The 127,997-nt window shown below is 39.4% G+C and overlaps 1 protein-coding gene across 3 annotated transcripts; it reads left to right on the forward strand.

The window, feature by feature from the left end:
* Nucleotides 1-10,803: 10,803 nt before the first annotated feature.
* Nucleotides 10,804-121,428, forward strand: NOX4 (NADPH oxidase 4). 3 transcript variants are annotated; one of them, XR_005628557.1, is made up of 19 exons: nt 10,804-10,934; nt 11,608-11,703; nt 21,051-21,161; nt 22,046-22,130; nt 22,805-22,902; nt 24,784-24,811; nt 27,016-27,088; nt 31,452-31,532; nt 35,343-35,571; nt 37,558-37,722; nt 37,854-37,916; nt 53,743-53,803; nt 75,450-75,531; nt 99,693-99,812; nt 103,171-103,279; nt 103,816-103,884; nt 105,972-106,072; nt 110,989-112,171; nt 120,334-121,428. XR_005628557.1 is itself a non-coding variant. In XM_039718414.1 (18 exons), the coding sequence occupies exons 1-18, from the start codon at nt 10,878-10,880 to the stop codon at nt 111,107-111,109; spliced, it is 1,749 nt and encodes a 582-aa protein (XP_039574348.1). In that variant the 5' UTR covers nt 10,804-10,877; the 3' UTR covers nt 111,110-121,428. The 3 variants fall into 3 exon arrangements, 2 of the variants coding, with proteins under 2 accessions (XP_039574348.1, XP_039574349.1); XM_039718414.1 differs by having other exon boundaries at nt 110,989-121,428; XM_039718415.1 differs by lacking the exon at nt 10,804-10,934 and having other exon boundaries at nt 11,612-11,703; nt 21,055-21,161; nt 110,989-121,428.
* The last annotated feature ends 6,569 nt before the right edge of the window (nt 121,429-127,997 follow it).

The raw sequence follows: 127,997 nt of genomic DNA on the forward strand, positions 1-127,997 counted from the left end.
AAAGAATATCCAAAAAATCTGCTCAAGAATACTCAAGCATATAATTATAATAGATAAAATTCCAATTTTATCTATTCAATAAAAGAACATCCAAAAAATCTGCTCAAGAATACTCAAGCATATAATGCACTATTTAAATGATTTAATGTACTTCAAATTGAATTTGTGAGAGAAAAAAACTTTTGCTTTTTAATAACACTTAAAGAGTGAAACAGCTTTCAGGCAACAAATGACCAAGAGGAATTGCTGATGTAATTCCAGAAGCCCAGCATAGCTGAAAGTAAATGTTATTCATCTAGTCTAGTTTATAAAGTGTTCATAATACTTCACACAAAAATAAATGAATAATGATACAAAAAAATTCTTATTGGGTGGAATGAGAGCATTTCTTTCAAAGTTATATCATATAGTTTCCTTAAGAGGGAAATTGGAATTACTGAGCAATTAATTTTGTATGTAAATGAATTGAAGAAAACATACCATTAATATCTATACTATTCCTTTATTTTTTAATCAGTGGAGCTAGACTTGCAGAAAGCAAAAATATTTGAAGAAAACATGCATGAAGAAATCAAGCAATTCCTCCTAGAGTATTTGTAAAAATTAATATTTATACTATTCCTTTATTTTTAATCAGTGGAGCTAGACTTGGAGAAAGCAAAAATATTTGAAGAAAACATGCATGAAGAAATCAAGCAATTCCTCCTAGAGTATTTGTAAAAAGTGTTTGCTCATAAAGAATTTATATTTTCCTAGCAAGGCATCCAGTAGCAAACAATATTATCTTCATATGCATGCCATGTTTTTCCATCAGCTACAAATCTTGACATTCTTGTTGAATGTGTCACACCTTTTCTATTACTTCCATTTGTGGGGTTTTTTTTGTTTTGTTTTTATCCTGCAATGCATTCACATGCAAATGTAAATTTTCCTCTTAATATGTAGCAAACTCTGCCCTGCAATAAATTCAGCTTTGTCATACTTGCCTTTTAGAGCAGCAATGTGCCTCATATCTGGGGATATTTATTTTCAACAACTTTTTCGTTGCTGGACCTCAGTGACTTCCTATGCTTCTCTCAGTGGAGGGAATGGAAGCTGGTTACAGCCCTTAGTTTCAGTGAGGCTTAACATAATCCATAGTAGCACTGTTCCCAGGGGGAAGCCTTTGGCCAGCATGTTTTGGACCTTCAATACAGCAAGGTGACTGCAGCAAAGATTTCAGGGGCACCACAGAAATAAAAAAAAAAGACAACAGTGTTGTCATATAACGTGGTTGGGGTGATACTAAATGGTCCCTTTGGCCAGCATGTTTTGGACCTTCAACACAGCAAGGTGACTGCAGAAAAGATTTCAGGAGCACCACAGAAATAAAAAAAAAAAAAAGACAACAGTGTTGTCATATAACGTGGTTGGGGTGATACTAGATGGTTATGGAAATAGGCTAGTCTCTGCATAGCTGAGGGGTGCAACTGCCATACAAGAATTTTAATTTCCCAGTTGTGGAATTGGTCTCACACAAACTCCAGACCCACCTTTCATTAAGCTTTGGGTAGGTTTAGCTCAAGTAGCCTCACCAGAAACAATGTTTCATTAATTTGCAAGGGTTTGCATAGTGCTTGCTTGTAAGTCCAGGGGAATAAGGAACATTAACTCTAATATAAGATCCTGTTATACAGTGAGGAGACTTTCAGCTTCTCCCAGAAGACTGTCTAGTACAAAAAAACCCAAAAAAGGTAAGTAAGACTTGTCCTAGTTTTCTACCTCGATACTTTTCAAAGGAAAGGCACATTTTGACAAAAAAAATTGTATCAATAGCTATAAGCAAATCACAAGCCTCTAGATACTCAATAACTCTCAAATGTGTTATTAAACTTGAAGTGCATTTAACATTGTCCTGGTTTGAGACAAATTTGGGAGTCACCCCAGGAAATTCATAAAGGTTCCCAAGCCAGCAGCATTTTGTAACAAGGTTTTTCATAATGGCTTTCTCTAATAAAACTGGCTCTGTTACCCAGAATACTGAGAACAAGGAGAAATACAAGCTACATGATGTTCCCAGCCTAACTGACATAATCCCATGCACCTCAGCAATGTTGCTTTCCATTAACTCCTGTGCAAGACTTTGGTTCAACAAAGCGGTTACATATGTGCTGAAAACCCTCACTGCGGAAAGAAATCCCTGTATTTAACTGTAGGCAAAATTAGACTGGATATAACTGTTCTTGTTTTGGTGGTTTTTTTTGTTTTTTTTTTTTTTTTTCTTTTTTAAGTTAAATGTGTGCCTAAGACCTTTTCTGGATAAGAGCCTAATTGAATAAAACAGCATATTTGAGTCTATCCCCTATAATCTTCTCCATAATATTCGCAATCTTTCTTATCTAAACTATCTTTCCTGATACTGTTTACCTTGTCTTAGCACTAAATGCAACATGATCCCCTGAAATTTCCACATGGCACTGGGCTTCATAAAATTGAGCAAGGGTGAGGATCCTCTGACATGATGAGATTGCCTTTGTAGGTCATACTAAGCAAGAAATATGAGTTAAATTTGCAGTGCAATTAATTACCAAGCAGGAAAGTTAAGTATTGCTTTTACAAAGATAGTTGAACTCTGGTGTAAGGCCATTCATTCAGAAAATAAGAAGCACATTCTCAAGAAATTTCATGAGAATTTTAATTTAAAGAAAGAGGGAGAAATGTTGTTTTCAGTATTAAATCAAAAATAGAACATAGAATGAAATTAGCAACTCTGACCCAAAAACCTGCTACTGAGACTGGAAGGAGTAGTGAATCATTGTGAGCATTGTGATCATTGTGATGACTTCTGGAAGATGTGTTTGGAGTGGAAGGCCTTTTCTAAAAACTGGATCATTTCATAGTCTTCCACTTACTCTGAGAGATATTATACAGTCATTTTCATAAAACAATAGAGCTCTAACACCTAACGAGTTCTTTTTCCTTCCCTCACTATTCTCACTGGAAAGCTGTTCCAGCACACTGCAGCACCTTGTCTAATTTCCGGACTAAATTTAACCATGACCAGGGTATAAATATTTATTCGCATACTGGTGTTCCCCTGTATTTAAAGGCTGATAGAGGGTTTTACCTCATTAGTGTTTACACTTTTACCTCCAAGCACAGCTGCTTTGTCTGACTGAATCCCATATTTGTGTCCAAGCCAAGCAGCTCTTACTCTTTCACTGCATCTGCATTAGTCCTCAGCTGCCCAGCAAGTGCAGGTGTATGGCATAGTCAACTTTTCTGCCTGAAGTCTGTACTACTATCATGAAAGGTTCCAGTCTTTGCTATGTGCTTTTTGGTTGGTTTTTTGGTTGGATGGTTTGCTTTTGGTTTTTTTCCCCTGTTTTGTTGCCTTTTTTTTTTTTTCTGGTGCTGTTTCAGGCCTTCACTTTCATGTGGGCATTTAGAGATTTTTGTATCTCTGGCCATGGCATGTACTGCACTTCAGATTGCCTATCTGTACAGGCAGCAAGACACATCTTGAAGGAAACCAAAAGGCATCTTTCAAAAGGCAAATTTTAAAGGGAGAGTAATTAGGAAAGATACATCTGAGCAACTATTCCTTGCATCTCCAGGTGAATTTCTTTCTCAAATATGCAGACAGCAGTTAACTTCCACAGAATTAATATACAGGACTCATTCAAGCAGGTTTTATGAAGACAAATGTAATGCCAGAGTAAATAAGATAATAAAGTTGTGCTTGGAACCTAATTGTAGAGGATTGTGATGTGTGACAATGTGAATAGACAAAGAATGATCTCTCCCTCAGGCAGGAATTTGTAATATCTGGAATATCTGACTAACATTTGGTCATTCTTTATCTTGCTAGGTCAAAACTGCCTTTCTGATTTTACTTTTTACTGTAATCATAGATAGAAGTCAACTTTATTTCTCAGACATCCTTTGTTAACTTCATGCCCTCCTTTGCCTTGCCTTTCTGATTTCTTTTTTCCTGTTCCACTAACTTTGTAATAGAAGTGCAAACACCAGTTTGGCAGAGTTAATGCAGAATAACGTGCTAGCCTCTCAGATCTGCAGTCTTGACACTTTTAACTTTAGACTCTTCCAAGGAAAAATGTTTTTTCTAGGAGTTGGGGAAGTATGAGTGTTTACTCATTGTTGATACTTATGATGTTTGCATAAGAAGTTTTTGGATGTTGTGTTGTAGACTTTAAGAGTTTCTGTAAACTATGGTCTGTAAACTATGAGAGTTGTAGTTTGTACTATAATTGTTTAAATTTTTTTCAGTTAACTGAGACTGATGTTTTCTTGATGAGTGCCCTGGGAAACTTGGATACTGCAGATTATTTGGCATTGACTTAGTATCCTGGCATTGCACGATTCCCCCTGACATAATGTTAGCCTGCACTACGTCACCTTGGGATGTGAGCTATGAGAAATGTTTTATTTCTTGTCTGAAGTTGCTGCTGCAGGCTCTTAACCAGTTCTCCCTTTCCACCTGAGCAGTGACTGTGCTGATATGAAGCCTTTCTTGACCATTTTTTTGTTTAGCGCATGGATTGTTCAAAGACTATTAATGATTCCACTAAAGCTGTGGTCTCTCTTTGAGGGATTATCACCTTTTTATTAAATACTGAAAAGGGATTGATATTCAGTGGTAATGTGTTAATGCAATTGTTTGGTGACTTTTCTTTTCCACACCAGCTCTGTTCAATAACTTTTATTCATGGTTTGGAAGCATTAATAATATTCAGTTCAGTGCTGTAGTTAAAATGGCTAATGCAATAACTTTGCCTCAGTCTTCACCAACAGGTGCTCCAGACACACCATCCAAATCAAGGAAGACAAAGGCAGGGACTGGGAGGATGTATAAGAAGATCAAGTTCAAGATCACCTGAGAAACATAAAGATGCACAAGTCCATGGGACAGGGTGAGATGCATCCACAGATCCTGAGACAACTGGTGAATGAAATGGCTAAGCCTCTTTCCATCCTATTTGAGAAGTTGTGGCAGGCCAGTGAAGTTCCCACTGACTGAAAGAGGGGACACATAACCCCCATTTTTAAAAAGGGAAATAAGGAAGACACAGGGAATTACAGGCCAGTCAGTGTCATCTCTGTTCCCACCAAGATCATGGAGCAGATCCCCTTGGGAACCATGCTAAGGTACATGGAAAACAAGGAGGTGGTTTCTGACAGCCCTTCAACTAAGAGCAAATTTTGCCTGACAAATCTGTTTGCCTTCTATGACAGGGTTACAGTGTTGGTGGATAAGGGAACAGCAACTTCTGTCATCTGCCTGGACATGCACAAAGCATTTAACGCTGCCTCACATAACATTTTTGTTTCTAAACTAGGGAGACAAGGATTTGATGGATGGACCACTTGGTGGATAAGGAATCAGATGGACGGTCCCACTCCAAGAGTTGCAGTTAACAGCTTGGTGACCTTTTTCCAAAGAAATTCCAAACAGAGTTGATTGGCCAAATACAGGAATAATTGGCTGAAAACATCTGGAATGCCACCTTGAGGGACTCTAATGGCCTCTAAAATAAATACAATATATGTTTTAATCCCTGTAGTATTCTCAGACCTGGTTCCCACCAAAAAAAAAATAAGGAAAAGGCCCATAAATTCAGTGGAAGGTAGACAGGACCTAAAAGCTTTTAGAAGTAACAAGATGCAGTGTGTTAGTGGTCTGTACATCTGTGGTTCAATTTTGAAATAAGTGTTCAAGAAAATTTTGCAAATAGTTGGAAAAATAAACATAGCTGACATTTCTCTCAAATTGTCATGGAATGCACTCCAGCTGTATTTATTATACACATTTTCCCCATGTGCCATGTGCTTGCATTCTTTTGTGATGAATGATGTTGCCGTGTGTTGGAGTATTCGTGCTATCTTTCTTTGAATCAGGAATGTGGAGGAGGTTATTTGAGAACAAAATACTGTAGGACTTCCCCTCATATTTTTGAATTTGTAGAATGGAGCTGAGCAGTGGCTGAATGGCTTGGTTTAGGAGAGTTCACTGGAACCAGAATGCAGCCTGCTAATGCTACCAGAGGACTCATGCCTTGCTGCCCATTTTGCCATGTCCAGAACTGAGGATCAGACCTTCTGTTGCTGTCTGACTTTTCATTGGAAGTCTTTGGGCATAAATGTTACCTTTCTGATAAGGTAAATTGTGGGCCTGGGCCATGCCGAATACTCCTAGACACTATGGCAGCAGTAAATATTGCATTGCCATGAATCACTGCAGCTTCACGGAAATTAATAAACTTGGCTGCCACCCAAACCTGGAGAAGAATTTCACCCTAGAATGGCCTCCAACTCCATCATGGAGCATATATAAGGCAAGCTGATCTTGTGATATGCAGCAAATTAAAAGATCCAGTTTCGAAAAGGGAAAGAAATGATACAACTTGTAATGCCATAAAAGCCTTGTGCCATCGCACAGGATATTACTCACATGGCACAGATCCTCACAGTGATGTACACTTTGATTGCTATTTTACCCTTATGTTGTGACTGAATGCTAGAGTTAAAGGAAAAATTATAATGGTAAACAGCATGTAGCTTAATTTTAAAGAGAAAGTTTCCAAGAAACACGAGTTCATTTGTGGGAAAAGCTTTCTATTTCTGGCTTCTCTTCTGATTGCAGTTTTTCTCATAAACATGTTGAATTTTGAAATTGGTTCTGCATTTTTTCTTCCAATGGAAACAATAAATGAACTGGCATCCCAAGTCTCCTCTTCCTAGATGATCTTCTCTCTTCCTTAGTGTGCTGTTACCACTTGGCCAGTATTGCTTTCTGATTTTCTCTCTGACCTCTTTCTCTTGCCTTCCTGGCAGCACAGTGGCTCACTTGGGAATTGTTTCCTTCTCTGACCCCACTGAAAAGCAGTGGTTGGAAAACTTTCCTAGGATGCGAATGCAATGGCTTCAGCTCTTGGAGAAAGATCCAGCTCTCCCACTACTGGGCAAATGCTGTAACCACTCAGCTGTTATGCAGAAACTGCACTTTTCCTGTTCTCTGTAATGAAGTCAGTGCCAACATTTTCTTCTCCTCCATGTCCTCAGTGCTAAGGGTAAATATTCTGAGAAGGTGTAGGGGACAAACCCCTTTAGGGATGCATGTAGAATTTAAGGGCCTGTCTGCCTAAATCCAGACTACAACAGCACAAGAAGGTGAGGTGCCCGGATCGTCCCCCAGACTGGAAGGACAGAGTGTTGTGCTCATAACAATACATGCCATCACTGTGGGCACCTGCAGGATGGTCATGGCATGCTGACAGATGGAGACACCTGGGAGTTTAGGTGATTTGACTCTGGATCACTCTCAGCTGCACAAGCAGAATTCCAGCAGAAGAAAACTTATAAGCCACATCTGTAACACTGACTACAACATTCAGCGAAGTGTTTGTTGTAAAGTACCTAAACACACTTCAGGAGAGTAGATTGGAGTGTAGGGAATGTTGATGGGAAGTAGGCCTAGAAGTTCACTTTGCTGATGCAGTAGAAGAAACATTATCAGAGATACTGTATCTTCAGTCTCTAGGATGGTGTAGTGGGTTGTCTTTGGCTGGATCCCAGGCACCCATCAAAGCCTATCACTCAGAGAAAATAAAACAAAGGGTTCATGGGTAGAGATAAGGACTCAGAGAGATCACTCACCAAATACTGCCACAGGCAAAACAGACTGGAATAGGGGTTATTCAATAAATTTATTACTAACAAAATCAGATCAGGATAATGAAAAGTAAACCAAGATTTTAAAAACACCTTCCCGTCATCCTTCTCTCCTCCTCAGCTCAATCTCTATCGGCGCAGGGAGATGGGGAAAGGGGGCTATGGTCATTATGTCTCTGCTCTGGGAGAGGAGTCCTTCACCTGCTCCAGGAGGGGTTCCTCCCACGGCAGACAGTTCTCCATGAACTTTCCAGTGAGAAGCAGCCATGCCATGAGCAGTTCTCCATAAACTGTTACAATATGGGTCACTCTTACATGTTGTGCACTCCTTCAAGAACAGGCTGCTCCAGCATGGGTCCTCCATGAAGTCACAAGCCCTACCAGGAAACCTGCTCCAGAATGGGCTCCTCTCTCCCTGCCACGAGCCTAGTCCATCACAGGTCTTCCATGGGTTCACAGCCTCCTCTCCAGCATCCACCTGCTACAGCACGGGTCTCCCCCATGGGCTGCAGGTGGATCTCTCCACCCCTTCGGACCTCCATGGGCTGCAGGGGCACAGCTGCCTCACTGTGGTCTGCACCAGGGGCTGCAGGGGAATCCCTGCTCCAGTGCCTGGAGCACCTCCTCCACTCCTTCAGCACTGACCTTGGGGTCAGCAGGGCTGCTCCTCTCACAAATCCTCACCCTGCTCTTCTCTGGCTCCAATTACATCTGCACAATAACTTTTTTTTCTCCTTCTTCAATACATTATCACAGAATCATTACCTCCATTTGTGATTGGCACAGATTTGGCCTGTGGCACATCTTGTAGCCTCTTGGGATTGGCTATTCTGGACATGAAGGAAGCTTCCAGCAGCTTCTCACAGAAGACACCCCTGTAGGCCCCCTCCCTACCAACACCTGGCTATGCAAACCCAACACATAGGGCTGCTTACCTTGGCACTGCTCTGTCTAGTTCGTGGGACAAAGCGCCAAAGCCATCATAATCAGAGGATGAATGCCCACAAAGCACAAATCAGCTCTAAAGGTTTGAGAGTCATAGTATAACTTTTCTAATTATTTGGATTATAACTAGTGTCTACGGTCATTTCTGAGTGCTCTTAAGTTTAAAATACACACTCATATACATCTGGGATATCTTAAAACTGACAATTAACTCAGCATTTTATGTAGGAAGATTGTAGACGTATTAGCGTGGCACTGGTCTTTGCCAGACTCTTTTTGGGCTAATGATTCAAAGCCCTTGGCTGTTTCCAGGGAGAAGGAAAATAGGGGTGTTTTCCACAAAAACACATTCCTTGCTCTGTACCTAGATATGATGTAGGATCCAATGTGGATGAGCATGAGTCATGTGCTCCACATGCCTTATGGCACTTTGTTAGTAGGCAGTGAAGTGCTGGCTCATGAGTCATCAGCTTCAAGTGAGTGGGCAGTCAGATCCTCCATAAGCTGATTTTTCAGAGCCATTTCTAATGTGCAAAATATAGCATGGGCAAATTATTTTGGTTTTGTTTTTGTCTCCTCAGCTTCTGTTTCGGCCAAGGCCCCATGTTATTAGGCCTGACGTATCCTTCAATTTTGATTTTGTGCCATTCCGTCTTTGACATGCTTGTCCAGAGAAGATTCATCATCTGTTTCTCTGTAAGCAGTTTCAATTTTCCTTAGCATTACAACAGAAGGAAGGAAGTGAATGGAAATAGCAAACAAGATAAATAAACTGTACTATTTCTTCTGCTGTTAGGGCTCCTTTGGCATCAAACCATGGTTCTGTTGAGTCTTAAATTCAAAATATATTTTTTCTCTTTCACTAGTTCTCCTTTTAGTGTGATTAGATGACATAAAATGGATGTAATCCTGCTTCACCTAAACTTCACTAAAAACATCATACAGCCACAGAAATCCTGCCACTTGTTGAGACAGAGCTGCTGCAGCAAAAACACCCTCAACGGAGTTTCAAAGATGCCATGCCCTATTTAATACTCTTTATTTCCAGGACCACACATGGGTCAGACATTCCCTCCACCTTGATACAAAATGCAGGAAGATGGCACTTTGCCCCCTTCCAGTCTTCTCTGGACCCTTGGTGTGCGGCTCATAAGGAACTCAGAAAATGACAACTTTCCAGATAATAAGAGAAGGACAGCCAGCTCAAACTGGACTGGATGAGACTAATGGTCTAATGATGTAGGATCCAATGTGGATGAGCATGAGTCATGTGCACTGCTCCTCGGACTTGGCATCTCCCACAAAACCAGCCTTACTCTGCTGTCAGCTGCCACTGCTGCTGCTATCCCAAGGAGCAACATGAGCACCACAATGCCTGGTGGAACTGTTCCTCTGACTCTCAAGGCTCTCCTGTTTGAAAGATGCTAGCAATAAGTATTTTTTTCAAAAGCTTTTTCTTAATATAAAAATCAGCATCTGGTGCAACTTTCCCTCAAACCCCCACCCTCCCCAATCCCAAACTAAATATGAAGGCCCCCAGTAAAAGCAGACTGCCGGCAAAGCGCAGCAACCCAGACTCTGGACACTTTGCCCATAGCCCCTTTTTCTTGGCTGCCTTTCTACTGCACACACGCTGTGCCGGCGCACAGGAGGCAGTCTCTTCCAGTGTCCTCCAGGGACACCTGATGGAGCAGGATCACACTTCAAATCATTAACACAGCCTGTCCCTTCCCGGCTTTCGAGGGCCTCACGTGCTGCCCGAACAGTAGTTTCTTGGACAGCCTCTTTGTTCCACCCGAAAGGCAGAGCAGCTTCATACACGGCTGCTCCCCTGCTCCCTCCTGCTTTCTGTATCACATTTCAGCCCGGGCTGGGATGGGGGGGTCTGGCAAGTGGGATCCCCACGGACGGGATTCTCTGCGGGGAAACGCTCTTCCCAAGGTGGGGGACGCGAGGAAGCGGCCGCAGGGCAGGGCAGGACAGGGCAGGGCAGGGCAGGGCAGGCTGCCCTCCGGAGAGCCCCGCTCCGTCCCGGGCGGCGGCGAGGCGGGTCCCGGGGCGCTGGGCCGCGGACAAAGGGGCAGCGCCGGCGGGACAGAGCCGGGGCCGGCCGGCGGGGCCCGAGCGCTACGCCCCGGGGGCCGGAAGACAGGGCGGGGGGTGAGGGGTGGGGAGAGGGGAGGGCGGCTCGGCCCGGCTGAAAAGGAGGGCTCGCCCGGCGCCCCCCCGCCCTCCGTCCTGCCCCGCGGGCGTCCCGCACCATGGCGCTGTCCTGGAGGAGCTGGCTGGCCAACGAGGGGAGCAAGCACCTCTTCCTGGTAGGGGCGGCCCCGGAGGTCACTCCTGACCCGCGGAGGGGCTCAGGAGGGGCCGGTGGGTGCTGGCAGGCCCCGGGGGTCGGGGAGCCGGGGCACTCGTTCCGGGGTGAGGGGCAGGGGTCCCGGCTTGCGGTGCCGCGGCTCGGGCGGGGGGGCGGGATGTGCTCCGTGCGCGTCCCGGTGCGCGGCTGGCAGGGATGGATGCACGCCGGTGCCATGGCCCGGGACAGTGCCCGCCTCCGTGCCCGGGCCGGCTCGCACACGCTGTGTGAGTGCTTGGTCTTTGTTAGGCTCTGTTTGGGAAAGTTTGGGGGAGAAGATGCAGCTTCTTGGAGGTCAAGTTCTTTGCCTTCCTTTGTCTCTTTGTTGTTGTTTTTTATTCTTTGAGTCTCTTACATGCAACATCCAGCTAAAGATTTGAGATAGCCTCTTGTGTGGGAGTGCTTTGCCAGCTCTCGGTTGTCGTTTTGTGAAGTTGAATGAAAGTGAAAATTTCCCACATAGAGGCACTTTTAATACTCTAAAGCATACTATGTGCATGAAGTTTGTTTTTCCATTCCATTTACGTATGTTTATGAAACTACAGACCTGTGAGTTTTATGAATGAAATGAACACTGAAAAGTTTGCACATGTACCTTTCACTTACAGTCTTTTGTTTCTGTTTCATTTCAGTTTTCTTGGCTCTCCCTCAATGTATGGCTCTTCGGGAAAACCTTCCTGCTTTATAATCAAGGGCTACAGTATTATTATTTGCATCAGATGTTAGGGGTGAGTGACCTGGACATTACTTTTTGCCCTGGAAGTTGGGATGCTCGAGGATGGGATAAGGGGCAGAATGCATTTGCTAATCAAAGATGACACAAACTACCTGCTAACTTTTCAAAGTGGGGAAAGATCAGGTACGAATTTACTGGGATACTTCTGACAGTCGTTTAGGAGTAGAAAGTGAACACTGTTGAGAAGAAAAAGAGCCAGTCAAGTGTGGGACAACTATTCTTTTCCCTCTTTACCCTCCCGGTGTTCCCAGCAGCAGACAGGCTCACAGGAACAGAGGCATGCTCAACAAATGACTGGAGCTCCTCTGTTCATCATCAGCACATTTAGCAAACTGTGGGCTCTTGTTGGCAAATTCTTTCCAATCCAGTTATTGTAATATACATGCTTGCTGAGGGACTTCTTTTAATAAGTCTCAGTTCTTTTCAGTCTTTGTCATTCTCATGGATCCTCTGTTCTGTGTAAATTCACTGTAATGCATGTAACTTTAGTTTTGTTTTCTAATAGTAAGTTCTTTGATTCTGGGTGGTTTAATGAAGATTCAGATGTTTTGGTTTAGCAAGGGCAACACCCACCACCAGCAGATGAACCCAAAAAGATACTTTGGAGATGTGAGATACCAGCCTGCCTTGGGAAATTACCCGTTGTAGTAATTTCAAGAAAACCTTATGTCTAAAAAGGCATGAAGTAAGGGTTAACATCTTTCTGGAAAATGCCCACGGGTTGCTCAGAATTTGACAATCCGGGAAAAAGTGTCTGAATAACATGATGCTTTGTAACACTATGTCATACTCAGGAATGGATTTCAATGGAAAGTTGACATGGGATTAAACATAGATGATGCACATCCTAATCTGCTGCAGAGCCTTTGGGGTTTATTTTTGGTAAATCCAGGGTATATAGTTTCATGTGGCTGACATTGTCATAACTAGCCAGTACCGTCAAGTTTTGTAATCTTGCTTGGAAATAAGTTGAGTTGATACAATTTTTGTCTTTTTTTTTTCCTTCTTATGATTGATTCAGATGTGTTCAAAAATGAATCTTAGCAAAGATAGTGCAAAAAAGAAGGGAATGACATTAATTAAATCCTTCATGGTGGTGACTTTCCTGACAGAAAAAGCATGAAAACATGTTTAATTTTACCTTGATTTCTAGTGGCTTTGCAGCCTAGTGTATCCATTTGAAAATTGCATTTGTTCCTGGTGGAGCAAATGGGTTGTTTGTAAAGCCAGGGTTCCTGGGTAATGTGTTGGACCAGATTTTCAGCTGGTATCAATCAGCAAGTTTCTCTCAATTCAGATTACTCATATGCCTCATACCAGCTCATCATCTGGTTGGGATTTTTTTTGTTTTCCTATACTTCAAAATGGACAACACTTGCAAAGGAACTTAATGTGTGTTCAGAACCTGTGACATGACACAGGCAACAGATTCCTTGTCTTGGTCAGCAGATGAGGACAAGGAGGTCATGCTTTTAAGTTTGTATAATTGTGTCTGCCATTGTGGAAAAAGTACCAAAGAATTTGGAGACTTCTAAAATAAGGTTAAAAATCAAGATTTAAGTCTAAAAGACACTTTTTGTCAAAGTTATAAAACTAATTTTAACATTTTGAAAATACCAAAGGCTAACGTACTAAATGTACCTGCCATTCACTTTTTACAGCTCATCTAAATATCTTCAGTAGATCCCAAAGTTAGCTTTCTCCCTTTTCTTCCTTATATCTGAGTATATGTATTAATCATAGAGATTATTTTGCAAGGGCTAGGAAAACTGAAACCAATTTGGTTTCTTCAGGAGATGGCATAAGTGATACTACAGCTGCGGTTGCCTTCAGAGGGATTTTTGCCCCTCTTCTTTTCCTCTATTGGTTTGTATAGCCTCTGACCCATGGCCCATCTGCATAACCAGTCTTCTCTCTGTTCTATGCATATGTGAGTGGTTTGCAGAGCCTCTGTGCCATTTCTTGGTGTCTGAATATTCTGAGATTTAGATTAAATTCTTAATTTATAATTCAACAGTTGATATTTTTTGTATTAAGAGATTGAACTCTTTAAGGGATACTTCTGTGACAACTGATTACTTTTTTCCAGAAAGCTAACAAAGTTGCCCAAAAGGAGTGGCACTTTTTGAAGTAAAAAACGTTTCTGATTTTTTCAGTGAGGTCTTTGAGGAGTTGGCTTTTATTTTCTTTCTTATGCTACAATAAGCAATTATTGTCTTAAGAACTTCTGCACTTGCAGCATGGAAAGATTTACCACAGGTAATTTTGTTGTTTACCAAGTAACAGATTGGAGAACAAGAAAAGTTGCTGGAGGAAATCAGTATTATATGAAATGAGATCTTAGACTGAATATTCTGAGTATATTCAACTGTGCTATGTTTTTATGCCATCTAGTTCTGATGTGAAGAAAGAGAAAGAATGGGGTTGGTCTTTTGTTCAGTGGTACTGAGGTGATTTACTTCCCTTCAGCTGTCTACAGAAGAGCGAGGCTCAGATTTATTCTTTTCCAATTGCATTCTCTGTGATGTTGAACAAGATACTTTAGGGCAGGGTTTAAAATTTGTTTAGGTACCTAACTCTCACTCAGTCTTTCAATGACAGTCTTCCTGATCCTTAATTCCACACCTGTGAAAAGGCACTAAGAGCATGGTGTCCTGGAAGTGCCAAGAGAACAGATAAGTAGAAGGCAGTAATGTGGTAGGAGGAGGTTGATCAATCTTTTATGTACCAGGAAACTTAGTGTTATTTTTGTGTCAAACATCTCTGCTTTGCTCAGTTTGACTTCTGTTGATGAGTCCATGAACTCTTCACTGTGCAGTCTTTGTCCCTGGGAGTTTTCAAAACGTAATTGGGTAAAAAACCCTGGGCAAACTTAATCTGTGTTTGGTGTTGAGCGTCCTTAGAACAGGGTGTTTGAGCAGACACATCCTGAGGTTCCTTCCAACCAGAATAATTCTGTGGTTACATAATACTTGCAGTGAAAGTTCACCAGAACCTAGTGGATGTAAATCCCTTTCCAGTACTTTTGCTTTGATGAACTGTCCCTTTGGATACTGAATTGCTTGTAACACTGCAGGTCATAGTCTTAATATATGAATGCATTAATTCACACTGGTTCAAAACAACAATTCAGATAAAGAAACATATTTTTTTATTAATTCATAGCTGTTAACTTGTGGTCTTACATTGCTTAAGGAAGAGAAGCCCATGAACAAATCCCCAACAGATGTGAATTTCTTATAAAAGTGTTTGGCAAAGAGGAAGGGAATATTTTCATCTTTATGTTCATGATAGGTGCTATAATGTGCAGTAGGCATGAGTTGCAGAAAGGGGAAGTCTTAAATCACTTGACTCCAAAATCTTTGTTGTTGAAGATTTTGGTCCACTCGGTCAGTGAAACTGTCCAGACTGATTTCTTCACAGACTTCAGGATTTCTCTCTTCAGTCTAGCTTGGCTGTATTTTTATCCTAAAAGTTTGATTGTGCCTGGTCAAAAAAAATCAGCCAGTAATTTGGTACTGACCTTATAGAACTCAAGTCTTGCTTTAACAGCATTGAAAGAAATGCTTGTTTCCTGTTTCTTGAGTTCTTTGTGAGCAGAAAGAGCTTTGAGCTCATTTTGTCATGGCACGAAGGGTCTCTCTTTCCCCATTCCCTCTCTTGTCCCTGCTCAAATAGCTGTAATGTAGTCAAATGTTAATGCAAGAGATAAGCTTCTGGGTTTCAGACCAAAGTGAAGAAAATGCATTGGCAGAAGGATCTCTTTGGGAAACCATTGAATAACTGAAAATAGGGCTAAAAATAAAATGTGCTGCCTTGCTTTTTTTATCTATACAGTTGCTCCTCTTTTATTGTGCAGTACTGTGCATAACATTTGTCACCTTTATTCACTGCTTGGAAATGTTCCAGTAACTTTTATGTCTCTCCTTGCTAGTTTATCACAACGACAGAGATTTCACTAATTGAGACGAAATTCCACTTTCATTGGTCATTATGCAACCACACTGGAACCTGCTTACCCCCCACATCTTAGCACTGGGGGGAGCTGTGTATCTTGATTCTTTGCTTGGAGATTATCAGAGAAATTGGAAGCTCTTACTGCACTCAAGATTAAGTTAGTTGTTTTCTTGAGTTTGAGTGACTGATTTAAGCAGGAGGAGTACATCCTACACAAAGGCACTGCGTATAAAATGGGAACATGACCTAAACTTGTGGAAAAGAAGAGATGGAAAACCTTCAAAGAATGCCTGTGTGGTGAGTTACAAGTGAACAGGGAGGATACTGATTCGCAGCAGCGCAGGGAAGATACCCATACATATTAAAAAATATTGCACAACTTAAAATAATTTTTAAAGGGTTGGAGTACATGAGATCATGATTTACAGAGTCCTTCTTTGAAACCATCCTTCTTCAGGAGCAAAACCAAGTCAAACTTTTGTAGATGTTTTCATATGTTCTGGTAGGTTTCCCCTACCCTCTATTTTCCTTCTTTTCAGCTGCTTGATGTTTTTGTTGCTAGATCTCCATCCAGATTTGACAGGCCTAAGGGGAATAATTGCTGTGCCTACAGTTCAGTTCTGTTCTTCATCTTAGATTATCAGTGCTGTTATTCAAGAGAAGGAGTACTCTATGAAGAAAAGGAAGCTGGGTCAAAACGAGGCATGTTGTATAAAACACAGTTTGTTTCACCTAGGAAAATAACCAACTCTAGCTGCTCTAGTATTGATCTGGGGAGGTGGTCTGTGACCTGCGTCTACAGAGCAGCATGTGGCTTGTGAGTCTTGCCAGAACCTTTCAAGGTGCCCCGAACCAAAGAAGATTAAGAAAGGCTCGAAGAGACAGCATCAAGTGTGGTGTCTCTATTGCACCATGACCTGTTTGGGGTTGTTGCTTGGAGGTGGTGAAGTCTTGAGAAACAGAATCACATCACTCTCAGGTGTGGAAGGGTTTGTATTATTGTAACATTTTTTTGATACAAGATTGACTTAAAAGGGGAGATACAACAAATACTGACTGTTCTATCTTCATTTTGCAACCATGTATAAAATATCAGATTTCTGTGCACAGCCATTGCAGGTAACATTCATCTCTGTGTGTATAAATTATGAATTTGGGGAATTCTGGGTTACACAATAAGGTAATTCAGCCCTCAATCTAATACTGAAATCATTTGCCTAACAGAGAAAGCTCCTTTTCCTAGCAGAGGAAGCTCATTTTCTCATTTTCAGTCTTGCTGGCAGGAAGATACAAGAAGAACTGGCTCTTTACTTCTCTGTCCTACTTTGTATGTAGTATGATGACAGCCAGGAGTCCATCTGGATTTCTGTGGACTTTACATCAGACAGGGATAACTGGAGAATTTACATTCTGGAGCTCTTTTATGCTGCTTTGGAGAAGGCGGCAAATCCTTTATACTTGTCTGGAGGAAAAATCTAACCTAGTTTTTAGGATTTGACTTTGTGGATGGTCCAGTTCCCTACTATTTTTGCCACAGATTTGGTCTGTAAATTTGACTTTGTTTCTTTTCTGCTCCATGAAATCAGATACCAGTATATGTTGTACCAGATAGGCAGATTAAGGAAGGAGGTAGCCAAATGCTTGGATTTGGTATCAGCAAAGCTGGATAAAAGTGTCCAGAGGAGATTTTGTTGTTTTTTTTTTTTTTTTTTTTTTATTTTTGATTCTGCAGAAATTTCACATGCTAGTAACATGCAATGACTTTTTTTTAAGAGAGTAAAAACTTCAGGAAGAAAATAGGATTATATTTTTCTAATTTCTTAACTATTTAATAGGGGTATATATTCCCTTCTAGACCCAGTGAGTTGCCTTGGAGCAAAAATCATCCTTTATTCTACTATTGTTTAAAAATCCAACAATGTACTGTGTTAATTTGTTACTATGCCTCCCAGGCAATGCAAAGGAAGCTAAGAAAAAGATCTCTTGGAAACCATTTGGAAAGAATTAGTTTCAAATTTCACAGGCTAGTAACATGCAATGACTTTTTTTTAAGAGAGTAAAAACTTCAGGAAGAAAATAGGATTATATTTTTCTAATTTCTTAACTATTTAATAGGGGTATATATTCCCTTCTAGACCCAGTGAGTTGCCTTGGAGCAAAAATCATCCTTTATTCTACTATTGTTTAAAAATCCAACAATGTACTGTGTTAATTTGTTACTATGCCTCCCAGGCAATGCAAAGGAAGCTAAGAAAAAGATCTCTTGGAAACCATTTGGAAAGAATTAGTTTCATGGTAATATTTTTAGCTTTTGGCTGTATATCAAGAGCAAACTTAAACTCTTTTCTTCTTGCCTGAATTTTGATTTTAAGAATTTCTACATGTATTTCCCATTGTTTGCAAATCAGTCATGGGCTTGTTGCAGGAAATACTGCTGAACCTTATTTCTTCAGAATAAATCCTTACATGAACAATTGGTAACAATATTTTAATATTTGAATCATACTTCCTTGAAAATGAAGTAGTTGTTTTTTTGCTGGTCTCTCTTCTTTTTTTCTTTTCTTTTTTTTTTTTCTTGTATGTACAGAGATGATAGCATTGAATTATAGTAAATGTAAGGACATTCTTCCATAGTAATTGCATTATGAATGAATATTTGCTATTTATTAAATAGTGGAGAAAAACAAAGGAAGGTTAGTAGGATTGCCTTTTCTGCATGTCATTTGTGATTCATACTTGTTAAATTGGTTGGCATTTTACTTACAATCACAGACTATGCTGAGCTGGAAGGGACCCATCACTCCAAGTCCTGGCCCTGAGCAGGGCATCCCAAGAATCACACCATGTGCCTGAGAGTGTTGTCCAAATGCTTCTTGAACTCCGACAGGAGTTATTTCATTTATTTAGCACTATTCAGTGTAGACTTGATTCTTTTCTCGATCAAACTATTATTTTGTTGAAGCTGTGTAAGAAAAATTGTTGTGCTTGGTAAAGGAAGTCTTGGATAATTGATGTCATGCTTAGTTTATATTTAAACTCAAAGACAACATAAATTCTTGAGAAAGTAGTGATGTATCATATAGGTCATACAACAGAAGTTATTAAAATTTTCAAACTGCTCATTAATGGTATTGCAACTTTTTCAGATTTTTGGAATTAATCAACAGCTACAAAAATTATTCAGTTTGCTTCTGGAGTTTGCATAGCATTATTTCTACATAATTACTGAGTTTTTCAAGTCATGCCCACTTAATCACTGCAATACTGTAGCACATCAGTAAGCCCCAATAAAAATTCTTATATATTTTAATGACCATGTTTCTGAAGTTACTGCTTCAATGAGGTGTATAGCTCATTTTAGCTCCTCTTTAGAGGATTTAATGAAAATAGAGACAGTGTTGTATATGCAATCAGTGCATTATAGACACATTTTTCTTTTCATTAAGTCTGGTCTGTTCAAGGGTCATTTCCAGTTGGGAGAGTCCAGAGTGGGGAGGAGATGATGGCCTAAGGTCTGAAGAACATGGCTTATGAGGAAGGAGCAGGAAAAAGTTTTCCTTGTGCAAGTGCTAAGAGAGTGAAGCAACAGATGAAATAGGGAGGTTTTATGTAAGGAAAAAGAGGACTAACAGTACGTTGGAAGAAATAGTGGAAGGCATCTGGAGAGTGGGAAAGAACTAAGTGACACGGCTCATTTTAGTCTTATTTTCTGTCATTCAGTAGGTTGGAGATGATCTGTTCCTGGGATTTTTTTGCTGGAGATCCCACATTTACGTGGTAGAGAACAAGGTAGAGCACATTTTGTGGGGCAATTGCTCCTACTTCTCATGGGCAGCTTTTGAGAGAGGGTGCCTTTATGTCTGCTCTGTTCTGTGGAAGCTGGTAGGGTCTGGCAAGGAGGTCCGTAGCACTCAGGCCTAACGAAATAATGTAAAGTAGCTGGAAGAGAAGAAGGATTGAGGTGCAGAGCTTGGTTCTTCAGGTCGATTGAACATCTTCAATCAAGCTTCTGCTTGCCTCCTGTTGCTGTGCCCAGGTGTGCGTGCCCAGGTGTGCATGCCCAGGTACATGGATGCTGCTCACTGGGAGAGCAGAAGTTGTAATGCTTTATAGTGCTGGTATTTAGAAACCCTTTCATGCCATTGTGCTTGAGGTCTTGCAAAATATTCCGAAATGGTGTTATACTGTTTGTTTTTACTAGCTTATATATTCATCCATTTCTGTGACACAAACATAAGTCTGTAAATTTTGTTTCTTCTTGTTAACAAAGGTAAGAATATTATAGATGTTGCACAGATTAATTTTTTTGTTGGAGAAAATAAAACATGCTCATTTTTTAACTTAGAGTTTAGTTTTGAAAAAGTAATAAACCTTAAGTAATTTTATTAGATAATTTGTACCTGTTCAACTCATTCACATGCTCCTGCAGCATTTGAGTTATCTTTAATATTATAATATTTTTTTACTAATTTATTCAGGAGTTGAAATAGTTGGGGTTTTGGGAACAGTATAAGAAATATCCTTCCAGAAATCTGTTGACAGTCTAAAAACATCTTTTATATAAGCTAGTAAAATGGTAATTCAACATAATAACTAGGAGAACAATGGCATTTTGCTAACTTTTAAAAATCATAAATGAATGAGATAATATAATAAGATTAAAAATACAGGTTTATGACATGAATGTGTGCTTTGTTAATCTATTTGACAAGTGTTTTTGTTCTAATTATGTAAGTTCCAAATATATCAGTGAAAGCATTAGGGAAATTAGATTTCATTACAGTTCCCAGCTATTGAGCAGGTTAACTGAAGGAAACCTACTTTCTTTCGGTCCAAATATGGCATTGCATAATGTGAATGGATGAGGAGTTTTGTGGCAATTCTATAACAGTCCTTGAAACATTATGACCGTTTCAGTTTGACTGAATCAATATTTTTTCACATCTTTTTGTGGCTTAACAGAAAATTGTTATACTCGAGTGGCTGTGTAGTGTCATCATAGTATTTATTGCTCTTTTTTATTTAGTTATGTTTCAGGTAATTTCTCAGTGAACACTTACTGTTGCCTCAGATGCTTTGTTCCACATGACTTTGGGCACTGATGAGGACATTGGCTCTTCTGTGGAAAGTTGTCATTTATTGTTGACAAAGTTAATTTTTAATAACTTCTTGATGCAAAGATGAGAGCTGTTTCCTTCCCTGTGAGGGCAGGATAGCATGCTGTGTGCCATGGTTTCTCCAGCACATCATGAAACTCCGCTATTCTGATGAGTCAGAGAGCATGGGAACCACTTGGTTTCACAGCAGAGCAAGAGAGAGAACATACTGACACACATACCATTCCTTTCTCCCCATAATCTAACTCTTGTAATGTTTGTTCAGCTAGGATTGTGTGTTAGCAGAGCTTCGGCGTCTGTCCTCAATCTCAACTGCTGCCTGGTCCTGCTCCCGATGTGCCGTGTCCTCTTGGCCTTCCTGCGGGGATCCCACAAGGTGAGTGCTGTCCTCGGAATGCAGCACTTGAGAAGAGGGCCCTGGGCTCTGGTATAAAAAGAATAGAAAAAGAATCTGTTACATCCCTGTTTGTTCTACACTATGTGCCTGCAGACATTTTGCCTGGATTCATGACTCCTTTGAAGACAGGTTTTGTCTGGTTTGATTTGACCTGTTTAGAGGGTGGTTTCTTCAGTGCATTTTTGAAGGATGGGGAGTTGCTGTGGAGCTGTAACCAGATGAATTTTCTTCTGTCTTTCCAAATTCTTAGAGATATATGTCCTCTCAAGTGCTTCCTGATAGAATTCAACAGAGTAAACCCAGCTTTGTGTCTGCATGACCACAAGTATCCTGCTGGAGGTGATAGAATGTTCTATAAAAATACCCAACCTGATACATTTGTTATCATGGGAGAAACAATGTTTAGTTTCTTTGTGATTTGCTAGCTGCTTTTACAGAAGTATAAAAAATGCCTTTGAGAAACATTTGTGTTTGCTAGATGATTGCAAATTCATCCTGTGACTTCTGTTAATCATGTGACAATACCTGTAACATTCATCCAACGTGGATGCACGTATGGATGCAAATACACCATTCCTTTTGATCTTGCTTATAAAAGAGTCAGTGATACCTTCACAAGTATTGCTGGAATTCCTAAATATTAAGGCCAGGAGGTACATTGTGTACTCTTGATATCTGTGTAATTTCTCCATTAAGTCCTCAAAACTGTCTCCTTGGCATAATCCAGTAGTTTTTAAATTTAGGTACTAAGCTTGCAAAGGTGTTAAACCTAACTGAAGTTGCTATTAATCACCACAGTTGCTGTTAGTATTTTTTTCTTTGCTTTGTTCTGTAAGAGATTGCTTGAATTCTTCTCTTACTAGGTTGCCAGCAAGAAAACCAGAAGGCTGCTAGATAAAAGCAAAACTTTCCATGTGACATGTGGTGTTACGATATGCATCTTTTCAGGTGAGATCTTACTGTGCTGAGCAGCAGCATGTTTTGGAAGCATGTTGATGCAGCACTTTGTGGTTTTTCTGCTCCAGTACATTTGGGGGTAGTCTTGCTCTGTGCTTGCTTGTCTTAAATTGTAAATGCTTTCTCGAATGTGTGTGGGTTTTGGTTTTTTTTTTTTTTTTTTTGCTTTAAACACATGGGCATATATTATAATGCTTTTTCTTATAATTTCAAGCTTTTTCTTAAAATGCCAGTTTCTTAGAAGACAGGTATGTGAGATCAGGCCAAAGTCTGCCCTTACAAGTGAACCCTCATTGTGCCTAAGGAATTTGAGTGAAAAACCAGGGTACTACAGGCTTATCTGCAGAGGAGAGGTCAGTGGAGACAGCTACCCAGTTTGGTGAAGAGGAAATATTCTTTGCTGGACACCTGTGAATGTTGTGTCTCAGCTGAAGCATTGCAGTACAGAAAACATCACTGTAGTGTTAAAAAAATAATCCTAAAATACGTAGAGCCTTCTGTCATTAATATTTATAAGTTGATTTACTCTTGAAGAATGATTAAGAATTCCTTAGTCCCTGGTATAACTCATGCAGGTGATGTCATTATATCTTGGCATCTGAGTGGCCACAGGGAACATCCAGCACTTGTTTACAGATTTACTCAGTTTTTTGGTTTTTTTTTAGTATTACATGTTGCTGCTCATCTGGTGAATGCTCTTAACTTCTCTGAGAACTACAATGAAGAATTTGTGACCCTAAATGCAGCAAACTATCGTGGTGAGGTGAGGCAGCTTTCCTTTCATATTTTGGTTTTAAGCATATCATTTTAATATATGAATATTTGCATATTCAATGCCATTGTGTGATCTGTAGAGTGCTCCTGTTTCAGGCCCTGAAAACTCACCATTGTGTGGATTCCTGTGGATTTTATTTCTTTGTCTGGACAAAGCGTGTGTTAAAGCCAGCAAGGTTCAGTGCTGTTTGATTATTAGATGGAGAATGCAATCATGTGAACTTTTCACCTTGAATCTTGTTCTCTTGCTTCTCTTTTGCTTCTCTGTGTTCCTTGGATGGGCCTGGTTAAGACATTTCTGCTGCTCTTTGGGCAAATTTGTTCTGTATTTCCATGGTTTAGAATACAGTGAGATTTGAAACTGATTTCATATTTTTCAGCTGCAGTGAATGCATTTATGAGTACATATGCTGAGCATGAGTTATTTACTACATGAACTGATTTTTGCTTGAGAAATACTTGATTTGTTTGCCTTGTCTGACTGTGGTGCAGATGTCTTGCAGAAATACCAGATTCTTAGTCCCTTGGTCAGGTGCTTACTTGTGTATTTGGCAATGGAGAGATATTTGGAGATTTTAGAAGCAAGACCAGAGTCCAGCACCCTTTCTTCTTGGGCTACAGTCAAGTTCTCTCTTGTTTGTGTTCATTCTAGTCTCTGGTCTGCATTTCTCTTTATCCAGTTTCATTAGGAAACACTTAGAATGACCCTATCCCAGCTGCATCATTTCCTGGAAAAAGAGAGCTTGACTCAGTCCAGGCTCCTAAGGACCAGCAACCAAGGTCTTCCACTCCCTGGGTGAATGATCTAATCACAGAGCTATTCAATGGCAGACAGACATGCCAACACCAACTGTTGTGCTGAGCTTCTGGGTTGAACTGTGTATCTGCTTGTGTTAGGAGTGGTTTGATAGACTTCCCTTCATCAGGAACATCAGCAGGAGCTTGCCTCAGGCAAGAACATGCCAGGGTTCTAAGCCTCTGTGAAGCAGCCTTAGGAATTTTGCAATAGAAAATGGAGACAATAGCAAGTTTCTTAGAAACTCTAGGATCAAAACTCCTGAATTTTATGTACTTTAGTAGCTCTTAAACCTTTGTATTTGAATCCCACTTATATTCATTTTTAAACTGTGGTGGACAGTCTGGATGCTGCTCTCATCTTCTCTATCTGGGTACACACATTTGGATGAAGACAAGGTCAGAAAGGGTCACTTCATTTTTCCTGTCCTTTATGAAACATCTCACCTCACCTCACTACATTTAACTGCAAGTTTAAATAAGTTTTCCAAGCAGTGAAGACAAAACCTCTTGAAGTAGAGGTTTTGTCTTCACTGCTTGGATCAGGGGAAGTGAGGCAGTTTCCCTGATGTTGAAATAGTCCCTCTTTCTTTCACATGTGGTGAAGGACACAGGAACATCTGTCAAATCCTTTGTGTTCAGTGTTGCTTCACTAGCGTCCACTGCAAATGTCTTGGTGATGTAGCTGGCAGTAAAATGCTTGCCTCTTGTCTTGTATTTAAATTCCAAACATCTTCCTCTTCTGCTCCACTCTGTCCTCCCAAAGGGATGAGGTAACTGAGTAAAATTAAGCTTTCAAAAAATCAATTATCTGTAAAATTATCTGAATCCAGATTATAGATCAGAATTATCTTTGCTGGGGGAATGCAAAGGCTAAAGGTTTAGTTTTTGTTGAACTGCAGTCAATGTAAACTGTTACCAAATACCAAATCCATTCCTGCTTCCAGATTTAGGGACTGCATAAGTCTTGAAATGTGTGAGCTTCATGGGCTACTTATTATTGTAAAATTATTTGTATTATAGATATAAAATACCATATGTTGATTTTATTTGGTTTGGCTTGTCTGTTTTTCAGGATCCGAGGAAACTACTTTTTGCAACTGGTAAGTCCTGCAAAACTGAGAACTTTTATCGCTCTGCAGACAAAACTTCTTTTAGTCCTGTATTGGCATGCTCCATTTGTTGTATCTCAGCTATCTGGGGTTGTGTGATTTGTGTTAATATAACCTAGCTTTGTTTATCCAGTAGTCAGGAGGCAGGAGTTACATAAGCCCAGTAATAGGATGAGCAGAATTTTCAAATCTGTTGTTGTACAGATTAGTCAGCAAAAATCCATTAGTTTCAAACAGGGATTCTCCCTAATATTGAAACCAAATTCCTAAATGATCCAATTTCGAGAAAAATAAATATAATGGAAAACCAGCCTTTTTGCTTCAGCTGGTTTATTTAAGGGTTGGTTGGGTTTCTGAGCAATCTAAACTGTTACATGGGATTCAGGCTTCAGCACTCATACAGAATAAATAGATGAAGACATTTTTGGTGCAGGAATTTAGAAGTGAGCAATGTTTGGGTATGGAGGGGCAGGCACCAGTCTGAGCTGTAGTGCTTCATAAGCAGATAAAGTTCCTTCCTGATGCCATTGCGCTTTCTCTCTTATTTGGATCAAACACAAAATCCTGACTTGGTAGCATTTAGGGCACAGTCAAATCAAATCTATGAACAGACAGCAGTGGTTCTAGGTTTGTCAATCCCAATAGGTGAGCTGGAATTAGCGGCTGGCGTGCCAGTGTTTCCCAGAAACCCTAGGAAAGGTTTAGATCAGTTGAGAGAAGAGGAAGGGAGAACGTGAAATGACAGAAACTGAGGTCGGAGTTATCCTAAATTTAAAATTACTCTGCTCACTCCCTGTCCTAACAACTGGTGATTAACATGTACTATTTGTGCCGAAGGAGTGCTCAAGACTTTGCTGCCCTGGGAGCTGTGCAAATAAGCAAAAACCCCCTGGTTTCTTCCCAGACAGTTCAGAACAGCAAACAGAAGGAATAAGGAATCAGAAGGATTTATAGAATGATGATGGCTTTTCAGATTAGCCCTTGTATAAGGGTGTGAGGCAGACTGTGGGAGGAACAAGTATTAAAGATTATACTTAGTAGAGGAAAGGAGAGTCAGGGACAGGGCAGGAAGGAAACACTAAAAATGAACTGATAAATTGGAGCAAGACAGAGTGATTTCAGTCTGATGGAGAAGATAATTGAAAAACTGGACATAAAAGATGACCTCTGGCTTGTGTGACAGCATGGGAAGCTAAATCAGGTGCTGTATTGCAATTGCATTGGAGGTATTAGTTCAGAGTTGAGATTCATTGCATGCTACACATCAAATCAGATTGAGAAAAAGAAATTAAGAAGCAGGTAGTGGACAGAATACATATTTTTTAATTGCAGATTCTTTTAACTGCAATCTTTCCATGAAGGAGAGAAGTCAAGTTTTTTATGCAGTCCATGACAAAGCTTCCATTGACTGTAGGTCTGTAAAAACTGAGGAGTGAGTTGTGGTGTGTCAGATTTTGGATATCAGTCTTTTCAATGAATGGGTATTGAGAAGTTTATAAAAAGGTAAGATTTGAGATTATCTCTCCTTTGACTTAAAAAAGACCTGAGGATAAACTAATTCTGATACAAGTCTCATTTGAGCAGATGAGTCAAAGCATTAATATTTTTAACCTTTCCTTCCCATGTGCTGGCTGCAGATCACTCTCACAGACCTTGCTCTATGGACAGCAATTTCAAGCATGATACAATGCCATGGAGAGTAATTGCAGACTCTTCCCCATTGCAGAATGAAATGGGCTGGCAAAAAATTGTAGTGACAGCTTGCATAGAAATTGATTTGCTTGAAATTCTGTCCCTGAACAGGTTTTTAATTGTCATGATCAACAGAGTGTAGTGTTTGGAATAAAAAAGAGACAGAAGCTTGTACAGTCAGTCTTGCATGTAAACAGTGTTTGTTCTTAGTTACCTGCTTAGACACAGATGTCACAAGCAAAAGATGACAGGAGCAAAGACAAATAGGAAATTGTGATGCATGGTGAAATGCTAGGAAAAGGGTATTTTTCTTTGGGAAGGTGGGAAATCACACAAGAACTCTTCTTTCCTATCTGGTTTGGTATATGAGTTGTTCTCAAGAGACAAGTATATTCACGAGTTTGATTGAATCATGATTTGTATGTCTAATTCCACTTTCTTAAAAGCTGATAGTAGACAAGTATACCTCTTTGCAGTTCAAATGTAAGTTATGTCCCTTTTAGTTCCAGGTCTGACTGGAGTCATTATGGTGTTAGTATTATTCCTAATGTGCACAGCTTCCACATATGCCATCAGGTAAGATGTAATATGATTATTATGCTAAAAAAATGCCATTTCTGTAATCATATTCTTCTACTGACTAGAGTGTTAAAAATACCAGTTTTCTTGTCCATTTTTTTTCCTAGCTTGCAGTAAAATTAGCACAGTGAATTTTGTATGAAAACAAATACAAGACCTGATTGAATTGACTTCTGAAAAAGTACTATTTAATGATTGTGCTGAGTTAAAAATGTGGACCTTTAAAAATTTAGATAGTTCTTTTATTCCTGGTTGTAGGAGAGGCAGTAAACTCAGCAAATGGGAAGTTCTGTGCAGTACGTAAATTAAGTCCAGTGGAAGAAAAATAAGATGTTATTGCTATCTTAATTATTTTCACCGATTAATTGTAACAATAAATTGTAAAAAAAAAAGTAACAAAAAGCCCAACCCAAACCAAAAAAAAACCAAACCCAACCCCGAACTATCAACAATGAAAGGAACTGACACAAAACTATGCTACTGAAGTAGAACATTGCTTTTAAGAGCTCTGCTTCTGGTTGTCAGATAGTATTTTTAAAGCATGGATTCTGCAACTGAACATATAAAAATAGCCCCTTCATTTTTACAGAGGTTGAATGCACTATGTAAATGCATCACCTCAGTTCAGCAAACATGGAAGTATATATGAATTATGTATCTTCAAACATTAATGGTGCTCCACTGATGTGAGTTAGATATGTGATTATGAACTTTGTTGAACTAATCTATCTTTCCTGAGTAGCTGCATTACCTGGCAGTGCTATCCTGTGATTTGAGAAAGTAGTTCAGCAAATACTTGAGCATTTTCAGTAGACAAGTCTTCTTCCAGGGCTGAGAATTTTGTGAGGCATTGCAGGCTACAGACGTGCAGGATTAGGCTGCTGCGCTGGATATAACATGGCTATACATTACATGGTCCACATAGATGTCTCTGCTTGCAAAAGAAAGACAGTTTTGGGAAGATGGAAAAATAAAACCATTACTTTATTCTGCAACATTGAGCCCGAACAAAATCCTGTCTTCTTCAAGGCCAAATTAAATTAGAAAAACATAATGTATTAGTGATTGGGAAACTGAGAAAAATATATGTAGTTGTAAACATTCTTGGAAATAATTTTGGGGTTCATGCAATATCTTTTGAAGTTACATGCCTTTTAGTTTCTTCCGCAGTTACTGTAAGTACAAATACTTTCCCAGCTTTCTGCCATTCAGCCAGAAGAATCAAAACCCCGAAAGAGATAATCTGCATCTCCTGCTACCCTAGCAATAATTCTTACTTGGAAATTTTATCCTGGCTTCTCCCTCAGGCATAGAGCTCAAGCTTGTCTTTATTATAGTGTTTTCTCCTAAAGAAACAAGTTGCTGCATGCATTTCTATGTCCCTTTTCAATCTCTTTCCCTGTGGATTCTCATGTGCCATATGATGGCTGAGCATACAATACAGTTTTAGGAAATTTAATTGTAAATGTTCACTGTCTATAAGAAACTGAGCTTTTTAAGAAGTACTTCAGAGTCTGTCATAATCTTGGATTTCAGCCCTAATCTGCTCTTGCACATTGACCTGCTTAGTGATTTTTTCCTTTGTATGTTCTTCCTGAAATTGTTCTATGCATGAGTATGCCTCTATTTTCCTGTCTTTTCAGTAAACTGTGAAAATAAGTATTAGAAGGACTGAATTAGCTGCTAATGTTTTAAGAGGATAAAGTGATTATTAGTTGAAAAATTTTCTAAATTTTTGCCATGTTATACCTGAGAATTAGACCAACATTTTTTGTTCAGTAGTTGTTTTCAGTAGGGTTATGAAGTTATCAGAAAACACAATAAATCCTGTCAATAAATGTTGACATTTCTGACAACTTTAAAATTAATGATATTTAAGATTTGGAAGTTATGTATTTAAAATAACATTAAAAATAAGATGCTGCAGTGCCATCTATTTTTGTAACCAAATATTCTCCTCTTCAGCTTCATCTTCTAAACTACTGCATATATCTTCCTTTTCAAAACTGTCTGTAACAGGATTAAAAATATTTTTCCACAACTGTGCCGCTTAGTGTGTCCCTTTAAAGCATGATAAATTCCTCTTACATTTCTCAGTAAACTAACTTTTCCAGGTCTTCATCTGCAAAATTCTAAAGTAGGTTAACCGAATTTAAATATTCAACTTACCTCAAATTTTCAGGACTTTGCATTCCTAAGAAATGCATCCATTCCATGAATAATGTCTATTTTAAGCCCTAAGAAGGTAAAAAAAGTAAATATTCTGAAGAGTGTAAAAATTTGTGTATCTATAGGAAGATTATTGACTATATTAGACTACTAATGTATGTATCTGTAGTTTGAGGCTACAAGTAAGAAATACATAATTATTACAGTGTTGGAAAATATGTTTCATGGTAAGAGGTTCAAGGATTTACATACCCATATAATTTAAGGAGGTGAAATTCACAGAGTCTGCTCACATTTAGGACAACTTGATACATGTGAGGAACCAGGATTTTATAGTAGAGATATCTGTAGGAGTGCTGAAAGAAGAATAAAATGCTCAACGAGCTGGAAGTTGACATTTAGACGCATTCAGGAAAGAAGTGTACAGTAATTTTAATCAGTAGCAAAAATTAGCTGTTGAAAGCAACATGTCAGAAGCAGTCCAGGGATTGACTTTTCATCACTGAAATTTTGAAAAATTGGTGCATTCTGAAAAAGATGCTCAACAGCCAATAAAACATTCAGTGTGCAGTTTTTGGTATTATAGCATGGAACCAAATTAAACCAGAGCTCCAAGACCTGTCCTTGTCCCTTCTCATGGTATGGGGGTTTAGCTAGACCACCTTTACAGCCCCGTTCTAGGATTCTATGACCTGTTTTGAGACAGAGGGTCTATTTTACTCTCTTTGTGCATTCCAATTGTGCTTCCACTCTGCACACCATTGTTCTCATTTTCTTCTTACTGGTGATTACACCCACAACTCCTCACAGATACTGATGAGTGACTGCAAGAAAATTACTCCCAGGGTGTGGGGAGTTAGAAAAGGCTTAAGCAGCTTCAAGTAGGAAAAAGTGGTAACATAGTGCTGACTGAGAGAAGAATGGCAGGGTGGAGGGGGGATTTCAGAGCCCCTTGCTGTTGCTGTATTCCTTCTTTTGGTTCCTCTTTTCCTCCTTTGCTTCCTTCCTTGTTATTTTGCTGCCTTGGATTTTATTTTGGTAGCCCTTGGATTATCAAAGTTGTTTTTTCCTCTCTTGAGGAAGAAAATAAATAATCCTGTAATAACAGAACCAAATGCAGTACATATTTCCGTTGTTTTGAGGGAAGAGCAGTTATCTGGTTGTGTAGAAGACCATAGGAGGGAAAAAGCTCTGGGGAAAAAAAAAAAAGAAGTTAGCTGTGTCAGAGGAATAGCTTCTTAAACCATGTTCTCAGAGCTAAAGATATTTTTTATTTAATAATTGTTTCAGTTTATGAATGGGGATAGGTTCTTTGGTTTTAGAAGGGACTCTCCTACCATGCTGTGTAGTGTGAGAGGTGTTTGTGTGCTGTGAAGGGGTGTATTTTCTTAGCCATTTGATTGTTGTTTGTTGGTAACTATTTTACTCAAAAAAAACCCAGACAAGCTTAACAGAAAACAGTTCCAGATGAGTATTTTCTTTGATCCAGGTTCTTTTTATATTGCCTAACAAATTACTGATAAAAGGAAGTCACCTTCACCTCTCCTTATCTCACATTGATAATGTCCTTCTTGTTCCTCCCAAGACCATCAGTCCTGGAGCAGTAGTGTTTGTGGCTTCCTGCCCTGAAAATTCTCCTACTGTGCTGTTGTTGTCTCCTTGCTCTAGGTCCTATCGTTCCTGTACCTTCTTCCACTCCATACCCTCACAAAGCTTTTACCCTTCCCACTGGCCCTTCTGCTGCTGTCCGTGCTGCCTGTGTGCTGCAGCCTTAGTGACATGTTAAACTGTATTGGGGCAGAAAGAATGAAAGGTGACACTCACTGTAAGGAAGTTGAGTTTTGAGACTGGAGGTGGAAGAACTATTCCAATTTTAAGTATCTTGTGAAGATTAGCTAGGACCTGTGAAAGCAGTCAAGTCTCCCAGTTTCAGAAGAGTTCTCAATCTGGCTCTGTACTTCTACGCCCTTACCTCTCCTTCTCAGCTTGTTGCTTCTGTGCCAGTCACTTGTTTTTCTCAACACTTAATTGTGTGCAAGTACAGTGTGCCTGTGGGACGACATTCTGGGCTTTGACTATTTTGCATAACTGTGTAGTGTATAATGATGTCCTGTGTGCACAGGTCTGCTTTTAATTAGCAGTGATTCCATCTGAGTTGAAACAGCATTGAACCATGGTTTATTCTTTTCAGGGTTTCAAACTATGACATCTTCTGGTACACACACAACCTTTTCTTTGTCTTCTATATGCTGCTGATGCTGCATGTGTCTGGGTAAGTAAATGAAAATACTCTTCCTTTTCCTGAAGCACAACCAGAAAAAGCAGTTTCCTTGATTGCTGCCTTTCCTGAGCTTGCTTGAGCACAGTGGGCCAACTTTGGGACAAGACATTTTCCTCCGGTGTGTGCTGAAATAAAGATCAGGCTGTAGCTTGGAGATTTGTGTGTGCTATAGCCAACTAGCACAAACTTTTTCACTTTCAAGATTATTCCTTCTCCATTTCTATTGCTCAGTGTCTACTGAGAAATCAAGAAAACAAAGTTTCTATTTCTGCCCCCTCTTACTTGTTTGCTGAGACAAGAATATGAAACAAATTTGCTCATCCCTTGCATTTTCCTTTCTGCCTTCCTTTCTGACTGCAAAGGAGAGGGAAGGCATGGCATCTCCCATTACCTCCTTCTCTTTGCTTACAAAATTTGCTACTTCTTTTCACAAACATCAGACCAGTGTTCATATGTCATGAAGCTGATGGTCAGATCTGTATTGGGCACAAACTAACTGAGCTCTGTTGCAAGGTAAAGCATCTTCCAGAAGTTATGACATATGTCTGCGTGGGCTGGGGGTTGGACTAGGTGACCTTTAAAGGTTCCTTCCAACCCAAACTATTCTATGATTCTGTGAAATTCTGTGAAAATCTGTTTCAGTTAACATCTCTGAAGTTTCCTTTGTGGATTTAGATGCAGAGTGTAGAGAAGGGAAGGTGTATTTGAATGATGTTTATTTCTCCATGTCACTAAATATCTACTGAAACACAGGGTGCTTGAGTGTGTGACAGTGAGCCCTTCTGCTTAAAGTAAACTTGGAAAGGCAATTAGACCTAGCAAGATCATGGCAGGAATATGTTGTTGAATAAAATATGCTGTTAAAGAAATAATGAGTTCAAAACAATTGAAACAATTCCAGTTCTCAGTTAGTTTGTTGGGGTTTTTTTTGGTTGTTGTTTGTTTCGGTGGGTTTTTTTTTTTTCTGATTTTTTTTTTTGGATTTTTTTTAATGGCATAGCACTTGTTTATAGCTGGGGAAGATGGATCTAACTTGTTCTCCACATCCTAAGCAAGTATGAATTTTTTTGAAATTATTCTTGATAGTTGTTTGTCAAATTCTTTAAAACGTCTGGTGACTGAGATCCTCTAACCTCCCTAGGAAGTCTGTTCCAGTGATTGCCTTAGGGGTATTTTTCATGTCCAGTTTAATTAATCTCCTTCATGGTGTTATCCTTTGCCCATTGTTTTCCTAACCACGTTCCATTTACCACGTTTGCAAACCAAGGCTGCAGTAATACAGCAAGCATTGAACAGGCATATTGTGGTACACAGCCTCCCTAGTACTGAATTACAAAGGTATTCAGTGAAAATCTGAAAGAACTGAATGTCAGAAGTGGGAGAGGAATGAGTCATGGAGAGTGGGAGTCAGTTCAACTTTAAGATGCCTAAATGTGGATCTCTACAGTGTTTTCTCAGAGTCTTTCCCATTATAGTCTAATGAGTTCTGATAAATATTTATGGAGCCTGAAGGATGCTTCATGTAGTTTGCTGTTTCAGAGATCTACATTCAGGTGAGCTGGACTGATTCCTGGCTCCATTAGTGATATTGATAAGATCAAGAGGGTGTGGCCAAAAGTTGCATGAGGGGTGATTTAGATTTGACATTAGGAAAAATTTCTTCACCAGAGGGTTGTCAGGCACTGGAACAAACTGTCCAGGGAAACAATAAAGTCACCATCCCTGGGAGTATTTAAGACATGTGTAAATGGAGTGCTTAGGGACATGGTTTAGTGGTGAACATGGTAGTGCTGTGTAAATGGTTGGACTTTTGATCTTAGAGGTCTTTTCCAATCTAAACAGTTCTATAATCTCTTTTGAGAATAAAGGAAGCTTAGATATACATGCTTAGGTACCTAAATTACTCCTGTGTGGGATGTCTTAGAGATTTGCAAATGCATAGCCACTTACTGTACAGAGCAAGGCATTTCCCATGGCTGAGCTGCACAGGCAGGTGACTGAGGTTTTACCTCTTAGGAGTAAAGTATTTTCACAGTATTGTTTTGTTTCAAAATGTTGTAGGTATGTTCTTACAGTATCCTTCAGGCAGCCAACCACTTCTCAGCAATATATAAAGTGATGTGATTCATCTGTCATATGTTAGTGGTTTGTTTGTTCATTGCAGAACTTAACCTTTCTGAGCACTGATCTTGGGTGTGCAAGACTTACTTTTCCTCGGCAGCTTCAGAATTGGGAGTTATTGAGCTGCTGTTGACAGGCAGCTTTGTGATCCCTGTTTGCCTCTCAGTTAGCATGTTTATAATAGTTTAAATAAGCTAGAGATCACTGGAGGGTGCGCTCATGTTTGCAGCTACTCTCAAGGCAATCCTCTTTGGGGATGTGCTGAGAAGAGAGAAGCTGTGGGAGTTGCTGGCAGGCATGCACGCAAGGTTCACTGGAAAAATACTGCATGGGCTTTGACTTGCAGCTAAATCCATGAGGCACCATAATATTTATGGAGCAGGGAGTTAGCATGATGCTAGGGGTATGTGTCACTTTGCCAATATGTGGTGACCAGCAGTGATGCCAGATGCAAGAGATAGGCATGATTGAGCAATAAATGCAGGCAGAAGCATGGGTGTAGGTGCAAGGACACTTCCCAAATGATTCTTCCAGGGTCAGATGGAATTTAAGAGTGAGCAGGCTTAACCTCCAAGCTGACATGATTCACTAGACCATGCAGGAAGCTTGTTACTAGCTGTCAGGACTGCATTTTTGTAGGGAAGATTGCCAGTAGCCTGTCAGAGCCCATTTAGGTTGGGAATATTGCAGATGTCCTAGTTCTCTTTCTTCTGAGTTAAACCCTGTTGCTGCTGCTGCTGCTGTGTGTATATTGAGGAGAGGAGGGGGAGCACCTGTCCTTATGTTTGACTGTATGCTTGATCCGAGCCTTCATAACAAGGCTTAGCTGTCGAGGTATTGTCTCAGTATGCCTCATTTCCCACTCAGCACCATCCTCTACAGGTGTCATTCAGCATTTTTTATTTCTTTTTAATATTCTTCCTTGTGGTTTTACTGCCATCAAATCTAGACTTGGACATAAGTAGTACTTCTGAGGAATTTTATTACACCTATCATCTGTTCTTCCCTGTTTTCAGTGATTTGTTCTTGTGCTGAGATATCCCAGAGTGTCTGAGGTTTCCACTTTTTTCTTCAGAGTTTCTAATTGTAACTTCAAAGTTCTCACTTCATTTTACTGTAAATTTAACTTAGCTTGAGGAAAAACAAAATGAGGATGGACCTCATAAAATAATTTGCAAGGCAGGTTCCTTGGCTACCATGGAAGACTTTCCTTCTATTTGTATGCAAACGTGATAAACACCAAGTAGTGGGAACATTCCTGCAGTTTATGATTTGGCAACTTAGGCCACTTCTGCTACAAAACTGCCTTAAAAACAGGGCTTGCTGACTGTAGGGAGGATGAGTGAAAACAGCCTGTGTGTGATTGAATTGGAAATGCGATTATTTAATTTTTTTTTCAAGGCCCCCACAATATTTTCTCCATTTCAAGCAGTATTAAGCTTGAGGCTGTTCAGTGGGGGAGTGCCAAGTAAGCTGGAAAAGTTAAACCTTGACTCAAGTGACAGAAGGCTCTATTGTTGCAAAGTTTCAATCTCACTGAAAGTCCTGAAGGCAAACAGAATAAAATTTCTAACAGAAGATGAGGCTTGTGACTGCTTTCTGAAGTCCTCTCTGAATGAAGATAAGTTGTTTTTTATTTACTGTTACTTCAGTGTCTTTACTATTTTTGTTTTCCTGTAGGGGAGTGCTTAAGTACCAGACCAACTTAGAGGAACACCCTCCTGGTTGCTTTAATCCTAACAAAACGCTCCGACAGAATCTGACTGTGCCAAAGGCTTTTGAAGAGCTGTTTCCTGACTATACTGCTGAGCCTTTCCCAGAGGACCTACCAGTACCAGAACCCTTTGTACAAAATAGCTTTATGAGAGTTTGTTCCGAGGAACCCAAATTCCAGTCGCACTTCCCAGAGGTCTGTATGATCCGACATTTCAGGTATTAAAAGCCATGCCAAGCCTTTCAGTCAGCCATAACCACTAATTATTGCTTTTCCAGACCAGATGTTTTAATACTGGAAAATATTATTAAAACCTTTTGAGGCATTCAGAGATTTGGTGGGGAAAAAACAATCTGTATTTAACCCTGAAGTGCATTACAATGTGGTGCATGGAATAGGGAGGGTGGAAAAATGTCAAGAGATTGGCTGTAATGTTCTTTTTTGAACAACACCATAAGGGATGTATTGATCCTGCTAAAAATGTGATTTTACAGCATAGCATTTCAGAGCAAACATTTATATAACATTTCGTAAGGTCCTTTTGTAAGCATTGTGTGGCAGTAGTTAATTGAAATAATCAAGCTCCATTTGTTCTCTTTTTTACCATGCGGATGCAAGTCCTAATACTAATTTCTGGGTTGCAGTTGGTTGTGGTTTGGCTTTTGTAGTCTGTTATTTGCAGACAGGCTTGTTTTATATGTGGCAAGGGTAAATAAGTATGATGAGAGTGGGGACAAAAAAAACCTTTTCTTTTTTGGTTTTCCATTTTCCTTTTGTTACTTTGTGTTTTGTGGCAGCAGCTTTTTCTTTATCCAAATTTTTTTTCTTTTCTTTTGAGAAAAGCTGAGCTGGGTTGTATTGGCACGTAGCCCGAGGAAGCTTGCAAATATGGAGTTCATGAGTCCAAGACCCACCATTCAAAATGGTCCCATAACAGACCCCACAGGAGTTTCTCTTTGTTATTATCCTTGTTGTTTTCTGTTGAACATCTGTCCCCCTTAGCTGCACTTGGAACCCATTTTTCTATGGAGTATGTAATCCTAATGAGAAAGAGTTAATTCTACATTGAATTCCTCCAACAAAGCTCTTTGGATTGGTATTTTGTTGTGGTAATACTCCTGAATTATAAGCATCAGTGTATATCTGGCTCCATATGACCCACAGGGCAGCAAGGAGTCTTCTTGGTGGCTTAAGATGCCTACTTTAGAGCCATTCATGGGAAAGGAGTCATGGAAAGAAGTGGCCACTCAGTGTTCTCGTGGCAGCTTTGAAACACTAGGACTTTTTTGGATTTGGAAATATTGTGATACCAAGTTGAATAAAAAACTCAAAACTGTGAGCTACTGAAACTTGTAAGGCTTTTTTGTTGAAAATAAATACTCTGCTAGTTGCAAGAGATGTTGCTGTGTAATGTCAGAAATTGGAAAGGGAGTGAAGATAGATGACAGTTGAGGGGCACTTCAATGCCACGGCTTGAATGACTGAGCAGATGTGGAATTAGTAGATAAGTCTGCCATAATTGACTCTTAGGATGGGTTTAGCTGAGCAGCTGCAAATGTCTCCATCTGGAGCAGTCACCCAGGACTCCCCATATAATCAGTGCAGAGAAATGGCTATTTCCAGGGCATTTTCTGTCCAGCATACACATTTTCCATGGGAGCAAATGGATTGTGATTTATAAGTGCCCGTTTCTCTCTGTTGTCTATGGTTTTACACTAATTTAATATCAACATAATTTCTATAGCACAAGAATGCAGCTGTCTTAAGTTTTTACTTGAACCTGAGATGACTATAAGAAGGTAATAGTTAAATAATACTGGAGGTCAGGCAGCATTTTTCCAGATATGTTAACTGATTGTATAGTACTCTGGTCTGTGTAGGTACTGTTTCTTTCATTGCTGAAACCAGCTGCAATCTAACTACATCAAACCAGAATAACATGGTAGCAAATGAGGCCATTAGCATTTTTTCCTGATGATTTTTATGACTGAAATTTCTGGTGCTTGTGGGTGATGCTGCTGGTTAGACTGATTAAGGCTTCAGAACATTCTTGGGTTTCAGCATGTAGAGAGAGGCGTGGATGTTAGATGTGAAGAGAGATCCTGAAAGTGCTCGTGTAGTTGTGAAAATAGAAGACAGAAAGTTAAGTCTTTGAGGTAACCTCTTTTTGTTCTCCCTTAGACCTGGTTCTGGATTTCCGGACCTCTGTGCCTGTACTGTGTGGAGCGGCTGTACCGCTACATCCGCAGCAACAAGCCAGTCACAATCACCTCAGTAATAAGCCACCCCTCCAACGTCCTTGAAGTCAGGATGGTGAAAGATGACTTTGAAGCAAGGCCTGGTCAGGTGAGTTAATGTGGCCCTAAAAAAACCACTTTGCTTTCATGTAACATTATCTGTAGGGATGACTATCACTTTATAAGTACTAGCCCATCACTGAATGTTTTGAATGTATCCTTTCTACCATTTTATTTCAGTATGTTATTCTCCACTGTCCAAGAGTGTCTGCCCTGGAAAGCCATCCATTCACTCTTACAATGGTAAGAAATAGTGTTCTTTTCTGTACTTTCTCTTTTATTTATATTTGGTAAGCAAATGGTCTTTGTTGCTCTCAAGGTGACAATTCTCTCCAGCAGAGCTCATCTTTCATTTATCAGGGTACCAGTGAATATGAAATGGCATGATTATTATGTGTGACAGTATTCAATACATATTTAATTTTCTCCACTGTTGAGAAAAAGATAATGGGAACTTTTTTCAAACCTTTCCATAAGTGAAAACCAATAATAAACAAATCCATTAAAAATCTGTAAATAAATCAATGAAATCCATGTGACTTTGGAAATTCTTTTATAAAAAAGAAGTTTCAGCCATATTTCTAGACCTTAATACAGAAGGGGCACAAGTTGTAATGAACTTTTTCCACCTCTCTTTTTCAATGAGAACACATTTCTGTGACTGCCTTTTTCAAAGTTAGAAAAAATCAAGTTAAAAAAAAATTCTACAATTGTCTTCTGCTTCATTTTTATATTAAGAGATATATTGATGGCATGATATTCCAATGAGGTGATACAATGTTAGGATTCCTACTTAAGTTGGTCTAGAATGAGAGCTGAAACCTGTAGAGACAGACTGGAACAATATGCAGTTGTGTTCTCTGGGAGTACATAGTGCAGAGACCTGGTAGATTCTGCTAAAAAATCACTGTACTGGCTGGCTATATGGTTACAAAAGCAGAGTATGAGGTTGATTATTAGTGGCAGCCTTTTTCTTCCGATGGGAGTAAATACTTTTGGATTGCCTGAACTGAACGTTCTTCTTCAAGAAGACTGTGGAGATAAATGTTCATGTGTGATTGCTTTCTTTGGACTCATAACTGATACTTTATTCCTACTGAGTTATAGCTAGTGCTGTGGAGAAATTGAGATGTTTTAATGCTAGCCGATACTCTGAGGGCACAGCCAGGTCCAGTTCTTTGGGTTTGTGGAGTGTTTTATTTTGTTTTTTTAATTTACTTATATGTATGCTGAGCTAGGAGTCACAGGAGAGCCGACACTAAATTCCATCCAAAATCAATTTTGTGCTGTAAATCTAGAAATGAATCTCACTTAAGGGAAGCTGCCTCTGTATAGCTTGGTGAAGCAATCATTGCACTTTTGCACTTTCATTCATTTGCACTTTACCAGTGCAAACCAGAGAAATCTCTTACGTGTTATTTATAACACATCATTTACATATAATGTGTTAATGGAGGTAGTGCTTTTAAGACTGTCCTCTGTCTGTATAGTGCACAAAGATAACTTGATATGGAATGCTGAAAAATTACATGCATATATGAATTTATGCAGAATGATTTAGTCAGAAGTTATTTACATTTTTTTATTACATTAGTATTCAGGCCATAAATTTCAAGAACTGTTTTAAGTCTTGGGTAGCTCTTTCCACTCCTTTTGCCCTAGTATAGCTATAGAGCTGGTCTGTACCAGTGAGCACATCTTATTTAAATATTAATCGTAAAACATTATGTTTCTAATTTCTCACTGTCCATCTCAGTCAAAATTAATATGATGGTAATAATTTGATCATTATTAGTAAATGCACAGTTTGGAAAGTGGAACTTTAGATTTAGTCTTCTTGTACTAGGACACTGCTAAAACAATAGATTTTGTGGCTTTAATTTTTAGAAATAATGTCATCAGAAATATTTGACTTGGTTCAGATGAGAGTTTTTGTCAGAGAAGAGACTGCTGAGACAGACTGACTGGGTGAGGTCATAAGATGAAGTTGAATTGTATGTCAGATTTCTTGCATGAATTGAGAATTTCATCCAGTATTTAAAATGGCATAGTATGATAATGCATGTTATGTAAAATTATTTTTGCAGATGAACCTCTAGAGCTAGGAGCTATGGAAAGTCTCTTGTTGTGAGTTTGCATTTTCTTAGTGAACATAAATAAGTGATAATGTGCAGTATATATTTTCAATATGTAATTGCAGTTGATAAATTACAGTTTGTATAAGTTTTTCAACCATGTATTAAATAGCTAACATTAAAATTAGCAATTTCCACTCATGCACAATGCATGAAGTATTTTAGGTAATACTAGACCAGGCAATTTCTGTTCATGCTCAGTGTTTTACACTTTTAAGTATGGTGGTATCCTTCAGCATAACAGCATATCCTTCAAGATCACATATATATTCTATTGCAAGATATGAAGTTACCACTGAGTTGCCACAAGCGTATTTTGCTACAACATTAACTGTACTGTAGAAAGGCTGTCATTGGGTAAATGACTTTCACAGCATAATGAGGATTCTAAGTGTCTAGATCTATGACAATCTTTTTACCCAGACTAAGCAAGGGACACATTTCCGCATGTCCTTCTAGGTCAGAGAATATGGTGTGGGCTGATGTCCTGCTAAGAAGGCTTTTTCGTTGTTTAATATGATGCTAGCCATAGGACAATGCTTGTAGAATGTGTAGGTAAAAGCTTAACTCGGTCATTTTTCCACTCCCATCTGACCAGCTTGTAGTTCCCAAGCAAGCTGGAACACTAGTGCTGCTTCTTTTGTGGAATGATCATAATCCCTGGGTTATTTTTCTAGGTTGGTGATGGGGTGAGTGGCTTAGATCCACAGTGAGAAATTCATGAAAGGTGTGTGTGGCTTCAGTATTGGAGGTGCACTGCAGCAATGAGTTTAACAATGACTGCAGCAGAGCTGCAGGGGAGGACTGCCATCTTCTTCCTGGTGCTGCTGTCCTGCTTAGAGTCATAGACTACTTTGGTTGGAAGGGACCTCTGAAGGCCACCTAGTCCAACCCCCCACTGCAGTAATGAGGGGCATCTTCAAGTAGATCAGATTGCTCAGAACCCCATCCAACTCAGGGATGTTGAATGTTTCCAGGAGCAGGGCATCTGCCAGATGTCTGGGCAACCTGTTTCAGTGTTGTGCCATTCACATTCTCGGAATATGATTTCTTCGCCCAGGGTTTTTCTCCTGGGAAAGGTGAAACACAGTGAGAGAGCATCAGAGAAAAGAAAAACAATTCTTATCTCATTTGTTTCTCCTGTGTTGTGCTCATGTGGAATGTGGGCTGTGTCGGGACTCTTTCCAGAGTCATGAATTTTCACTGTTATCTTTTTAACATTCAGTAAGTATCCTTTCTGTATTCTTTAGTATGATATAGTATAGTATTCTTTAATATAATATAGTATAATAAAGTAATAAATTAACCTTCTAATAAAATGAAATCCTTTCATCCTCTCTCCTTTGTCGGGGGTGCCTTGCATTTACAATACAGTGTGTCGCCGTCCTCATTGTAAAAGATTTCTTCCTTATCTCTAGTCTAAATCTACCCTCTTTCAGTATAAAATCATTACCCTATGTCTTATTGCAACAGGTCATACTGAAAAGTCTGTCTCCAGGCCCTATGTGATGTTCTGTTCACACTGGTGAAATGTCTCACTGTGCCTAGAACATGCTTAAGAGACAAAAAATGACCATTGCAGACATATCTTTATACTCCTAAATAATATATAAGCTTAGGTAGAAAGGAGGGGATGGGTCAGCATGAAGGAGTTGTGGACATATTTTACTAGTCCCTTCCCTTTTTGAGGTTGTGTAATATTTACAGTTTAGCTCAGTTTATTACATAACACCAGGGTGGAGGGACACACAGGGAGGCTGTGTGAAGGCACTGAACTCACTCCCATTCCACTCTGGCAAATCTCCATGTGTTTTGCTCAGAGCCAGAGGGAGCTCTGAATTGTAACCAAGTGAGCATAAAAAGGCTTTAATATTTTTGCACCCTGCCTTTGGGTGCTTAATGTTGATAAGGTCCCCTTGAGCCTTCTGTTCTCCAGAGCTGGGCAGTCAAAGCTCTCTCAAACATTCTTTGTGGGAGATGTGTTCTAGTCCCATCATTATCTTCATGGCCTTTGTCTGGACTCTCTGCAGTATGTTCTTGTCTTTCTTGTAGTGAAGAACCCAGCAATGGAGACAGGTCTCGAAGCATGGCTGAATAAAGGAGGATCACCTACCTCAACCCTCTGGTAGTGTCACTTATGCGTTCTGAAGTTCAGATGCTTAGAAATACCAGTTTTCTCTCATAAGTGGTGTGATTTCCATTTCTGAAGTGTATTTCTACTGCTTTTTGTTCACTAGTGACTTTGTACTCTCTAGCATGTCTCCTTGTCTTTGGGAAGTCTGTGAAAGGTAATGAAGAGCTGGCCCAACATTTGGAATTCCTGCAAGTGACCTGCTGGACACTAATAGTCGGCCATTCACTTCATAGTGTCTTCATTGCTCTATTGTTCTGATTTCATTTCCACAAAAAAAAAAAAATCTTTCTTTTTATCATGTTTTATGACAGTTTTTTTCACTGTTTTTTTTTTTTTTTTGCACAACTTTACATATCTGTTACTCTGCTGTGTAAGACAGTGTGAGTCATGTTCTCAGTCCTGTATGCCCTCATGTCCAATTTATTTATTTTAGGTAGGGTGTTATTGCTTAGAATTGAATTTGAGCAGAGCACAGTCCCAAGATATTTTCATCTGTAGTGACGACAATTACGTTCTGTATATAATTACTTCAGCTGAGTGTTTGTAAATGGACAAATTATTTTTGTGTGTTTTCCCCTTGATGGACTCTTTTAAAGAGATTTGTCTTTCAGATCAAGTGCAACATATGGTCTGGAGATCAGACCATCCAGAGAAACATGCTCTGCTTCCTGAGGCTGACATTTCTTTACCCTTTTTGGAGGAAAGTGTGGAATTTGTCTGCTGTGGAATGCAATTTAAATGTAATTGTCTAAATCAATCTTTAGAGACCTTGAAGTCTTTTTTTCTTTCTTGTTTTTTACATTTTGGGGAGTGTTCATTTCCTTCAACATCATTCTGGTTGCTCTTCTTTTTAACCTGTAGGAAGAAGTAGAGACTAAGGCTTGCAGTTTACAGTGGCATTGGTTTTTTTTCCATCTCCATCATGCATTTTCCCCCTGGTGTTGAGTTCCCTCACTTTTCAGACACTTGTGTTACTGGTGATTTTCAGCAGCATGAATCCGTGACTGCATGCTTTCTTTTTTTTTTTTTTAGCTTGCTAATGAATGGCATTGGAAGCAGAGTCCTATTTAGAATATAAGTTAGTATCTTAAGTCACTTTTTCTACTGTGTTTCCGTAATTTCTTGCATTAGCAAGCAGTGATTAGTAGTAAGCCTCATAGAAATAGCTTTGTGTTTCACAGATTTTAAGTGCTTCAGAAGAAGTCCTGAATCTCTTATGAGGTCTCTGCTGAATCCACTACAGAGTCAAAGCACAAACTCTCATGAGCTGTAGTTTAGACCACTTGGCTATCAAAAGACTGGTGTCTACTCCCAGCAGCTCATGAAGCTTGGTAACTTGTTATTTCAGCAGTGTTGATTTTCTTGTGCCAAAGGAAGGTAGGAAACAATTACATCACTTCAATTAGAATTTAGACTGTAACAGACCTTGAAATAAGGATGAGAATAAGATGTGAATCCTTCTAAATTTGGGAATGGCTCAGATCTGAGGTTTGCTTTGGGAAAATTCTGTTTTGCAACAAACATCCATAATTGCAGCATCAAATAATCTGTTATTCCAAAGTTTTGGAATGGCAGTTTTGGCATGACAGTTTTGGCTGTCATGCCACTGGCAGCTGTCATGCCCCTGTTTCTTCCTTGGAGCTAAAGTCTGAATATCCTGAAGTTTCCTTTGTTGCCTTTTTTTTCTTCAGTTGACACATGCATGTATCTAAAGATATTCCTGTTGATATTTAAACAGAGGTAGCTTGCATAAACACTTGCTGAGCTTTTCCTGTGTCTGTATAAGATGTTCCCTGCATATCCACTGATTAGTAGCTTCATGAGATAGAGTTAAAAGAGAGAGGTGGCTCAGAAGTGGCACATAGAAAGCAAAAAATCAAAACAAGCTGAAACAAAGTTCCCAGCCTTGAGACTCCAGGGCTTTATGAAATATGTGCTTTATTAATAAGGTAGGAGATTGCTTCTTCAGACCCTCTGAAGAGTTTTGGCTCTTCATTTAATGTCTAGATCCCAGATCTGGTAACAGCTAAGCAGTGATCAACTACTGGCAACAAGAGGTTTCTTTGAAACTAGAAATTTTTTCCCATGTCAGAGTGTGCTCTGATCCCCCCATACTTTAGTGCTGTATTTAATCTGCTTTTAAATCCCATTGAAGTAGAAACTGGAGGAGTCTGGTAATAAAAAGCTCCAAGAAGTTCTGCCCTTTTTCTGGTTCTCCATATTTTTGAGCAGATGGTTAATTTGAAGCAGACCACATCAGGAGGATTTGTAGTGCAACATCTTCCTTCCTTTCCTTCCACATACAGTTCTGTATGAGTAAGAAAACTCCAGAGGGAGGATGGCATGTGTGCATTTTTTAACAAGTCAAAACTGAGTTTTTAGGACAGGATAAGTTTGCATATGCAGATACTCAGATCCACTCAAATGCAAATGTATACGAATACTCACTCGTTTAATATCCAAATAGTAGAGTAATATTATCCCAGGCAGAGAAACTCTTAAATCCATTAACTATCTCAGGGTAAATAGAAGAATTACCTGGGAGGTTTCTGAATGTACATGTCAAGTTATGTACTGAACTAAAATCTCAGAGCTATTACTTAATCATAGATTTTTTACCTTTAAGGGTTTTGTTTAGGTTTGTTTGGTTTTGGGTGTTTTTTTGTAGATTGAGTTTTCCTTATTACCTCTGCATCTCCATTAAAGTCCGTTTGGTATCTGGATTTAGACATGATGGGATTACCAGGTGGTGGCCCTGATCTGTACATTTTATGTTTTTGAGCCTGATTCCTTGTCAGAAAAATCTCAGCAAATTTTATACCCAGTATAAACAACATCAGAAGTAGTACATTTGCTTTTGTAAAATAAAACCAGTGTTTTGTAGACCCAGAGTTGTCTTTATCCCTGTATAATTCAGGGTTCATTTAAAATCAGTGAAGATCTTAACAGTCTAGCAGTGAAGTTTTAGCTCTAAGCTTCTTTAAGCCTAAAATTTTGTACTGAATAAGGAGATGATGGAGAAACATGTGCCCTGCACTGTAAACTTGAGAAATAAACTGTCCACAACAGGAAAAGCCTAGGGGCCAAATTCTGAAATACTTCATTAAAAAAATGGAAAAATTGTTGGAAGGTTGCCTGAGTAAAAAGTATGTAAGGACATCAAGAGCTAAGTTCATACTGTCAGATAAATACAATAAAAACAAAATCTAACATGATGACATTTGAATAAGATTTGTTAAATATCTTGTGCAAATAGTTATGAAACTTGTCTTTATGGGATGATTTGCACAGTGTTTAGGGAAATTGTGAAGTATCTTGCTGGCAAGCTAAAGAAATCCCTAGAGCTTGTCTGCTCTTCATAGAAGAAGAATATCTAGCAGCTGTTTGATGAAGAATTTAAGTAAAACAAAAATAGAATAGATTAATATTGCAGATGTCTTTAGTACTTCCTTAGACTTGTTTGTTTGGTTTGGGGATTAATAGTTGTGGGGTCTGTATAAAAATCCTATGTAAACCCTGACTTCTATTTAAACTTTCAAATCTGACTCTTTTGGTGAGAAGGGAACACAGAAATTGTTGCTAAGTTCACTAAACCCCAAGTTCTCCTTCAGCAGATACTTTAAACTGAAGGTGGCAGATCCCTCTGATCATCAGGGTTTGGGTTTTTTGATTCAATGAAAGTAAATTTGCAATACATAACAAGCATGTATGGACTTCAGCAGAGACATGTGTTTTCTCCCATCAGAGATAGTGCTTATAGTTTGGCTACTAAGTCAGATTAGTGCAAGGTCTAGGAACTGCAGGAGAATATCAAAATAAAACAAACAAAAAAGACCAATGATCCTCCCCTGCAAACAAACAAACAATGAAAACAAAACCTCAGTACAAGATTTAAGCATGAATACGGTTAACATGTGGACAAAATATTAGAGGAAATTAAGTGCCTTGCCTCTTGCTGTCCTAAAATTAAGACCATCTGGCTGGTGGGGCTCTCTGCTTTAGCCTGGCAAAATACAGTGTGTGCTGGTAGGGGAGTTCAGAGGGACACAGCGGTTCCTCAAGGTGGTGGGGATCTGACTGGAAAACTTGTTGATCCTTTGGTTGTTCTTTCCATGAGTATCTCACACCACTGAAAGCCAGTTATCATGAGCCTGGAGGTGGCCCATTGTTTTTTTTTGGGGAGGATTGATGATTGGACCTTTTTGTGCTGCTGAGTTTCCTTATCCTATGTTTGTTAGCTCCATGCATTGTTGCTTGGCCATGTGTTTGTGTACCCTTGGAGGACTTGGAGAGGCAGTCTTGGGCAGAAGCATTGTTCTTCTGCTTTTTATTCCTTCAGGGACAAAGGCGTGCATCCTGAGCATCTTGAAATGTTGTGATTTGTTTTTTTTCCCCTGAGACAGCAACTTGAGATGCATAAATTATATAGGCTGAATATTGCTGAGTTTGAAACATTTTTCTCTTATAGAGTGTTGGACTTGATGATCCCTATGGGTTCCTTCCAGTTTGAGCATTCTATGACTCTGTGATGTGTAGCATGTCAGCTGGGGTGAAAGGGTGGTCAGCAAGTTTTTTGCCTTGGTTGAAAATATTGCTGAGTTTGAAACATTTATTTTCTCTCTTATAGAGTGTTGGACTTGATGATTCCTATGGGTTCCTTCCAGTTTGAGCATTCTATGACTCTGTGATGTGTAGCATGTCTGCTGGGGTGAAAGGGTGGTCAGCAAGTTTTTTGCCTTGGTTGAGCTGCAGAGGAAAATAAATGCTGATTAGTCTCTAAAAGTATACCTTTGTATTGAGTGCATCCATAGCAGCAATAGAGTAGCACTTGCACTATTACAGACCTGCTAGAAAACAAATTAAGAAATTCCATATTATATATTCAACAATTTATTTTGTGCCGTATTGTGTGTATTTTACAAGTATTGGTCTATTTACAATCCTAAGACAATGCTACATCAAAAATTTGCATTTTCTTGTGGTGCGAGAGTGAAATCAAGGAACAAGTAGACTTTATAGATAGGACTCTCATAGACTGAGACCTAAAGAAAAGAAAGAACACTTTTAACACTTAGAGTAATTAATAACTGAGATTGCAGGGAGTGAATTAGCAAATGCTGAACTACAGACTCGTGGGAATTAGTGGGTGTGGGTTAGTAGTTTGTGTTACAGAGGAAGTTAGACCCCAGATGACCAGAATGATCCTTCTTGGAGCTGCAGCTGCTCAGTGATGCGTCCTGCAGATTGTTATGGTGTGTTTTTTCCACTAGCTTGACTGCAGGTGTCTGGGGTTGTACAGCAAGGAGTATATGGCAATGGAAAGTGAAAAATGTTTGAGATATGTTGCTGCAGCTGCTTCCTGGGCTGCTTGCTGGGAGTTGGCTCTACTGCGGCGGGACTCTGGCTGAAGCCATGGGTATTTGAGGCATGGTGGTCTTGCCTTGATCATCCTGGCACCCCTGATACTTAAATCATGCTCCGTGGTTAGGATTTCCCCACATTCAAGATGTTATGATGTCTGCCAGTTCAGTTAGGATAGCTGTAAGGCCAAGTCTGTAAGAGGAAAAGCTTTTAACCAAAATCCAATCTGTAAAATAACATGATGCAGAAATAGAGACATTTTAAAAAATCTCCAAGTGTTTGAGGAAGAGATGTGTTTAAAAGAATAACTCCATGTAGTAACTTTTTTTTTCCTCTGAAATTTGCTTCTTACTGGATTCATTAGTTAAAACAGGGATAGCCTAGTGTTACAGAGTTCACCTCTTATGAGTCAGACTCAAGTCTAGCTACTATTTCTTGGCTACCTTTATATAGCATGCCTGTGTTTGTCATTACTTCTCTCCATTTTCTAGTGTCAGAATGAATCATTTTAGGAATGTTTGTATCAGTTCTGTATGAAACCAGACAAGCTGCAGCTTACTGAACTTCCAAGGTTCATATTTTCTTGTCAGTTGGCAAAGTTGAAAACTTTTTATTTCTTTTTCCCTTTTTTATTTTTTTCCCCTTTGAGGAGGGAAAAATATGTTGGTTGTGTTTAGTTCTTTTTTTCTCCTCACTTCTGCCTCTTTTTCAAAACCTGCCAAGTCTCTAATGTGTTTCTCTTGGTCTGGTAAGGGTTCATTGAGTCTGCAGCAAGGATGGACTGGTGAATCAGAGTTTGCAGTGCAGCTGGTTCACCCTGGCAGGCAGGAGCATAGAAACAGGGTCTCTGCACTGTTTGCAGTCCCTGCCAGGATATCTGCAAATCCATATTAAGATCATATCATGGCTTTTTACTCAAAGTGAAAGACTTCTTTGAAGGAGTTTCCTTTTATGTAAACAAATCCCACAATGAGCTTTTTAATTCCTCCAATCAGACACTTTGTTCTTCCAGCTGTAGTACAGATCCTCTTTGTAATTTTGGTCACTGTTCAGGCCACCTACTGCAGCACCAAATGCAGAGGTGATGTTTACTGTGGTGCAGTTTTACTTGAGAGCAATATCTCCATTGGAACTTGTAAGGAGCTTTATTTTCAGAGCCACTGGGGGGTATGTAACTTCAGCATCCCTTTCATCTCCTTTCTTCTGATAACAGATATTCCTTGGTGTTATCTTGGTGCATGTATTAGCATTTCTGTGATAGTCAGTAATTAGAACTTAACACCTCTCTAAAGAGGCTTCACAGTTCTTGTGGTAGAGGTGCGCAGAAGAACTGGAAATATTTAGGAATTAACTTTCTGTTTTCTTACTAGCTTGCTGATGTCTCACCCCCTTCCCTGTACCCTAACACCTAAAAAGAGTGTTTTAAAATAGTGAATAGTATTTAATAACATTAAAATAACTTCAGTAAGCTCTGTCTCACTTTTTGTTCTGGACAGGATTTTTGACTACGTGATGCAGCAGTGATGTTAAATATTCAGGGCACTCTAAGCTAGAAACACAGATGTTCATAACATAGTTTTCAGTTGCTTTGTGCTGGGCTCTTGTGCACAGATTTCTCCACTGCTTATCACCGTGAGCAGATTTTTGTACTGGTGTGGAATCACTGAGTCACATGAGTTGGAAAAGATCATTAACCCAGCACTGCCATGTCCTCCACTAACCCATGTCCCTAAGCACCACATCTGCATGTCCTTTGAACATTTCCAGGGATGGTGACTCCACCACTTCCTCAGGCAGCCTGTTCCAATGCTTGACCATTGTTTTGGTAAAGAAATTTTTCCTAACACCCCATCTAAATCTCTCCTGGGGCAACTGGAGCCATTATACAGTGGGTGTAAAGTAGAACTGCTATGATCTAACAGTAATTGGTTTGCATTCATATAAAAGCAAGGCAGAGGACAACAGAGAACTGTGATCACAATATAAAATTGCAAAATAAAATATATTTCAAATATGTGTTAATCTAGTAGTGTATTATAAATTATTTAAATTATTCAGTTTATCTTGACATAGAGATAGATAGTAGAGCTTAGGTTACTGGTGAATGTAATTAATTTAGTGGTTTATAAGAATAAAGTTCTCCAGGGATTGTTGCACAATCCCTGCATGATAACTTGCATTTGTAGTCCAAGTTAGCTTGAAGAAAAAAAGGAAAAAAATATATGGAAAGTTGATTTTTTTTTTTGTCAAGATGTAGAACAACACCTGTATTCTCTAAATTTTGACTACATATAAAATCCTGTAATATTGTTGAATGTGAAAATATATACAAAAATAGGCATTGTAAACTGAGGAAAGTATTCCATCTTAATGCTAAGAACACATTTTGGTTTCTCCGAGGGTGTACATCAGCACAGCTATATTAAATTTAACAGAATTTCTTTGGCTTCCAGATGGTTTTCAAGAAGGGCCAAATGCTGGAAGATAACCTGATGAATATAGACATTCATACCTGTAAAATATTTCACTTTTTAAAGGTATAGATCTTTGAGGTTAGAATAAGATTAACATTACTTCATGTTATTACAGTATCTGCAACACTTAATTTGTGCATAATAGCATTTTAATCAAACGAGTGCAGCAAACAAGTTTGAAACAAATTTGTAAAGAATTACTGAAAAGCACTTCTGACCTTTAGTTTAATATTGTCTACTCTCCCTTCTCATTACAGACTAGTCAACTTAGTGATTTCCCTTTTTGGAAAAGAAGGTTGATTTAAGGAAAAGGACCTAAGATAAAGTATGTTTATTTTATTTTAAGATTGATTAATCTTTATGATTTTCCACTGGACAGTGTGCTGGGTGATAAAGGAAGGGTAGGGGGCTGCATGTAGCTCTCAACGTAGTACAGTGGATTGTTTCTTAGGGCTCCCAGGTTAAAAGCAGGGTGAAATTGAAATGTCATTTGCCAAAACACAGTTTCAAAATAATTTTAACTGGCTTTGTTCACAGCTTCAGAGAGGATATGATGCATTTCTGAGGCCATTTTGGCACACCTTCATTTCGCCAAGTCAATAACTCCAGGTACTAGTATGTGATGGGAAGGAGCTCAGCAGAGTTGCCAGGGGGTCGTGGTGAACACCAAGTTGACCATGAACCCTCAATGTGCTCTTGCAGCAGAGAAAGCCAACAGCTTCCTGAGCTGTATTAGGCAGGGTTGCCAGCAGATGGAGAGAGGTGACCCTTCTCCCATCAGCGATATATCTGGAGCTCTGTGCCCAGTTCTGGACTTTCCAGTACAAGGGGAACATGGATGTATTGAAGCACAAAGTGTCATGAGGATGAGTAAGGAACTGGAGCATCTCTGGGTATGAAGAGAGTTTGAGAAAGCTGAACTGAGAGAAAAGTGAAGAGAATAGAATTAGTCTCTTCAGAGGTACCCAGTGGCAGGACAACACAAAGTGGTATACAGGAGTTTTCAACTGGACCTAAGAGAAACCCCAGTTTTTCTCTGAGGGTGGAGCAGGTGGCCTGGACAGGCTGTGGAGTCTCCATCCTTGGAGACATTGGAAGCACAATGGGACACTCTCCTGGGCCACCAGCTCCTGCAGACTCTGCTCTCTCAAGGGAGTCAAAGTAGCCAGTCTGCACAGGTGCATTCTGGTCTCAGCTATCATACAATTCTGTGATTTCATGAAGGTTGAATGTATAAGAGAATGTTTTCATTGCACTTCATGACAGATTCCCAGTGGCCTGTTAATAAATAACACAGGAAAATTCATCAACTTGCATGATTAAACTTCTGAAAAACTGTCTTTGAATATTTTTAGGCTGCTGGAATATATTTTCCAACAGTCTGGAAAAAGCCACTGTTTAGAGTCTTAATTGTGTTTACAGAGATGAAAGAGGTAAAATAAGTGTTCTGTGTAGTAAAAATATGTAAATACAAATTTCAGAGTTAAAATTATAGGGATGTAAGAAAGTCTTGAAAGTCAGAAGAGGCCTGTGGAGATCATCTGGTTCAACCTTCTGGGGCAAGGGCTGTGGATGAGTTTATTCAGTGTCATGTGAAGCTGAATTAGCAGGAGAAATTGTACTATTTCCCTGGCTGCCTGTTCCATGATGCAGAGCACTTTTCTTATATCCAGATGAAATTTCCTCTGAAACAACTTGTACTCCTGGTCTGGTGTCTTGTTGCCATGCATGCTGCCGAAGAGAGAGAGCACCTTCATCTTCTCTGTAGATGATTTTTTTTTTATTATTATTTATTGGTAGACAGACATCACCCCAAGGCTTTTCTTCTATGGGTTACCCAAGTGCATTCCCTTATTGACCCCTCTTTGAATGTCAGATTATCCAATCCTCTCACTGCTTTGGTAGTCCTTTGCTGGATCTCCTACATTCTTTCTCTTCTTTAAACTGGGGGAAATTCACTCCATGTAGCCCAGATAGGCATGTTTCTTCTGGTAAGATTTAGCAGCACGAGGAGATTTTTCCAGAACTCTATGAGGATGTCTCCTAGCTAGTTATAAGTATCAAAACAGGTTTCCTAAAGTCTAAAGAGAAACAAATCTCACTTTTATTGGATAATTTTTCAGGGTAGTCCAGGAAAGAGTTAGTTATAAAGGTGATGTAAAGTATAACAGATTTGAAGCTATTTTGGCAGGAGACAAGGGGTATTCTGCTATTAACTTTGTGAAAGCAGGGAATAACAATTTTGTAGATGTGCTGAACTGGGACTATAGATAGTTGGACTAAGAAAATCAGTCCACCTCCTGTGAAACACAGAGCCCTGGGGCAGCACAGAGTGAAAAACCCTACAGAAGCCTCTGGAACAGACCTTTTTGCTGCCAGTATACACCTCCCCACCTAAGAGACCGATTACTTGCTTTTATATGGAGAATTAGTCTTGATATTTTTTCTGAAAGATGCTGCCATGAGACGTAGCTAACACTGGCCTCATTGTGTGTTTGTCGGAATCCCTCCCTTGATGCTGTTTTTCTTTGGAGACTAAGACTTGCTGAAATAATTGGGACTCTGGGTTTCTGTACCTCATTTTTTATAGAAAAACTTTGAAGAAAATAAAGAGTTACCTATAAGTCTATGTAGTAGTCAGGATTTGTAAAAGGAGTGCTCTTCCCCCTCAGGAAAATGGAGCGATGAGCTGGGACTTTGTATTCCCTGTTTAGTTTTTCCAAAATGTAGATAATACTAACCCTTTTACTGTGTCTGCTGCTAAATACAGAACTGTCAGGAACTGATTCTCAGCCCTGAGGTCAGTGGCTTCACACTGCCCAGAACAGATTATCTTGAGAACACTTATGCCAAAGGTCCAGAACAGCCAGGAAATGTCTTCATAAGTGTGGTGTATGAGTATTTGGTGCAGGGATTCTCTACCTGGGCACCTTTTATTTATCATATGGATGTGTTCCTTCAATTTAAGCCCTCCCCTCAAAACTCCTGTTTGTCCCTAGTAATAGGAAAAAAAAAAAAAAAAGAAAAGAGATAGAACATCATATATTGGGTATTGGTTTCATGATAGAGCTTGGATTGATCATTAACAGGTTCTAAGAAAGGCATCAAAACTCAGGAGTAATATCTCTTATCAAAAAGAAAGCAGTGGTGTTGGTTTATAGAAGGAAAGTGAAGAAACTTTTCTTGAGTAATGTTACTTGTCCTGTTTATGTGCGCATCATTTGGTATACCTGCAAAAGCTGTCGAAGCAGTGTGTTTGAAATGTCCCCCTAGCTAGCAAGGAGTGAAACTGTGGGGGGTCCTTAGTCCTTGACTGGAGGTTTTTAAATACCATGGTGTAGATAAGATTGTAAATGATAACATTCCTTTGTTGATAGTCACAATCAATAGCCCTGAAGTGAGGGCATATGTGTGGAGTGAGAGAATAGTGGCTGCAATGTGATTTTTATGATATGCCATGGGATCTAGTGCTTTTCCTTTGCCAACTGTAAGGTCTTGTGAATTGCTTACAGTTTCCATTTAGAAGAAAGCATCAGTTGCATGAGAATGGTCAGCTTGAATAAGTGGGCCTTGACATTCAAGAATCAAAAGTCTCTTAAATGCCTTCAGAATGATGGGGCAGTTCCTGATTTTGAATGATTTGTCAATAGTAGAGGAGTATTTCCATTCTATTTTTGGTATCCTTGCTGAGTACTGCTTCATGAAGTGTCTGCTCCAAATCACATCAGCAACAAGCATCCAGACTCCTTTGTGACTAGAAGATAGGGTTAAGTATGAAGGAATACTAGGTATTCTTGGCTACCCCAGCTGTGCTGATGATAGACTTGCTTCTTTAAGGGTACAGCTGCTGGTGTGGCTGTTTAGGAATGACTTATTTATACCAGGTTCTGTCTTAACAACTGTATTTTGTATGCATTTTTTTTCTGTTACTCAGAAGTGGTGCTTAATATATTTAATATTTTTAGTGCCCTACAGATACCAAAGCAACGTTTGGGGTCCACCTAAAAGTAGTAGGAGACTGGACAGGTATGTAGAAAACCAATTCCTTTTCAGAGACAAATGCCTTTACTTGAACTGTTCTCACTTTCTGGCTTCAGCACAATTGTTCCTTGACTGTGGTGCATTCTCACTAGAGATTGCTCATGCTTGTTTTCCCAAATTCATTTTTATTACATTCTTGATGCAATCCCTGCTTTATTCAGACGTACTATTTCTTCAAATAACATGTTTTTCCACTACTAACTGATCTTCTGATGGCACTGTAAAAATTTTCAGTGTTCCTCCATTTCTACCTCTTTTTCTTGTTTTTGGGTAGTCTGCTATCCCTGTGCAGTGCAGTGCCTCTGTACATAGTAGTGTCTGCAGAAATGCTGACATGTGCAGCTCCCAGATAAGCGGATTTTGGTGCCAGCAATTTGGATGGCAGCCAGGTTAATTAACGCCTGTGGTACACTGAGATTACAGGTTTGCTTTCATGTTCTTCCATGCTCTTCCATTGCTCTTTGAATGTACTCCAGACCAGGGGTGTAAGCCAGGATTCCCTGCAGAGGAGAAGGGCAATTTGGTGCTCCCTGTGACAGTTGTATACTCAAGTGATAGTTGTCCTTATTCCGTAGTGTCTGACTTTGTTCTTGCTCAGCATAGCATTTCCTTGTAAGGAAGGCAGATACACAGCAGGGTCTGGTTCATTTCTTATGAAGAAATGTTCTCCATGTTAATTTGTATCAGCTTGTGTGTTTGTGGAATTGAGTCAAATGAGCTTGTCACCCTAATAGGGATTAGACCAGTGCAGAGATAATAAGTCTATGCATATTTGTTGAACTTTCTAGTCTGGCTACATACTTGCTTTTGCAAGACTTCAATAGGCAAAGGCTGGGAGGGCAATGCCATATGCACATGTGTTCCATAATCCCCCTAATTTTCTCTCCTTGCTTGAAGTGTTGGCCAGACAGGGGCGGATTAGCCTCTGGTCTGCCTCAGAATGAGGGTTCTTTTGTTGGTAAGCATCATTCCTACATGGGAGGTGACAGTAGGCTCTTTGGAAAAATGGGATGGGGAAGTACTAGCTAAATTGTTTTTCCAAAATAAGTGGCATCTTTGCAGTTTTCTGATTACCTCTGTGGTGTGAATTGCTCTCTTTAACATTTATGTATTATTCTCCCAAGTCAGCATCTATAGTCTCCACTGAAGGGAAGGTGTGTCTAGGTTGGACTGTGTGATATTCAAGACACTGTCAACATTACAGAGACCGTTTCTTGTAGTAGTTTTGCTAAACAGAGATATCTCTCCCAGTGTCAAATGTGCTGTTGAGAAGCAGACAGTTTACACAGCCCTTGGTGCTGCATCAGTACCATGGATCCCTGTTCTCACTCATTCCCTTAAGCCCTGTGACAATTAATAGTCTCTAATCTGTGACTGTTTGAGGAAGGATTATTATATTTGCCACGTTCCTTATTATCTTTCTTAAGCATGCTCTAAAGGCTGCTTCTGCAGACAGGATATTAGACTGGAGGAGTTTTTATGAGACATACTGTCATTTGAGCTCTTTTCATGACCTATTCTCTCAGCCTTTATCCTATTTATTAAAATTCTCTTTTGTATCACCGTCTCCCATTCCTGACAGTTTATGCCTGACACCAAAGAGACTTGACAATTTATTTCAGAGAGCTCAATTACAAGCCTAAATTCAAAGAATGCAAGAGAGGTGCAGATATGCCACAAAATGCAGGGAAGAACTGATTAGTTGAGGTATTTCTCCTCTGGATAACTTTAGCTTCTGTAGCTGCCTGCACCTGGGAGATGTGGTGAAGGAACATTTCCTGCCACTAGATGTAAGGACAGGAGAGGGAGTACAGATTGCTGGAAAACCAATTCTGCAAGTTGTTTCAGGTCAAGTCTCTTAACAATGTCTCTGACTGATATTTTGAAAATGTAATAGAATACCTTGTTTTGTAGGTAGGGAACGCAACTGCATGTCAGGAGAAAAGGGGCAATAGTATTTTCAACTACTGATAAGAAGTTGCTGTTGATGGGAAGTCATTTATTGCCCATATTCCAGTGTGTATAATTTTAGATTTCAAATAAAATAAGGTGAAAGAAGCAGCTTTAGGAAAAGCCAGTCATTCTAGAAACAATGCTTTACATAAGAGCTGATACTTAGTAGATTTTCAGGCAGTACTATTATTTGCTTTTTAAAATCAATTATTTAAATAATGGAAAGTGTAGGACAGAAAAAGTAGGTAAGAGAGGAAGAAGCTACAAAACCAGTAGCTCTGAGACCTTTGCAAACCAACTGGTAATCTAGACCTCCAGTTTCATGCTCCAGTCAAACAAAGTGGTACTGTCTGAGCTTAGAACAGCTGAGAATCTGTCCCCCTCAGAAGCAGATTTGGGGAAAAATACAAATCTAATTTTCATTATATTAAGCACCCATATCCTTTTCCATTACAAATCTGAGATCTCCTGTTGTGGAGATGTTGTGTATTAATACCACCACAACCACTCATGTTGTGGTGGTATTAATAACTGTATAGTGCTTGACTTTCATGTTCATTAGAGAAAACAGACACACAGGCACTGGTATTGCTGTAATGTGCCCTCAGATGCCCTTGGAGCACATATTTTCACCTGAAATGATTCCCCTAGCTCCCTTTGTAGACCTCTGACCTGTTTATATGTCTAGTTTAGGATAAGACAAGCCAGGCTCCAAGCATGCCTTTTTCTCTTCATTCATTGTAAAGACTATGTCTATATATCTATATCTATCTCACTGCCTCCGAGGTAGGTAGTTTAGTTCATTGGCTGTGATTTTTCCCATGTAAACACTTCTAATTTGGTTTTTCATTCCATATTTTGCCATGTGCCGTGGTTATTGTGAACAGGGGAACAGATAAAAAAACCTTCCTAAAAATGGGTTTGTGATAATACAATTTCTGTCCTTGTGCTGACTTTTGAGCTGCTTAAGTCAGCACCTATTGTATTAACAGAACATTCTGTGGCACTGTGAAACCTGTGGCTGTGGAGCATGGCTTAGTTGGACAGTCAGGACTTGGGTGCCCAAGTGAGGGTGTTTATAGTGGCTGATCTGTGGTGATTGCACACATGCAGGTTGGTTTTAGCCCTGTGGTACAGAGCTGAGTCAGCCTGTCTTCCTCTGTGGCTTCCTCAAGCTGAGCTGCTTGGGTGTTTAAACCCTGCAGTAACGTTGAGCGTCCTGCAGTGGCTCATGCATGGGTCAGAGCTGTGAGATGCATGGATGAGGTAAAAAGCTGATCTTGTTACTGGCCATCCCCTCTAAATACCTGTTTTGTTCTGCTTCTTCTTGGTACCTGTGGCAACCTATTTTTCCTTTAGCTTTGAAGTAATTGTAGGCTTAGTATTTACAACACAATTTTTTTCAAAGCTTTTTCTTGTCTCACTTACTGTCTAGTTCATCCCCCAGCATTGTCATCTATCAGCCTTAATGTCTCTTCTGTCCTTGCTGCTGCCTCAAGTACTACTGCTTGTTTAGTTTTGAAGCTGACATTTCATCTGGCACCTCTGGAGGGAAAAATAGAGGCCATGGGCCATGCCTAGCATCCAACAACTTGACAGCGGTAAAAAAAGACATGGCAGTGTATCAAGAGAATGTGTCTCGTTCACCAGACAAACTCGAGGGTGTGAGACAGAAAGTGATATTGATGATGCAGGAATAACAGGCTTCAGAAGCCGTGTGGCATGTTTTTGTGGAAAACAAATACACAGCACTCAGAGGTGTTGAGGTGAACTGCATGCCTTAAGGCAGTGAAACATTGCTGTTATGTTGCAGTGGTTGCTGGAGCAAATTGATGTGGCCCTGTGTTTAGAACACTGATGCTGTTCTGTGCTCTGCAGTAATTAGTATAATTTTTATCTAGTAGTGACACCGTCCTACTGTGTAGTTGTGTATGTTCCTAGAGACACTTCCAAGGCTTGTTCTGAGCACTATGATATTTATTGTGGGTATGCCATAAGAGCACTTGAGTACTATCCATTGACTCTGAGAGTTCTGTCCTATAAGTTACTAAATTTTGTGGCAGCAGGAGGTGGTGATGTGTGCAGGAACCATCCAGATAGAGCCAGAACAGACAGATTATGGAGAACTGATGTGCTTCACCCTAATAAACTCCAGATGTCATCTGAAAATATATATCTTTGCTTCATTTTTTTTTTGCTACAGATGAGGTTATGCCTGGTAACTGGGTCATTCAGGTGCAGGTGACCTTGTTTTACAGGCGACATGGCATGATGGGAATTTTTGTCACATATTGTCACAGTTCTTTTTCTGGAAGGTCCAGCTTTGGAGCAAAAAGTTTCATGAGGGAAGAACAAACAAACCATTTTTCAGTTAAAAACATCAATTTTTCAAAACATGGCAAATATATGAAAGCATTTTGTTTAATTCCCTGTGAATTAAAAAAAAGGGTCTTGTTTAATTCCCTGTGGAGTAAGACCTGAGACAGCAAACAGTACACACCCCAAATTACTTGTTTTTAAACAGAAAAACAAGCAAAAAAAAAAAAAGTAGTGCAGTTCTTTGGGATTTTGGAGCCTGATTAAGGATTTTTCTCATGTTGACCAGAAGAAGAAAATGACATACCTTTTAAGTGCCTGTGAAAGAGGAATGATCTGAACATTCTGGTGTGGAAGGGTTTGTCAGGAGTGTCTGCATGACTGTATTAAGCTCCTGCAGCTCCTGATTTATGGAATGTCAGAAGCATCCCAAGGCTGTGCATTCCTGTGCTTACCTGGAACTTCTCATCAAGTGTAGGGTCTAGCAAAGAGGCAATATTTTATGTTCAGTAACCCTGAGAACAGTTTTAGATGTATTGAAGTAGTGGCTCACTCAGTCAGTATCTCCTGTATTGTTAGTGGATCTTGATTCTGACTGGAGTCATGTGTGGAACAGAAGGTGACAAGAAGGAATAATAAGACTACAAAGTCTGTCCACAGGAAGTGACAAGGTTGTCCCAGGTTCTCTGTAACTGCTACTGAGCTCCTTTAAAAATATCTACTCACTGGTGATGAACATTTGGTCAACTCTTTTGCTATTATCTCAAGCTCTGTTTGATTTGGGCCTTTTCCACTCCATAGTAACATTTTTTTTGTGTTTAGTTATTCCATCAGATTCCTGGCAGGGTATAAAGGTGTTAATGACGTGGTGCTGTCAGCTGTTCCAGCAAAATCTGTGTGTGGTTTTGGAAGAGCAGGACAGAGATGAGATAGGTGTTATTTTCCACTGATAGATTTTTATGACAAAAAATTTTTGTATTGTCAGAGAATCTTACTTGAACTTCTGAGGAAGATTGCAGAATTGAGTGATAAAAAGGTTTAATTTTGTTTCCTTTTAATATAAATTGACATTAGTAATAAAATGATACAGTTACATTATTGGGAAGTTAATACGCCTTAACAATATAATTAGTCATAGTGTACTGTAATGAATACAAATTTTATTGTTCATTGCCATTAATGTTCATTATTTACTTTACTTATTCCTTAAAAAAGCTCAATAAAAGGACGAAGAGACTAAAGAAAAAGGAGAACAGATTTAGTTTACTGACTAAAAGGGGTTGAAAGCCCTTTTCCTCTGATTAAATAACTAATGCTGAAGGTGAACACATCTGAATTTTTGGCTCCAGACCTGGATTGTTTTACATTAGTTGAACTCCAGCTGACTTAGTACCAAAAACAGTGTAACTTGAGTCAAATCCTATTTGAACAGTTAATGAGTTTTATGTCTAGAGGGGAAAAAAGATCTTTGGGTGAGAAAGCTACATTGAAGGAAATTTTCTCCTACACAGTAGTCCTTTCTTGGTAGATCTTGTTGTTTGTAAACTTCCACCTTTTTTGCATATCCCAGGCACTTTTTAATCACGTAATGATTATAGAAAATGGCATGACTCAATGATGTAAATTAATTTTTATCCTTTGATACATTATGCACTGGATGTGTGGATGTTGCTGTAGTTAAGCACTGATCCAAGAACACAGTGTTGCAGGATTTCTTGCTATGCCTCATTTTCATCACTCTTAGGAGCTACAGAAGTGAAACCTGTGGAGCACATTAGCTTGTACCAGCTGATTGAATCAGAATGGATGTAGGAAAAAAAAGCAAAAAAAAAAAGCTCTCTACTTTGAAAATAGAATTATAAGACTGAAAACCTCTAGGACGTGTATTTGGGTGGACTGCCAGGCATATTTCTGGTTTTGTAATCACTGCGTGCTGTGTTTGCCTACTTAAGAGGCAAAATTGCTGTTCTGGAGTTGCCTGTGTTTCACCATTTTTCTGTTGATGTCTGCTATGGGAAGACTCATTCTTACATAGTTTCTGTGCAGAGGTACACAGCTGTTTCAAGCACTGAATATACAAGGTTTGGCTGGATTTTCAGGGTCCTTTGTGTGAGCATGGTTTCTAGAGAAATACAAGAGTTCACATCAAAATACCAGCTCTTCATGCATATCTGCACTTCCCTGGGGCAATAGATTCTCTTAGATGCCATCCAAATTCTGCTGAAGAATCTCTGCCAAATGTCTAGCTTTGTTCTCAGTTTATTGTTACTTTTCCCTTGGGGACAGAAGAAAAAGAGAGATTTCAGATTTGGGATTTTGAGTTACCACATTTTAACTAAAAATTGTTGGTTAAAATATCTTTAAAGTCGATTTGAAATGGTTCTTTTTGGTATCTTTTTCTAACAGATTGTAAAAATTGCTATAGTTAATGAGGAAAAAATATATTTCAGCTTTAGAACATTAAAAAAATTGGAAAAACTTGTGTAGGAACTGTAGATATTTATAAATTTTATGATCAGAAAGAATGTTTATCTTTACATGCTCCCAACTCCTGCATGATGCTTGATAGTTTTTCAGAATAATTTCTATACAGAAGGTATATTACAACCTTGGGGTTGTACTGTTCTGCAGAGTTTTCAGCTTCAGCCTTTCATGGGCTCTTTTTATGCTTTTTCTGAAAATGAAGCTCAACTTTGTGATGATTACATAAGTTAGTAGGTTTTTTCCCATGTTTTTTGTTTTATTTCCTTTATCTTTTTTACTTTTTTCCTCATTTCAGTACAAGAGCCACTACTAGGAAATGTGTGTACATTTTAGTTGCCCATTTGTGTGCAAATATGTACAGAAAATGAATGTGGAACATTTGAACCTTCTATTTGGTTACCTGTTGTATTAAATCCGTGTTTTGAGACCTTGTATTTGTCTGGTTTTTTGTTTCCTGCACCCTTTCTACTTCCAACATTCCCTTGAGAAACAGAAGCAAGGTTGCTTTTCAATGGCAGTGTTGTTGGTTTGGGCTCTGGTGTGATTTAAAGTGTAGCTCTCTTTTGCATGAAGAGCACCAGTGATGGTGGTGGTTGAACTGTCACTGTATTGCACTTTATTCCTTGGCTTCTTCTACCTGTCTGCTTATTTCTACTGGTGCTTAGATTGGAGGGGAGAGAGAGGCCATCACTCGCTCAGAATTTGTGCTGTGTTCAGCACTTAATTCTGTGGGAGTTGATTAAAACTCCCACAGCATTGCAAATGTCATTGTGATCAAATAACATGGTCAAATGAGGTTTCCTATTTTCACAACAAACATTATATAACTGCTTGTTAGCATAATATTAGCTTTGAAGATCTAGTTAGGATATCCCATCTCCTTTATTGCAGTATTTTTTCTGTAAGTATATTTTCTCCACTTTTTGCCAGCTCCATGTCCTTACTCTGAATTTTAGTCATCCTTGAAACAGCGTTACCTGTTCCAAAACACCTTTCCATTCCAAAATTCATTAAAATTAATGCTGGTCTTTTATGTGAGAGGCAAATCCTACACCCCAAATTTTATCATCAGTTTCCTACAGTCCCTTGCAACTCAGCTTTGCATTCGTGTGCCACCCCATCCTGTTGCTCAATCCTGTCCTTTTGTACATGCATCATTTCTCAGATGCATCAAATGTGAGCTGGAAAAATTGAGTTTCACCATAAGCAAATAGTTTGTGATCCAAGAATTTTAAAGGGGCATCTTGCAACCACAGCTCTCTTTTGTCCCTGTCCTCCCCTGGAGAGGGTTCCCTTTAAGTCATAAATATTAATAATAAAATATCTGCCACAAACCACTTGTACAGTTATCAAGTGCAAAAATAGAAATCAAATGTATGTGGTAGCCTCAAAAAGTTGACCTCTTCTTTTAAAGAAAGAAGTCAAACCAAACCTCAGAATTTGCACTGAAAGCATCATGTCCTGAGAACTGGCCAGTAGCAAGTTTCCACAGCTTCTCCAAACAGATACTTTGGTGTCTGCTGTGAACAGAAGAGCTTGGTTTAAAATATTCATGGCTACTGGTTTTATATAAAACACACACAAAAATACATGCTAATTCCAGCTCTGTGTGCAACTTTGAACCTTGTGGTCTTATGCTTCAAGATTTGGATACCCCAGTGCAGAACACAGAGGTGAAGGCAAGTTCCTAGTGGGAATGGAGTCAGATTGCCAGTGCAGTCCATATTTTAATATAAAGGCATCCTTTTGTGAGTGTTAGTCCACTAAATCAATTTGTAATTAAAACCCATTTTTTTTCCTTTCATCAGGTCCTTAAGTTGCAAAAGGCAGCGAGGCAGAAATGCTTTAAATATAATATACTATAAAGTTTAACATACAGCAAAGTAAATTAATTACCAGTGCATCCCAATTTTGAGGGAGACTTGAAATGGTGGCTGCTACATGCTGAATGTGGCATTTCTTTGAGATAAAGGACTTAATTATCTCAGTATTAACTGAAGTGCTGTGAGGAGAAACTGTAGGGGGGAATTCATAGCCTGGAAATCACTTTCCAAAAAGCAAAGGAGTTTGCATTGTGGTATATGGAGTAGACTGTGCTGTGACAGCAATAAATAGCCCTTTGGTATGTAGTGCAGCAGCTGATGGGCAGGGTGCGTTGTGTATTTTATTTCACTGATATTATAATCCATATTTCTGCAGCTCTGGCATGTTCCTGTTCTTCCTCTTTCTCTTTCTTTAAAGCTTTTTTTTTCCTCAAAATGGGGACAAAGTGTCAGAGCTTGTTTCAAAAAGGATAGTGTGACTTTTATTATACAGTTTGTAACATTTGTAGCAGATAAAACCAAAGCACGTTTTAATGACATAACATTTCATGAGAGGGAGGTTTTCTAGGAAGAAGTAATATCTTTCATTAGATCAGCTGAAACAGCTGGAGGAAACCAGGTTGTCTTCCAGGCATGCAGTGCCTTCAGCAGGTTTGACAAAGACGCAGGGAAGTCAAAGCAGAGAGAAGAAATAACATTCCTGGCTACTTTTTAAAAGAAGTTCTCCCTTGAGAAATATGAACAATAAAATTGCCTAGTAAATGAACAAAATATAAAATGTAACACTTCATTTTTTTAGAAAAAAAACTTCATTTAATTTTTTAATAGAAAAATACTAATTGATTCTCAAAGAATTCGTATGGTCAAGAATATACTGTACAAAAGCCAAAAATATCACTTGTAAATGTTCTCCCACCTCTTCTTAGGATTTGTATGTCTCCAGCTTTCTTTATCTATTCTTGGCTGGGTTCCCAGCTTAGGGTATATTTGCTGTAATATGCCATGGTCTCACTGTCCTGTGGAGACATGTACTCACATCTTGGCAGAGTGAAGTTTCTGGCAGGGAAACTGGGAAAAGAGATGGGCTTGTGAGAAAACTTAACTATGAATTGCCTGAAGTACTGCATTTTATTGATATATACATGCCCACTCATATCCCTAAACTTTCAGCATTTGGGTATGGTTTTTAAATTTTAAATTTTAATTTTTTTTGTCTTATATCAATATCCTTGATAAGCCATGGTTTGATTGGAAATGTTTGACCATCTACAGACAGTAAAATTTGGACAATGGGTTACAGACAGCATCACTGTGTTCTTAGTAATTTGAAGGGAACCTATTCTGCATATAGAAGCTGATAATGAGAGGATGACTGCTTAGCTTTGTGACTTACATGGAATCAGAAGATTTTTAAGAAAAATGTTAATAAAACTTAAAATTCTGCAGTGAACACCATGATCATGAATAAGAGAGAATGCTTCTCTGCTGGGGAGAGAGCCTGGATCCAAATAAAAAAAAATATTAGTGTTTTTATATGTACTGGAGAAAAAGGCACTCATTGGAGGTGACAACAACTTCTTTCAGTGTTGAAGGGGGATTTGGGGGAGAGGAGGAGTTCCAGAGCTTATTGGCTATTTTGGGTATTGCTCAAGTGTCTGCTGTGAGGATTTTACTGTACTGTCAGTGATAACAAGTACACCTACAGCCTCCAAAAAGCCTCCTCATGTTACATGAAATTAAAATAAATCAGTGGGCAGTTTGTGCTCTTCACTGCAACAAGCAGCTTTAAGGACTATCTCCTGTCATAAATTTAACATATTCCCTTACTCATTAAACACACTGTAAGTGCCGTTTCCTCAAGGAAAATGCCACAGACACCCACGCACATTTCAGAGTCAAAGCTATGGTGCTTTGCTGTGCTTTGCCAAGTGATTGGTGCCAGCCTGACAGCACAGGGCTTTCCCTCAAGGATTTCACTTGCACTGTGTCAGCTGAGTGTCTCCTCAGCTTAGCTGTGACTGGTTTGAAAAAAGCAAAATTTTTAATTGAAGGCATTTTTATAATTTCTGTTATTTGATGTTTTCCTTTTTTAATGGGTTGAGGGGATTATGCTAATTGTGCCCTGTTATTAAAAAGCATGGCAAATGAAACTTTCTCAGTGCAATTTCCAAAAAAAGCAGCAAATCCTTAATCCAAAAATTTGTTAAGAAAGAGTATTTCTCTAAAAGTGTCCCATACTTCCCAGCACATATGCACCAGAATGTGCTATGTCTGCTTGAAGAGGATTTTATCATTTCTGTGCCATTATGTATTGCTGAGATTGTGATGGTGCATTGATGTGTTGTTATATGCCAGGTCATGACTGGTAACTGATATCTAATGCTAGTTTATACTTACAGGAATTGGCAAAATCACTTTTTCAAATAAAGATTGCCAAGTAATTTCCTTACAGTGATGTGACAAACTGTTTGATACAAATCATGTTAAACCACTTCTTCTGTGTCCTGGAGAATAGTTATCAGTTTTAGTATTGCATAGTAAAATTTTTCAGCTTTCCTCCCTGTTCAAGGCTGGGAATACTTTTTCTTTTGACTTGAGTAATACCAGACTTTCTGCCATCTAAAAACATGTCTATTCAATATTTCATTATGTTCAAAATATTATTAGTTGAAAGATGGAGGTGACAACCTTGAAGAAAATCCCACAGCATATTTTAACAAAAGTCACCACAAGAGCTAGTGCTAAGTCAACAAATACAGGAATTTGTGAGAAATTATGAATTAAGAATAAATGAAAACTACCCAGACTAGGTTGTATGTAGTAGTTTATATTCAGGCAGTTGTCTGGCTTAAGTTCTCAAGAAGGACTTGTCTAATTCAAATGTAAGAAGAAATAACAGAATTGCTCACATCAGGGTGAAATGAAGCCATGTTTTGGATACATTTTCTGATACACTTGTGTACATTACATTTTATCACCTATCAAAAAAAAAAAAAAAGAGGAAAACAGTATCTAATGGCTCATTTCATTTGTCAGTCATTCAAATTATTTCCTGCTAAGGTTTTGATATTGCCCTTTAAGAGATGTTGTAAGAAATGGAGCTTCAGATGTGATTAGATCTTTGGAAAAAATGTACATTTCTTCCCAGTAGATTGTCCCCAGCTGACTAGCAACATTTATATAGGAAATAGGATCCAGCTGAGCTCTGATCACGTTATCCTATGTAATGCTTCAGTGTAACTGGCGCTTTCAGAGAATTTGTGTGTGTTCTCTGAAAGAGACAGGCAGGTGAAAACACAGGGGAAATGATTTTTAGATATCAGTGGAGTCCCTTAGTACCCTGTTTCTGCTTTTGTTTCTTACTTGCAGCCCCACTGTTATTTCTAGCAGTTCAGCTAAGTGTTTGGCTGGACAGGCATTTCCCGCACAGGGTGCCTGTCAGCACTGCTCACTCCAGTGCTGTATCCAACACAGTGCAGCTTCCCCTCTGGGAACAACTTAGCACTTTCCATGCAGGTATCCCCACAACCTAGCTGTCAGCAAGGCTAAGTTATGCCTGATGATCCCTCTAAGCTCAGCTAAGCCTTGGTCATTAGCAGCATTGGTGATCAGCAACTGCTGTTGAAGGGATGAGGGTTGGGCCATCCTTATATTCCAAAGCTGTGAGTGAGGGTGAATTAGCAAGGAAACTCCTCTTTCACAAAATCCTTTTTTCTTTGGCATTCCCCTTCTCCTCCCATCCCTGCCCCAGCTAAGAGAAGCATGAGGGTGAATTAGCAAGGAAACTCCTATTCTCTTTCACAAAATCCTTTTTTCTTTGGCATTCCCCTTCTCCTCCCATCCCTGCCCCAGCTAAGAGAAGCATGTATTTAACCTGCCCAGGCTGTCTGAAGCTTATTGTAGGGCAGTGTCTTGCCCCCATGTCTATCAGCTGTGCGTGCAGGCAGCTGGCTCCTAACCGGCTGTGTCCCTCTTGTCAAACTGACATGGGTTTGCAGTTTTGTCCAAAGGTGGCAAGTAATGGGAACAGCACAAAATACCGCTATTGATATTTTTTTTCACAAGCAGACCTGCTGGTTATATCCTAAGCCATGGAATGGCTTGGGCTGGAAGGGACCTTAAAGATCATCTCGTTCCAGCCTTGGAGATGCATAAAACCCAACTGAACATGGCTATGAGCAGCCTGCTTTTCTAACCCTGCTTAGAACAGGACTAGATTATCTCCTAAGATTTCTTCTGCCCTCAATAATTCTGTGATTTTTCTATAGTTATTACACAGTAATTTATTTGCATGTTTGAGTGTAGTGATGGAGTTGTGTCTGTATTAGTCAGAGGGTGAAATGATCCCATGCTTACAGTTTAAATTGTCACCATGTATGAATAGGCAAAAGCCCACAGTGACTGGTAGTGGTTTTGTTATGGTACAAAATTTCAGTTTTGGATAGAATTAATTCCATTATTTTTTGACTGCCATATTTATCTGTTTAATGAAAAGTTCTTGTCACTTGTTCAAATGTATAAAATATGACACTTGCAGACCTATTTTTAGACCTGGCTAAAAATACCAGTGGATGTATGCATGTGGGTATGTGCTGGTGTTTAATATATTTGGTGACAAGCTAATACACATTGGCTGGCAATGATGAGACCATGGCAGCCCAAGAATAACACTTTGGAGTCGCGATAACTATTTCCATGAAGACGTCAGCGTAGTCCTCAGCAGCAATAAAGAGAAAAATTATTAGGAGTAGAGTAGAGAATAAAGCCAAGGAGATGACTGTGCAGCTGGTGGGTGTTTCTGTGGTGCTACCAGGACTTAAATCCTGTGTGCAGGTCTGGTCTTCATCACTCAGACATGACACTGGCCAGGGTTCAGGAAGGAATGGCAGAGATGATCAGAAGCGTGGAGAGGCTTCCAAACATGGGATAACTGACTATGCAGGGACTCTTTAGCCTGAAAAAGATATAATTCAGGGGAATATAGCCACAGTCTGCAAAATCGTGCATAACACTGAAAGAGAGGGTGGGTGGAGCTTGACTGTTCACAGTTTCTGCCAGTGTCAGAGAATTTGGCCATCAAATACAGTCAGTAAGATTTCAGAGCAAACATAAGGTGATGAATCTTCATGTAGTAGGTGAGAAACACATGGAACTCCTTGTCAAAGAGTATGGAATGGATTATGTTTACATGAGGACTGGGCAAGTACATCAAAAAGAAGTCTAAGAATTTCTTATTAGACAAACCACATTAGACTCAGGAGATGCACTGACGTAGAAAAGCTCGAAAGCAGAAGGGTCTTACCCTGTGATCATTCCTCCATAGATGTGTCCACAAATGAATCCAAATATTAGAGAAGGGGGGCCTTGGTGTGAATCAGTACAGCCTGATGAATTGTGCCTTTGCTCAGCCTTTTAGAGGCAAACCCTCTGGAGATGTGCAGAGCTGGATAGTATTGCAATAATTGCACGTCTGGATAGTAGTTCCATTTCAGTGTTAAAAAGTTCCATGTAGCTTTTGGAAGGTTGGGCTTTCTTCAGTTTCTGTATCAGATTACAAGTTACAAAGAGAGAACCAGTTAAATCCCCCTGCTTTTTATAGTTTGAGTATATTTTTTTTCTTTTTCTATGAAATAAGGACTTTTTAGAACAAATGTCACTACATTGTCTTAAAGCCCAAAGGGCTATACTGGTGCCTAATCATTTCTTCTTTTTTGTCATGAAGGAGGAAAGTACAGCACTAGTGAAGGAAATGGTAGTTGTGCCTCCCTGCATTTGCTCATTGGGAATTCAAAAAGCAAAGTATAGCCCTTCCTGGCTAAAGGCAGCAACTGTGGAATGCAGTGCTATAAAAAAATCTGCATTAATAAGTTTTCCTTCAGAGCATGTATTTATAAAGGTATTTTTTAAGTTTAAATTCTGTGTTGTTTAGAAACCGTATTTTACTGTTGCACTTTGTAAGAGCTGAGTTTTATGAGCTGTAGGAATGAGCTTTACTGTCATGACAGAAATAGTCTTCAAGTATAGTAAGTATCTATCGCTAAGGCAAAAAAATGTTCCTTGACTGAAGTTCCTTGATTATTTTGAACTGCAGCAGTCAACTAATTCCCAGCTCCATTAGGGAATTTCTGTGTAACCTTCAGAAGGGTTTCTAACTCAGTAGTGAGCACCAAGACTGCTTGACTTTGGTGTTGTGTTCGCTTCTCTTCCCTGGCTGTCTGGGAAGCCCAGGTCTGGCAGTGTAGCTAACAGGCAGTCTGGGTCACTCAGTGATGTCTTGTCAGGTCAGTCGTACAAAATACAGTCTAAATATGGTCCTCCAAATGTCTCCTCCCTGTTTTGAAACAAAAAAGTGGTGCTTTTTCCTTCCTATCGTTCATCTTCTAACCTTTTAAGGTTCCTGGGACAAGAACTGCCTGTTGCTCTGTCTCTTCATTGGCTGATACATGGCATATATACCTAAATCCTGCAAGATGTGTGATTATCGTGTAAATGAGGGAGATCTAGTTAGAAATAAGTCTGTCCAAACTAATTTTGATGTAGCAGTTGGGACGAATTTAAGGACACAAGAAAGCCTGTGGAATCACATCAGGAAAAGGATTTGCCGATGCTGGAATCAGGGAAGGAGAATGATTTTGAGCTGGCAGGTACACAGCTAGAGAAAAGAAGGAGCTTTTTAGGGTATAAGGCAGGTTAGGAGGGAAAGCAGGGTGTACACAGACCTTCTTTAAAGAAAGGAAGACAATTCCATAGGTCCAGAGTGACTGGGAGTTCATTGCAGATCTACGTAATGATTAGTTGAATTCCTGTTTCCCACCCTCTGCTTATAAACTAAATTCCTGTAAAAGAAAATGTTGAAAGGAAGCATGATCACGTTATTCACCTACCTTAGAAAATGAAGAGTTCACTTGCCTTTCTGTAAAAGCTTCTCTATTTCCGTTAAATAAATATAAAAAGCAAAGAGTTTATATATAGTTTTCAACTTCCTGGGTTTTCACTTGTTTTCAGGGTTTTTCAGTAACTCTGTAAATAATGACACTAATTAGTCTTTCAGACAACTGCTCAGGAGGGAAGGAAATGGTGATGAAAAATAGGAGAATTAAACTCTGTGAGGCTTAATGGACTGAGAATCATGGAAGTTCAATCTGGTCAAAAAGCCTGTCTCTATCAGCAAAATATGTATGTTTCAGGGAAATTCCAAGGCTGATGATGTAATAATTTTGGAGCCTTTTGATCATCAGCATTAACTCATCATCTTTTTTTTCCTCCCCTTTTAATCTGATGGGGGATATTTGTCGCACTGACTCTTCAAGAGAAGTGATAACTCCTTGACTTCAGGAACATTGGCCATTAATAAGCCACAGGTCAAGCTAAAATATCACACATTTCATTTTTATGCCATCTTGTTGCTCATCATCGTTTTATAGCCCTTAACTGGCAAAGACTTCTTCCTAATTGCCTTTTAGTTTTACATGGCACTGTGGAACTACTCATGACAGCATTTCCAAATTTACGGAGCTTGAAAACAAGTCATATTAGTGGATCTCAAATCCTGTTAAATATCATCAGCACTTTTAAGAAAGCTGACTTCTTTTTAAACTTATTTTGTTTTAATTACTGCAAGTTGTTATTCATTACATGGAAGGTGTTCAGACCACTATGCATTTGCATAAAACTAGGCAGGTTTTTTAGTTTGAAGTTGCAGGACTTACAAGAGTCCTTGTGGTGAAAGGTGGAACTGATATTTGTTTCTCAGTGAATGCAGAAGAGGTAATTACAGAAACATGACTACAAAATATCCAAATGTAGAAGAGTGTCACTATGGATAGACTGTTTGGTAGACAGCTTGGCTGGCTGCTGACCTGCAATTTCTCTAATTTTTAGCTGATGAAGCTGTTCTGGTCTCCCACTCTCTGTTTGTTTTCTCATCACATTCCTTTTATACTTACTAGCTTAATTAAAAAAAATCCATAAAACTGGTATTAATGTAATCCTTATCCTGTTAAGCCAATTGCCATCAGTGTTGCGGTGCTCTTAATTGAGTTGATTGTATGCAGTTCAACTTTTTTTTATTAGAGGTTCAGAAAATGGTCCAAAAGTGTTGGGTAAAAGGTGGTTGGGATAAACAAACCAGTAATGTCTCAGACTTCAGGTATATAATGCAGTGACCTGATAGCTTCATACCCATCTAACTCTGAAGGAGCAGGGATTTGATTTTTCAAGACCCTTGGAATTCATCAGAGTGAAATCACAGTGAAAGTGATTTTACTATTATTTTCTGTAAGATATTTTGTAACAAGAAGGAGTGAGAAAAGACAACCACAAGACTTGACTTTTAAAGTCAAACCTTACACAACTGTGTGACTTTTGGCATAATTTTTGAAGTGCTAAAGCAATAAGAGCTTCAGGGACGTGACAGCTTTGAAAAACAAGGCCAGTGTTCATTGTGCCACAGCGTGTTTCTGTCTACAGAATGTGAATAATAATGTGTTTTAGCTCACAGGGACCTTCTATAGAAATTATTTTTCTCCACTGTGAGAAGCCCCAGATATTAAAATACTGCAAAAATTTCCTTTGTCGCTCTCTCCACTTCTGTAATAGTGTATCCTGGAAGAAGGAAACTTTACTGTGTAACCAGTTTGAGTGACCTTCAGACTGTACGCCCATTCTTGCTCTCATTTTTCTGACATTACTGTCAACTCACCATACTGAGCACAACCCCATTCTGTTTGAGAACAAATGTGGCATTAATCTAAATATTTTAAAGGGAAAATTTCTCTTGAAATGCATCCTTCTGTCCTTGTAGATTAACTGGCTTGCCATATCATGTAGTACCATAAAGATGGAAGGGTATTTGTAACTGAGGTTCCAGTAGCTTATTTGTGAATATGTTATACTGGGAAGGGAAGGAGAAGCAAAAGGTAGAATGGAGAGAAGGAAACTTAGATTAAAGACAGAGAAGAAAGGTGTATAAATATATAGGACAGGTTAAATCCATAAAGATTTCAATGGCAAACATTCTCTGTATAGTCTGCAGCCTTCCTGATTTAGGAGGGCAGGGCATAAGACTGTTAGTACAACCAGTCTCCAGTCATGCAGGTAACTAATTATGCTACATGTTTAGCTAAACATGTATGCTCTCAATGAGACTGCCTAAATTTTACTGAGGACTTCTCACTGATAAAGGATTTGGAAAGAACTGTACACTCAAAATGAAAATCAGGAGGAAATTGAGGCACTCATCATATTGAAAACATAACTGTACATAAGATGTGACTGTGTAACCCTTCTTGATGTATCTGAGAGCTTTGTCCTGTGGGCAGACTTATGGGAGCATCAGTGAGACAGGCTGCAGTGTCACACACAGCAGAAAGACAAAACAATCAGTGCTATAGCTGATCTCAGAACAATGTGAACAATCCTCTTGCTAGCAAGACTTTAACTCATGCAAATTGTGTGAATAGAATGAGGAACAGAGAAGGTAATTGCCAGCTTTCAGAAGTAAGCAGCCTTGGCTAAGTAAATGTTATTCTTTTTTATTTTAATGAATCAGACCAACACCTAGATAAAAGCATCACAGGAAAAGGGACTCAGTTTTGGAAGACACCTCTCTAAAATTATCCAAGTAATCAAAAGATTGTGACTTGTTTTAGTTTGATTGGTCAACTACTGATTGCAAATCAAAATAATGTAAAAATGCTCTAATTAATGGTTTCATTAGTTCCCAAGGCTTTCATTTGTTGTTGTAGTATGAATTAGAACAAGGTCTTGGGTTTCTGAAAAAAATTCTTCCTCCTTTGAGAAGCTATCCTTGTAACTTTTTTCTTGTGAGTTGAAATGCCTTCTCTTGTAAACCATTAGTCTTCTCATATTTACTTTTGGAAGAGCACCAAGAGCACCTGTGCTGTCAGTAGCTGCTAAGGTTCTTGTCACCTCCCTCTTCACCTTGATGGATGATCCTTAAAGGCAGTAGTGTCATTCGTACTAGAGTGAATTTGGTACTAGGCACATATTAGTGTAATAGAAGAATATCTTAGAGCTGAAAAGTGACATGTGTACACAATGGTCCTGTGGGACAAATCAGTCCTAAAGATTCCTGCATGCTGTTTCTCTTAAGAGGATTTCCAGGACATGGAGGTTAATATGCTGGGAGAATCTGTAGAATAGATTTGAGATGAGGTGCAATATTACACTATGGTACTGTAAGTGTTTCTGTGGTGTCCTGGTTTCAGCTGGAACAGAGTCAGTTTTCATAGTAATAGTTGGTACAGTGCTGTGTTTTGGATTTAGGATGAGAATAATGTTGATCACACATTGGTGCTTTAGTTGTTGCCAAGTAGTCTTTGTGATAAGACAAGGACTTTTCATCTTTACCATGTCCTGCCAGTGAGAAGGCTGGAAGGCATAAGGAGTTGGGAGGGACACAGCCAGATCAGCTGACCTCAGCTGATCATCGGGATATTCTGTAGAATATGGCATCATGTTCAGTGCATAAACTGTGAGGAAAGCGGGCCAGGAGCTGCTGCTCAGGAACTGGCTGGGCATTGGTTGGCAAGTGTGAGCCAATTGCATTGTGCATCACTTGTTTTGTATATTCTAATTATTTTTGTTATTATCGCCATGATTATAATTTCTTCCCTTGTCTGATCTAATAAACTGTCTTTGTCTCAACCTATGAGTTTTCCTGCTTTTACTCCTCTGATTATCTCCCCCATTCCACCATGGGGGGAGTGAGCAAGCAGCTGTGTGGGGCTTGGTTGCTGTCTGAGGTTAAACCACGCCACATGGGAAAATGAGTAAAGTCATATGGTGAAAAGAAAATACATCTGCCTGGGAAATTTGCCATAGCGTGGGGGGAATAAAAAAGTTGACTTTAGCTAAAACAAGATCTAGTAGGAAAACTGTTCAGGCCAATTTCAGATGCCATAACTTGGCTGCTTTTGCTCCAGTATTGGCCAGCCCTGTCACATTACTATTCAAAATATTTTCAAGATCACTGCTTGCTGAATTGAGTCCTGGAGTGCAGCCAGGTGGCCTTGATCAATGTGAAAGGGCAGCAGCACAAGAACAAGTCACAGAGTAGGAGATAGAGATGGAATATGGCTCTCTGCCTGGGTGATATCCATCTCAGACAGAACAATGGGTGAGACATATCTGCACACTCACTGAGATGTGTTTTGTCTCTCCTGGAGAATCACAGATCCTTACCAAGATCTGAGAAACCAGCTTCACTTACCTACCTGTAATGTGGTTTAGTGCAGCATTGAACTGAGTAAGAACATGTCTCTCTGTGTTTGACATCACTGTCACACCTGGTTACAGGCCCTCAAAAGTAAATCAGCTGTGCCACTGCAAAGACAGATCCTTAATTGTGGTGTCTCACACCGAGTTCTAGAGATCAAAATCCTCAAGTCATGGAAAGAAGTGCTGTCTCTCAGTGTTCGCCATGGTAAACCTCCTGCCATTCCTCCACCAGGCACACACAAAGGCTGTTGTTTGAATGAAGGCTTTTGTTAAGGATGCCTGGAAATGCATTGGTAGCTTGGGTTGTGTGGGGAGATTACTGAAGCAGAGGTGGAAGTTAATGTGCTGGCTCTGAAACATGAGGGGATATTTTGCATTGGTGAAAAATTTCTGTAGCCTTTTAGTTCTTCTCCATTGGCTTTTGAAGATGGTAATGTATCATCTTTAAGGATTATAGGGCTTGTATGTGTACAGCCTATTGCCATGTACCAGAAGACTGAAAGAAAAGCAAATTTCTCCATCTTCCTAAAATTTCAAGCAGAGGTCAAGTAGCATAATGGCAAACTTTTCCTCAAGACAGTGAGTAGGCTGTTTCCTGAAAGGTACTAATTGGATTTAACTTTCATTTTTACAGTATTGCATTTGTGGAATTTATTTTTGTTGGCCACATCTGCTCTTTGTTCTAGTTTGGTACAGGAAGACTAATTTACATTTTGAAGATGTGAGAAGACTTTTGGAGGTAGGAGTGCTTATTTCTTTCAGGATTGAATATGAAGAGGTGTACAAATAAAGGAACAAAGATTAGCCCTTCTTTCTTCACTGGCAGATCCTGGTATCTTATCCAAAATATTTGCAATACATCTTAGCCAGTTGAGAAAAGATTCAGGTGTGAGACAGCTGACCTTTAAAACCGAGTCCTTAACAAGAGAGTTTTCCTTCTGAATTAACGGTGCTTTTTTCAAGGTATTACAACTTTATAAGTATGGTTTGGATGAGTTTCTTTCCACTTTAGAGGCTACATAGCAGAATTGTATTCAAATTAATGAAGTTTAATTTTGATGACCGACACAGAACTAAATGTTTTTTTGTCCTGTAATTTTCTTATTCATAAACTTGGTGTTAGAGGATATTTTGAGATACAAGGGAATCTGAGAGGAGGAGGACTGCACTTACCCTCAGGTTCAGTTTCCAGAATAAAACCTTTCATGGAAGAGAGTTATTTTGGAGGAATCCATGGTACAGCTGCCACACACACCACAGGCTACAAACTGTAGATTTTCCTGCAGAAAATCCTATCATGCAGTTTTTGAAATAGATAACGATGGCAAAAAAGAAATCCAGTCTTTCAACCATCTTTAAAAACATCAAGTGAGTTACCAAAGGATTTGTACTGCAGTTTAATTTATATGAATTAATTAATCTATGTCTGTTTCAACTACTGTGTTCCTTGAGTGACTGGTGCATTTTTAGGGGCCCCTCCTTTCTGTTTAGACTAGGCTCTTCAAGGCAGGGATTGTTTATGGCTGTCTGTTCATGATACCCAGAAGATCTCTGTGCAGACCTTAGAAACTTATAGGCACTACTAGAATTCAGTACTGGATGAAAAAAAGGCATTTTAAAATATTAGAAGGTTTTACAGGAAACAGTGATTTTTAGTCACTTTATGCTTAGTTTTGTCCTCTGCTAAATATTTCTAGAGAGAGAATTCACTAATATTACTGCTTGCTTGCTCATGGCCTGAACATATAAAGCAGAGTCACAGTCTGGGTTTGTTTTTTTTTCTTTTCTTCTTTTTTTTTTCTTTGTCCTGACAGAAAGATTTCGGGATTTACTGCTTCTGCATTCAAATCAAGATACAGAGATTCTGCCCATCTTTCAGCAGAGACGCTATCCCAAGTAAGTAAGATTGTCTTCTTGGGAGATATAAAATCTTCATCTATTTGCAGCGAGGGAGAGTAAAGCATTTATAGCACTGTACATGCTTTTGGTGCAGAATCCTTAGGCAGAGCTGTCAGGGAGCCACGCTAGCACTGATCTCTTTTGACTGGTGTCGAGGAGAAGCAGACACGCATTGCAAGCACGCTCAGCTGTCAGTGGGGGAGGTGGTGGTGGTGGTGGTGGAGCACAGATGTTGAGTTGCCTGGATCAGTGTCTGACAGAGCTTTGTTTCTCTGTTGACACAGGTAGATGTTTTATCAGGCTAATCCCTATTCTTGTCTTCTGGGATTCCATTATTGATGGTGACAGATTCCCTTGAATTTTAACAGGCTTTCCTCTGAAAGCCTGCAAACACTAGGAAACTATTTTTTTCTGCCTTTTTTGCATTCACCTATATCCCTAAAGGGATCAAAAGAGTAGTATTGAGTGTTAAGAAGGTCTGGAATGTATCGTGTATCCTGGACAATACCTCTTCTTTTTCCAAGTGGCATGCCTGAGTGAAGCAATAAAAGCTCTTTGCTATTTTATTAACTAGAAGAAACAGTCACTTTCAGCTTGAACAGAGGCAGTGAAGGGCAAAGAAGAAATGGTCCTCACATTAACCCTGACCAGAGCGAGCAATGAAAGAATGCTAGTGCAGGGTGGACAGAGGGTGGAGATAGAAGAAAGATTGTGTGTAGAGAGTCCTTCAATGATGGTGAAAACAAACACATTTATTTTAGTTATTATTATTAGGAGGTTTCCGAAATAGATAAGAAGTGAGTGAAGCGAGGTGTCAAATCTCTTTAAATCTGATAATGCAAATTTTTTAAGAACAATTAGAGAGGCTGAGTGCTGAAAGCCAGTCACCTCCTCACTGTGAGTACTTGAAAATAAAACCACTCAAGGATGAAATCCTGATTCCGAAAATGACGAAGTTTTGCTTTGACTTCCAGGGAGACAGTTTTATCACCCTAAATTTCTTGTTTGCATTGTCCATTGTCACTATATTACTGGAATACTGTGGAGGTACAATATATGAAATAGTGGAAGGTACCTTATGTGTATGGATTGATCTGCTTGTTTCATTAGGACTTCCATGAATTATTACTTTTCTCCTCATCCTTTGGAACCCTGGCAGTACTATGCTTTGCTTGGCTTACATTATTTAATTTTTGATATGGACACTGTCAGACTAGTCTGAGAAACCAGTTTGCTGTCCTTCCTCAAAGAACAGACTTATCTTTATATAAATCATTCCTAAGATGTTTGACTTTCCATTTCATTACATTCAATTTATTGCTAGCATTCTTGGCAAAAAGTCTACTAACACAATTACACAATATCAGATTCATGGGCGAATGAGTTGTCTGTTGTCTTCTGACAGAGGATGTGTTCAGCTCTTCAAGGATCACAGAGCAAATAGCTTGTATGGAGCTCTGATGCTGTTTGAAGTTATAGTGGCCTTGCATCACAAAAAGGATACCTTTTTTTTCAGCCATGTTACTTGGGAAGATTGACTGATTTCTCTAACATACAAAAGTCAGACAAATTTTGGTGTCTAACCAAAAAGAAGTTTGTTTATGTTCTTAAAAGTAATAGATTCTTGTTTATAGCATCATTAATTGGTGCAAATTTGCTCACATGATGAATTACAGAAATTCATCATGTATTACAGCCCATTTAGATACTGGTTGAACACTATCGACTTATCCAAATTTCCCCAGGAGTTGTCTTTTCAGGAAGGTGCTTGTGTTCAACAAAGTAGAGAACCTGTTTATCTTCATAATATATTTTGTCTTATTCCCATATAATTTTTTCACCTTTCCTATTCTCATTTTCACCAAAGGGTCAGTTAACAGAAATTGAGGTAATGGAGAGATAAATCTACTAAATCAGTGTCCCTTCATTGACTTCAGCTGAGCAGTGGCTGGTTGTACTACATTAGGATCTGAGTAGAAAGACCATTTTAATGAAATGTTGTCACAGGGCACAAATTGGAGCTTGTAATTATTAAAGAAATCCGAAGAATATTGAAGGTTAAAAATAGAAAAGAATTTTTAGTAGTGACTTAGCTGAATAGCTTGACTAAGCAGGGCTTAGTAGGTGGAAAGGATAAAAGTTTTCACATATTTAAAAGACAAATGTCCAAAGGAAGGAGATTGGGTAGGAGGATGTTCAGTACCACTCAGGATATTCAGAATCATTGCAATAAATATTAAAGGCTAAATGGGCAAACTATAATCCATCAACTTTTGGAAGAAATAGAAACCTTGGTGTTCTTGCCTGAATTATGTTCTTGTTCATTTATTATATTAGGACCTGAACTCTTTCCCAGATAACAGCAGGATAATTTTGGGTGCATGTTGTTCTCAGAAATGTCTATGCATTGGAATGGCTGAAGGAAGTTTTCTAAAATATGCATGGACATTAAGTTTTCTAAAATATGCTAGATTTTCTGGGGTAAATGTGTCAAAGTAATGTGCTTTGTCCTCCTAGTTGATGGAGACGTATCTTTTTATTTTCCTTGTGTTTGCCTGAATTTATTTGGACAGCCTTGGCTTTGGACAGCCAAGGAGCCAATACCTGCCCTGGCAAGCAGAGGAAACTAGAGAGAGGCCTGATCTTACAAAGATCAAGTCTTATAAAGCCACACAGCACATCACCTTGACTTCTTGATGTACCACTGTGTGCCCACATGGCATCATGAGCACCAGATCTCACCGTGGCCTGTGGGCTGGGACACAGTGCTCTGCCAGCACACAGGGACAACCCCCAGCCAGCCAGCCCAGCCTGCAGTGTTTGCCCTCTCACTTTTCTTCACGGGGTTGCAGAGCAGAAGGAGCTTGGCTCTATTTTGTGTTTGTCTCAAGCCTAGTTTTTAATGCAACACACTGTGCTGCATGTAGTTACATGTTACAGAACTAGCAAGAGCAGTCTAATCAGGCAAGTCTTTTTGATATCTCAAGTGACTAATGTGGTTCAGAAACCAGATGTGACCAAACCCCCCTTATCCACCTCCTCCAGAAACTGACCTGTCCACAAAGAGAAATATTTTGAGGGGAAAACCTGTCTCCTTGCTGACACGAAGCGATTACCATGTCCACAAGGATTCACATTCCTGAAACTAAGAATAAACCTGCAGCTGTGGGCAACCAATGGGTTGGGGTGCATAGCTGGTGCTGCGTGTAGCTGCCTGGGAAAACCCTCTGCACGCAGAACAAATGACAGACATATCTGCAGATCTGTCCTGCTCTCCCTCACTCCACAAGCCTGCTGAAGTCAGTGAGGGGAGTTATGCCAGCTCAATCAGGTCTGTCAGCAAACCAAACTTTTTCCAACAAATCTTATCCCGAGTCCTTACTTTTCAAATTAATATTATGGCCCCTGTATCTCATAAAAAACCTTTAAGAGCTTCACATGTAGCACATTTCTGCAGGAGCTTTTCTCATGTTGGCATCTGCTTCATGCTTTCCTTGCTTGTCCACTTTGCTGATGCTATTCCTACATGGCTTTTTCACAGTTTCACTCATAAAATGCAAGAACTGCTAGATTGCAGCAAAGGCTACACAGGATTGCTCCTGAAGAAGGCACTATGCTCATTAATTTGGCCACAGGGTCCAGCATGTGATAGGGTGCTTGGTGGTAGCAGGGGCTCAGGTTGCTCCATCCCTGCCGACTGCACTCTGCTCCTGACTGCCTGTGCTGTGTGCACAGGGGAAGGATCTGCAATTGCCTTGAAGGGCCAGGGAGAAGTGGCACTTGTAGCTGGGCCTGATAATGTCAAAAGAAGAAAGCAAACCGAAAAAAACAGAATGATACAGGAAGTGATAAAAGAAGTGCAAGAGTGAGAAATTAGGTTGATAGATGAATAAGGCAGGAGAGAGGCTGACACTGCGCAAAGCAGCGCTTAAAGAGGGATATTCCAGAAATGCTACTGCCATTGCAGGTTTTTAGCAGGAGTTTTTTTCTGTCTAGAAGTAACTTGACAGTTCAGCCGTACTTTATCTTTTCAAGTTAGTGCTGAAATCCTCATATAAATATGTGGGGCTTTTTAGAGGGATTATTTGTTTTGTTTTTTTTTTTCCCCTTCAGAAATATTTTCAGTCTTCAGTCTTATCTTCTGTGGGTTTGATAAAAAAGTTTTTGGGTGATTCACAGATTTTAAGAGCAGAAGGAGTGGTTATGTTCCAGCTAATTTGAGTCCCTTTTTAACATAAGCCATAGAGCATTAATGATAATCCCTGCAGAAAGTTTCTCATTCAGCCAGAGCAGGAATTTAGAAGCAAATTGAGATGTTAAGAACTGGAAAACTCACAAGCCTTTAGATCAGCTTGTTTCAGTTGTCAATTACTTCACCTGTGACAAATTTTTTAACTTCAGTTTCCACTTTCTGCCATCTCACTGTACCATTTTCTGCTGAAGAAGAAGGTCCTTTACCATCTGAAATGACACCTCCATACCAAAGGGTGGAGATCAGTTTAAAACTTGCCCTTCTCTTGAACAAAATAAATGGTAATTTCTTGCAGGGTAAGGCTTGTTAAAGAGGTCTCTCTCCCAAAATCTTAAAACCTTTCAAAAGTATTCACACTTATTTTTAAAATAAAACAAACAAAACCAAAACCACACACACACCAAAAAAAAAAAAAAAAAGGCAGGAATGAAGAAAAGCAATGTTTTGGTGACTGTTTCTATAATGTGCACCTAGAGAAATAACAGCACTTCTTTATAGTCAAATAGGGAGACAATCTAAATTCATAAATTTGGCTGTGTAACAAATAAATCTTATTATTTGAATGGAATGACAAATTCTTGAATTTTGGAGAAAAAAATGAACTAAGAACCTAGCAGGTATGATGAAATAATATTCCAAATGCATTTACTTTCCATGAGTCATAAAGTTAGAGATCATTTTCTTGCATATATTTACGTAAATTAAGGTAGTCTTCTTGTGTATGTACAAAAATGCTGGTAACTTTCACATCACGAAAAATCCCGGAAAATACAGCATCTTGATACATATCTATATGTATGTATCTTCAAATACATATTTGTGAAGGTCATCTTTGAAAAGCTGCTGAGAAGTTTCAGCTCAAACAAAGCTAAATGGTGTTATTCAATTCTCATCATGGAGAAGTCTAGACAAATAGATGGCAGAAAGTTAGTGCCCTCCCTAAACCATTGTGCCTTCTGGTTCCCAATTATTTATTTTAATGATAATGGATCTGTAATGGGTGTGTGGCAATTTCCTACAGCTTGAGATCTGAGCCAAGAAACAGATAAAATTTCATAAATAATACCCCAGGAATAAAACGTATGTCTTATTTGCAGCTGTCTTGAGAACATTTTTCTTTTTAGAGGAAAATAATTTGTGTCTAACTCAAGAAAGTAGTGAGATATGGCTGCTGGAAGTGATGCTTCTCAGTCAGTGCATCCACTGAGATTCCCTTGAATCACAGATTGAAACAAGCATGAGAGCAGCTAGCCGAGCATGGCCTAGAAACCCAGTTCCGTTTGCATAAAGAAACAAAGGCAACATCTTCCCTAATGTGCTTCAAGGGAAAAAACCGTGACCTATGTGTTCATCACTGAGTCTTCATTGCAAAGGCAAAGAGATTTTAAATTTTAAAAAGATGTGGAGAACTTTTAAGGAGTGGTTTTCTATTAAAGGCTTCCTGTGAAGTGCTTTACAAAAGATGTCCTCTTGTTACAGGACATCTGTAACATCATGCCAGGAAGATCTAAGGCATGATGTGTTACCAGCATCATCTAGGAACAATTCTTCTTGGGATGAGACCAGAAATAGAAATCATGTCTTCCACAGTCCTTTCAGTTCTGTGCAGTTGGATCTCTCATCTAAAATAATACCTATCCTGTTTCCCACTGCAAAAACATGTGGCCTGCCTGTATTGCTGAAATCAGATGGGAAGGTGCCAAGTGATGGAGCCTTTCAGAAGTGCCCACACAAGCACTTTAAATGCTTTGTGTAGCATTGTATATGAAGCATGAAAATTACTGGTCTTGAAATGCTCCAAGATTTATTTCAAAATGCAGGCTAGAAGCAAACTATTTCATCGTCAGTCTGTGTCCTCAGAAACCTGAGTTTCAGAGAATTTTGATTACTTGATTAAAAAAGAGACTTTGATGACTTGATTAAAAAAGAGACTGGCTTAAGGAATCTGAAATGACCTTTAAAAGAAATTCAACCTGTTTGAGTAGAATATTTCTAGGAGGTTAGGATTTTGTATCTTTTTTCATTCTTTTTTCTTCTAAAAATTATTTTTAATGTGACTTTTTGCAATGATAACACCTTATTCTGTGGAGTTTACAAACCAGTGCAAGGCTGAGCTCATGCCAATAAAACCTTAATTCTAAGTAATTTTTCTGTCATTAGGGGTTTTTATGAAATGGAAACAACGGTATCAATGGGGTAGCTGGTAACTGCTCATTAAAAAGAGCAATCATGTTACAGGAGTGAAAATGCAAGTATTGGATCTAAATTTTTTTGAAACTGAAATGAAAACATAAAGAAAGAGGACAGTAATTAATACTGTGCATTACATATTTGAGCTCAGATTCTACAAAGAACTCGTGTGGACCCATCCAGATAATATAAAATGGGACCAAATCAGTATCTTGAAATATTAGGACTACTCATTAAACTAAGATATGGGTCATAAATTCCTGAAGACACAGGCTACATCTGTTCAGAGTAACAGTACAGTACTGCAGTAGCTTTCAAAATAAAGGCACTTTTGTTCTGTTTCCAGTAGCCTTGAGTTCATGTAACAACAGCACAGAGTGAACCAATCCCCTTACTGTGAAGGAGAATTTTGCTGCTAACTTCAACAGGGCTCAGACCTGAAATCTAAGGCACAAGTAAAAATTTTTCTAGGTAGAAAGATGTGGTCTGGGGGGGGGGGAAGAGATTTGTGCAGCAACATACATGCAAAACTGAAGCTCCGTGTGCATACATATTCTCTTTTCAGTAGCAAGCATTCTAGATGCTACTTGAACTTACCTGTTTGTCAGAGCATAGTTGTGGCTCATTAGCAGGCATGAACTGTTCCATACAAAACATTGTGGTAATCCCCCAACTCAAACACAAGTTATAATTGTTTCATGCTGAAAGTATTAGTGAGGTTCTTTGATTCATTATGTAAGATAATTAAAATTATTCCTTCCGCCCTTATATCCAATTTTATCACAGTTTTAAAAGTAATGACTTATAACAGTTTAAAAAAAGTAGTTTCACAATTACCATAGTTACAGTAATTCAAGCACCAGCCTCTGGAAAGGAAGAGAAACAAGTGCCAAGGAGTTTTGGTTGTTGACAGTAGTAATTTCCTCCTGGATGCAGCAGTCCTTTGCAACCTGCTCTAGGCAGGGGTTGAACTTGATCACCTACAGGGGACCCTTCCAACTCCAACCACTCTGGCGTTCTGTGGTTCCATGTGACTGAATAAAAGGGGGCAGCATCATTCATTCACTTTTATACGCCTACCTGCGCATTAGCATTTTTATTTTTGGCCCCATTCTTTCAGTGAGGGTCCCCAAGGCTGTTTTCATTCAACAAACTGTTAAAGGAGGCAACATCTTTGATTGGTGTTTTGTTAGTAAACAAAACCTTTGTCTTGGTGGAAAAGGGAGAAAAGAAATATTCCAGCTATAGTAAGGGGCAAAATGGACTATGATATGCCCCTAAACATTTGGAGGAAAAAGAAAAAGCTGTCTGCCATGTTATCCTTTGTGTTTCATGTGAGACATAAACCATAAATGTACTTCCTGGTCTTTAATAATGGTAGAAATTTATGAACACTCATTACAGCTCTGACCATTTGCCAAATAGATTTGAAGAGGCAAGTGAAGTGTCAGATAAGCATTTCATGCATATCACAAGTGTCTCTTCATGCTTTAATACTGCAGAGGAGTGGAAAGCACAAACATTCAAAACAAAGGAGACTGTTAGTGTTCTAGTTTTGCAAAAAATGGGCAAGTATGGTTTGTTCTTTTCATGACATGAGTCTGGGTTTAAGTTTTAGTAGCCTTTTGGTGTGTGGCACTGGTGGAGTAGTTTAATTCTGAGTGTCAGGCTCTTTAATGTATATGTGAGGGACACACTTCACATTCCTTTTTCATGAAACATATTGGCCTTCAAACTCTTGGTGACAATCACAGGCAGCAACAGGCCCATGTTGATCGAACATGCCATAGCCATTCCCTGTCTCTTCAGAGAAATATATGAGACCTGGGCTGTGGGATGCCAAGAGGACCACCCTGAACTGAGCATCCCCAAATATACACGTCAGCCCCATTTCATGGAGGAAGCTGTCTCAACATGTGGGCTAGAGCTTAGCTCAGATCCATGAAGCTGTAAAAATTGGCAGTGGTAGAAAAGCTGTCTCATCCTATAGCATGTTAATATAGATGTTAATTATCCTCAGTCATGAGGACAGGAGTTGTCTGCTGGTTGATAGTGCCCAGTGGGCCAAGCCTAGCCCCAAGGAATCTTCTTCAGTGACCTTGTCAAGTGGTTTGAAAGAATCACAAGTGCTTTTGAATGTCCAGACAGCTAGCAGCTGGAAAACATTGTTAGCAGCTGCAGGACTGCAAAAGCCCATGATATTAGCTGCCAAATCCTTTCTGATTGTTGCCTAATCAGCTGGCTGAGGCTGCTCACAGAGTTGGGGACTAAAGTAGATAAGTCCAAACACAAAAGCTGTTTGAATAGAAGATATGTACTGATTTGTTGGATGGTGAAGATAAATTTGGTGATATTCAGAGTTCCTTCTTGTTGTTTTTTAATACAAGAATCTTGTAGGTTACATGTTTGCAGAAAATTATTAGTCTAAGCATTTGCACCTAACGTGAGGCATCACGTGTGTCAAGTGAGGTGATTAATGATGCGTTTCTGTTGTATCAAGCATGTGGTGACATTTTTTCTTTCCTTAAAGCAATGAGAGAAGGTGTATTATAGGCACCAACCAGAGAGAAAAGATATGAAAATCATTTTCTTCAGAGCCTAATAACTTTCATATAATGCTTTGCTTTATGTCTTAATTATCCATTGCTGTCAAGGTATCTTTATAAAACAAGGTTTAAATTAAATTTGTGTGGGGTTGAAAGTCATGTAGAATCAAACTCTCATTTAAAATCAAACATTTGAAACTTTCTCATTCCCCTGGGAGCTTCTGTAAAGCAAAATTGCTGCCTACTCCAAAAACCCCTACAGCATCAGGGTCAGTCCTCTTACCTCAGGTCTGCTTTACCAGTATGAAAATGATAACCTATATTACAAGTGTTCTCTGTGCTACATTCTCAGTTCTACAAGTGTTCTCTGGTTTCAAAAAAATACTCAAAAGCATCTTATGAAAGCAAAATGCCTGAGAGTTTCCAAGGTACTGTTTTCCCTCTGCATGGTGCATCATTATGTTACATAAGGATATTATAGCTTTGTATTTCCACTCACTGTATACTGTGTCTTCAAGATTAAAATAGGTTTTCTAGGTACATTAGTGTTGGTGATTTCTAATATTCTTCAGGTTTAATTAGTTCCTCTTTTAGACAAATCACCTGAACAGATTGAATATTTTTATTATATTGAATCAGTTCTGAAACTCTTACAATAGATTAAATTTTTCTTTTACATGCATGGATTCTTGAAGTTTCCTAAATAATATTTGAAATACAGACATGCATTTACAGTGATTTTTTCAAAATGAAGGTATTTGTATCCCTTCTCAAAAGACTTTTTTTAAAAGTCTTTGGACTTTAGCTATTTTTACTTTTTTTTTTTTCCCTGTGTCTTGTTTCATAATGTTGTTAGGGAAAATACAGCAGTGGAAGTGGCTGTTAACAATTTCTCCATCAAATGGTACTTGTTTACCAGGACAAGCAAAGAAAGGGTGGCAGAACTGAGCCATCCATTTTCCTGTGCTTCAATTTGGACAAAGTGAATCATGTAGATGTAATGTTATCTTGAGAAGGAGTCACAAACCTCATGTTCTGGCTGTTTAGGCATCGTGAAGATGCCCAAACATCTTAACAATACACCAAGAGTATCTCCTGCCACTGCAGTTTTCAAGGGAACCATCTCTAGGATTTCAGCACGTCACTCCATGAGTAAGAGATTGAAGTGCGTTGGAGAGATCCCACTCACTTTCCTCAAATCTAGGATACTGGCATTTAATTCAAGCTGGCATAAGGTAAACTCTGGAGTCGTGAACCGAACCCAGGCTTTCCAAAATTTTTTTATATAAGTTGGAAGAAAGAGTAAAAAGTACTAAAATCTATTTATTAGGATGGTGCAGTGAGCAATTCATTGTCAGCAATTCAGTGCCAGTGTTTCTGAGTGCTGCTGTCCTGAAGGATCACTGCTGGTCTGTAACCCGTGTAATACTCATTGGTTACATTTTAAGTTATGCCAGAGTGAAATGCTGTGCTGCTTTCCATCCAGAAAGAGCAGACTTTCTGTGAAGGGCAGTTGTTACATGCCAGCTTCTCTGTCAGCCCTGTTTTATTTCAAGGAGACAACATGAAATTCTGCATCAACTCACATATGTCAGACATGGCTGCTGAACTGAAGCAAAAGGAAAAAAAAAATATACTATAGTTTGTTTCCTGTATAGTGGGAAGGGAAGGGAAGGGAAGGGAAGGGAAGGGAAGGGAAGGGAAGGGGTCAGATGTAACTTTCTGTTCTGTGCACAATCCATATGTTACGTGGAGAAAGATTCCTCAGTTCAAAAGAGCAGGTTTACCCTGTGGGATCAGCAGAGCAAAATGCAATGAGCTTGTTCAGTGACACAGGCTGTAATGAGAGCCTCTGGGCACTGCTCTTCTGTGACAGGCAAGCCATGTTGGTATTGATGGACAACCTCATCTCCTTCTGTTTTGTACTAGGAAGGAGAATTGAAGGAATGTCTTGTTCATTTATTTGTGAATTGCTGTCTCCTGATGTGAGAACAGGCTGACTTTAGCATCTGCAAGTCTTCTTTCACATATGGTTCCATTAGCATTTGAACATGTTAGTTCCAAGGTCTAAGTGCAGCAGAATGGCTGTCCCTGGAGCTCAGTCCCTGCTTCCATCTTTTCAGAGTCAGCAGAGCTGAGATGGGTAACTTTCCTAGTTCCCTGTTCCCTAGTTACTAGTTTCCCCTGAGATGGGGAATTTTCCACTGCTCCATGTGTAGCTGTGCCTCACTGTCTGAGAGCATAGTTAGTGTGCATCTGTATACATTTTGCCTTTCTGTTGTTAGATGGCAGTAACTGGATATGCAATGGTTGATGGTTAACTTTTTTTTTATTGGTACATATGTGCACTACAGTTAAGGAATCCACTTTAAAAAAGCCAGGCAAACAGGAGCTATCAAAATCTGATCTGTCTCTCTCGAGTAATTTGATAGAAAAATAGAACAGGTTGGCTGCAGGCAGCTGTTAAGAGCAGCACTTGAATTTAAGAAATCCATTTATGTCTGCACTGGCTATTCCAGCTGTTTGTGGTTGGAGGCACCCCCCTCACCAATTTAATTTTGTTTTTAGTTATTTGGCCCTGCACTCAGATTCTGGCACCAGTGAATAGCATGTGCACCATGTAGAAATGTTTTGGCAATTATGAGCCAATTAAGTTTAGCTTTTTCCCTTGTTCTATCCTTCGTATGATATCCAGCAAGAAGACTCATGACTGAGATATTTAGCATGTATTAATAAACCAAAAATATCTCAATTTTGCAGAGTCTGGGGTCTGTTTATCTCTGTACTAAAGGTTCCTTGAAGAATGAAATTCCAAAGGAAATTATCATTAAAACTGCTTCACAGAAAAATATATATGAAAAGTACTTCTAAGTTATGTATGGTTTTATTGTCATTGGGCCACTTGTGTTAAAAACCTCTCTGGGCACTCAGGTATTTGAACACTGTCATCTAAGGTTAGCTAAACTGATGAAATAGGATTAAGAAGGAGATAACAAGGATGGTGGCTTTATCCAGTCATCTTTACCCTTTCTTTAATTTGTTTGCCTTGGCAAGCTTCTCCAATGAGACATGAAGCTATTGCTTATCCTTTTTTAAACTGTCAGGTCAGATCTGCAGATGAAACCATCAGTTGGACAGGTGGAAACCATAAAACAACAAATATCTAGAAACACTCCTTTGTGTAATGCTGTATTCCTTTCCTTTTACTTGCTCATTAAAGATTGCAATCCATTTATTGATGAAATTTACGACCACCATTACAGGGTATTTATGGGCCTCACAAACTTTTAATGAAGTAATTTTTGCAGTGCTTGTCTCTGTCTGAGAAATACAACTATTTCTGTCTAACAGGTAGATACTGTCACAGTGTCAAGCTGACTTGCCCAAGTTCTCCTAAGAAAGGTATGACAGAGACTGGGTTGATCCCAGCACAGCATCTAAGCTGCTGCATTCCTCCTTTCTCTTTTTGCTCTTTGTAAAGTTCCTACACCAAGGGGGAAGTACCTCTTGATTAGGGATCTTTAGGCACTTTCACACTAGTTGAAGTGATGTTAAAAATGTTCAGTGGTGGTTTAGGGAATGATTGATATATGCCGCCATTAGGAAAAACACTAATGCAGTTTTCAGAATCTCAGAGAGGAACAACCAGAAAGTATTCACCTGTCTGTCCAATTTTACCTTTACGCTTTGTTTAAAATATAGCTGTTAAGGAAATCCTTAAACAGAAGCAAACTAAGTTATATGTGGAACACCTGAATCACTGATCAGAGCTGCTGGATAAAGAGTGAGGTCTTACAAAGATGAGATTTGGTAGATCCACAGAACCTAGAGGGCTGGAATTTCATCCAGTCTGTACTACCCATGTCCTATTGTCTACTTGCATCATAGGCACCGTAGCAGAATAAATGACAAAAAAGCTGTTCCACTAAAGCTAATTTACTTATATAGTGTATTTCTGCCTGATAATACACCTTTTACTCCTGCAGAACTAAATTTTAGTAGCATGTAATTCAGTGGCATTTTTGCCATTTGTTTTGTATCGGAATCAGATTTTTTTTTCTATAGAGAATTCAGTCAAGTATTATCTAGACAAGAATATAGCACAGTCTATTAAATGAAGAAAAAGTTGGTGTTGACAGGTGGGAAGCAGCAAATAGTGCTTAAGCAGAGAGCTTTAAAATGAGTAAGATGTCAAATAGGGAGCAATTCATCTTGGGATTTGTTCTTTCAATATATCAAATAATGAATGATAAGAGGGGAGATGTAAACACCAAGTTAATTAAAACCTTGGATGATATTGGGCCAGGGAGGATAGTGTATATCAGAACAGATGGAATAAAATTTCTGAATCATCTGGCAAATTTTAGGAGATGGGTGAAAGAAAAGGGAGATGGGTTGCAATAGGCAAAAATGTCAGACAGTTCATCAAAAGATAAATGATTGAATTATAAAGACTGACATGGGGTGGGGAAATTGTTAGGCTTATACTTTATAACAGCCTTTTGTCTGTGTATATTAAAGTGTGAAATGTTAGAATCACAGAATCATTAAGGTTGGAACAAAACCTCCAAGATTATTGAGTCCAACCTGTGACCAAACATAACTGAGTCCATTAACTATTCTACTAATGTAGTGCCTTATATATTGATTTTTTGAACACTTCCAGAGACAGTGACTGGATGTCACCAATGTTTAACCACTCTTTCAGTGAAAAAATTCTTCCCCATATCCAACCTGAACCTCCCCTGGCACAGCTTGAGTCCATGTCCTTTTGTTCTGTCGCTGGTTGCCTGGGAGGAGACTCTGGCTACAGCCTCCCTTCAGGCAGTTGCAGAGAGTGATAAGGTCCCTCCTGTGCTTCCTTTTCTCCAGGCTAAAGAACCTCAGCTCCTTCAGTCACTCCTCATAGGACTTAGTCCAGACCCTTCATCAGCTTCATTGCCCTGGTCAGTCTGGGCTCATTCCAGCAACTCAATGTCTTTCTTGGAATGGGGGACCCAAAACTGAACATAGAATTTGAGGTGCAGCCTCAAGTAAACTTAAGCATTAAGCTTAAATTTAACTAAAGCCTGTCTTAAACTTTAGTTTAAGTTAAACTGAGGCCTGTGTCATGGAGGAGAGTCCTGAGAATGTGTTTCTTTCTGGTTTCACCAAAACAAAGAGCATTAACTGAGTATATAAGTGACATTCTGGAAATGACAGTGGATAAGCATGAGAGAGATGGGATTAAAAATGTGAACTTCTCCTCTCTGACTGGTCAATACTGTCATTTCAGATTAGACCTGAGACACAGTCCTGGGATCTGCATCTCACAATGATGACAATCATGATGGGGATCAGTGTGGAGGTGCAGGACACCGATTTCATGCAAGAAGTCTGACGTGTCATACTTATTGTGTATAGTGACAAGACCAGTCACACCCAGTGGTGTTTCTCTGTGTATATGCACAGCAGCTTCAGGGGTCCTGGTCGATAGGAGATGATATGGAACCTGCAGGAGAGGCTCCTTTGGCTCAGACCCTGACTCTGTGCCAGAGGGGTTCATTCTGCTGTGATGGCCAGCTTCTGTTCTATTCAGCCACCTTGTCCTGCAGCAGTGTCTCACACCCATTGGGTTGTAGACCTCAGGATACTTATGAAAAGTGAGGGTGGGAAGGTTTAGGTAGGAAAAGAATTATGTATTTGTAGTAATTAAACACTAGTCCCATATCTCTCTGTCTCTCACCAAGTCACTCACCTGTTTTGTTTGGGATCACCTGTTCTCTATAAGCTTCTTAAATGTAACTCATAGAGAAATGCTAAAAAGTAAGGCTCTGTTAATATGAGCACATAGAAAGGTAAGAGCTTGAAGGAATTTCAAAATTCAAGGGATAAAAATTTCTTTATTTTGAATAACCCAAGGCTGATTCACAGAGGCATCTTTGTATGGCTAGAAAGGTAATAGCAATGACACTACCACCTATGAATAATAATGTCATTATACAGGGCCTTGGCAGGAGTGAAACTGGAACACTGCAGACAATAATAGGCCATTCAATCTGAAAAACAGAACTGGAAACAAGAAGTTGGAGCATAGTCAGAGAAAAATAAAGAGGAGGTCAAGATAGTCAGGACTGCACTGAGCTCATCTATGATGTAATGCAGTATATTTTCTGGTAGATGATAAACTTCTGCCAATGAATCTATGTGCAGACTCATCTGTAGGCTTCTGTGACTTCAGAAATTCCTGCTCTGAGTTGAGTGACCTTATCCTTAGTCTGCCATTTTATTCCAACTGTGTGTGGTTCAGTCTACTGCTGGGCAGGTGTTCTTTCTTTACATTTTGGCCCTGCTAGTTGTCTGTATCCCCTTCCAGATAAGAGACTCTCTGCCTAAGGAAATGAGCTTGTCTGACCATCGCTAAACATCTGGAAGCCATCTCAAGTTCATTATCACTATCTTGCAGACCTCTCTCTTCAACTGTCAGAGGCATATTTAGACAATTTCTTTCTAGGCTTTCTGGCAGTTAAATTCAAGCAAAGATATTTTACGGATCCCAAGCCAATAATGACTTGCTTCATGAAGCTGCCTGAAGGAAACCTAGTTCTACAGGCACAGTCACTGTCCTGTAGAGGATGTGAAGCTCATGGAGAGCATCTTTCCTTAAAGGAAGTGTAGCCAAGAGAGACGTTATTTTAAAGAGAGAGTTTTCCAGGTAAAAGATGGGCTTGTGACTGGACAAAGTCACTTTGTTTACCCAATGTAAAGCCCTAACACAGGAAGGAGTTTGCAGTAAGATGACAGATTTTTCTAGGGGTTGTATTACATTTTAGGTAGCATATTTGTGTTTAGGTTTAACAGGTATTGAGGATTCAATTTTATTGCAAGAGTAACTGCTTCATTCCAACTGCAGGATTTGTTGTGAGATTTGCCTTTCTGTGTTTTTTCTTTATATTATCTTAATTTTGAATTCTTTATCTCTCCTTAATCCAGTCCAGAGAGCCTGAGCAGGCTAACTTTGGAGAGAACTGTGATATGTCTGTCCTTGTCTTCAGATTGATCTGCTGCCAGCTGTATCTGCCAGCGCTTCAGTCAGCTGCTTCTCTCCTCCCCTTTTGTTTCTGCAGATGCCTAGCTAGGATTTTAAATCCTGTGCTTTGTCATCCTTCTGATTTGTCAGCAGAAGCAAACTTTCCTTTCCCCATCCCTAAGGTGTACTGGAGCTTGGCTGGGAAAGCCTATGCCAGTGTGGATGTTCAACTAGGGTGGTCTTCTTTTTCCCCAGCCTACTCTATCCAAAGAAGTATTTTACCCTTTGGTATAATATGTCTCCTGAGTATATTTGTAGCTGAAAAGGAGCTGCCAGGGGTGTGAAACTCACATATGTACTGTCAGGCTTTCCTGAGTCCTAAACTCCCATGTAGCTCTCCTATACTTCAATGGAAAATACCCAAACCCTGGCTTGAGAGAACTGCATTACACTTCCAGTACTGGTCAATATATAATAATTAGAGATATAAAAAACTTGAAACAACATCTGAAATCTGCAACGAGGTTGCATCAATATGCATCAGTATGGAAAGGGTGGTGGTCTTGATCCCCCCCTACATTCCATTCCTGCTTTTTGACCTCACTCCTGTATTTGTGCTGCACTGTGTTGTGCTCTTCTCCAGGAGCCAGAACAAGAATGTTTGTCCCAGGAGAGTGCTGCCCTACATCTGTATGGCCCCTTCTGCAGCCACATCCTGTTCTTTCTCACAGTGTGTTAATGCTAACAATGCTTGGCTGTTGCTACCAGCAATCCTTGTTTGGCTCCACAGCTATCCATCCAGCTGTTGCTGTTTGCAGCATGAACATTAGCCACCTTGCCTTCCAGGCTTCTACAGAAACTGATGCTGCAGGTATTTCCCCTGGTGTGGAGACATGGGATATCCTGTCTCAGTGAGTATCATTTACCAAGTGAGGAAGAGGACTAATATTGGCACTACTTCCATGCCATATCTGTCATCTTTCTGAGAGGACCACCAAAGACAGCAGTATAGGCAACAGAAAGCTTCCTGTAAATAATTAAAATGTACTTCCTGTAAATATTGAAAGAGACCAAAGATCAAATATGGAAGTGGATTACTCTAAAGCAGAAATACAGTTTGCAGTGAGATAAGCAGATAACTACTGTGTCAGTGAATGGGTTGTGGAGAAATTTGGCCAGCACATTCTACCTCATTGTGGTTGCTGGTCTGCAGCATTTTATCACTTAATGATGTAAGAAATAAATTTTCAAAAAGCAAGATGCAATAGGTGGTGCAGTCATTAAAAATGCTCTTATTTTAATTTTTCTTGATTACCTCAGGCGAAATTGGTAGGACACGAGTTTATAGAGAGGAAAGGCACTTTATAAAATAGCAATTGAAATTGATAAAGAAAAATGTGTACGATGGGATTCCTTGTTATAATAAAATGAAATTGTGTGTTCTTTAATCAAAGAAGTACATTTTGAGAACATTTTGCAAAAATGACCTTAAAAAGGTTGCCATGGAGAAGAATTAATGTGACATTAATTAAGAATATTGACCCAAAAATTTGGTACAGAAAGTACATGTTCTTTCAGAGAACAAAGTTTTTTCGGTTTATAATTACATTTGATTGTAGTTCTCACAGTGATTTTACAGACCTTTTTAATGGAGTAAATGAATGTTGTAAGCTGTTGCTTCTCTTCTGTAATAGTCAGCAATGAGTAGTCAGAAATATGGGTTCTCCATAAATACTTCAGTCAATATTTAGATAATTTTATTCAGTTTAGAGAGAAACTAACTTGGTCTGCTTTCTGATTGCTGTGGGAGTCATGAACAAAGAAGACTGAGGGTGACCATCAGAGGTGCAGTTCTATTCTCTCTTGCTGTCAGAGTTAGTTCAATCTTCATGTTTTTTTGAACTTCTTCATAGTTAGGAAATTCTTTTCTTCTCTCCTCTTCACTCCTCTGTTACAAGTCCAGCTGCCAAAGGTAACTGTACAACATTTGCTGCTCTAGTGTTCCAGCCCACTCCAGTGGAAACTTGTTGAACCAGCACTGTGTGTCATAGAATCTCAGTTTGTGATTTACAGGAGGAGCATTATCCATAAGAATACGGGTGACTGATCAGCTGTTTCACTTTCTTACCCTTATCATCATGCCTTCAACATACTTCCTCTTGCTAAGGATGTTGTAGAGCTGGAAATTATTCTTTAGTTACCTCTGGGCTCTTGAGAGTATAAAAATGTTTTGTTTTGCCCAGTCAGAGAGAAATAAATGGAACTGAGATGTACCAAAACTGATGGTTCTTACAGGATTCTAAAAACATTAGTAATTTAGCAGATTGCTATTTGAAGAAAATTTGGTGCTAATTGATTCTATAGGTTTTTGAGCCATCCATGTTGTTATAATGAGATATTTCACTAGCTGATCAAGTAATCAGCTTCAGTAGAAAAGACAAGGAAACTTCTACAAGCTCTAGTACATACTGTAAGGATATATTTGAAGTCATAAGGAAAAAAAAAAAGTGAATAATCAACCAGAAATTAAACTCAAGCAGTTTAAAAAAATCAGGAGAGGATGGCTAATGAAACCTGAATTAGAATCGTAACCCTTTGCAATCTTGCACAAAACAGTATATAAATTTAATTGGACCCACTGGGTTTTGCAAGCTTACTTGTCTAAGGGGCTGCTGATAACTTTAATGGAAACATCATCCTTCACAATGTCAGGAGAACACATGGGAATCTCTGATCACACATGCCAGATGTCACATTTTGTGACATTTTTAAACCTTGAAAAGCTGTTGTAGTTTTGGAAATCCATAAAAACCAAGGATGGCATGCTTTGTTCACTAGTGGTTCTTTTGTGAAAGGCTGTTGGTACTGAAATGCTGTCAATAATCACAATCCCTCTGGTAAAATAGTGCCAGAGTGTACACATATAAATTGAGGCTTAAATAATGTCGTGAAGTATTGTATGTTGACATCATAAAATGAAGTGGCTATCTTGATTTTTTGCTGCAGAAAATATTTTAAAATCTTTGATAGTAGTAAATGCAGCTTCTTTGAAAAATCACATCATTTGTTGTAGCTAGGCTTTTACTGAAAAATGTGAATTCAGCCTTGGACTCCAAAATGTTCTAGAACAGTGCAGTAGTCTGTTTTGCTTTCTGCAGACTGTGAAAGATTGTCTCTGATACAAGTTTCAGATTTGGATGGCTTCCAGCAATCCTTCTGTGATCTCTGTTATTCTGGTGCCCTGAAGAAGGAGTCATGCATCAGGAGGCCATTTTGATAGAGCCACACAGCAGAGACAAACCAACTTAAACTGGAGAAACAACAGACAACAGATGGATACAATCAGACAGCAACATTCAGGGAAACAGTGAGACAGTACTGATCCAGAATATGACTGAGCTACAGTGAGCACATCAGGAGCCTGGTTTTTTAGATATCAGAGGAAAGAGAAGTCTTAAGAAGGAATTTGAAGGGAGATAATGAAGTAGCTCTGCAGATGTTTACTGTGATTCCCTCCTAGGCATGAAGGAAAGTGTGGGAGGAACATGGAGGCACTTGTTTGAATGTTTGTCACGTGGGGGTGGAAGCTGATAATGTGGGTTATCAGAGAGAGATTATTGCATCTCTCTGGTGCAGCAGAGTTAGAGCAGCAGAAGAACATAAAGAAATTTCAGCCATCAGACAGTCAGTTTCTTGGAGTTCTCAGGCTGAATCCGTCAGTACTGAGATGTGGTTTTGGTAGGACAAGTACAAAAGAAGAACAAACATGGGAGAAGAGTTGTTCAGTTGATTTTATTATGATTTTGGAGAATGTCAATTATGTTTTCCTAAGGAATCAGGAATTCAGCTCCATTAGCTTTATTGACTGTGTCTTGTGTCTGTATCCAGAACTTAGTGTCCTCACACAAAGTTACCTACACGTGGATCTTAGTAAGAACTGCATACCAAGGATATAAAATCTCATGCTGCTGGTTTGAATCCTTCATTTGACATTGGTAAGAGCTTTGCCTGAAACCTAGTCAGACTAGGATTTCACTTTTTGTGCTCTGTGTAGTACTTTGTATCCAAGCATTTTGTTCAGCTTGCAGATGATGATTCTGCTTTAATTAAAATTTCCTATGAGTGCTTGATTCAACTCCCCTATCCATCTGTTATTGCACTAATATCTCAGATAATGTCTTACAGTAGCTCCCAGAGAGCCTAGTAAAAAAAAGTGATAACATCATTTACTGTTGGGTTGTGAAGTACAATCAAGCATTATCTTTTCTAAGGGCTCCTACAACCTGTACTAAAGCATGGCATTGAGAGCCAAGTCCAAGAGGCGTGAGCAGGTATCTCCACACATCACTATGCAGCTCCTTATGGAAAATAATGGCTTGGATCTCAAAAGCAGTACAGCTGCCTGTGTCCCTGAGACAATTTAAGGGCAGCCCCATGTTAGTGCAGTAGCATTGCCCAGCATTGGAACAAACTGGTTTAGTGCTTGTTGGGCTATTTTGGTACCACTGCACTGTAGAATAGAAGTGTGCTTTAAATAGAAAATATCTGTAAGATGCTTTTTAATAATGTGCTCTGCTATTTTTTGTGATGTATTCTATTTTTAAGAGCTTTTTTTTCTTTATCTGAGCTAAAAAATTGTGCCACAATAATAAGCAAGAGCACTCCTAAGACTGGAAGTAAATACATGTGAAAAGAACAACTTGTTATTTGAATAAGTTTGCCTGAAGGGGGAATTTCTAAACTTCTAGTAAAATTCCATTCCCTTCCTTCATGTTAATTAAATAAAAGCTGGGAGGATAGGAGAGCATAGCTGGTAGTGTGATATAACTGGGCCACATCTCAAGAAGTATAAAATCATCTTACCCCCCTTGTCTTTTTATTGAGTGCTGTGATATTTCATTTTCAATAATGAACTGCATTTATGCAAAAGTTTTCTGTTCTACCGAATGAAAGGAGGAACATGTTGACAGGAAACAAAAATTGCATAATCTCTGCAGAAGTCTATGACTGAATCACTGCTCTGTTCAACCCTGTGCCATTTGATATGGCATCAGGAGGTTTCTTGCTTCCACTGGCTTGAATAAGAAAAGGATAAATTACCACTGCCATTAAGGCATCAGGGTCACATTTGTCTCAGTTATAAATGATCCCCATAGTAAAATGGGATTAAATAGTGCATGTTTATGACCTCCAGCAAAATCTTCTAGGGAGATCATGTTATGCTTGGAATCAGTCTTTTCAGCCACTCTGGTGGAGTGGGTTAACACAGTAGCAATATTTCTCCAGGTTCTCCCCCATTCCTCTTTTTCACACTTGGAAGCAAGGACTTCTGGCTGCTATGTGCTGGACCACATGCAGACACAGCAGGAGGCCCTTGGCTTCTCTGACTGCATCTGCTGTCCAAGCAACTGCTCCTCACTCCCTCAGAGGAAGACACAGTGGGCAAATAGAAATATTTTGCAGGCCAGATGGGGCTAATGGACCACAAACTGGAGCATTCTGACCAAAATGCATATTTAATTGCAGGTTGTTTCTTGAATTTCTGGCAGGCACTGTGCTTGACTGGTTTCTGGTGACCAGATCTAGTTTTGCATTTTTCCACTCCTGATCATGTCAGTATTATTCAGAGGCACTCAGATTTTCCAGGAATTTCTCAATCCCTCTGAGATCAGACATACACACATACATTCAGGTAGTCCTCAAGTAGTGCAGTTATGTCAAGTGGCACTCCTACAATAAATAACTGTTGTCACATCCTCTGGGGTAATTTCTGGAAAAACATGCTTTGATTGTTTTTGTTTCATTATGTTGTGTTTTTCACTCAAAATGTTGGCCTTAGCTTTGTGTATCCAAAGGAAGGTTAATGCTGCTTGTCCAGAATGTAAGGAATTTCCCTCAGGCCTGTGCTTTTGCCCTTCATACCTTTAGAAGCAATTCCATAGATTTCACCAGCTAGGTGGGGCTGCTTAGGGTAACATATATGAAGTAAGCCAGGAATGACTGGATTATTTGTTATCCAGTTATTTGGGTGTTTTTGTTTGGTTTTTTGTTTGATTTTGACGTATTCTGACATCCCAAAATTAGATCTCTATTACATCTGTTACAGATACATCTGAGACCCATAACATTTGTGGACTTCTTTCAGAATATCCCTTGGACCAGGTTATTTCAGTGTTACAACCCGCTTCTCAACATTTCCCCTCTTGCTTATTTAAATAAGAGCTGTTTCTTTACTTCCTGTGTCAAACAGTGCAACTTTTAGAACTCTTAAATCAGCTGGTGCTGCGCTCCACACCAGCAGTGATATCATTTCATTAGTGGAAAATAAAGCCTGGTTAAGTAAATGTGGTATCAAGTGTTATGTAAGAGGAAACATTTAATGAGCAGATACTTAAAGTTCTGTTTACATTGTATGCACATGACCAGTTAAGTGTTTCTTGGCCCCATTGTGTAAAACAATATGTCTGTCCTAAGTAAGGAGTGATTTTGTTTTTCTAATATTCCCATCATGCTGGAACTAACATATCTGACATTGCAAAGCTTTGAGATTCTCCAAGAGAATGTAGAATATGATAGAGACTATAAATGCAGAAATAAGAGTAAGCATATTTAGGTTGAAGACGGCTTAGTTATAAAATTTGGTTGCTTAAAAACATTTCCAATGCCTTCTGATGATGTCTGTGGCTGGGCCAGTGTCTTCTCCCTTTCTCTCCAGGTAGGACACCAAGAAAGGAGTTTGTAAGACAGGACATAGTTAAGGATCAGCCTTCAGATCCATCAGAAAGTTGGTAGTTATCTGTGCTCATTTAAGGAACCACAGAAGAAGGAGCCTAACATATGAGGCATATCAAGCAACAATAGCAGAGGTCTGGAAAAAATTTCCTAAAAAGGACCATATTGGCCAAAGACACCCAGACAAGATGTCTTGACTGGTAAGATGATGCCAAGGGTCAGACCACAAAACTAAAAGAAATTAGATCAGACTGAGAACTTAAGTTATGGCTAAAATCCAGCCTTCCAAAGGAATTAATCAGATGAGGTTTGGAAGGCTGTGTCTGGGAAAGGAGATGTCTTCTCTGCCTTTAATTCTCTGGCTGTTGTTATAAAGGAGAAGCTTAGGCCCTTTCATCAGACGTGGAGCACGTGCAGCTTGGTTGTGCAATGAGCACCAGTGGGTGTGCATGAAACTGATGTGTGTTGGAGCTCCTCAGTGGACTCAGGCCAAAGCTTGGTCCTGGTCAGCAGACCTGTGGGCAAATGCTGTTCCCTGAACTGCTGCACACAGTGCTGGCCCCACCACACTTGGCTGTGTTCAGCAGTTACCTAAATCAAACCTGCTGATCCAGTGAGTCACTCATACACAGAGCAAGCCTTGAGTAAGCGTCCTGTTCAGGTTCTCTTTGTAGCAGTTTCTGAAGATGAATCTGTAACTGAGGTAAGATATGCAGTTGGTTTTCCATAGGTAGAATGGAGTGTATGAAATCTTACAGTCCATAAATTTTGAGCTGTCTATGGGTGACCTTGCTCAGATTGTCAGCACTGTAGAAAAGATCTTGTAGGAGGTCAAACTTTTGAAAATATCTAAAGACAACTTTTGAATTATAGTCAATGTACTATCCAGTAGTATCTGAAGTGTTAAAAATGGGTTGGAAATGGGACACAATCTCCTAAATAGTCTTTAAAATCAAGTGGACAGAATGGCTATAGTAATGGTAGGCATGAGTCAAAGGGGAAGAACTCAGCAGTTTTTCTCCCTCTTCAGAAAAGGTGTATAAGATGTACCTCCTAGGCAGGCCTAGAAACACTGCTTTATTTCCTACATATGGCCCTCCAAGTCATTGTTTCTAGTGCCCTTTTTTTGCCCTCTAACACCAGACAAAACAGGAAGCCATAACTTAGTTGCCTCCACTTGTTCAATTAAAAAATAGCTTGTCTAATCATGGAACATGCCAAGAGATTTTAGGCAACAGTTTTTCTTACCTGTACATTCATTTTGTCCACATAAAGTTTTCCAGGAAAAAAATTTTCGCCTTCGGCATCCGAAGGCTAATAAAAATTTAAAACAAATTCTTTCTAGGGTTTTAATTCCAGCTTGTTTTTCTTTACCTTTTTCTGATCTTAACAGCTTCCTGTAAACGTGTGCTTTTTCCTCTTTATGCAGAGTGTATGTGGATGGACCTTTTGGAAGTCCCTTTGAGGAATCCCTGAACTACGAGGTCAGCCTCTGCGTGGCTGGAGGTATTGGGGTTACACCATTTGCATCTGTGCTCAACACACTGCTGTAAGTGAGCTTAAGCCTTTAAAGCCATTTTGCCCCAGTTTGCAGCAACCATGCATGTCAGAAAGGCTTTGGAGGTCTTAAAAAACTTCCACTGGCATAAGTGAATGATTCCTTGAAAAGATGTAGAAGACTGAGATGCCTCTAAAGGTCATAAATCCTCTCATATCAGCTCTGTAACCCAAAGAGTTGTGGCAGAGATGCACCTGAACTGAGACAGTGTCACCAGCCTCTGTATCCTGCCACCAATGTTCCCACAGTCCCAGCTTAGATGATGCTATGTACTATAACAGTTTTTGGGAGTCAGACAATTGTGATGATCCTTCTGCTGGAAATGCAGGACCAACTCTCCTGGTTTGACTTTTTAAAGGCCAAGCTTGAGGTTTTAATAGAAGGGGATCAATCTGAATTCAAGTAGTATGCAGATGTTTAACTCCATTTGAAAAGTTTAAATTTTAGGTATGCATTTTTCTATTTTTCTCTTGTTTCTCTCTCTATTTTTAAATTTCATTTTAATGTAAAGCCTTTGATATTCTATGCAGATTAAACCTTTCACCTCTTGTTTTTCTGTCACATTGACAACATGGCTCCCACTAAATCTTATGCTATGTGAAATAGGCTTCCTTTTATGATTGCTGTTGATTTTATGTATATTTGCTAGAGTTATTGATTAAGGGCTCCGGTCACAGGTTAAGCACCCCTGTATCAAACACCCACTATAAACAGCCAGCCAAAGCAGGAAACCTTCCCTGGGAGGCTGAGAGGCCATCTGGCCTTGGGAGGGCTTTACATGCACAGTTAAAGCATTTCTTGCAAGGTGAGCATCCCAGTGGTCAGCTCGAACTCCAAAGTGAAGCTGAAATGTGGAATTTAGGTGCTGTACACATTCTTCTGTCCTTAGCCAGGACTGGACATGACAGTGCTAAGTGCTACTGAAAGTTACTAGCCTTGTGGGTCTCATAGTGCTGCAGCCCCCAAAAACCATCTTGGGCTCCCTCATTTTCTTCTCTTGAGAGAATACAGATCACCTTCTCAAAACCAGGGTACATTTTTGCTGAAAGCCTGGGGCTCAGGTGGATAAAATGACTGTGTTCCTTGTGATGGATTATCCCTGATAGTGTTTAACAAAAATGTCATGGAACACAAAGATGGGCCAGCAGCAGGTAATTAGATGTTTGCCTCTAATGTGTGTTATCCGAGGCTGTAGGAATTCTCACAGACACTGCAAGAAAATGGTTGTGTCCAATGGATTTTTCAATGTCCATTTATCTGCCTAAAGCCATAAATTAACTTCCAAGAAGCTAATTCCATAATCTGCCTTTTTAGCTGCTCTTCCCCTTGTGCTCTTTTCCGAGGAAAAGTAACAATCGTAGTCTGCTTCCCTCCTCAGTATTTAAACATCAACAAGACACTGGTTTAGTGGCTGATCTGTGTGTGTCTTTGCCCTGGCTTAGAAGCATATATTGGCAGGTATGAACCTGCAAACTGCCTGATGGTGCCAGCTCTGCAGAGCAGCCTGGCCAGTCCTGTTGTGTCAAGGACACTCAGGTCTAGGAGAGATCCAAAGTCTGTCCTTGAAATCTTGTTTCCTGCTCCATTTTTTTTCCTGTTGTATGTACATAATTTGATTAATGCCCCTGCCCTTCCTTCCACTTAGCTGTTGAACCCTGTGCCCTATTTTAAGAAATTATGATGTACTTTATGGAAAGCTAGAGGCTTTTATGCACATGAGTCTGTAAATAATGGCTGTTATGGGCAGTGTAACACAGAAACACACAAGAAATGGGGGTTGTAATGGGGGATTGCACCTCTCCTGCACAATATATCCTGCTGGAGGTAGGCCCAGGCATATGTGTCTGGGGTGCTATTTTAAATCTGTGCTGGACTTGTTTGATGAATCCTTTGCAGTCCAGCCCATTTGTCTGGACGCAGTGTTTCATCATTGAGAGTGGTGTTTTGTTACTGAACTGGGGCATTTCAATACAAAATGCCTTGCATTTTTCTCTTTTATCCCTTTTTATAGTGAAAGGCACTTATTTTCCTTGCTACTGCTTATAGTTCTCTTGTCATATCTGACCAGACTGTGACCCTTCTTAAGTGCTTGTCTTAGTCTAGGCAGTCGGAAAGAGATGGAGAAAAGCGTGTTTGGAAAGTCAGCAGTTAACAAATAAAAAACTGGAAATCAGGACTTAAAAGACATTGTACTCCCCAGTCTGAAAGCACTTTTTTTACTCTCTCTGGGGAGTTTACATGAAAGGCGAGTTCTCAGTTCTACATGCTGCTGAGGTGCTGCTGATGTCTCCATCCTTGCTCCTCAGGGCAGAAGTATGGGGAGACAAGACACTGGTTGGAGCCATCACTTACATATATCTATTAACCCTATATCCTTGCTGGATATGCCAGCAACCCTACAGTTTGGAATAAAGTACAGTGGGTATGGTGAGATGTATCATGAAACTTTTCAACCAGGCCTGGCTCCCAGGATTGGCATTTTAATTTTAAGTGAACAGGCTATGGCCTTTTCTATCTGAAAATCATTCTAGGAGGAAAAGGAGGAAACTGTGCACTGATCATTTCAGTGATCAGAGCATCAAAAAACAGTGTTGGCTAACTAAGAAAATGCTTCCTGAATACTTGTGCTTTACTTTAACTCATTATTCATCAGGATATTTTTATTTCTATTTTCTTTCCCAGTTCATTCAAATCCTTCCTTTGTACTTATTTGTGTTTTAATTGAATTAGAAATCTGACACGAGAGTCCTGTTTTTCTATATGCAATGCCAGAATCTGCCCATGGCTGCACTTTATCCACCAGCATTTTCTGAGGTCTGTAATATATCACACAGTTCCCTAACACAATAGAGCTCTGATTTCATTTGGTCTTTGTGATTTTGCTACAGTATTAATTATAATCAACCAGAGCCTTTCACATAGAAAGGCAGAATTTAATCCTGACATGATTGCATTTGTCAATATTTTCCACTTACTGGCCTCTTTATAAACCTAATAACACGTTGACATAATACACTTGAACTTAGAAAGTCTCTTTTGCTTTGAAATAAAAGTTTGATGATGATATATGAATCCATATTTGCTGCCCAAATCATCTGTATAGCTGTCAACTTCCTAGTGTGGAAGCAGTGTCTGTGATGGCTGTTAGCTCTGTGCTAGATATTTAATATTCTCAGGATAATCCGAATAGGCTGTGTTGGTCAATTCAGCATCTGATGTGTCATAACTTGAAGAGCAACTTAGCAGTTAGCTTCTAAAGGAAAGTCATGTTTCCATTAATAAAGCATCCTAATTAATGTTTCCTTTTTAAATTATAATTTTTAACTACCCACACATTTTATTTTCAAAGTGACGGCTGGAAGTGCTACAAGCTCAGAAGACTTTACTTCATTTGGGTGTGCAGGGACATTGAGTCTTTCCGCTGGTTTGCAGATCTGCTCTGTATGTTGCATAACAAGGTAATGGGTGTTTGGAGGGATCCTGACAACTTAAATGCAAGGTATGCCTACACCACACACCTGGCATTCTGTAGAGGATGGCAGCCTTGTTCAAAATGAGTGAGCTCCAGCAGTAACTGGGGCTGCCTGATCCAGGCTTCATTTACTCTTGGAGCAAAACCAGTTTGAGTATCCATCACCAATGTTTTATTGCAGTGTTGCCATGTTGCAGTAGCCTGGACACTTACCTGTGTCCAGACTACTTTATGAGATGGAAAAAGCAACACATGCAGTCTGGGAAGCCTTGAGTGGCCTTTAGTCATTTGGCTAGTAGGCAGATTGAGAAGGGAGTGGGATTTACAATTTCAAGTGTATTTTAAGAGCCATGTAGCTTCCTAAAATAATATGTTTTACACAGCAAGCACATCCTCTTCATAAAAAAGCTTACTTCATTGATGCTGAAACCCATGTACCTCAGCACAGTAGGCACAAGTGACTTCATGCTTACATTAAGAAAAAGAATATTATTTCACTAGCTGTTTTTATCATCCTCCCAGCTTTGGCAGGAGAATCGGCCAGACTATATAAATATCCAGCTGTACCTCAGTCAGACAGATGGAATACAGGTATGTGGCCAAATGTTGTTTGTAAACTAAACTAGACCTTGGAGTAATAGGCAATGCAAACTGTCAGTCAAAGGCGGAAGGGGATTACTGCAGATGGTGAAAACAGGAGATGAGGCCATAAACTCGGGTGACTGATTCATTAATAGAGCAAGACAGCCAGTTCATCCCCACAGCATTAAGAGAGTCTAGTGCAGTACCCTTAACTTGATTAGGTGCAGGCAGAAATCCATATCTTTCTTTTCTAGGAACAAGGTCCTTCCAGGCCAGGCCACAGACCAGACAGTTGGCTGTGTTCAATGGGAAATCTGCATTGTTTCTGGGCTAAGAACCAAACCAGAATAGTTCTAGGAACTTGCAAGCTCAAATCTTCTTTTCCCATATATATTTTGAAAGAATCTAGCTATTTTAAAAATCTTTTTATTTCATTGTCTCAAATATATAGATGAAAGGTAGAAATTTCTTGACGTGTAAGACTGGAAATTATACTGAACTGTCAATTGACATGTATTGCCAATGCTAACGCTGGGCTAATTCCTCAACTCTTGGTATCTTCTGTAACTATTTATGCTTGCAATCTTCCTTTTATATTATTTAGCACATAAGCCTAGGTACACGTCTTTATTGTGCCATGTCAGGAAGCTTTCCATTGACTACAGGAGGCCCAGAGTCAAGCCTAACAATTACTGCAAAACATGAAATGCAGTGAAAAGCCATGCCCAAAGGATTTTGATCTGCCTATCTGCCTGCTATCAGGTGGAGATAGCATAACATTCACAGCTCTGGTAGGAACACAATCCTGTAGTTTAAATTATGTGATAGCTACAGTAGTTATGACTATGACAAATGTAATGCCTGGGCAACATATGTTGATGGAAATTGAGTGCTTGAAAATGCCTAATTGATGAACCTGCTATGTAATTATTAGGTTAAAATTAAAACCAGAAGCAGTACTGCAATGCAGTGAGGTAGGGAAAGTGAAATAATAGTCAATTCAAAGGGAGTTTTCTGATGCTCTATAGTATACAAATATTGCATAGTGATGCTAATTAAGCAGCTGCTGAATTTATTTAAGTCAGTTTTTTGATTAAAGTCCTTCTTTAAATTCACTTTTTTATGGCTGTTGAACAAAACTCCCATAAAGCACAGTGCTGCTCATAATTGCTCAAGGAGGAGTTAAGTCTCCATGGCCATACAGGTGGTGTGTTCACTGATGTTAGTCCAAAGTGCTGACTGCTGCCAAAATTCGGGCAGTTACAATTCTTGCTCCCTTTGTGAGAAGCCCTTGTGCCTACGTGGTAAGAGCACTCCCTGCAGCAGGTGCCTCTTGTCTATAAAAGCCCAAAGGAGGCTGAGTTGGCCAGGCCTGTGTTTGCATTGGTGTGAGCAGTGTTTCAGGTTGTTCAGCAAGGGAGGGAATGTGGGAGCCTAGATGATGTGTAGCTCTCTGCCCCTTGCTGCTGTGTTAGGACAGCAAACACTAAGGTGTGTACCCTGCAGTGGGAGGGCATTTCACCTTATCAAAATGCTGGTGAGTTAGCATTCTGAAATGGAGTGGGTTCCATCTGGGGAGCAGTTTTGGCTGCTTTCTGCTGTTACAGCAGCTCAAAGCAGCTGGCAAACTACTCTCAGGGAGAAAAGTAAGATTTCCCTTGTTACTTTTTCAGACCTAGTCATCTTAATAGTTACTTGTACAAAGTTTAAAAAGAAGACTTCAGACAAAAATACGATTTTTGCATCACCAGCATTTCTTCCAGCTTAGCATTAAAATCCAGTGTGGGAATGAGTAACAGGAGCATGGTTATTGTTTTATGGATTAAATAAATTTATTTAAAAGTAATGTAGAAATTTATGAGCAGCTGCATGAGGGAGAGTGTGTATAACTAACGCCAAGGAGAGCCATTGAAAAGATACTGAGCAGAGGTATTAGTGCATAAAATGGCTGCAGTTCCCATCACAACTGTTTGGTACTTGTGCTCAGGTTTTACACCTCAGCACTCTGGCAAGTCAGCCAGTAGCAGAAATGGGAGCCCTGGGTGATATGAGGCAATTTGCAAATCAGGCAGAATGGAATTTTTTGTTTCTTGCAGAAAATAATTGGTGAAAAATATCAAGCTTTAAACTCCAGGCTTTTGATTGGACGACCCCGGTGGAAGCTCCTGTTTGATGACATAGCAAAGTGCAATAGGAGGTAAGTGTCGTCCTCATAAAGGGTGCCACAGTTGGATGGCTGGGCTATGGCTGTCTGTTTCTAGCTATGTTTGTATGAAAATATTTCTGGGATTTATCTTGCTGAAAGATAGCCTATACAGACTGAAACACTTTTTTTTTTTTTTTTTTTTTTTAACGTTCAGAGCAGTTCAGCTTCTCATGCAGTTGAGATGTTCAGTGGCTCAGAAAATAAAAGTAGCAGATTTCCATCTCACTGCACAGAGATTACATATGCTCTTGTCAGTGTCAATGTCTTGCTTTCAACATATGCTGGTTCTTTATATAAAGTTACATTTCTTAAAATTGTTGATTCATGATTTCTAATGCTATCTTACAAACAGAATTCACAAGGAAGAATTTGAATTACCTGTATTGTTTGTATAGAGAAGATTTAATGTCTTTGGGTATTTTTACCTATTTTTTATTCTCTGTTAAAACCTGGCAATACCTTTTTACTGTGCTGGGAAAGCGTATTATGGTCTGAAACGAGACAAGTGTAAACCAAAGAAGACATGCATATGGAATGTCTTTGTCTAGATCTGACTTTGTTGGTTGAGTATTTTACCTGCCACTGGCAGTTTATTGTCTCAAAAGCTGATCTGAAGAAGGGACTGTGTGAATCTTCCCTATTCTACTTCTGGCAAAGTCAGTGGTGTGGGAGCAAGCCCCCCTGAGTAACTGTTGATAGTAATCTGGGTGCATCAGGTTGAGAGGTGCTCTGCAAAACTTTTCCTCAAGAGCTTTTTGTCCTCTCTTGCACTTGCAAAGTGAAATCTGCCCATGACTTGTTGACTCTTCTCTTCTGAGGTTAGGTATGACTAGGGGACACTGAACCCTGACTTTTGAGAAATACTGAATGCCAAATGTATCACTGTGGGCAGTGTGAGCTGCTGACAATACTTGTCTTGGTTTCAGGTCATAGAGGATGTTGTGAGTAGGATGCCCCAAAGGCTGGTACATCTCTAGTAGAATTTTCACACTTACAGAAGGGGTTTAGAGAAAGAACCATGGGAAGGAAAGGGAAATAGAGGGTTCAGAGCACCAAGATGACTCTCTGGGATCAAAGATTTCTGCACAGTGAGCTGTTGACATTTTGTGCTCCATTCTAATATCATTGTTTAACTACGAGAGTGCAGTTTTAAAAGATGAAAATTATGATGTTCCTGCTACTTACCTCCAAGGATGTAAGAGCACATAATATAGATGAAGCCATTAGTAACAGTAGTAGTAGTAGTAGTAGTAGTCATACTTGATTTTTCTTTTTTGCTTTCCATTACATTACTCCTAATTAGACTTCAAGTACCATTTCCTCTGAATTTTCACATCAGGTCTTTAAATTGGGCCGCCATTTTCAAGCAAGGTGTCTTTAATACCAAAATAATGTTCTCTTTTGATTACCTTGCTAAGATGTAGGCTTTGTCCTTCTTTTGTTATCTCTTTATCAAGGTTTTTATAGGTCTGTATCTATAGATACAGTTACTTGTAATGGTGCACTGTAGTGAAGCCTTTGACAACCTCAGCTGTCCTGCAAAAATTTACCTTTTATAGGTAATTATTTTCCATATTTCCTTGAATGAGATAGGAACTTCAGTTTTTCCCTCTAGTCCAATTTCCAGGTCTCCTACTAGCTTTATTTCAGTTCTTATTTCTCTGTAACTTTCCACCTAAATGTCCCTGCTGCTATACAGAGACCAAAAAAAAAAAACCAAACTAAAGCAAAACAGGTCAATCAAGTTGTTTCCAACATCTGGTGCCAGTGTTCAGACTTTCACATTTGCAATCATCCCCTTGGGCTTGTTTATATGCAGCCAAGATATTTTCCAGTTTTTATCTTGTGATTTTAGGAAAAGCTGCATATAAATAAACAGGCAGCTGGCAAAGCTCTCTCTCTCTCTCTCTCTGTAGCTGTCTGATTGCTGTGTGCTTTGTGAATTGTTGCCGTTGTTGCTATATGGGTCCCAAATAAGCAGAGTGCATTTGTAAGTGTCTGAGCTTTGCCAGACCTTCAGAGCATGACATGGGACAACCCAGCATCAGGTTCCTGATCCTTTTTGATTTTTGGGAAAAGAGGAGCAGATGTATGCCATCTACTGTTCATATTTCATATGACACCTGCAGACCCAGAAATCTGAATTGGAACAGTTACATAATAAATTACTGGTCTTATTTTCTCATGCTTTCTGTGGGGGAATGGAGCAACAGCCTTGTTCCTGTTCAGTTGTCCTGGATGAAGAGCTTGCACCATGCTCAGTTTGTTTAGGTCAAAAGGGCATGTGCTTTTTCTAGGTAGAGAACGACCTAGAAAAAGACATGAATATAGGAGAAAAATGCATAGAACACCATGATACATTTCTCATGTGTTCTAAAAGAGAAACCTCTCTCTAGGAACAAAAGGGGGCATTTAAAAGAGGAACATTTCAAGTTCCTGACTGTCCTCTCAATATAGCAAAATATTTAATCTCTCTCAACTCCTGCTGTTCATAAAATGAATGTAAGAATATGTGCTGACCTACTCATCCCATAGGAACACTGAGGAATTACTTCCTCAGTGCTCTGAATTAGTAAATTCTATATTGAAGTTTATAATTATTACAAAGAATGGGCTATAACATAGTTTCCTTAACTGTAAACATGTTAATGGTATTATTGAAGATTTTCAGACATAGGACTACAGAACTGCCTGTTTTCATCTAAGCCACAAAGTGAAGCTTTGTCTCAAACAAGTGACAGATGAACAGTTAAACCCCATCAGCTCAGGGTAGTAATGTGCTGCTCCATGTAACTGCTTTCCTCAGCCACCTTTCTGTTTGTGTTCCAGAAGCCAGGCAGGAGCTGGGGGAGGAGAGGGGAGGCATCTGCAGGCAGGGACACAGGGAGGAAGGTAGATGGTGTGTGAAGGGGTGTCCAGGCTAGATGCTGGGGGTGGGTATCCCAGGAAGGCAGTCTGAGAGCCTGTGGCTCACTGCACAGAACAGTGACTCTGCTGGGTTTCAGGAGACCTTAGCCATGGGCCTCTTGTGCGACTTCAGGCAAATAATTTAACCTTCCTGTGATTCTGATTACTGGCCAAAAATTCTGTATACCTTGGATGGATGCTGCTGGGATGGGAATACATTGGCAGTATGTATTTACTTTGTTGGCCATCTATACGTAATGAAAGGAAGAGGGGCAGCCAAAATCTTTGGGGTTTATTTTATCAATTCACTGTACTAATTCAACTAAAGAAAAAGAAAAAAAAAAGAACAAAAACAAAAACAAATCCAACAACATTCATTCTTTCAACTAAATACACAGTAGAAGACAGAGTCTTGCTGGCAGCTCATGAATCCTTTTTCTCCAGTGTGCACAGATTAGAGGCATTTCAGAGTCTGCAAGTGCTGAGGAATCTTACTTGAGAGCAGCAAACAACAGCTCTCTCATTATTGCAGCAAATTCAGCCACTAGCACAACACCCATTGCCATTAAAAGGAGTACTGCCAGAACAGGAAAGCTTAATAGATAAACATAAGGGTGAGAAAAGTCTGATTTATGATGTTCCCATGGATTGATATGAGAGATGATGTCATTGAAGGCAATTAAAATCTGCATTGTAAGGTGCCTGCACAAGGACACCACTGCAGTTACCTGCATAACTTTTTGGAGATTTTTGATGTTTGAGTGCTCAGTTGTAGCATGCCAGTGTTGCTGTGCATCAGTGCAGCGTGCACTGCCAGGCTACTCCAGCAGCTGCCTGACACCTGACACGTACATGTGGCAGTATGCACCAAAGATTTCTTAAATCAGTTCCCTCTTCTCATCAAACACATGCACAGGGAGTTTTAAACTGAGTTTGATTATCTTGAATGTGCTAAAATATTATATATTAAATAGTAACTGGATAAAATATTGAAAGAGACCTGGAAGCAGAACCCAGAACCCAAATCCCCATCCTCTTGGTGAGTGCTGTAGATCACAATAGTTAGAGCCATGTTCCCTCTTGTATGCTTTTTCTTCATGCTAGTAAATCTTTTAGATCTTTTTCTGTAGTGGCACAATTTCAGCAGGAAGAAGATGGGGTTTTTTCATGATACAGAAAAGGCAGTACGGCATTGTCTTTCCCTGCTTCCTTTCCCTCTCCTCATCTTTTAAAAAAAGGGAGATGGTGAATATTGTGAATGGCTCAGTCCTGCTGTGGTGGATGTACTTTGTTCTGATGTTGGCTACAGTTCTGAGCCCTGAAATGTTATATGACTTGAGTCTGACTTACAGCCTATTTTTAAGGTGACCAGAGAGCAAAGAGCTGTTGTCACTAGAGTGACTAAAGAGCTGGGGCCAAGATCTATGGGTGATGAACAAGGATCATATTCCATGTTTGAATTTTTGTAAGATTGCCCGATATAGATGTTGAAGGAAAAACTACATGCTAATGTGAAAGTAAAGCAGTAAAATTATTCTGTTGCCGCCAGGAATAATCATGGGTTAGTAGTGCTCTGTTTTCATTAGTGTAACAAATCACTGTTAGTGACTAGATATGCTTGTGTAATTCATGAGTTACACTAAGGAAGTCTTTACAGTGAGACATATTTTTTAACAAAAAAGTGATTAATCATGGGAAAAAAATAGAATGAAAAATAGTAATATTTTATCATTTGGTATCTTGAGACTAAGATGAAGCACTTCTTCCTTAGAGTTGTCTTAGTCAGATAAATAATAGGGTTTGTTGTAGAGATACTTGGGAGAGATGCGGTGGCTTCAGTAAAACTAACTGCATCATTTAGTGAACTGTTCTCACCTTAAAATCTGTATGTAGGTGGCTTATGTATAATACCATGAGGATCCACTTCTGTCTATTATTGGAAATTACTGTTTATTCACAATGTCATAACTTCCCCCCCCTTCCTTTTTTTTTTTTAACAGAAAGACCATTGGAGTTTTCTGTTGTGGACCAAACAAAATCTCTAAGATACTTCATAAACTGAGCAACAGCAGCAACTCTTATGGGACAAGGTTTGAGTACAATAAAGAGTCCTTCAGCTGAAAGTCTGTTGGAACAAGACTCTCTAGAAGATAAAAGTGCAATTTTTTGTTTGTACAATGTAAAAGTTCAGCTGTGGTTTAAACAGACAGAAATGTACCAAAGAATAGCACAAATGTTTTTATTTATGATTATTTAAGACTGATGGATGCAGCAGTATACCAACAAATAATCAGTACTTTTACTCAAATACACTCACACAATGTTTGTGGTGGGAGGGATTCTTTGGATTTGTTTCTGTTAATTAAAAAGTAGAGAAGCTGGGGAAAGACACAATTACTTTAAAAGCTGATGGAAGAAGAATCTGTGGAATGTTTGAACTACTTCCACTTCAGTCCTCTGAAGTTGGATCAGTAAATGAAACCCCAGGTTAATTCAAGTGGAGAAACAAACTGTATTACAAAAAATCTTGCTTTTGTTTGTATACAAATCTTAAGGCTTTGGGATGAAAAAATTTTATTATACATTGCAGAACTGGGTTTCTGTATTTAAAATATAGAGTGTTACTCTTGTTAGTCTACTTCTGTAATGAAGTTAACCTAAGAAAAAGTGAGCACAATTGTGTAGCACCAGTGGGCAGCCTCTGCTGTGATGTTAGTCACAGCCTTTTGGCCAGCATGCATCTGTACATGGAGAACTCTGTATCTTGCATCAGTTCAGTATTCAGTGAGTTTGCAAAATAATTATGATTTATGCAGCCATAAAGATGGAGCAAGAAAAGCAAAGAACAGAAGCAGACAGGACCTGAAGTTTTATTATACCACACACTCAACATGGAAGTTGCAGTCACTCTGCGCTCACATGCCCTGAATGTTAAACACTTCAAGCTTTCAGATGCTCTGACTGATTATTTTACTACACAGCAGGTTGAAATCCAGTTTTAGGGGTTCCAGAATATGTTTGGTTGACTGTGATCCTTGGAGTGTCTTCCCTGGAGCCCTGTTTGTTTGTCCTGGTGCCACTGAAAGCAGGATGAGACCAGATCTACAGCAGAGTGAGAATGAACCCTTCAGCTCTGTGGCTCCTTGGCTGATGTGTGCAGATAGAAACCTTGCAGGAGCTGCAGTATGGTATGCTTTCAGTTTGTTCCATAGAGGAAGATCTCAAAACATCCCAATTTTAAGCTCTCCTTCCCTTCCCCTCCCCTCAGCTGTTTTCTGCCTGTAATTGCCATGGGAGAGCTAAAGGTTGAAACTGGTACTTCATAACTTTTTGGTTCTGAGAAGCACCTTTTTTTGTCCATCCAAATAGCCAATCCAACTTCCTTTATTTCTTCTTTTCTCCCTTTTCCTTACTTTGCTGAGATGAGGGCATTTAAACAGGGACCAGACACTTAGCTGTCATAAATAGGCACAACTCTAGTGTCTCTTAATAGAGCAGCATCACTTCAACACGGTGAAAACCTTACCCTTGATCTCCAGCAGAAGCTTGGGAGCAGTACAGTGTAGTGTTTGCACCATGCACAGGCAGAGGCTGGCTTCAGAACTCTCATGCCTGTCATTCACCTGTATTTAGGGCAGTGCATTTGCTTTCATTTAGATTTGTCCAATTAGTACCTTTTTTGTTTTAGTGGGAAAGGCACTGAATTTCTGCTTGGGATATAGACTCTGTACCAGAGTCTGCAAGTAGCAGTGTGAGTGTTCAGAGGGAGGCGTTTTTCTAGTAGGTCAGGCATCCTGCATGTATAACTAGTGAGAATGAGTTTGGTCTTTGCCTTGGCAGCTTTTGCTCAGGAGTTGCCCTCAGTGAGCAGCAGGGAGGAGGTGCATCAGTGAAGCCACGTGGGAATGTGTTCCTCAGTGTCCAGAGTTGGCACTGAAGTCTTTACCTCTGGCTTTGCCCAATTTGAAATCCAGGCAGGAAGGAAGGAACCAGGCATAGACGAATTCCTACTGATGAAAATTCTCGAAGTAGCCCAGATGAGAGAAGCCAAAATAGAAATGCAGTGAGAGATGGGAGCCTACATTACAGCTAGTGATTTAATTTTTTTTTTCTCTTTGAGGCAGAAAGGACCATTATTTTCCTACTGGATCTCATTCATCCATCACTGTAAAACTGGAGGTGTGCAGCAAAGAATTAGATTCTTTTTAATCAGTAAGATTTATTTCTAATACTGCCTGCATAGATTTTATAATAAACATAAAACTGTTGGCAAGATACATAGATACTGGATATTGTAGGTCCTGCATACTTTTTTGTTTTCTGGCTTAGTTTAAAGCATGATTGAAATCATGCCTGCATCTGTTACCCACAACTACAAAGTGATCTTTCCCTCTAGTTTTGGGATCTAGCATCTCATGCTTTTAAAATACAGTTTAGAGTCATCTAATCACTATGTTGTTTGTGGTTTTACATCTCCTCTGACAGACAGTGGCTCCATTACCATATAATGAGCAGCTAGTTTTGCAGTTAGCTCTGTGCTAAAGCAGATTATATTTCTGGCTCATCTTCTGCATAGGTAACACTTTATAATTAAAAAAATAATACTAGTACTGTGCTGTTGCTCCGCATTGTTGCAGGAGTTGATGCTGTTTGTAGGCATGTTAAATACATGTTGTTACATTAAGCAGTGCTGTCACAGCAAGATCAAAGCAGATCCAGGCTGTCCTCTTTTCTGTCTTTGTGCTGTATCTGACTCAGCTGACCCACTTGTAAAACAAGCTCTGGACTGTCTGCCTTTCTGGAGTGTTTTGAGGCTTAATTAATGTTTTGGGATCGCTTTGGTACACAAGAAGTAGAAAGAGCTATCTAATTGCTATGCAAATGTGCTTTTGTTTTATTTTGGGAAAACGTTCCTGTTGCTGATTTGAGTAATTGCTAGACCAGGTGAGGAGAAGTTTGGAAAGTCTAAAAGCTTCAGTTGTTTTTTTTTCCTTTTTCTTGACCTATTCTTCTGTAAGAGAGGCAAAAAGCTTAAGAGTTGTTGAGTGACTGTGACTTGGCTTCAGGAATGGCAGATATTATGATAAACACAATCTTTCTACAGGCTATGTTGTCATTGCTCTATCTGAGTGTGTCTCCAGCTTGTAAAACAGAGGCAAGCCCTCTTCTAAATTCCATTGTTTTTATATCTGTAAGCCAAATGTATGTAAAATATAACTCAGTGCCAGACAAGTCAGTGAAGGCTGACAGCACTCAATTCCACATTTCAGATCACCTGGATTTACATAATTGAGCATCACTTTGCACTTTAAACTGTATCTTGTGAAGTCTGTCATAGGTATCCTGCTGGTAGGGGAAGGATCCTGCCCTGTATTCTCCCAGTTTTCACTCAGTCTTTCACAAAGCTGCAGACCTCTCAGTGTTTGTTCAGCAGGGTGTTTGTGTTTTATTAATCAGAATTGTTTCAGGACTTTTCTTTAGACCAGGAATGTTTCCATACCATGATGAAAATCAAGCCCTTTTACTGCAACAAGAATCCAGTCCTTGTGCAGCAGCGTGGGACTCAGGGCTTTACACAGCTAACAGCAGGATTAATCAGATGTACCCAAGACCTATTCCCATATCACTGAGATTACTTGTGTGAGTAAATGTCCACTGCCACAACAAAGAACAGCAGAAGTGAGCCCTGATGTTGCGTGGGAAGGCCTAGTGGGGACTGACCTTCACCACCAAAGTCTGCAGTCTGTCCCTCCACAGTGATTATTCCAGCCCGTTGTTTGGAACAACACTTCCATGTTTCAGTATGTGGTACTACTGCTAGCAAGTGAGTTCTTCCTTGTCTTTTTCTCCTCTTCTAGCCTCTAGCTCATAGGTGGCAAAGAGATTTGAAGCTGGCTGAGAGAGGGCAGATAATGCATTAAGTAGCAGACAGCCATGTTGGGAACAGTAATTCAGCTGTAACAGCCTAACAGAACAGAGAAGTAATGATTTAGTAGGACTTGGAGAACAGCAGCCTAAGAAGAAAACCTCTACTCAACGTTTAATACGCCAGGTTATAGTTTCAAACCACAATACATGGCTTTGGGGAAGCAGATATGAGGCTAAAGAGTCACTGCCTATAGCAGTTCAAGGACCATAAGTCAGAGAAGAGGCAAAGTTATTAAAATGCAGTGTTTACTCTTTTGAAAAATAAAAGCGCTTTTAGGGAGATTAATTTTCACTTCAGCCTGGCAATCATCATAAACTCACCAGTTTGATGTAATGCAAGGTGGATCTCTTCTTCTCTGGATTATGCATCCAATTTTTCTGCATATTTTCCATCCCTCACAATTTGAACCAGTTTTTATTGTTTTAGCCAAGAGGATTTAACAAGAAGGTTTAATCAAAATGCCACTGGTGCCTGTGCTGAGCTGAGGTTTTCTGCTATGAATATACATTTTTCAGGGAGATATATATATGTGTATAATATAGCTGATGACTCAACTGTGAACAGTGATTTGGGATTTGCATTGTTTCTGCTGCTGGTGTATTTCATTAAGGCCACTACAGTGATGCACTGGCAAAATGTGTGTAGCTGAAATGAGATTCTTCACTCCCATAAAGAGCCTGGTATTTTAGTGCCTGTACTAAGCCTCTACTAAATCCTAGAAACTGAAATTTCTTTTGTAGGCACAGTAGATTAATGAGCATCTTTTAAGGTTAAAAAACCTGAGCCGTCTGCTGGACTGTCATGTATGAGGAATGCTCTGACACAATGGTTTTGAGCAACAAATGCTTCTCCTTAAAGGGCTGGATGAGGATAGCTGAAGGTTGTTATCTGAAGGTTATTGTCTAAAGGTTTAGTGTCCTGCTAATTGTCTCACCGATGTTGTCAGAGGGATGAGATCTGTTTTGGCACCAAGGAATGTTGTGCCCTTCCTCTGATCTTATGAATATCTCTAAACTTGCAGTGGATCCTCAAGGTTTGCCATGCCTGAAGTGTTATATTCTCTAGAGGGATCCTATTTCTAAGAGACAGGTGCTGGATCTGTGCTAAGAACAGTCAATCTGTCCAATTATCACATGGGCACAGAGAGCTGGAAAAAGCCAAATGTCCCAGGTGCAGATTGCTTCTTAACAGAGCCCTTGGACAAGAGTGAAGGCTTTTCCTGGAGCTCCAGGTAAACTGCTGTCAACTGAGTTGCAACCCAAGGAGGGCAGGAGAAGATGATGAATGCCAGCAATAAACAGGGTGAAGTATTTTGTACCTGGGAGCCAAGGGGAGGGAGGAGACTTTCTTCTTAGCTTCTCAATGTTAGAAATTAAAACCAAACCCCATTTTCTAGATGTGTATAGTCTCCCTGGGGGTTGAGAGCTAATGTATGCAAATGCATTGCATTTCCATGCACAGCTCAGTGCTAAAGCCCAGAAGAAAACTGGTATATTATAGTAAACACCCTGGAAATAAGCAATTCTTTGAAACAAAGCCTTTACTCTTTCAAGTTAACTTACTTCTGAAAAACATCTACTTCTGTCCTGCAGCTGTGGAATTGGGAAAAGGCTTTACTTGTTAACTCATTTTCCCCAAAATACTGGAGTGTAGAGTTCTCTGTGTCAGCTGTAAGTAGCTTTGACAGTTTGATAAATAAATTTTGTGTTTGTTGCTGCTGACCCTAGGAAAGGACAGCCTTGAGGATGAGAAGCAGTGTTACATAAATGTCTAGTGTACATAGCAACACTGAGCAGGGAGATGCTGCTGCATCGCTTTTGGTGCACCAGTCACTCATTAAAATTCTGTCATTGCAAGGTCACGTTGCTCATCTCTTACTCTGCAACCCTGGGAAAGAAATTTGGGTGAGAGATGGGGGAGGAAAAGCAAAAACTTCCTCCTTGTGCTGTAACCAAGAATATATTCATCGACAGCAGGGCACTTGTTTTGATTTCAAAAGAGCATGCCATTTCTTTTTCAGGGATAACGGGTTCCCTCCTGTGTCATGGTGTTTGCATGTTAGAAGTGTAACAAAGTGATAACTGGTTGCTTCCAAATTGAATAAATAATGCCTCGAGCTTTTGCTTCTCCCTTGACTAGTCTGAGAGAAATGCAAAATACCAGAGAGCACCTAGAGTGGACTGTGTCCCAAGCTGCACTCGGCACAGCCTGGTTAGGAATGCTGCACAGCAGCTCTGCAAACTGCTGGGAAATAGGCAAGGCTGAGGTTGTGGGTTTCATCCCTGGATGGATCATTCACTTACATTATGATCCTTGTGAGTCCTTTCCAGCTCAGATTATTCTGTGATTCTGTGTAACTGTTTAAGAACATGTCAGTGATGCATGATCTGTGGTCAGAAGCAGGCCAGGTCACCACACTGCCTGTCACATCTCTGAACCATGATGAGCCTGAGCCAATCCTAAGTGTGCTTTGGCAAAGGTGGAGTCAGGGGGTCTTGGACTGAGTCTGCAGGGTGGGATGAACGGTGTTTGAGACAGAGCTGGATGAGCCTTCTGTGTGCACTTTCAAGCCTGGAGCTCAGAGCTGTCATACCTGAGGGTGAATTGTGTAGGCAATGAGCTGGTCTGACCTTTGGGTACAGTCACAGTTCCATGGTTAGGTGAAAGAACAGACAAGCACTGTGTATTTCTCTAGCTTTGTTGTTCAGGGGCAGGAAAGCAGGCTATGTTATTGTACCTCATTAGGTGTTAGATGCTTGAAAGCATGTACTGTTTAGAACAGAGGAGGATGATGAATGCCAGCTTCCACCCACAACTGAATACACCCTGCCCGTTTTTCCAGTAGTGTTCTTGAGGAGTAAATGGCAAAGTCTCTGCAGAGAAGACACAAGTGCTGCATTTTTCTTTCATTGTATCAGAGCAACATAATTAACTGTTAAAAAATATTTGCTATGAATGTGAAGATTCACTTATGGCATTTTTCTTTTTGACAGTTTAAGCCCTAGTAACAGTTTGATGCACACTTTTTGACAAAAACATAATGCCCCAAAGCTTTAAAATATAGCTTAGATGGAACTTGGCAGGGGTTCTCCATCTGATAGTGAAGTATTTTCTGTTGGAGCTGGATGCATTTCTGCTTCATTCATCTTGGTCTGCTCCATCACCATTGAAGATTAGAGGGAGCTGGGCTTTCAGGTCCTTCTCTTCCTCTCTGCATATAACCTCAGCCTTCATCTGAGGATGTGTGTTTGGTTCTTTGCATCACTGGATACATTGTCACCCATGTGCTTCACATAGTCCCATCACATTGTCCTCATTTTGTGCTCTTCCTCCCTCGATAGCACAAATTGTATTAGGAAGCTTTTCCCACTCTTTGTTTCCCATGACTCAGGAAAATGCCATTCAGGGAAATGCAGAAGGCCTCAATTTTATTTGCAGCATGCACCAACCTGTGTAATGCTCCTGGTGTGCACAATCCAATGGCGCTCTTGTAGTCTCTGATTAGCTTCAGGAAAATGAGGGGTGCAGCATCCCAATGCTGGAGGTGCTTCTAGCAATCAGAGGAGAGGCAGTGCTACAAGGACAGACTATAGAAAATGGGAAAACTCATAAGAGCAAAGATTACATCATCTTCTGAATGAGAATTGGGGATTTGGTTTTGAAAAAGTCAGATCACTCACTTGTGGCTACCATTGAAATTAAGTCATGCTTCTGCTTTCACACGTAGGCATTTTAGGACACTGGGCAGTCATATAAAGGGTTTATTTTTTCAATTACATTTGCTATTTCCATACAGCCCCTACTTTATCAGCTACATATAATTTCATTCTTTCACTGATTAAATATTTCCTCGCCTGGTTTCTTTGCTTCTGGGAGCTTGAGAGCTCATTGTTTACAAAGGGAAAGAAGAAGTATTGTGCTGTTGGGCAGACAACTCCCAACACAAATGTTCAACTCTGCATCTTTGAAAGGGAGGCCCTGATGCTGCTGTGAGTGCAGAAGGGCACAGCTTTCACTGAGATACAGGTGTGACCAGGACCCTCTTCCAGGCTTCATATATTGATGAAGCTCAGGGCTTATTAATTAGCTTTTTCTGAAAAAGTTACCCTTGGTCCAAATGTGCCAGGTTGTGAAACTCTTACTGACATTGATTTTTCCTCTCTCTGTGTTCCTTCTGATCATTTTCAGGAGCAAATTTGATGAAACATGTTTGGGTATAAAAATAGTTCTCTTGGTCTGTGGTAGTTGAGAAGGAAAGTCATAATTGTGGTATCTCTCCTCAAACTGATGTCCAAAAAAGTATTTTGAAGGGCCCAGCTATATTAGTTCCATAATGTGTGTATGGGCAGATCTTTCTTTAAAGATCAATGATTTTACATTTTTTTATGTAAATATAATTTAATTTTCAGAACCAACCAAACAAAAAAATACAAAACATCTTTCTATTTTAAAATAATTCTTCCAAGATGCTTAGTAGAGTGGAAACCATCTTGAAAAAACTCTTCTAATAGCAAAGTATTCTTTGGTTTTGTTGTTGGGGGTGTTTTTTTTGTTGTTGTTGTTTTTTGTTTTTTTTTTTCCTTTCCAACCTTCATTAGTGACAAATTACAGTTCAAACTAAGCAATAGTACCACAGTCTGAGTTTCAGCAATTCAGTGTCTTCCTTTTGAAGCAAGGCATTTCTCTAGGATCATGTCTACACTGTCATCTGAACCTTCCAGGCAATGTCTGTAGCAGGTCTAGACTTGGGTTTATGTGAGCAAGACGTGATCGATTTTTGTCTTACTTGGGGTAATTATTTGGAACTGAAAGGCCATGTGAGAGTTTGATGTGGTAAACAGGCGGGAACTGGAGCCCCTGGTACAAGTGTGAGTATGCTGAAAAGACCTTAGGCTGTTATCTCAGTAGTCAAATTAATTAAAATCCAGTCTCAGGAAGGAAGATGTGGGCCACAAAGGAAATTCTTGCCATCCCTAAAATTTGGAAAAAGCACTAAACTAAGGTTGGCTTTCCAATTTTTCTTTTAAGAAATGAACCCTAAAAATAGTTATTTACAGTTAACTTGTATAATGAGACTGAAAAATTAATGTCTTGTCTTTTCTGTAGCTGCAGGTCTTAAGTTTTTCATTTCTGACCACATTCTTCTCTCACTCTTTCTTGTCCTGAAAGCAAGAGACCAGAAAATTCTTTCTGAATTTGCAGTTCTGTAATTCTATATCTTTGCCACTAGAGGTGAAATAAAAATAATTTATTAAAAAGGAAGGTGACATTTACTTTTTATATCTCTTTACAATGTACAAGATAACCATTTTGGAAAGTATTCACATAAATGTCCACAATTTTGAGTGCTCAATATTCTTTTCAGAGGTGCCTGTTTATATTAATGTAATTTCAATCTGTTCTTATGTTTTTATAGATCAGGATGTCCTACAATTCTCTGAAGAGAAATGTCTGCTTAGTATCCATGTGGAACAGAAAGCAAAATTTGTGTCTGAATTTTCATTTGTAAGTTTTTCACCCACGCTTGACTTTAAGAAAAAGAATAGTGGGTTCATGTCTATAGGAAGTCATACTGTTGCTGTGTGAAGCAGCCCCTTTTGTAGTTTCAGCTTGCTCTGCCCCCCAACACAAGAGAGGAGCTGTTTCACTGACTGGAAGGACTTAAATACGTCACTGTTGTACCTGCATGCCTCATAAACCTTCCATGAGTAAGCAATAAGCTTTCTGAATCTGTTAGTTCCACTAAGATGAAGGAAAATTTTTACCACTTGTCTATATAATGAGGCAGAACTAGAAAACTGATCATTAAAAAAGCTTTGGGTTTTCATTTTCCTATTTTTTGGGGTTTATTTATTCTTCTCTTTTTTATGAGTCATGATCAGAATTCTTTTCCCTCAGTGTCCCTTTCTTAGTTACACAGTGTTGTGAGAGTAGATAAAATCCATTGGCTAAAAAAAAGGACTCAAACAGGGCTCTTGAGCTTATCTCATGTTGTTACACAGTTCCCCTATAAATCAGTCACTGCGCAGGATTTTCAGAGTAACAAGAAGAATTCAAATTCACTGAGACTTTTATACCCAAGTGGATTAGGTTTCTTTCAAAAACCATTTCTTTTTGCCTGCCAGTAAAATGGGGACAGCCACACCAGAAAGAGTTTTGATTTGCCTGGTAAATAGTCCTTCATTTAAAATTTGTTTCGTTAGAATACAAAATCCTGGTTGCAGTATGGAAAGGAGGCTTCTTGCCCAAAATACTCATCTGAATTAGCCATTTTATCTTAATGGCAGTCCTGACAACTAAAGTCTTTGGCTGCTGAGTTCTTTTGCTGTTCAGATGTTACTTTTACATTCTGTTATATTAGCAGATCATCTTAATGTGATTTTATGTCTTTTATTGTATTTGACAAAGCACCATATGTTTATACATCATGTAATTATGGCACTGTACTCTAAAGGTATTTACTTTACAGGAAGCTTCATGACTTTGGAATAAACAACCATTCCAAGACTGAACAAAACATGGTTGAGTTGCTGTTTGTGACCTGATTTCAATTAATGACATACTGCCTTAATCATGGAAGCATTGTGTATGTGCATGTGTGCATGTGTGTTACTGTTGGTAGGGGAGGCTGGGATTTCACTCCTTAGCAGAGGCTCTGATACTCTTTGTGTTGCCCTAAACTTGCGGAAACATCCACACAGGGTTCACAGATACGCTGCAGGAGTCCCAGGATCCTCTGGCATGACAGCAGGAAGTTGGGTAGGATACCCAAAGTACCAGAATTGTACTCAGCACCCTTGTTTGGTCACCCAGAGTAATTTTCTGCCTTGGAACATGAGGCACGTGCTTACTCCATCTATATCTGTGGCTGTGAGAACACCTTAGAAGCAGAATACATTATCGCATCCTCAGCATCACACACACTGGAATCCAGCAGAATATTACTCCACTACACTGTCTTTGTTTAGACCACAGTGGAAGGAGAGAGGAGCATCTGCCTGATTCTGACCCATCAAAATCAGTGATGAGAAAAGTTCCTTCCCATATCAGAAGTGCGTAGAAATCCCCCCTACCTGTGCCAAACACTTGAGTGCCTGACATTGAAATGTGCTCTGGACATTTGCTTTATTCTACTTACTCTTGTGAAGTATTTCACAGTGTGCTCAAACCATGCTGCTTTTGGTAGATCTTAATCTGAGAGCTGCTATTTTATTATGATCGTCAAGACACTGCTGATTCTACAGCAAATCTGCAACAACTGGTTTAAAACTCATAATTCACTTCCCAGTGATGTGTTTAGGGGTCTGTTGGGTGCACTGCAGACTAAAGCACCCACTTCTTGCAAGATGTTGAATGTTCTGGGGGCTGTCTGCCTAATAATTTCTGCACCTATCAGGGTTATGTGTTTTTATAGGAAACTGCACATCAAATATAGAATAATACAAGTATGCAGACTTCTCTGAGATTTTTCAGAATTGTTAAAAGTTCTGGGTAACTTAAAAATGAGTAGTTAGGATATGTAGCTCAACTGCATATATTGATCTCAGAGTTGTGTTTTTTACTTTCTCATTACAGAGTAGTGGTGATACAATGACGGGAAAAGGTACCATCCCTCCAGAATAGGAGTTTAACAGCAGCAATATAAAAAAAAAAAAAAACCAAACCAGCAAACCCCTGTATATTCCTTCTCATTTATTTTTAGTCATTAAATGAAAAACTTACAGGGAAAGCTAACAGCTGCAATTTAGAGAAGTTCCTGATCTGTGCAACTACAAAAGGTGTTTACTTATACTAAATGCAAGGTCAATGGTAGGCAGGGCAGAGTTATCAGAGGAAAAAATTATATTTTCAAAAATTATGATGGTGTTTTTCATTAAGAGGAATGTCCTTTCCCACTCACCTTCCCCATGCCAAGTCATGAGGTTTGGCAAAATGCGTTTTGGCTCTTCAGCTTTGATCTTCTGTCTGATATTTGGAGAGTTTTTATGGGAAACTATATATTTCACAAATGCATTTGGTCAAGAGAGAAATCTAAATGTTCATGCAAGAAGATTATGGAAAGGGAACACAATTTTTTTTGTTGTTAGAAAAAGCTGTCTGAAAATGCAAATCATAGACTCTCCTTACAGCAGACAACGAAGTATTCCAGTTTGCTGGTTTCCTGATGGAAGACAAAAACTTCCTTCTTCCTTCTCTCCACTTCAACACTATATGTGCATCATGGACCATGACAAATTCTTGATTAGGAGGCGAGCAGAAGGATGGGCAATAGTAGGCAAAGACTGCTCACAGTAACCTGTGAGCTTTTCTAGAGAGAAAACAAGCAGCTGTGGGCTCAGCAGCAGCTGTCTGCCTGACCTGGGCACCAACCTCACATGAATCTAAGTTATTTAATGGACCAAATCTTCTCAGGTAAATGAACACCCTTCTCACATTGTCAGGGGGCAGATATGAAAACCTTTGAACACTCTCCAGGAAGATCTGATACATCTGACTTGGATTTTTGCCTTTCAGGTTACAAAATAATTTCAAAATATTTTTTTTTCTTCTCTGTTGATGTTACAGGGAACATATTCATTTATTTGGAGAGTACAGCATGATATGGGCTGTAAGCATGGGTGCTGGTTAGATATGAACTGGCTCCCCTGTCCTAAATTATCTCTGAAGAAACATTTGAAAATACTATTTGAACATTTGAAAAATTGAAACCATCTGAGGAGTACACATAGGTGATTCCTTACCTATTCCTGATTCTAATACTGGAATAAAAGGAATAATACCCTCTTGCTGGTTCCACTGGCCTCTGAAAGCTGGGAAGAAGCTGTGAAATCCAGCCACAGCCTTGTTCACAGCAGGCAACCTGATGCTTTGCCTTAAGTGTGCCCAAAAGCACACTGCAGGCATGTAGATTTTACAGGAGGGCTGAACAGTGGCACATGGGAATAATTTGTAATCAATGCAATAGCTTGGATTGTTTCTCCCAAAAACCATCGTCATTTTTTGTAAGAAACATGGCTTCAAATAATCTGCATTTCTCATCCGTTTTCTGACTCCTCCCAAATTTAATTTCTGTTAATTTAATGGCTCCATAATTTATAATTTCTCTTTTTTGTTTCTAGTTAAGATATGCATAAGCATTAAACTGACCTTAACAACTCTGTGCTTTCTAATCTGAAATTGTGCACTGTGAATTGATGACTGATGGTCTGAGTAACCAGCAGCTTGTCTTCCTCCCCAAAACTGTTTTCTGGTTTACCTGAAACTTAATTTTGTTAGAGCACAGTTTCTGATCTCTCTATTAATTTTGCAAGCAAGCTTTCCTGTAACTTTTTACAGTAGTATGTCTTCTTGTAGGAGAATGTCACCTTAATTAGGATGACTGCAGAGTTTTCACAATCTGTCGTCTGTGCCCAGACTGCTAAACACAATTTCTGAAGTGACAGCCTCCCTGCAGACATCTCTGTTTGGTGCTTTAGAGTTCCATGGCTCCTACGATGAGACAAAAGGCCACCACTTTTAAGACCCAGTGTCTAGACTTTTAAGATTATTTGTTTCACTAGAAGGGAAGAGTCTTTCTGACTAGAAGTGAGCTGATTTTCTGAAGTAGCTGTGAGGAAGACAGAAAAGCCTGATTTTCATTTCTGCTCTCAAATGTGAGTTGCAAAGAGTCTGATTCCCCCTGAATATTAATAGCAGGTTGATGCTTTGAAAGTCAGCCCTCTGGATTAAATAATTGAGACCATAGATTATAGAATTAAAAGACTAAAATTAATTTTAAAGTAGCATCTTAAGTCCATGATGGTGTGAAAGAGGACATGGAGCCTAAATTCTCTAGTGGTCTGTACCTTCAGTGGTCACTGCTATTAACTGGCAAGATGAAATTTAAAACAAATTGCCACTGTTCTGACTTGAGAAATCTTTCATTCCCTTGTTTTTGTTATAAATGACTGTAACATCATCCAGATGAAAGGGGAGCTGGAAAAAGTCCTTATAGTGCCTGTCTACAAATGTATGCACACGTTGCACTACTTTTACTATTACAGTAGGTGTAAAGTTATTTCAATATTTGTATTTTTGCCATGAGTATATGCATATTGCTCTCAGCTGATGACTGTACTAGCTCTGTTACTCTGGGATGTGTGTGGTGCTTCAGCTTTTTAAAAAATCATATTTTTTCATAATTGCACCATTAAGTATCTGTGTGTACAAATACTGTCATTTTGATAATTTGGTATTTTTCAAGCTGTTTAACCATGTGTTTGTTTCATACAGGTCATCTGACAGTGTAATCAGTCCATAGTAAATTTAGCAGAGCACCACCTTGCCAATCTGCCATAAATTTATGAGAAAATGGTTCAGGCATTCAAGCTTTTAATACACCTTCCTGATACATTCAGCTCTGTGACAAAATAGCCAGCATTTTTTTCATGTTATTGACTTTGAATGAAAGGGTTATATGCAAAGAACTTAAGCTTTTAGCACTTCTTCCAAAAATATTTTTTTTTTCTGTGGTGTGTATAGACTATTTATTCGTAATAGGTTGCACGAAGGAATGAAGGTGAGTGAAGACATTAAAGTTGTAGAAAATTTCCTATCATTAGTCACTGGTGGGGAAAAACAGAACCTGATTACAAGGAAAGTAGTATTTGTATGCAAGGCAAAGGAAAGCCTTGTTCATGGCTTTGCCCTAAGAGTCAAGAGGCTCTGCAGACTATTTATATTTATATATATTTATATTTATATTTATATTTATATTTATATTTATATTTATATTTATATTTATGGCATTGCTGTTGAAAGTGCTTGGGAAGATGTACACCAGTTTGAAAATGTAGCACACTGAAATGGTTGTGCTTAAGTTTTCCAAGAAACCAGAAGCAAATTCAAACCAGAAGCATTTTAACATTGTTTTGATTACAGGAAAATGTGTGAAAATTTGTTGACAATATGTAATTGACCTGAAAATTCCTTATTTGCTTATTATTGCCCAAGAATGTTTCTTTTCCTAGAAAACAGTGAAGAAAAGCAGAGGGGTGCTTTTACATACCCACTTTCCTTTAAAATACCTGTATGCATTACTGTACATACACCACCATGCCTGTCATCACCACTATTATACCAGCCTCAAAACTGTGGGACAGTCCCACCACTGAGCCCCTAGGGATCCCTTTTCTGGTCAGATAAGACAGTGCAGTCTGGGAGGAAAGGAGAGGGAATCAAGTTTCATGAAGGGACGTAATTGGAAGTGCTCAGCCACAGAGGGGGTCCAGAATTAATGTTTGCTGCCAAATTCTTCTTTCAAAGAGAATTATCCTGGAAAGTGCTTGTTTTTCTACAAATTTTATGAATCGATCAGATTTCCAGAACTTTTTGGCATCCTGTGAATTCTGTATAACTGATACTCTCAAGATAAGGAGGTAATGGACAGAACTCTGGGGAAATGTCCATTTATGAAATGGGATACCAGAAAGCCCTAATGGGTGGAGGATGAATATGCAGAAATAAGTTGATTTTGTACTTATAAGAGTTATTTCATGTCTAATTCAAAGCTTATTACAAAAATTACAGTTAGAGGCCATTTTTAATGACTAGGTCTCATTGCTGCCAACTTTCAGCTCACTATGGAGACTGATTCAAAATTTACATCCATACACATGTGGGTACACAGATGGTGAATTACAGATTTAACTCAATGGAGAGGCCAGGTGCTAAAAATACAATTTTGGGTAAAATGTGGAAGGGAGATCAAAATGAAAAAGACTGACAGCTGTTTATTGTCTTGCCTTGACTAAATGTGACTCTTAACAGTCTGAGGAAGTAAGAGGCCAGGCTAGAAAATGAGAAACTTGACAGAGGTAACAGTCTCTTGCAAAGGACAGAGACATGAAAAGCTGAGTACCTTATAACGAAGCTATCAGGTATGCTCTAGGTTTCTTAATTTTCTTAATTTCTAATGTGAAACAACATGGTGATAATGCTGCAAATACTTCCATGGACATTTAAACTGGTGGGCCCCCCAATTAACAAGTACTTTTGTACAAGCCTGACGTCAGTGCCCACTGGATGTAGGTTTGTGTGGTTGCCTGGTGTACATAAACAGGATCTAGATTTTCAAGCACCAAGTACTGTAATGCCCTGTTTTTGGCGTTGATCCTGTCAGGATAAACTCCCCAAGCCTGATCCAGCTGCCTAATGGCAATGGGAAGTATCTTGTTTCAAGATACCTTGGCCAGACAGAGGAACAGACAGGGATTTGTTTAAACTCAGATCATTCTGATTCAGAGATCACATTGCAAGCATAGCCTCGTGGCATTACCTCATTCCCAATTAAAAAAAAATTAGCTCCAGCGTCCATCTCAGGGAAGCATTTATGAAGAAAAGAGGTCCTTCAACATATGTCTGAGCACAAGTAAACACAACCCTAAGCATGACCCTGAGAAGAAAAATAATATGCCATTGCATTTGAAGCTTGCAGACAGGAAAGCACATTGTCTCTTGGCAGTGCTGGTGGCCAAGAAAACATTTAGTGCCATGGTGATAAATGAGGCCTCTCCTTCTCTCTGACCCATCCAAAACGTAGGTGGCTGTTCCAAGCTAAAATGCAAGGTCCCCAAAAAGCCAAAGGGAAGGCAAGTCTGCAGGACAATTTCTCCTTTCCCAGAACAATTGCTTTAAGGTTGGTGCTGTCAATCCACACCTGGCACAGCTGTGTTTGCTTCCCATGCTGAAGGAACCTAAACAGCTTTGCTCAGAAAAGAGAAGCAGCTGGGATTCCATGTGCTCAGAGTCAGATACACCTCTGAAGGAGTTTGACTCCCAGCTAGCATCAGGCCGCTGGTCTGAGCAGAAACACCACAATGATGGAGAGAACCAGCAGGTGTTGCTTGTCCTAGTTACTAAGATTAATATACACTGTGCTATCTATTCCTGGCCACAGACAATGTTGACTGTTGGAAACAGGCCTGTGTTCTTTGTTCCCTCTCAAAGCAGATGCGGTCTCCAGGTCATATGGTGAGTGGGAAAATTGCTCGGGGGTATGCCTGCAAATATGAAAGGGATAAAAATTCTCTTTCAGCAGAT

Source organism: Passer montanus, unplaced genomic scaffold, assembly GCF_014805655.1.
Source record: "Passer montanus isolate IOZ18808 unplaced genomic scaffold, ASM1480565v1 scaffold4, whole genome shotgun sequence".
Classification (NCBI taxonomy): Eukaryota; Metazoa; Chordata; class Aves; order Passeriformes; family Passeridae; genus Passer; species Passer montanus.

Coding starts and splice junctions, on each gene's coding strand:
- NOX4 (XM_039718414.1), top strand. CDS start 10,878: ATGGCGCTGTCCTGGAGGAGCTGGCTGGCCAACGAGGGGAGCAAGCAC. Junction 35,572..37,557: donor TCCAGTCGCACTTCCCAGAG/GTCTGTATGATC, acceptor GTTCTCCCTTAG/ACCTGGTTCTGGATTTCCGG. Junction 75,532..99,692: donor CAGCAGAGACGCTATCCCAA/GTAAGTAAGATT, acceptor CTCTTTATGCAG/AGTGTATGTGGATGGACCTT.